Source organism: Xenopus laevis, chromosome 5L (genome assembly GCF_017654675.1).
Source record: "Xenopus laevis strain J_2021 chromosome 5L, Xenopus_laevis_v10.1, whole genome shotgun sequence".
NCBI lineage: Eukaryota > Metazoa > Chordata > Amphibia > Anura > Pipidae > Xenopus > Xenopus laevis.
In genome coordinates this window covers 126,696,294-126,840,472 of record NC_054379.1, presented here as the reverse complement: position 1 = coordinate 126,840,472, position 144,179 = coordinate 126,696,294, and the positions used below count along the sequence as shown (strand labels likewise).

Here is a 144,179-nt window from a genome sequence, read left to right as displayed (position 1 = left end):
GTAGACTTTGAGGTGGGCGATATAGGGCCCTATGATCGGATCACAATGTAGTCCATACGGGCGGTCAGATCGCGGGACCGCATCAATGGACAGATGCGGGATTACGATCTGGCGGGATTTTTTACTCTGCCCAATCGAGAGCCCAGATATCGATAGGGGAAGCCCGTCAGAAGGCCCACACGCTGGCCAATAAGCTGCCGACTTGGTCTGTCGGCTTTAACTATCTCCCATTTGCAATGGGGAGTGAATATCAGCCATGCCTTAGAGATTTCTTGGAGTAAACTTATGGATGATCTTACTTGGAATCTAAATACTGCTTCTATTACTAAAAATGAAACTCAACGACTATACTTTTTGTGTAAGCTGAGAAAAGCTAGCCTTTCTTCCCAGATTCTTACGTCTTTTTATCGTGGCACTATTGAGAGTGTTTTATGCTGCAATATTACAGTTTGGTCTGGAAACGGTAACTTTAAGGAACAGAAGTCCTTGCAGAGGATAATTAGGATAATAAGTCCTCTTCTGCCTATTTCTCCACTCTATAAGAAGCAGGTTATACAACGAGCAAATAGCATAGAGGGAGACGTTTTTCATCCATCCAACATACTGTTTTCTTTATTACCATCGGGTAGAAGGTTCCCTTGTATCAGGTCTGTAACAGCTAGATAGTAGAAAAGTTTTTTTCCTCAAGCAATAATTATCCTGAACTTATTATTATGATTAGAAATCTTCTTTTTATAGATGATAAGGGGGGTCAGATCTAAATTAAAAACTTTAAAGCAATGAAGTAGTAGGTTATATGTGAAGTAAATATGCACCTTATAGGGGAGTATTAAAATTAGTGTGTGGATAACATGTAGTAGTAATTGTTTTTACACAAACATGCACATGTCACTTTAGGTTATTTTGTGTATAATATAGAGGATATGAGTGGTAAGGGCACTAAATCGGGAGATGTTTAAAGGAAAACTATACCACCCGAACAATGTAGTGCTAAATAAAAATATATTGAGTAAGACAGCTCATATGTAAAACCCTGCTTGATGTAAATAAACCATTTTCATAATAATATACTTTTTTTTTTTTTTTAGTAGTATGTGCCATTGGGTATTTATAAATAGAAAATTGCCATTTTAAGGATTATGGCCGCCCCCTGGGATAGTACGATTCACAGTGGACACAAACAAACCATGCATGTTAGGTCACATGAGCCAATTAACAGACAGAGTTCTGTCCTTTGCTTCCACACTTCTTCCTGTTACAGTTAGAGTTTCAGTATTTCTGGTCAGCTGATCTCTGAGGCAGCACACAGACCATCACAAAATGGTGGTTCAAGGCAAGAGATGTAAAAGGGCAATATTTACTTAAATATATATTCCAGTTTGATAAGATTCTTTAATATGTCACTTAATATGATATAAACTGTCTGTTGCTTAAGTATTTATTTTGGGGGTATAGTTTTCATTGAAGAATATATTGAAGGTAGCTCTATTTTTGTACAAATTATATAGGTACAAGATATTTTTGGATCACTAATAAATATGCATGGATTATGAATGAAGTCAAAGTTACTGACAGAAATATGAACATACACTGGTGTATAGTTTTTTTTTAAGTGGACCTGTCACCCAGACATATAAAGCTGTATTATAAAAGTACTTTTCAAATTAATTTATTCTTTATTTTATAAAAGCGTTCATAGCTGTTGAAAACGCCTTTAAAAATGTCAGTTGTCAATCAAATATTGCCTGCCCCTCCTCTATGCCGGGGTAAGCAATTTCCATTCAGCACTTACTAGATGTCGCTGCTCTCCACACATTCCCCCAGTTCTCTTCACCATTTAATTGTGTAGCCAGGACATGGGGATGGACATCAGGTCCCTCATTCTGGTGCACAAACAAGATTCTACAAGGCTTGTCTTAATAACAGTGTCCATAAAATGGCTCCTGCCTGCTTGCTATAATTATGAATTCCCAGACTGATGGAAACAAGATTCAAATAATTTATACAGAGTAATTAAAGTTCATTTTGTTTGACTAACATAATAAAAATAAGATTTGGAATCATTTTTTTGGGTGACGGGTCCCCTTTAATCCTCTGTAGTTTTTCTTTGACCCCCTTGGGATTTAAAAAAAAAAAGTATGAAGTTAGGAACTGTTTGATTTTAAAACCTGCAATTATTGGGTAGTATTGTCATGTATTTTATTGTAAGCATTATTATTCTGTTGAGGAGTTCTGGTGGAACGTCATTTCAATACACTGTAACAAAGTTATGGTTTGTATTGACAATAAAGTATCCTTGATGATCCAAATTACAGAAAGATCCCTTATCCAGAGCAGCATTCTGGATAAAAGGTCCCATACCTATATATGGTTGACCGCTGACATTTTTACAAATGTTTAAAAAACAAACAATATACGTTTTATGTAAGTTTAATTTGAGTTTGTATTTTACAGCATTTTATGGTGACAGGTCCCGTTTAATAAAAAAATGCTCATTATCTATGTTATGTTAACGAATAACAAAGCTCATCTATCCTCCTTACGTTTCTCAGAAACAGGAGCATGCACACAGTCTGTAATCATGTTTAGACGCTATCATAAGCTTCCAGTGTTTGGCTGCTTTCATTGGCTGCTATTATATCAAGATTTAGTGCTCCCCAACATGATTACATGCATTTCAGAGCCTCTGACTATGCCACACTGGTTAATGGCTGATTTTAGCATCCTGTGCTGGCAAGCTTCACAACTTAAGAAAATAAAGGCCATTTCAGTGAAAGCGTGTTTTGTCTTAATTCCAATAACAACATTTTTTTTCCATCCAACTTGCGAAATGTTGTGGAGGCAATATTAAATGCATCTCTTTGCTGAACTTCAGTAACACCCAGAAGAAATATTGTAATTCCTGGAAATTCAAGCAGCGGTCTCTGTCCTCAGTATACGTGTGTGTATGTCTAAATATATATGTGTATAAAAGAAAGCCCTGCTATATAGTTTGTGCTGTGTCTGCTTGCCTATGGTTTCATGTTTTTGTTTATTTAAAGAGAGTTCATCCTCCTGTTTAATGTTTTTCTGGCATGTTTTAAATCAGGTTATATTTTATTATTATTTATTTATTTTTATTATATATTTTAAAGATTCATTTAAGTATGAAACTGATTTGATTTATACAGCTTGAAAAACGTCTGCTTGTTTTGTACCGGTATTGTATGGGCAGCATTTTCTGTGGGTTCTTTTGCAGATTAGCAGATGTACAGCATTTTGCTTGTATTGGGACAGTTACTTGAAACACTGCATGTTTATGGCCAGACTATATATAAACTGCATTGTCACAAAATAGGTGTCCTCAAATGATGTTCCAGGCCTTCATTTGGACTTCCATGCTTTCTAGAGTGAACTACTATGTAATGCAGACCCCCTACACCATGGGCAGGGAGATGGAGGACAACTGATCAGTGACTTTAAACAAAATGGAGAAGGCAATGTACTTTAGAAACAAACAAAATTAGAGGTAACCGCACACCTTACATCAGGGCTGATCCTATCAAATGTGGGGCCCAATTGGGACCATGTTGGCGGGGCCCTAGACAAAGTGTTGCTGGCTACTGACACACCAAGTATTTAGGAAAATAAGGGCATACAGGCACAAAATAGAAAGGAAAGGGGCAGACAAGGTAAGAGAGTTAGAGGGATGAAATAGGGGCTCATAATAGGGGCACACAGGGTAAGAGAGAGAGGGAGGAAATTGGAGAGTGGACTGGGCCAATTAGTTTGGGGCAGGCTGGGCCGATTCAGCTTGGGAGCAGGCTTGGTTGGATTGGGGGCAGGCAGGGCCTATCAAGGTTGGAGGAAAGCTGGGCCTATGAGAGTTGGGGGCAGGCTAGACCTATGGAGTTGGGGGATAGGCTGGCTTATCAGAGTTGGGGGTGGGCTGGACCTATGGATTTGGGGATGGGCTGGACTCTCAAAGTTGGGGGCATGCCAGGCAGTATCATGTGCTGAGGGAAATATTATCTGTGGTGCGGGGCCCCCAGAGGTGCGGGGCCCTATTGGGCCCAATTGGTCCAATAGGCCTAAGGCCGGCCCTGCCTTACATACCCTGGTGTCTTCCCTTGATGCCCAGTGATAGAGGAATCGGCCACCTCACGTACAAGATGAGAAGAGATTTCACTGGCACACAAGTGTTGGTTCAGCTTGACAATGCTTGACAAAGGGGAGTTTCCCCCGAAACGTTGTACATTGCATTAATAAAGCTGTAAGGTTTTGCCCTGCTGAACCAACGCTTGTGTGCCAGTGAAATCTTTTCTCATAATGTACATTTAGAGGCAGATTTATCAAAATGTGAGTTTAGAGCTTAATAAATAGAAACTCGCCCATGTTCTGTTCATTCCTATGGGATTTTTAGTACAGTATTTATCAAATGGTAAGTTCTAACTTTCACTCATTGATAAATAAAATTCTAAAAATCCCATAGGAATTAATAGAACGTGGTTGAGTTTTCATTTATTAAGCTCTAAACTCACATTTTGATAGATCAGATCCTTAGAGGTCAATTTATAGCGGCTTTGGGACTGTAATGGCTTTTCCCAAACTGCTGGAATACATTATGGGCGTCATTTATTAACACTGGGCAAATTAGCCCACGGGCAGTAACCAACGGCAACCAATCAGATTGCTCCATTTATTGTGCTACTTGCAGCTGGCTTTAAAAAGCTAATCTCTGATTGGTTGCTATGGGTAACTGCCCATGGCCAAATTTGCCCAGTGTTAATAATTGAGCCCCAATGTGTCTATGGGGCCAAATCTACATGGGTAGATTTAAGATGCCCATTCATCCCCTTCAGACGTTTATCTGCCTGTGTATGGGCCCCACTGATAGGCCTGACTTATATCTGACCCAGAATCTGCCATTATATCAATTGGAAGCCATGTCGGAAAAGAACCACATCTCCAGTTGATGCCGCCTTTGTCCAACGGTTCTCTGAAGGCTCCAGCGGATGATGCCTACAAACGGACCAGCCCAATTGGAGCCAGCATGTGGGTGGCCAAATCAGGCCCAGATCCATCAGTTTGGAGATGACAACAGATCAGTGGATCTGACTGTGTGTGACCACCTACACCTCCTGCAGACACAAAATAAAATCAGGAGTGCTCCATGCAAAAAAGAAATATATGGTTATCGTGCCTTTGTGCCCTTATACTCAGGCAGACATTCATGGAAAATCCACAAAGGACCAGACCAACAGTGGCAGATGTTTAGGCAGGGGGTGTAATAGTTAGACTACCTCTGCAGTTTAAAAAAAAATGAGCATTCCACTTGAAAATACACTGATGGGTAGCGGGATGGCATGAAACATAAATACAACACTTCTTTTCCTCTGTTTTTCTCATCATTTCCTTAACAAACATAGCAACGTTTATGGGCCTAAGAATGGTTTAACAGCTAGTTTTTCCTCTTATATTGTGTGGTTTAGGTGTGGGCATTGGCAACCTCCACACTGTTATTAAAACTGGTTTACTGAATAGCATCTCTATATGCCATATACTAAGGTGCCTGTCTACAAACTTCTAGTTATTATCACAATAATGGCAACCCTGTGGCATAAACCAATACAGCTACATAATACATTCTCCCCTCAGAGATAAGCGCACCAGACATATAAGTAAATAGAGGAAAATAATGACTTCTTCACTCCCTTACCACGTCATTTAATGGGGTCGTTCATCAATGGTCATTTAATGGGGTACTTGCTGTACAGCTGAAACTATATTGGTACAAAATGGCACTATATTTAGCAAAAGGACAAAATTCCATTTGTTATGACCATTAAATGGAAGCTTTTTATCCCATCTGTTTCCTTTGATCCTACTGTAAGTTTAACAACCAGGAGAGGAAGGACAGACTGTATGTCAGACCCTATATTTGTTTTTCATGTAATGTTGTTTGATCAAGTATCTACACAATGCAGCCCTCCTGTTGGGGCAGAATAATCTTCATCTGGGTTTTATCATTCGGTACCAGCTGGAAAACTCCAAAGTAAATAACTGTGTTTTATGTATAAAAATGCATAGTTAGAATTGCTGCTCTTTTTCTTAGAATATTACCATTTTTTTCCTAAAATATGGGGATTAAGTGGCTTAGATTCGGAGTTGAAGATCTCACCGACCTTAGCATAAGGAAGGCAGAGTTTAAATGTGTTGGGACAGTGGGAACTGGATTTCTGGAGTTTTGTTTCTTGGTCTGTCATTTGTAAATGTGTTTAGAAAGGTGTTAGAAAGGACAGAAACAGAAGAGGCTTTAGCTGTCAATCGATATTTTGCTTTGTCTTTGGAGGTAACACAGAAAGTGCTGGATGCTGCATAGTGAACCTTGGCCCAAACCATTCAGTACAGCAGCTTCTATAGTTCCCATCTGCTTCAGCATAAGCTGCATTCTGCTTACTAAGAGGAAAGCTCTGCTGAATGGCATTTATCCTCGTTTTTTTTAGCCTTCAGTGAATGACTTTGGTGCCACCCGCTGGACATATAGGCATATTTATACAAAAATGTGTATTTTATGTATTGTTTAACATGAATGGCATTTTTATAAGATGCTCTTTGTTCTCCTTATTTGAGAATAGCGCCATGTATCACATTTCTAATGGATTATATACCTCAAAAGATCCCCCAAGAGCATGTAGTTCCCAAGAACCACTTGCTTTAGAAAGCACTTGTTCTTGCAAATCCAAAATGGGTAAAGACTTCTTTCTATTCCAAACCACCAACCTGCACAGCTTTCCTAAATTTTATCATTTAAAAATATTGCAAATTTATCTGGCACAGTTTCTTACATACAAATAATAAAACACCCTAAATATGAACACTGGAGGTTTACTGAACTATGTGACGCACAATATGAATATAGTTACCAAAGTATGTGGCATAATTGGACCCAAAATGAAAATAGTGCATAAGAATTTTGTTGCATGGCAATTACACGCTTGGTGGGCAAAGCGATCAGTTTGTGCCCACACAGTATTCCTACACCAGGGCATGCCGCAGTCTTGTTCTGATATTGGTTTTTGGGCAACAGCCATTTTGTGTCTCTCAGGCAACATTTTGGGATTTATTCAACCATGTACCAAGCAAGATTATTTGCTCCTTGTGACAATATGATGCAGCTGTTGGTCTTTCTATAAACTTGACAGACCAACAGCAGATCAACAAGAATTCACTACTTAAAGTTTCCTTGTAATAAGGTATGGATACAAAATCAATAAAACCCATACATTTCCTGAGTAAGTGTGAGACTCACACAAACAAAAAAACAACTAGAGCAAAGGGCTTAGTCCCCAGGTGATAATCAGCCAATCAATACCAATTCTATACAAACACATATATATCCAGGATTCGGTTCAGGATTTGGCCTTTTTCAGCAGGATTTGGCCAAATCATTCTGCCAGGCCGAACCGAATCCGGTGGGAGAAGGAATTTGCATGACTTTTTGTCACAAAACAAAGAAGTAAAAATGTTTTCCCCTTCCCACTCCTAATTTGCATATGCAAATTAGGATTCGGTTCGGTATTCGGAGGTTCGGCTGAATCCAAAATTGTGGATTCGGTGCATGAGTGAGTGCTGGATTTTCTCTCCATAATAAACATATATATATAGAATTTTTTTAGGGCAACTTCCATTGTATTCTACATGAACTCACCAGCTTCAAGATGCACATTTTTACATTCAGGGTTAAGTTTCCAAACCTCTAATTGGAATTTGGAATTTTAGCACAAAAAAACTTGCGATAAATTGCATTAAAGACTTAAAAACGGCCTTGTAGTGTGTTGCTTTTGCTGCTTCCTTTTGCTAATTTTCTCAGATTTAGAGAGTATAATACAAAAACGACTAAATGTTTAATTTTGAAGGATGATTTGTTCTTTGTAAATCAATTCTCATTTGTTTCTTTGCTTATAGATGGGAATAGAAGGCCTCAACAGAATGCTCCTCGGTCATCAGCAGAACAACCGTCTGTAGAAGAAATTAGGAGGCGACGGCTGAACAGATTCTAAAGACTAAACAGCCCTACAAATGCCATTGCACTCTCTGGTTTTATAGCCCTTACTGGCAAACAATTCCAACCAGCAACTTTTTTTATGAATTCATGTTTTCTATCTTTAGGCAAAAGCCTGTGGCTTCGCACATGAACACACATCACTGCTCTAATACACAGCTCCAAATAACATCTGATTTCATATACACTTCTACTCCTGTGCCACAGTTATGGAGGGTCAGCCATAATATACATCATTTGTTTAAGAGCTCTGTCTTTCTGGTTTCCATGTTGGAAGCTAAACCTGCTAGAATGATTTAGAGCAAGGATCCATTAATTTTATGGAAATTGTAGTGTAACTGGTTGTTTGCTTGCTTGACCTTCTGAATGAGAGGAGCCATATGCTGTTAGCTTGGATCTCACAAATGCAATACAGATACCTGGGTAATCCTTTTTATTGGACACTTTCTATTTAAAAATGCCATATCCTGTATAATATATATAGTCATGCTATTTTCAAAGTTGCCATTTCAGTTTAATGTATTCATTTTAAAATGTTTGCTGCATTAACAACATTTGTTAATACATTTTTTGTGATAAAATATAGTCTTTTTTTTTTTTTTATACTGAATTTGATGGAGCGCATACAGGAGTTCACATGTGCCCAGACTGACTACCAAGCACATTTCCTTCTTTTACTTTTTATGAAAATTCCAAAGGGGGCAAATATTGGTTTACGATGTGTGTGTATGATTCACACAACTGATTTTAAAAGCCACAAACGCCAATACCAAATAAGTGTAGTTCTATGAAGGTCCCTGACTTAAGTTGATCAAGAGAAGCAAATACAAATTTGATTTTAAAGCACCCCAAAGTAAAGAAGTATTCAAAAGAATGCTAAATATGTATTTCTGCTCCAAACTACCAAACCACAAATCTTTGCTTAAGTTAGGTGTTTATACAGAATTTCTAAAAATGGCTTTATATTTACAATTAACAGTGTCTATGGCCCCACATGCTCCAGAATAAGAATGCCACGGGTCTTCTCCATAGGGTTATGACTACCCAGCCATTAAGCAGGCAGATACCCCAAAATATGAATAGTGCATACAGATTTCCATGTCCTCTGTTTTATGTAACTTAAAAGCCTCTAACAGTAATTTAACCCCACAAAATCTTATGTATTTTCAAAGCAGACAATCCAGAAATGATAAATATGCCTTATTTAATTTGTCACTACAGACACATGTATGTACTCAAAAATGGTAGTGCGAAGACACTCATTAGGGGCAGATTTATCAAGGATCGAATTTAGAAGTTGAAAATACTTCAAAATTCGACCATTGAATTGAATTACTTCAAATATCGAAGTCGAAGTTTTTTTTCATCGAATTTGCGGTCTAAGTAAAATAAATCGTTTGAATCGAACTATTCGAAGGATTTCATCGATCGATTGAACGATTTTTCTTTGTCTTTAGAAAATTTAGAAAAACTGCTCTAGAAGGTCCCCATAGTCTAACATAGCACTTCGGCAGGTTTAATTTGGCGAAGTATTGAAGTCAGACAGTACTTTGATTATTTGAACTATTTTACTTCGAATCGAAGTCGTAGTATCCTATTCGATGGTCGAAATATTTCAAATTTTTTTACTTCAAAATTCCCTCAAATTCAATTCGACCTGTGATAAATCTGCCCCTAAGAGGCAAAAAATTGCATCCTTTAGGACCCATACAGTGTGAGCAGCTCTCACACAACAGGGATCGTGTACAAAAGCTGTGGATATAAGCAGTGGCGTAACTAGATGTTACCGGGCCCCACAGCAAATTCATTTTAGGGCCCCCAACATATCCAGAGCTTGTCCCGTTTTACCAATATATGTTGACATTTCTCATTAATCATTGTGCTCCCTATACCTCCTGCCCCCCCTGCAGCCGCAGGGTCTGCTTCCTCTGTAGTTACGCCCCTGGATACAAATGCTCGAGCAGTAGGAGTTGAAACAATCAAGCCCCTTAGTCCTCATTCATTCAGTAGCGCAAGGTGCCCTGCAGGGTCGGACTGAGGGGCCCGGGGCTCACCGTGGCTCTGCCTTAGGGCTGTCACCCTGTCGCACGTGTGTGGATGTGTGAAAGCGCGTGTACACTCACTTTTTTTGCCACGACCAGCAAAGAGAGGAAGAGGCACAGGGTTCAGAACTGGGCCCACAAGCACCCCAGGCCCACTGGGTTTTTTGTGGTGCCCAGTACTTACAGTATTCCATAGGTAAGCCTTAAAGGGAAACTATTAAACACAACCCTCCAGATGTAATAAAATACACTAAGGGGCAGATTTATTGACGGTTGAATTGAAAATTCGAATTTTCTTATTTTATTATGTCAAAATTCTCAAATTCGAATTGTCTAAATTCTATAGTTTTAATTTGAATTCCGAGATTTATCATACTCTGGCCCTTTAAGAACTCGAATTTGACTATTCGCCATCTAAAACCTGATGAATTACTGTATAAGTCAATGGGAGAGCTCCAGGGATCAGCTGAGTGATGTTTGTAGGCTTCCTACAAATCGAGTTTTTACAATTCAAATTCAATTCTAGTTTTTGGGTCGTTTAAATTCGTTCGAGTTTAAAATATTTGATTTTATTAATACATTTCAAATTGTGGGAGTTTCTGATGTGTTGCTTTCGGTTACTGCTCCTGGTCAAACTTATATTACATAACCCCCGATATATACATCAATCAATCTACTCTTTACTAATTCCTCTCAGTAATGTCTTTTCATGCAGGAGTCACATTTTGAGTGCTCTCTTTGCCAATGTATTGGAGCTAACTGTCTTTTAAAACAGGTGACTGACACAAAGCTGCATGTGAAAAGACTGATTGTACCCACTGGTTCTCCCTAATTTGTGTGCTCTCAATGACATGCTGCAGTCATTATAGAATGTTCTGTATTAGGGCTTCTCTTATAGTTTAATGTTCACAGCAGAGGTTCTATCCTCACATAACAGAATTGTCTGCTCCCACGGCTTCTCAATACACTGACAGAAATGAAAGAAAAGTCTTTTTGTGGGATGCATTTATATAATCTTCAAAGAGAGCCAGTCGTACTGATCTGAACGGAGATTGATTGTTTGACCCGGTTATGAACCATTGTTGTTATTTATTATAATTAATGAGGGTGAGGTGTTTTTCTGAAGCATTCATAGAGAGCAGGGCTCGGATGTGTTGATTGGATTCCGTTTAGCCATAAACTAAGCCATTCATGTGTGATATAATCCAGCTAGACCACCAGCACTCTCCTATCTCTCTTTCAGGGCTCTTATACACGGGCGTTTTTTGCTGCACTCCCCTGCAGGAGTTAACGCACTCAATTATTGTCAAGGGGGCTGTACTCACACAGACGCATGTAAGAGCCAAACACAGGTGGAATGCAACATGCTGCGTCCCACCGGCTTTTGGCGCTTACATGCGTCTGTGTGAGTACAGCCCCCTTGACATTAATTGAGTGCGTTAACTCCTGCGCTCCCCTTGCGGCTGAATGGAAAAATGGCGGAACGCAGCAAAAAACGCCCGGGTGTAAGAGCCCTAACTCTCTCTATGAAGGCATTTTTGGTACATGGTACACTTTTGGATGTCTTGGAGTCTTGATTATTCATCTCTTTTTGTCTTATCCCTGCTGGTTGTGGGTGGTCTGTGTTCTCTCTGCTTTCCATCTCTCGCTGGGTGGTAGGGTGACATTAAACACCAGTATTAGTGGAGAGGATTACACTTGATTGTCATTTACCTACACCTATTTGGCCCAGGGGTCACAGTTTTTATGCTAAATCACCGGAAGATCCCTCATTTGGCCACCTTGTCAAACAAGTGGGTCTGCATGTATACAGAGATTCTCAGTATCCTAGTGAATGTGCCATACTCACAGGGTAGCAAGGGAGTCTGGAATATAATCCAGAGAGAACTGGGGGTCATTTATCAACACTGGGCACTAACCAATCAAGTCTGAGTTGTAATTGTTCTTCCTCTAACTGGCCGAAGAAATCTAATTACTTATTGGTTGTTAGGGTTACTTCCCAGGTAGTGTTAATAAATCAGCGCAAGGCCTTTTAAAGAGGTTGTTCACCTTTGAGTTAACTTCTAGTATGTTATAGAATGACCAGTTCTAAGCAATATTTCAATTGGTCTTCATTATTTTGCATAATTGTTTTTATTATTTGCTTTCCAACTTTTCATCTAAAAATCTGCTCTGTAAGGCTACACATTTATAGTTTTAGTTATTTCAATTATTTTATTAAAGCATTCAATCAGTACATTTTACAACAAGGTATGTTATTGCTACTCATATTTCTATTCAGACCCTCCCCTGTTTATATTCCAGTCTCTTATTCAAATCAATGCATGGTTGCTAGGGTCATTTGGACCCTAGCAACCAGAATGCTATCATTGCAAACTGGTGAGCTGCTGAATAAAGCTACATCACAAAAAAAAAACAACATGAACAACCCTTTTAAACTAAATCCAGTTGTTTCTGCCTTCAATATAATCTCTGATGTTCCTTTAAATGCTGTGCGGTTCTGGGCTTTGAACATTGTACAATACAGAAATGAAGTGCCTTTAATAGTGGAGGAATCTCTGGGATACTTCCCAAGTTTATAAATGTGTGTTTGGATTTAAGCCTTCTGCTTTATATTCCCGCTCTACTTGCTTATTTATCCTTAGCTGTTTAAATAAACTGAAAACTTTGTGCAATTATTTGGAAGTCACCTGACTGCAATACGGCATCAGTAGTTTTATAATCCCCTTCGGCATTTTGTTGATGTAACCCTTTCTTGGCATGCAGCTTTAAGGTGGCCATAGACGCAAAGATCCTATCGTACGAATCGGGGATTCGCATGATTTTCGGACTGTGTCTGGAGAGTCCTGACATTTTTCGTTTGGCGACCTGTTCGGACAGGTTTGATTTTGTCCTGACCAATCCCGCCGGAGCCCATTGCGCTCTCATCGTAATCTGATCGTTAGGCCATGGGGCTGAACATTCAGATTACCCCCGATATAGCCATGCCTGTTAGTGGCATATCAGGGAAAGATTGGCTCGTTTGGCGATGTCGCCAAACGAGCAGATCTTTTAGTCTATGGCCACCTTAAGGGCTCTTACAGACGAGCGTTTGAAGCTGCGCTCCCCTGCGTTCCGTTTTTATGCAGTCAGCCGCAGGGGAGCGCAGGAGTAGACGCATTCCGTTTTTTTCAATGGGGCTGTAGTCACACAGGCGCAAGTCGGCGCCCAACGCAGGTTGAGACACAACATGCTGCATTTTTCCTGCGTTCGGCGCCTGTGTGAGTACAGCCCCATTGAAAAAAACTAAATGCGTTTTCTCCTGCGCTCCCCTGCGGCTGAACGCATAAAAAGGGAATGCAGGGGAGCGCAGCTTCAAACGCTCGTCTGTAAGAGCCCTTAGAATAGGATCACACTCTTCATACACCTCCGATTAGCTGCTGGCAATCAGGCAAACCTGGAACTCTCCATGGGAAATCTGAAAGGGAGAAACTGAGATTTTATAGCTCAGTGCCTCCACCTAGTGGCCACTAAGGGATTCACCTCATGGTTTCCCACTAGAAAGATAAAACTAGCAATAAAAAAAACTTTGTATAGAAAGAGAAAAATGCAATATGGACATGTGGGGGCCTGTGTCTTCCTAATAAAATTCAGACACAGTCCTTGGACGTATCAGTGCAACAATTCACTCTGGATGGGGTTAAAGGATAAGTAAATCTTAAAAATAAGTGAATGTAAAATCGATGAGGGTGCTATTCTAAGCACTTTTGCAATGTACATTCATTATTTATTTATTTTTAATTCCAAGATGTTAAAGGATTCATGTACTGTTAACATAAATTAATTTTGTCACAGCAGTGCCACCTGCTGCTCAATGGTAGTGCTACCATCTCCAAAGTACAGTACCCTCCTTGCAAAAGTTGCTCCCACATAGCAGCCAACACATAAGACTTGTACTCACATAGGGGCAACATACTTATACTTCTGCCAATATCCACCCCTTTAGTAGGTTACTCAATGGGATGCTCATGGGCTGGCACACTGTCTGGTTTTGACCCGGACAGCTCGGATTTTACAGGCAGCTCTGAAAGCCATACTTACACTGGATCCTTCTCCTTGTATCCTGGGCTTCCCAGCAAGATTCAAGCACTTATTTCTCCTCCTAGCCAATCGGATTGCACCTGCCTGCAATTGAGCTGGATAATTTCACAGGAAGGGGAAGCTAAGGCATGGGAGCTGATTGGCCCAAAGGAATGCAGGCAGCAGGGAACTTGGGATGGACCATCTGATCCTCTATGAATGTGTGATGTTTCAGTTTCCTAGTTTAGCATGCGGATGCATGTATATGCAACCTTATAAGTACTTCTATTACATGTACCTAAATTGGCTAATAAAAATAAATAATAAAATAACTGTCTAAGAGGTCACAAATTATATCAAGGTGTATACAGGTATATGTACATTATGTCTAACTTTATTTACTGTATGTAGCACTGCTAGGATACATCGCACAGTGCAATCTGACTGTGTATAAAAGTACACACAGGGAGGGCAAACATAATACATTATGTATAAATATAAAGAGATCAGATGTCATAGGTTCATAGAGACACTGTAGTAGGTGGTCTCTGCCCTGTAGAATTTACAATCTAATCCAAGTAACGTGGCAGAAGCTTTACATAATCCGTATGGCATAATCAAGTATTTGCAATAACCATACCTGTTTCTAAATACAGGTATAGGATCCCTTATCCGGAAACCCGATATCCAGAAAGCTCCGAATTACGGAATGGCTGTCTCCCATAGACTCCATTTGATCCAAATAATCCAAATTTTTACAAATGATTTCCTTTTTCTCTGTAATAATAAAACAGTAGCTTGTACTTGATCACAACTAAGATATAATTAATTCTTATTGGAAGCAAAACCAGCCTAATGGGTTTATTTAATGTTTAAATGAATTTTTTAGTAGACTTAAGGCATGAAGACCCAAATTACGGAAAGATCCGTTATCCGGAAAACCCAAGGTCCTGAGCATTCTGGCTAAAAGGTCCCATACCTGTACTATAAATGCTTCCCAGCAACTGGGAGACCAAAGAAAGAGGATATTGATTAAAAAAATATTATATATTAATGAATATAATAATAAATCCAGTTTTACTGTTCCTTATTGATAAATGAAAAATGTTCAATAATACTGAAGACTAACCCACATGCCCCCTCTCCCAAAACGACATAATGCAAACCCAAGTTCCCTTTCCCTTTCTCCTTTATTATTGCTTCCCATATTTAGTAGTTACAAGCATCAGGGTATGGTAGTCTTGGTGTCAGAGGCAAATGCAGTAAATTGGTTGATGGAAGCAAGGAGAAAGCAGAGGTTCCATCAACCACTTATTTTCTTTTTTTATGTTTAAATGTTTTTATTCAGGTCCCTGGTTCCCTGCTTAATTGTCTATGATTTGTTGATGTCTGACATGGTGCTGAGTACAGGTATAGGATCTGTTATCCAGAAATCCATAATTCAGAAAGTATTATAGACTCCATTTCAATCAAATAATTCAGATTTTCAAAAATGATTTCCTTTTTTCCTCTGTAATAATAAAACAGTACTTTGTATTTGATGTCACCAAGTGGCATGAATCCACATTGGAGGCAAAACAATCCTATTTGTTTTTTTTAATGTTTAAATTGTTTTTTATTGACTTGGAGATCCAAATTTTAGAAACATCCCTTATCCGGAAAATTTTGTAAAGAATCCTATTCATATTGTAACAAGGTCTTGTAAAAAAGAAAATACTGTGATGTGATTGTACACAACTGCAATGAATTATAATCAAACACATCCAATCACAGTTGGGATTTCCACATGAAGATGTCTGGATTAACCAAAAAAAAAACTAACCCTAAGGACAGAGACAACTGCTGCTATTTCGGGAGATTAGTTGCCCAGCCACAAATCGCTTCTTCTTCTGGCAATTAATCTCCCCGAACTGCCTTCCCGCCGGCTAGAATGTAAATTGCCAGTGGAATGGCACTCAGAATGTTTTGTTTTCCGAAAGTCGTCTGAAGTTACCTCGCGAGGAATCTTCGGGCGACTTCGGAAAGCCGAGGCAGTTCGGGGAGATAAGTCTCCCGAAGAAGAAGCGATTTGACGCTGGGTGACTAATCTCCCGAAATAGCAGCATGTGTCTCTGTCCTAACTTGGATCCTAGCAACCAGATAGCTGTTGCTTTCCAATTTAGAGAGCTACTAAACAAAAAGCTAAAGCAACAACAAAACACTAGGACCTACTGCAAACAGTCTTATCACACTTATAGTACCCCACCAATAAACAATGCATAATGCATTTCCCTGATTTTAAACCATTTTTCTGGTCCTTTAAAAACATACAATGGGGGTTGTTCTGTATATTTGATGTAAAACAGAATTTATATTGTTAACTAGAGCAGACTGTGTTTCCTTAATTGGTTATGGACTGGGAGGGGAAAAAACAGCAACACATAGGGAGATTTGTGTTTCCTTTTTCTGTACATAAATGTAAATGTAGCAAAGTAGAAATAGAATATGTAAAGCATTGCAGTCATCACACATTCCCTGGGACTTCTCACAAGCTGCAGACTGATTTCTTAGCCAACATCCTGGCAACATCAAGTTGTCTTAGCCACGTCTTTTCTTTAAACTCACTGGGCGAAAAAAAAGAAAAAACAGAAATATATTTGTACATTTAAATAATGACCTAAAAATAAGAAGAATAAGAATTTATGGGAAACATTAAAGGCATGTACTAAAAGAAAAATAATAGAAACCTTTATGTTGGTAATAATCATAGGGTAACTGCAACCAAATGTTTGACTTTAATTGTACATATGCCATAATCCTCCAGAAGATTTTGGGCAAATTATATGACTGCCTTATAGAACCTACATTGTAAACCAGGGAAATTAAAGGGAAAATATACCAAGCCTAAAGGGTTAGTTTCACATTGGATTATCTTTTAGTATGTTATGGAATGGACTTTTTTAGCCACTTTTAAATTGCTCTTCAACTTATATTTGTATCGTTTTTGAATCACGTGCTTTCTTCTTGTGACTTTTTTAAGCTTTCTGATGGCAACTACGGCTAAAAAACGATTGCTCTGTGAGACTACTATTTTATTGCAACTATCGATTGCAGGGGGCCCAGTAAAGCCCTAATTAATGAGCACTTTCAATGGATCTTGGTAGAACCAATATTTTGGGGCCATAAATTGAATTTGCTGTTGGGCCCAGTAACATCTAGTAATGCCAGTGCCCTTTCCGATTTATTCTCCAGTCTTTCATTCAAGCGCTGCCTGATAACTAGGGTAATGAACCCTAGCAACCAGCTGCTAAAGTTAAATAATTGAAAAAACATAAACACAGAAAACAAGAATACCAAGTGTCAGAATATCAATGTACACACCAAACTAAATGTTAAAGTTCCCAAACAATGGGAAGCAGAGCTATGATGGGAGGATCATCCTAAATGCCAGTTAGGGTGAGATTTGTGGAAAATGCCTATTTGTTCTGCTTGGAATAGAACCAGGGATCAGGTGTTTAGTGGCTGCTGGCTCCTGGCTAAGCCATAGGAGCTGACACTTTGTTGCGAGTCAGAGTCTTAAACCAAAAAACTCTGGAATTCATTAGCAAAGGTTATTTTTACGGAAATGTTATTCTATATCTTTAATGGAAAAAGTGGCTTCTAGTTATCAAACTGTCATTGAAAGTATATATCTTTTTCCCCAAAACATGTGTCACAGAGGTCATTATTTTACTCATCATGCATAGTTATGAAAGTAATGGGATGTTACCCAGTGGGCACATGTATGTGAGAAGTAGTGATCTCTGTGCATGCACCCGGGTCTGGCCAAGGGAGTGCCCAGATTTATGGGGGCAGCACCAAAAGGCTATTTTATTTAATATGGTAGGGACATCATAGCTGTCAGCAGACTTACATTCTCATGGGACACAGCCCCATTCTACACAATTATGATAACATCATGTAATATCTAAATCTCATAGAAACATACCTGGCCAGACCTAGGCAATGAATTGCATTTTCTCTCGGTGTCCTTCCGCTGTACTTTGAGAAAGATTTCAGACTTGAGTTCAGAATGATTACAGCATGCGGATCAGTCAGCTTCTGAGGGCGGCCATTGCCAGGATTCACAAGAGGAGGAAGAGGAACATGAGCAGTCCAAGAATTTTCAAAAGTGTCATCAATAGAGGCATCTTTATTTCCACTTCTTGTGTGATTTGTTGGTGTTTGGTGAATTGGTGGCAACTTCATTTTCTGCTCGTTACCATTTGTCAGTGTATTATTATTAACTTTGTTGGTCCCATATTTTGTGCTGGTGTTAATTTTAGAATCGTCTGTCTCTTTTCTCCCCTTTTCATGATCAAAGCCATGCATCCCTCTAGAAGTCATCTTAGGTTCTGTGAAACCATTCACAACTACAGTGTCCCCTACACGGGGCTTGAATTCCACAAGCCTCTTCTTCACCCTCCAGATATGTCTCTGAGCCACAAAAAGCCATTTTTTCACTTTAATGTAGATACTCATTGGAAGAGAAATGTTTGGAAAAGAGACAACTGACCATGTTTTCATTACCAAGTATAAAACACAGTCCTTGTGTGTAAGTGAGGTGCATATTCTCAGGGGTGTCTGACCCACAGGATTCCGGCACTGCAGACATAAAACATTATGGGCAATAAATGCCTTCAGCACCAGAAGTCGCCCGGCTTCAGCAGCAGCGTGAATGGCACATTTCCCAACATCCGGATGATCTGTCTCACAGCACCATTCTCTGTAGGGATGAACTCCAACAGCTTCATCAGCCCGCACACCTTTATTCAGAAGCCACTGAGCAAGTTCCAGGTGGCCAAAATGTGCCGCCATGTAAAGGGCCACTCTTTCTTGGTACCTGCTTAAAATAAAATTGTATAACAGATTTGTATAATATATGAAAATACATAAATAGGTCGCTAAATAAATGAGTAATGGATTAATTAAACCAACAAAAACTAACAAATGTCTAGTTGTAACTTGGATGTAGTGGGATTTCCATGGTTCTATTAACAGGTTGTGCCAAAAGGTGCTACTGACTTGTATCCACAAGCACAAACTGGCTCACTAATTTGTATCCCTTCCTCACTCTGCAAAACTAGCCCCAACTTACACCCCAATTTAAAAACATGCAAAGTAAATACTGCTTGTTTTGGCACAAAGGTGCTGGGTGCAACAGATTGCATGGCCGTATTGACCCCGAAAAACATCAACGTTCATAAAGTACACTAAGAACACAAACACCTAAGCACCAGCACAAACACCAACACAAACACCTAAGCACCAGCAAGTGGAACTCAATACAAAAAAGCATACAAATGTGTGTGTGCACTTGTGTGCATGTGGGTCTGTAAGTAATGAGCAATTTTTGGCATTTAGTCATCCAGAAAATGAATAACCCTGTAGACAGCGGAACCATTTGCCATTTGTTTGACCAGCAATTGGTTGCAATTACAAACATTTCGTTTTTTTAGTGTCCCTTTACTATATTTCTTTAATTGCTGAACTTTAATATCCTTTATATTGTGCCAACATGATATGAAGTGATTTCCATGTTGTTCAATGATTCCCATCAGTCCCTGGCCCAGCAGAGCTTACAATCTAAATCCCTATCACAAGCACACACACACACATACTAAATATAATCAGAAGCCATTGGAGCTGCTGGTATGTTTTTGTACTGTGAGAACAAACCTAGAGGGAAACAGAAGAATATTCAAACTCCACACAGATACTTATTTAAGCAGAACTGAACCCAAACCACTAGAACTATAAATGCACAATGCTGAGCACTCTGGCACTTTGCTGCCCTAATATAATAATGGAATGAAGCCAAATTAGAATATTTGTGCTATGGGTCAGGTTAAACTAATATTTCCAGGCATTGTTTCAGGTGTTTTACTCTGTGACAGCCCTCAGGTGTGTTCTGGGGCAGTAATAGCTGCAAATATTTGCTATAACATATCTCTGATGTGAATATGTGTTGATATGACCTGTGCCAGGAGTTAGATCTCTGTTATTACTGATATTATCCGAGTAATTCAGAGGTTAGTTGACTTGCAGGCACGTAGCACCAGTGCAGTCTGAAAGGAAAGGCCTCTGTAGGCAAAAAACCATGTATCTTTATTATTTACAGCTAACTTGCTAATAGTCCAGAGAGTTTAGAATGGGCAGGGAGTGGCCAGACTGATCTTGTGCCTTGAGAACAAAGATAAAAGAAATGTAATACTTCCTTGTTGTTAAAAAAACAATTCCCCAAGCAGACTCTGAAGGAGTTCAGTTGTTTTCAGATGGAACACCAAAAAATAAAGTATGTTTTCAATTACTTTCTATTTGTGACCTTTTTTTTCTCATATTGAAGTTTCACTTTCATAATAATAATAATTTGGTCTTTCCAAAACAGCTCGAGGAGGGGGGTCCACTGACTCAGCAACTGTTCTAAATTGATACATTTAGTTGATACATTTCTTATCTTTGTCCCTGCTGAGCAGAATCCATGGGTTTCATTACAGGCAGCTGTTAGAATTGATACAATAGTTGCTAATATTCCACAGATGCTGCTGAGAAATGTATTAACTAAGTTGCAAAACAGTTTAGAATCTTCACCTGAATTACTGAGCTGCCAGACTCAAACACCAGAGACCAGGGACATTAATCTTTAAGGGGTGGTTCACCTTTAAGTTAAGTTATAAAGGAGCCAATTCTTAGCAACTTTTCAATTGGTCTCCATTATTTAATTATTTATAGTTTTTTAATTATTTGCCTTTCTTTCAAATTGGGCTCACTGACCATACCTCTTTATAGCTCCTCTTTCTATTCATGTCCTCTCCTGTTCATATTCCAGTTTATTATTCAAATCAATGCATGGTTGCTAGGGTAATTTGGACCCTAGCAACCATCTTGCTGAAACTGCAAACTGATGAGCTTCTGAATGAAAAGCTAAATAACTCAAAAAACGCAATTAATAAATAGAAAGACAAATTGCAAGTTGTCTCAGAATATCAGAATTTTCGAAAATTGGTAAAAAATAGAAAATAATTGAAAAAAGTCTTTATTTCTGAAAACAACTGAACTGAAAATGTGTTTGAAGGTAGACAACCCCTTTAAATGGGTGCAGAATTATAACTGCATCTATATAAATGGTTGGTAAGACTCACTTAAAACAAAAAACTCTTTATTTCACATACCACTTGTGTCCAACATTTCAGTCCACAAATAGTGACTTGTGCAAATCTTAAATATCCATAACCATTGTGAAAATGGAGATAAAAGGAGATCAATCAATTAATTCATTCCTCAGTGAAGTTAATTTGAATATGCAAAATACCAAACATATTGAAGTGCATTTTATTTGTCTATCCACTAGGGGGCCCATTTACTTAGCTCGAGTGAAGGAATAGAAGAAAAAATACTTCGAATTTCGAAATGGTCAAATATGGCTACTTCGACCATTGAATAGGCTACTTCGACTTGAACAATTCGAAGTAAAAATCATTAGACTATTCGAGCATTCGATAGTCAACGTACTGTCTCTTTAAAAAATACTTCCACCCCCTAGTTCGCCACCTAAAACCTACTAAGGCTAATGTTAGCCTATGGGGAAGGTCCCCATAGGCTTCCTAACAATTTTCTGATCGAAGGAAAATCCTTCGATCGATGGATTAAAATTCTTCGAATCATTCTATTCGAAGGATTTAATCGTTCAATCAAACGATTATTCCTTCGATCGTTCGGTCGTAGGAATAGCGCTAAATCCTTCGACTTCGTTAATTAACCCTCGATATTCGACCCTATGTAATTCTGCCCCCTAGTGTCTCACATATCAATCATAGAGTGACAGTGCATTCAATCATGTTGCTATATCGAATATACCATAGCAACCGTGCATATTACTAAAATATACGTTGTAGTGTAAATTTCTAAATATTAAAGGGGAACTCCAAACCAAAATTTGATAAAGAGGCCCACATAACACACAAACCCCTAATATACCCATCACAGTTACCTGTTTCTTTAAAAAGTATTTTTAGTTTTATGCAGTTCTTCTCTTTCTGCATCATTTGAAATCCTGGCAGGGAAGGAGGGACTAAACACTGATGTTACAAATTGTAACAACTTCTTCACAGCTTACAGACAGCATACAGGAACTACATTACCCACAATGCATTGCACTGTGATGGTCTGTTCCTTATTGAAATCACGTGTGCAGTGAATTGTGGGGTTTGAAGGATGCAGGCTGAGGACAGATGGCTGTTGATACGAAGTAACAATAGTCAGTCAGCTCAGCAAAGTAGTCAGATCAGCAGGAGAGCAGGGGGCTAGGCTTAGGGGACTGTCAGAAACCATTAAAAATCTGCATATTTTTTAATTGATGTATATTGCAAAGTTGCTTGAAATTATGTTTACTTTTCAAAAAGCATGTTTTTAAAAATACATTATAATGTGTTACAGTGATCTAGGGGCACATTTACTAAGGGTCGAAGTGAATTTCCGAATTAAAAAACTTCGAATTTCAAAGTATTTTTTGGGTACTTCAACCATTGAATACGCCAAATTCGACTTCGAATATTCGACCATTCGAAAATCGAAGTACTGTCTCTTTAAAAAACTTCGACACTTTGCCACTTTAAACCTGTCGAATTGCTATGTTAGCCTATGAGGACCTCCTAGAACCTAGAGCCCAGAATTGGCTAAGTTTTAAAAAGTCAAAGTTTTTTTTTTTTGAACGATTTCTACAATCGATTCGAACGATTTCTACAATCGATCGAAAGATTTTACTTCGACCGAAAACGGCCAAAAAATTCAAAAAGAAAACTTCGACTATCAAATTTGGCCAATTCGATGGTCGAATTTCAAGTTCTTTAACTTCAACCCTTGATATATCTGCCCCCAAGTGTCAGATTTAACAATGTATAAAAGGTTTAAAAACATGTTACACTCATTAAAATGTTAAAAAATGACGCAGTGTATCTAGTTTACCTCACCAGTGTGCTTCAATTAGAGGATTAAAAGTTGCTATGATATATTTGATATAGCAACATGATGGAATGCACTGTCACTCTATGATTGATAGACAACTAGTGGATAAACAAGTGAAACGCACTTCAATATGTTTAATATTTTGCATATTCAAATTAACTTTATTGAGGCATGAATTAATTTATTGTTTGATCTCGTTTGGACTCCTTTTTCACAGTGGTTATGGGTTTTTAAGATTTGCACAGGTGACTATTTGTTATCCTTGAGAAAGGTCCTTATGTGGACCGAAACTTTTGGACAAGTGGTATGTGAAATAAAGTTTTTTTGTTTTAAATTGAATACAAGAGACTGCTGATCCTTACCAACCACATGTATACTTAACGACCATTCACCTCAACAAATTGTGTGCAGACACATTGACTTTGATGTATATATATATATATATATATATATATATATATATATATATATATATATATATATATATGTATATACTTTATATCAGGTTCTGAACTCTAAATGATCTTCCTTATTAGCAGGTGCAGGGCCAAATTGCGATATACACTAGATCAGAAGGACCCGCACCCAATTGGAGAAATTTACTTACCTGCAAAAATTCACCAGCGACAGCTTCGGACCCATTGCTATACTTCGCCAGGCTAAAATTCGCTCAGACAACGCAAGTTTACTAAAATCCAAAGTTGTGTCCAGGGCGCCGAACGCTGACAAATTTTCGCTAGCGTTACCTCGCAATCAAAGCGAAGCTGCGCTAGCATTCAATTATGCCTAGCAAAACTTCGTTAGAGGTCTTTACGCTAATTTGCATACGGCGGGAAAGTTGAATTGACGTATATGTTGCAGCAAATACATTACATTACACAAGTCCAGGGAACCAAAGAAAATAGAGATGTTTTATGCCCTACACATGAGCCCTCTGTATAGTTTATGTTCCATATGTTAGAAAATGTATGGGGGAACCCGGTTACCCAAAAAAATATTTTAAGGACTTTTGCAGGCTATGAAAAAATGAAAAGACGCCAGCATTGTTTGGGACTTAGAAACTTTTTCCACTAAAAATATGAAATAAGTAACAGAGGATTAAGGAGGATCGATGCCCTCCAATGCACTTCACCTGGTCTGAACTGGCAAAGGCAAGTCTGGCAAAAGAGATAACGTTCAGTAAAATCCACATCTTAGTGAATTTACGGAGTAATATCCATTCGCCAGAGCAAACTTTCGCCTGTCGATAGAGTGCGAATGAGCGATAGCATCTGTCTCTTTCGCTAGCAAAGTTACGACTGCGCCCATTAATAAATCGGCGAAGTGCCTAAAAGCGGTAACGCTGGCGAATTGTCGCCAGTGTTAGTCACTTCATCAAAATCTTTTATTGATCATACGTGCATATTCAATGTTTCGGCCCACATTAGGGCCTTTATCAGCGTTATATATATATAGGTCCGCACTCCTCTCCAAACAATTTGTTGCGGTGCACGCAGTTAGTTTTAGTTTGGTTTAAATTGAATACAAGAGATTGCTGGTCCTTACAAACCATACATACATACACATATATATATATATAAATTTAAGCCAGTGTCATATTGCCTAATATACATTTTCCCTGTTTGCCATAAGGCATGTCCATTACATTTTTCAACACAGGCAAGTTCGCTTTATAAATAGAAAGTTTTAATATATTCGTATGTATATTCGTATGTATTCTTTTAGCAGGATATTTGTCTTCCCAACCCAGAAAATATGTGTTGTCAATGTGTAAAGGGGGAAATGTGAAAGGTTGTAAACTTGACGAGTGACATGTTTCTGGCTTATATACAATGTGTCTTTTATTTTTCAGATATTTACCTGTCTCACTGAATGTATGATGCAATATTATGTTATGATTTTATGTGCTACATTGTCAGTACTATCATAATGATAACGGTATATAGCAAACATTTTTGTAATATATGGTATCTAATATTATGTGAATGGGGACAAATATTAGTTAAATAAATTTGGTATGGATACGGGACACCTGGCTTATGATAATCCCTGGTAGCCAAGTGGGACAAGCCTCACATTTTCTGTAAGTATGATTATATACTTAGAACAGAGTTCACGGAGGATTTTTCCCCTCTGAGGCATATTGGGGAGGCTGTAGGCAGAGGCTGAATCAACTAGCAGTTAGGCAGGTTTCATTTAGGCAAAAGGTTGAACTTGATGGATGTACATTTTGTAAAGGGGTTGTTAACTTTTAGTATGATGTAGAAAGTGATATTCTGAGACAATTTGCAATTGGTTTTCATTTTTTATTATTTGTGAGTTTTTTTGAGTTATTTAGCCTTTTATTCAGCAGCTCTCCAGTTTACAATTTTTGTTGCTAGGGCTTAAATTACCCTGGTAACCATGAACTAATTTAAATAATAGACTGGAATATGAATAGGAGAGGGTCTGAAAAGAAAAATGAGTAATAAAAGTAGCAATAACAATAAGGGGCACATTTACTTAGCTCGAGTAAAGGAATAGAATAAAAAATACTTCGAATTTTGAATGTTTTTTTTGGCTACTTCAACCTTCGACTACGACTTCAACTTCGAATCGAATGATTTGAATTAAAAATCGTTCGCCTATTCGACCATTCGATAGTCGAAGTACTGTCTCTTCGACCTCCTACTTCGCCACCTAAAACCTACCAAGCGTCAATGTTAGCCTATGGGGAAGGTCCCCATAGGCTTTCTAGCAAATTTCTGATCGAAGGAATTTTGCCGATCGATGGATTAAAATCCTTCGAATCGTTCGATATTCGACTGTCGAAGTTAAATCCTTCGACTTCGAATATCAAAGTCGAAGGATTTAGCGCTATTCGATCGAACGAAAACCGCTAAATCCTTTGTCTTTGATATTCGAAGTCGAAGGATTTAACTTCGACAGTCAATAATCGAGGGTTAATTAACCCTCCATATTCGACCCTAAGTAAATGTGCCCCTAAATGTGTAGCTTAACAGAGTATTTGTTATTTTGGATAGGGTCAGTGACCTCCATTTGAAAGCTGTAAAGAGTCAGAAGAAGAATTTAAAAAAACTATAAATAAATAATAAATAATGAAGACCAATTAAAAACCTGCTTATAAATGGCCATTCTATAATGTACCAAAAATTAACTTAAAGGTGAACCATCCCTTAAAACACATCCACTATTTTACATATAAAGAGTGAAGTGTGCACAGTTGTGGATATACTGATCGGGTGACTTGATGACCAATTTAATTTTTTTTCACCCAACGTAACAGTGAATGTATGTAGGTATTAGCTCTGGGATCGGCTGTACAGAAAACACACAGTACATATAGATACCTGAGCACTTCTTGCTTGCTTACTAAGTAACGTTGAACATTCTTCTTGTGTCCAGTGACACATGCCTTAAGGAATTCCTTCCAGCCATCCCAAACATCCATTCTCAGTGTTGCACCTTAAAGGCACACAAGAAGAAATAAGTGTAAGAGACGCTCCGAATCCAAAAAATGCATACTTCTATTTCTGTGCATTTTAGGTGCAACTCTGACAAAGGATATGTGGGATGGCTGCAAGGTGTGCAAGTGTCTTGGGCACAAGAAGATCCAGTAGACTGGAATATACATTGACAATCTGTTTTCTGTACAGCCATTGCCCATTGATACTGAGAGTTACACTAAGAATACATAGAAAGTGTAATGCTAGGGATATAGCTAATTCTGGATTTAGCCATATCCCAGTACTTTTTACAAAATTTAGATTGGTCTCAATCCTAATTGTATAAACTTGGAAGCTGAAGGCTATGGCATCTGCCTGTCACTGGATTTTGCCACTAAATTCTTATGAGTGTTTTTGGGAATTGCAATTGAAAATGGGTTTGTTTGTCCTTTGCTATTGCATATTATATATATAATATATATATTTATGCGTTGGGTGGCACACCGCTTCAACTGTTGAGTACCCAGGTGCACGGCAAAATCATGTGAGTAGCATTCAAAAAGACCAGCAACACTGGGAGTTTTGGTGAAACAAATCAAACGTCTATAGTTTTAAAGTGCATATATACTATTTACTAACATACCGAGATCTAACTTGTAGTCACTCAGACAGTTGCAGTTATACATTTCTGTGCCTTGCCAAGTTCTCAGGGTGTAAACACTAACTGGGTATCCACTTTTCAGCGATATTAGTGTCTTCAGTCTGGAAACTCTTTCATTTAAAAGATAAACTCCACCAAATATCCCAATTCTCTCCTTGGTCACAGCATTAAATACATAGAGGGCCGGTTTAGTCTCTTCCTACAAAAATAAAATATATTATAAAATTATTGACAAGAATCATTTCACAAATTCATCCTTAATATCATAGCACTGTCCTAACAATTGTTGGATTATTACAGTGCCAGGCATAGGGTTGGGGGCTCCCAAGGCAAGTGGATTATGATTATAATTAATATAGCGCCAACATATTCTGCAGCGATGTACAATAAATGGACGTATAGCTTGTCAAGTGTTTGCAGGTCCCAATAAAGTTTGTGTGTTTGAGGGAGTGCAGAGTATGTGGAGAGAGTTCGCCAGAGTTGAAAGGTGTGAAGATTATGAAAAAAGGGGAAATGGGGAGTTAGTAAAGCTGAAAATTTTAAAGAATCTGGAATAAATTGAGTGAATTACCATTGGAGTGAGAGGGAAAATCTGAGCACAGAGATAAGCCAAAGGGGGATGTTACTGAAAGGAGTTTAGAAACAGCAGGTACATTAGTATTGTTAACGGGTATGTTAAAGTCACCTAGCAGTATGGATGGGGCATCAGATAAAAGGAGCAAACAAAGCCAGGCAGCAAAGTCAGAGGTCGTTATATGACAGTGATGCCAAACAGATATATATGAAAATTTGGATTGGATGTATATTAAATAAAATTAAGCTTAGTGCTTACATTTGTTTATTCAGCACCCCTTGAAATCCACTGGTGGACAGAGGTTGGATATCCCTTATGCATAAACTAAAATTATCTAACAATTTTTAAATTATATATAAGCTGCTCTTTGTGCATGAGAAGGTGCTGACAATACTCCCACTGGCAAGGCACCACATTCCAATTATCTGACGGGCAGTAAGAAAGCAGTAAGCGCATTTCGCACCATCATCATGCACAGCCCCATATATATTGCCGAAGATGTGAATTTCATCCCAAAATCACTAGAATACTATTCAGCTTCTTGCAAATGATTTGACTAATGCATTCTTTAGTACATAACATACTCATTTCAGTTCTGTCACACTGCTGCAACATTTATAAAAATAATTCTCCTGTTAATGTGGCAGGGTCCTATAATAGGCCATATGTTTGTACCATTACCTTTACAGTACATTTTATGGTTGAACAAACAGTGATCCCAACATCGGTGAGAACCCACTGATCTCTTAGCACTCCTCCTGCAAAAGTGAGCTCCAAAATCCTTCTTCCTTGTTTGTCATCTGACAGCTGGATGTGAAAATAGACCTGAAAGAGGTTCAGTGTTTTTGTTAAAAACAGAAAAAAGAAACCAAATTACCTAATTTTATTTGCACTTTATGGAATTCGCTAATAAGGGTAATGAGTTATCTGTTGTCGGGGGATAGTTATTATCCTGTTCCAATGCTTTTCTCCTCTTCACTGTGAGTTCTTTACAGTCAAACAAGACACCATTCAGTGATAGAAAATTTCTTTGGTTTATTAAAACCAAGGTTGTTTTATGGGACATCCACTTAACTTTTGGGGGAAAGGTACCGTCAATCAGACAACTTAAGCATAACATACAAAGCTAAATGGCAGGACTTCTATCTTGTGAACTCTCGTGGTACCATAGGTGCCCCTCCACCTAGAAATCACTATATTTCAAGTTGTACCTAAGAGAAATTCAAATGGATAGGGTTTATTAAAATGTTCTATGTTTGGGGAATTTATGTATTGGCAGTTAAAAAAAAATGCTGCAATTCTGATATTGGGAAGCAGAATTGTTGAAGCCATTCATTTTAGACCTATGAGAACAGTGTCATACTGGAAACCCGTGGGCCTACTGGAGAACTTGAATCCAGGGCTTTGCCACCAACGACTGCCACAAATCGCTACACACACACACACCTGCTGCACGACAGACCCACGGCCCGCAGGGCACACTATGGTTGCAGTCCACCAGTATATAGGCAAGAGGGGAAAAGACATGACAATTCTCTTTCCTCAATGGCTGAACATGTCTTCTGCAACATATGGTAATGTCTCAGGTGAAGGGATAGTTATTATCCTGTTCCAATGCTTTTCTCCTCTTCACTGTGAGTTCTTTACAGTCAAACAAGACAACCTAACTAGTGTAATGACTGGAAACAAAATTACACAATTTACATATAGTAGAACCCAACTTTTATGTACCTAGAATTTATGTTTTCCTGGAAACGACAGCGTTTATTTGTGGTCCGGTGTAATCACTGTTAATTTTTTACTAAAAGCGGGGGTTCCTATAAAATATCTACCACTTACACTTCCCCGCTTAGTTAACATAGCAATATCCTCATTGCTAACTGAATAATAAAACACACACCCAGCCCATCTCACATACTTTTCCAGTTCTTTGCCCAAGATATGTAAGCCAACAGAAGCTATAAAATAAATAAGCTTATAGGGCTTATGGGTTAATTGAAAGATTTAGGCCACTGAGTGAATGTTATTTAATAGTTAGGTCACCTGTTTCTGCTGAACTGTACCTAGGCACTGTGCCTGTATATGCCAATACAAAACAAGATACTGGAAACTGGAAGTTTTCCAGCTCTGACTGTAGAGAAGGGACCATCCAAATGTGTTTTTAGTACAAAAATAATTCTAAGATAAGTAATAAAAGGTAAGCAATAAAAAGTTTACAGTAATATTGTAAAGGCAGAAGAACGTCTAAAAATATAAAACACGAAGCCCAATAGAAAAGTTTCTAATGAAAGGACATTCTATAGCATACTTACAGCTAGGTCCATAAATATTTGGACAGAGACAACTTTTTTTCTAATTTTGGTTCTGTACATTACCACAATGAATTTTAAATGAAACAACTCAGATGCAGTTGAACTGCAGACTTTCAGCTTTAATTCAGTGGGGTGAACAAAAAGATTGCATAAAAATGTGAGGAATTAAAGCCTTTTTTTAACACAATCACTTGATTTCAGGGGCTCAAAAGCAATTGGACAATTGACTCAAAGGCTATTTCATGGGCAGGTGTGGGCAATTCCTTTGTTATGTCATTATCAATTAAGCAGATAAAACCCTGGGGTTGATTTAAGGGGGGGGGGGAATGCCTGTATGTGGAAGATTTTGCTGTGAACAGACAACATGCGGTCAAAGGAGCTCTCCATGCAGGTGAAACAAGTCATCCTTAACTGCAAAAAAACAGAAAAATTGCTACAATATTAGGAGTGGCAAAATCTACAGTTTGGTACATCCTGAGAAAGAAAGAAAGTGAAAGTTTGGTAATGTACAGAACCACAATTAGAAAAAAGTTTTCTCTGACCTAACTGTATATAAAGATCCTAGCAAACATGGAAAGAGTTGGGCATGTCTGTACCAAACAGGTAGCATTTTGGCACTGAGTGAATTCTCATTGACTAAGTCTAGTGGCATTTAAATAGGCTAATGTGCTTCAGAAAAGCAAGTGAGTATGATTAATATAATAAAAAACTTTCCAGTACAATGAAGTATACTTTTTGTCAATACATCTACTGGGAACATTCTAATCTCTATTTGATTGTCCCTCTGTGACATTTAATATCAGAGATTGGTGTAAATACAATTACCTTAATCATCTGTTTGACATCATAGACAGTTTGGCCAGGATGAACGTCAAAAGGTTCACAAAGACCTTCAAAAGCTATAAACACCCTCATTCTCTAGAGAAACAATCCAGTCTGGCTCCGACATCCGCTGTGTGCCCCAGGCAGTGTGTAAGCGATTCCTTTGGATCAATAGACTGCAGTGCCGAAAGGAGAGTTGTCCTCTTATTGCCTCCTATGAGTTTTTTTTTCCACAGTAGCTGGTAGTCAGAGAGACTGTTTTCCCTGCCAAAATGAACAGGAAAAATATCTCCACCCATTCTTTAGTGATACGGTAAACAAGGGCACTGTTTGCAGGTTTAATATTGTATCATGAGCAGCTACGGGCAGCAGAGAACTAACACACACTCCTTCCCTTGGGCTGAGTACTGGGAAGCCTTAACAACTTAATCTGCTTGATTCATAATGTTTGAAGAGTTTGAGGTGTTTACATAACCTATACAATATTTACTCACCAGTTTATGTTACATGCACATACACATTTAATGCTAAAGTTGTTATAACAACCCAATATCTGCCCTTTAAATAATAAGAAAAATGTTAACTATACAGTATGTGTTTGAGCTAGGAAGAGAGAACTACTGCTCTGAACCGCCAGTCACAGAAAGTGGCATACCACAACCAGCCCTTGGTTCCCTGCAGTTTCTCAAATGAATAGAAGGTTCCCTACAATCTCACAGCCCCAGATGTATGTACTATAGAATGGTACATCGATTATATTGAAAGATCTTGTGAGCAGGGCCCCTCTGATACCATTTATTCTGTAACCCTTATTAAATTATTGTTATTAAATTATTGTAGGATCCCCCTTTTTGATATAAAATAATGCAAAGTGAAGCGTAACTTACTGGCGTTATGGAAATAAATGATGATAAATTATGATGATATAAGACCTCTGAAAAAGAAGAGTTCATTGCTAGAAATGTAGCATCAAAAAGATTTTATGTGAATTTTTAGTGCAGTGTAGCTGTCTAAAAGATATAGCTGCCTTGTCACGCTAGGTAGCATGTTAGTATAATGCAGGTATGGGATCTCATATCTGGAAAACCAATATTGTGTATTGTACAGTATCAGAATAAAGACTAACAGTGAAAGTTCCATATGCAGGAGAGAGTATTCAGATTATTTTTGTCTGTGTATGAGTCCTTATCTTCATAGCTAGGAAACACCAGCAAAACAAAAAATTCCAGATAATGACTTACTGTTCCTGCGAGGCAAAAGTATTGGTGTATGTGAAGAAACTGCTGAAAGTCTAGTAAACTTGCATAGTCTGTAATACAGAATGTCATGCCGCCATCTTTGCACTCTAGGACTGTAGAGTAGGAGTAAAGTCCCTTGACATTCAAAGCAAGTGCTGCCACACCCAACATCTAATCTATTAGAATAGTAAATGTGCAAAGTCATAAAATGTAATGTCATTTTTATTTATACGCCGCTCATGTAACAATAACCTATCCCATAAAACAAACAAACAAAGCAGAGCGTTTGGAGGTGCCCCTCAGATGAATAAATATATCATGTGCCCATAGGTGGCAAGTTCCCGACAGGGAGAATTTCCAAGTCACTGTTTTAATTGCTGCAGTTGGTGTTGTAAAGTTATTAATTGGTGTTGGGTGTCATATTGCTCAAAATCATTATGCACCTTTAAGGAATAGTTCCCAGGAGTACTGCCAAATTGGAAAAGTCCATCTGTTAAGCGCATAGTTAAGTAAACGTCTCCTTTATGATGTATCTAAACCCCAAACCAACTTATTAGGCTTAAATATATGACAAGTTGGTATTACTTAACTGAATTATATCATAGTCACAGTCATGAAAATGTAACATATGAAAATGTAACATACTCCAACCACTGTAACACCACACTCAGGCCATGGTCATGCACCTTCAAACACTTCTGAATTTTGAATACAGAATATGAAAATGTCACTGCCCAGTGCTTTGATTGAAGGCCTGCCCCTCCCATATACTTGCTTGAAATTGCTTCTTTTTGGTTCAAGTGACTGATTATTTTATTTATGTTTATAAAGGAAGAGGAGAGTGATTTCAATTTTCAAACCATTGCAAGGTAAGTAAAAATATGGGGGTTATTTAAGCTTGCCAGAGTACTGCACAGGTAAATTTAGAAGAGGAAGAAAGAAGGTTCTCTCCTGTGACTGCACAGTGGATTGATACAGACGATACAACTGCTTGTGCTAGGGGCAGCCTACTTGCATTTCTTATCATTGAGACACTGCAGATGCAGATCTGACAGCAGGGCTGCTGAACTTCTCTTATGTTGGCGGCAAAGCATAGTATCGACCTCTTATGGAATTCTGGCTTTAGAATATTGCCTCGGGTTAGGCTGGCAAGGTCCTATTTATTTGATAAAATGTGAATAAATGCCCAACCTTTTGAACCCGTGAGCAACATTCAGAAGTACAAGGAGTTGGGGAGCAACACTAGCATGAAAAATGTTCTTGGAGTGCCAAATAAGTGCTGTGATTGGCCATTTTGTAGCCCCTATGTGGATTGTCAACCTACAATGAGGCTTTGTTTGGCAGTGCACCTGGTTTTTATACAACCAAAACTTGCCTCTAAGCCTGGAATTCAAAAAAAGCTCTTGCTTTGAGGCCACTGGGAGCAACATCCAAGGGGTTGGAGAGCAACATGTTGCTCGCGAGCTACTGGTTGGGGATCACTGCTCTAGAGTATACTAAAAGTTGATGTATAGGTGAAATACCCTTAAATTACAAATTGTACTGAAATACAGCTGTCTGCACAAGTTCAACCCTATTAATGATCCCCTGTCTCAATGACATTAGGGGTCATTTACTAAGAGCAAAAAATGACAGCAATCAGACATTTTTATTTGCACTTTGCTCACTGCCTTAGGCCCCTGGATCAAGTGCTGTCTATGATCAATCTAAGAAAGGAGAGGCACTAAGTCAGGCTGTAAGGACAGATATAGCTGTGCTTGCTTATGTTGTGTTCTGCTCCTCACACCATCTGATCTGAGACACTAAGGGGAGTGCACTTGTATCCCTGTTATAGTGAATGACCCCTGTTGAGTTTTTATTGTTTACAGAAGGGTATCAGTTTATCCTTATGAAGTCATAAAGACATTAAAGCATCTATATACAATAGCTATTTTATCAGTCCTGGCGATGTTCTGTATGTGTAGTGTGCCTTTAAAAGTATAAACAGTCCATACAGCAGGCACATAACTGATGTGATTGCTTGTTTCTTTCTTATGATAAATATGCAGTTGGAATGTCGCAGTAGAGCATCAGATGCTATCCTTCCTTCACCCACAGAACGGAGTTCTAAGCAGTTGTGCAATATAATGTTGCAAAGTTATACATGCAATTGCTATTAAAACAGTATCTGTTTATATTTCTGTACTCCTGGCACTGACTTCTGAAACAAAGGGCCAGATTCAGTTCAGTGAGAAAAAGTTATCTCCTGGTTTATCACATGAAAACTCATGGACGAGATTCAATTTGAGGAGAAAAAAATTCTCTCCAAATTCAGTTCCATTTTTTTCCCATAGACTTCAATTGAGTTGTGATAAACGGTGAGATACATTTTTCTGAATTGAATTGCATCTCAAATTGAATCTCGCCCATGAGTTTTTGAGTGAGGTTTTCTCACTGAATGGAATCTGGCCCTATGTTGAAAGACGGCTGGTTCAAATACCTCGTGTACTCATTTACAATGGAAAGCGCAATTCACCATATTTTTTACCTGCAAATCAGTGTTTTCCCCACAATTTCAGCATGGCCACATAAAAAACAATTAAACCTATTTCTAACGACATATAGGGGCATATTTATCAAGGGTCCAATTTCGAATTAAAAAACTTAGAAATTTGAATTCAAAAAGACCAACCGAAATTAAGTTTTTTTTGGTTGAATAGGTCTGTTTTAGAATAGGTCCATATTCAGTTGAATTCAAATTTACGAATCGAAGGAATTGCGAATTCAATCAAAACGTCCCCGATAGGCTAAAACAGCAATTCGGCAGGTTTTAGATGGTGAATGGTCGAAGTAGAACTTTTAAACAGACAGAACATGATAAATTTCAATATTCGAATTTTGTAATTTTTTTTCAAATTCTAATTGAATTTGGACTATTCCCTAGTCGAAGTACACAAAAAATAGCTCGAAATTTGATTTTTTTTCATTTGAATATTCACCTCGACCTTTGATAAATCTGCCCCATAATCTACTAGACAAATACAAAGAAAAAAATAACAAAGCAGGTATAGAGACAGTGATGAACTTTGTGCCATTTATCTGCATTTCACATCGGAATAAATTAATAAATTAAAATTATAAATAAATTATATATATATATATATATATATATATATATATATACACAAAAAAGTCCAATTAGTTCAGCACACCAACAAAATCGTACACAGTCCTGGTGCTACCCCCAAGCAGCAATATGTAGAAAATCCAAAAATACGGATGCACACAGGTATTTCCAAAATAGTTAAAAAACTTACATTTTATTCAGTACATTTAAAAAAGCAGGTCGACGTTTCGGTCTGTATCTAAGACCATTTTCAAGACCATAAACTGCTTGGTAAAATGTTACAGGTATAAATAATTAAAACCACATAGCACTCATCCAATCACAAACTGTCCAGGATGTCATATGACAGTTAACTCTATATCCACCAGATTGGGAGGGATAGGGATGGAAAAAAACCTCATAATGTCAATTCTAGAAGGGAACCGACATTTAAAACATAAGGATGTATGGAACTACAAAATTGTTAATAATGTTACAACTTTAGACAAATAGCAAAATAAGCTTTATAATAAATGTATCAAGTTGAAAAATCTGCTAACACAAAAGTAACACTACCGCTGACTCAAAAAACACAGAAGGGAACAATGTTCATTTAGTCCATTAGGCTTCATAGTATTAATTTTTTGATCCAGAACACCTCTCTCTGGAGTAATATCTTGGATCTACCACCTCCCCTCCGCAGAGGGGGGATATGATCTATAGCTATATAGTGAAAAGTAGGTAGCCTATGTCCCACCTCCAAGAAATGATTCGCCACTGGTTTATTGGTGTGGCCATCTCGAAAAGCCGTGCTAATAGCTGAGCGGTGTGCATCCATACGCAAACGCAATGTCAAATCCGTCTTGCCAATATATGGTAAACCACATGGACAAGTAATCAAATAAATAACATGGGTGGTGGTACAAGTGATGTGATGCCTAATAGCAAATCGTTTGCCTGTCTGCGGGTGTAAGAAACTAGTGCCAGGTGTCATAAACCTGCATGAAGTGCAATTGGGGCACTTAAAACAACCTGGTTTATCATTACGTAGCCACGTGTCATGTTTCCTCTGATAACAGCCTATTGGGTCACTCTTAAGGAGGAGGTCCCTCAGACTACTCCCCCTCTTAAAGCTTTTTAACACCGTATTAGGAATAATCTTGCTAAGGCCACTATCCGCCTGAATAATATTCCAATGTTTATTGACCGCCGAAGCAGTCAAATGAGACCCTGTAGTGTATCTAGTACTATAGACAAAATTCGGCTGATTGTTTTCTCTATGTGTTGGTGTATGTAGCCGGCGTTTGGCTGTCTCCAGAGCCTGTTTCAAAATGGCCTCTGGGTATCCACGATCCCTAAACCTGGACCACATATCTCTAATCTGTATGTCAGAAATATCCTGATTAGAATTATTTCGGAGTACACGACAAAATTGAGAGATGGGTAAGGATTTTTTCATTGCCGCTGGATGACAACTGTCGTAATGTAAAAGGACATTTTTATCCGTGCTCTTGCGATACAGTTCGGTTCCCTTCTAGAATTGACATTATGAGGTTTTTTTCCATCCCTATCCCTCCCAATCTGGTGGATATAGAGTTAACTGTCATATGACATCCTGGACAGTTTGTGATTGGATGAGTGCTATGTGGTTTTAATTATTTATACCTGTAACATTTTACCAAGCAGTTTATGGTCTTGAAAATGGTCTTAGATACAGACCGAAACGTCGACCTGCTTTTTTAAATGTACTGAATAAAATGTAAGTTTTTTAACTATTTTGGAAATACCTGTGTGCATCCGTATTTTTGGATTTTCTATATATATATATATATATATATATATATATATATATATATATATATATATATATATATATATATATATATATATATATATATATATATATATATATATATATATATATATAGTCTGGTACACTATTTCATGGCCTGACACACTAGCCAACATATAACAGGCAGTTAGCTGTGGATGAGAGGGCATCATGTTATTGCAGACTTCTCCATTCCTCTCGGGTTTACCCGTAATCATTTACATCCCCTGTTTACAACACCCATAAATACAAATTTTTAAGAGTAGCACAGAGATAACACTTCTTCATGCATAGTGTGCTTTCTGCCATGCAGTTTGCCATGGTGGTATAGCTGAGCATCCTGCCTTATCAACTATGGGAATCCAGGCTATGTCCAAAATATAGTGCAGAAAACATACCCTTCATTGGGAATTATCAGATCAATGAGAAACGTACATGCCAGGAAACCAGTGCAGTAATTTAAGTAGCACTAATTTGCAACTATATATAACTGTCTCTTTTTATTTCTCACACATGCCACCTGATGCCTATGTAGCATTTCAACAGTTAATTCAGACTAATTGGTTAGAAGAGCACTGATCTTGCCCATGAGCACCAAAGCCTACAGTGTATTGCATTATGAGAAAAGCTGATTGAGTGACTGTATAAGCATTAGATAATCCCAAGTAGCTTTCATGGTATAAATAAACCAGAAATCACTTTTAGTGCTACTGACCTTGTGAATTGTTATTCTGTAACTAAACGTGGACATACCCTGGCTAACCCTCTACAGCATGGGTCAAATAGGCACATTCTATACAACTGGCTGTACCATACCTCCTAACTGTCCCGTTTTCTGTGGGACAGTCCAGATTTTGACAGCTCAACCCGCAGTCCCAGATTTCTTATTGAAATGTCCCGGACTTTCTCTTTGATCTTCTGCACTGACGCCAGAAAAAGATTAGTTTCTGAAACTTAATTAAAATAAGAGGCTTTTTGTCAGAGAGCCCAGAACAATCAGCAGCTGCACTTGGATACTTTTGTACCAATTTAAGATAAGCAAAGATACAATTATAACAATTTAAGATAAGCAAGTCTCTTGGGAGAATTGATACTAGGGCAATTCACTTTCATTAGCAAAACTGCTACAACACATAAAACATTGCACTACAACTTCCATAAATGTGTTCAAACTTTCATAACCTGCCAAATTTTGTAAAATGGACATGGTAAATAGGGGTTGTGGTCATAAAAAGGGCGTGGTCAAACAATTTGATTCCCTACACCCGGCACAAGTTTTAGTCCCTTTGTTCATTTTTCAAATGTTGGGAGGTATGGACTGTACACATTGACAGCCACTTTCTATGTTTACATTGGCAAATTCTGAGGCTGCTGTCCCTCCTTGCTAATGCACCATGCCCCACCCCAGGCATACATCAGCAGATAAAATGTACATATTGGACATTTTGTTGGATCGCAAGATAGTCTGCTGAATCCAATCTCAACCTGACATACAATTCCGGCTAACAGGGCCAGATTTCACCTGAGGACGCCTAGAGGCCAGTGTCCTACAGCACCCCCCTCCCACAGGATCACACGCATGTGCATCCTTTTTGTACTTCGTGCTCCAAAATCAAGCAAAGTACACATGCCGCCCTAGGACTGGGCCTTTGTGGCCTCACCGCAAAGCCAACCTGCTGACTAAAGAAAGGTAGAGAACTATCTAAGAAGGCGAGACAAAACATTTTAATAAAGAATGGACACTTTGAAGGCTTCAAGTCCATCTCCACAGAGCATAATATTATGTATGTATCATAAGCCATGCTATTAAAAGGTTGATTGCAAAGAGATATTTTATCAGCTATGGTGAAAAAAACTTCAATCAACTGCCAGACAAATTCAAGCCAACCTTCAGACACATGGTACAACAGTTTCAACTCCATCTGTTTCCAACTCAAAGGCAGGAGACCACTGAAGACCTCACTGCTGACAGAGAACATACATTGTAAAAAAACACCTACACAAGCCAAAATCTTCCTGAAAGAATGTTCAGTGGACAGATGAGATTATATCAGAGTGTTTTGGTAAAGCACAACAAGTAAATGAAGCCTTAAAAGAAAAGAATACCATCCCTACAGTCAAACATGAAAAAGTTCACTGATGTTTTGTGTAAGCCTTGAGTGTATGGCAGCGTGAAATCAGGAGATTTTCAAGGCATTCTGGAGCAGGACAATGACCTGAAACAGCAATGAGTCCAAATCTATTTCTCAATTAACACTTTGAGATATCTGAAAACTGCACTTAGTAGAAGGTATCCTTTAAATTTGGGAGAACAATTTTTAAAAGAAGACACTGTCAGCAGAGAGGTATAGAAATCTTGTTCATGGCTACAAGACTTGTTGACTTGCACTTGATTTCAGTTATTTCAGTTATTTCCAGAGGGTATACTACATAATATTAAGGGAGTTATTTGTCAAGCTCCGAATTTATCTCAGTATTTCTAAGATAAAAATTCAGAGCAACTCAGAATTCCAGAATGGACCTTATTTATCATTCAAAAAAATAGGTTCGGGCAAACTTCGGACCTTTGCCAGAAAAGTCAGAAGTTTTCGGACTTCTCCGCAAAAACCACAAATTTTTTGGACTTTTCAGCCCAAAATCCCCGAAATCATCGGATATCAATACTGACAGCAGCGCGGACACTGGGACCTTCCCCATTGACTAATACAGGACCCGAGAGCTTTGAGATGCCGAATATCGGATTCAAAATTTTCATACCATCTGAGTTTTTTATTAAGGTCCGAAAAATCTGAATTTTTCTGATTACTGGTATTTGGAGCTTATTAAATAACCCCCTAAGTCTAGGGTGCTAATAATTTTGGTTGGTTTTGTTTTTTTGTGGTTGTTGTGGTTGAGGTATGCCATTAATTTTGTCATTTGAAAATACATCTGTGATATTGGGGTCTCCAAACAGTATAATGATTACTCAACACACAGGGGAAGTTCCCCAGGTGCACCGCCCTGAGCCCTCAGCACGGGGAGCGGACAAACCGAAGAACCAATAAGGAGCAGGCAATCAATGAAGGCAAACTTCCCCCAGGCAATAGTTCAAAGTGAAGAAGGTTTCATTGTGTCCACAGCCTGACGCGTTTCGTGTTATAAACACTTAATCATATGATATTTCGATTCGTTTTGTCATATTAATCATATGGTTTTTCGATTAATTTTGTCATTGTAATTTCGTTTTGAGACTAGAAAGATATATGTTAAGTTCTGAATTGCATAACAATGTCCCGTACTCTTAATGAAACTGAAATTGTGGAAACTTGTTTTTTTCACTGATTCTGCAATAGATTTATTTTTAAGTAATTTACACATATACATTCATACATGAATACAACAGTAATAAATGATTTAGCCCTGTCATTCATAGAAAAGCTAATGTAGCATTACTAAGGATTGATTGGTAATTTAATATACCTTTTAATTCAGAATCAATGACCAAACTCAAAGTATTCATCTGTCTTTTGCTTATGGTTCCTGCACGACTGTGTTGGGAGGAAAAGTCAAACCTTATTTTTTATATGTCCTTCAGGAAATGCTTTGTCAGGCTTTTGTTTCTGCTTCAGCTCTTGACAACCAGGAAAGGCTGCTCAGCTAAAGTCACACATTTGCTGTATTACAAATAAAAGCCATTTAATGTTTGCATATTTAACTGTCATAGGTAATATATGCTTGGCAAGCATTCCCAAAGATCTCTGGTAACATATTATCACCATCATTACCCTGATCCATATTTAGAAGAATTATATAGACTCTGGCTCACTTCCTTGAATTTAAAGAATGAGAGTCAGTATAAAATACATGCCTTTTATGGATAAGGAGCATATTTTTAATGTAAACTTAGGTTCTGAATAATAGAATGATGATACTACTCGCTGCCATGGCTATAGAGTCATTTTAATATTAAACCAGGAATACATCATTATGATCAAACCTCTCAAATACCCATAGTGGGGGCTAATTTGTTGGGGGTAATATTTTTACTGTCATTTTTGTCACCTTCAATGTGCTTCGCAAATTTTTTCGGGACAGATTCGCTCATCACTACTGCTATGCAAAACTGTTCTGTAAAACTTCAATGTTTCACTCCCATCCAGTCTAAAAAACAGTATAGGGCTTATTTATGACTGAAAAGGCAAAGTACAGATATGGGACCTGTTATCCAGAATGCTCGGGACCCGGAGGCTTTCCGGATAATGGATCTTTATGCCTTAAGTCTACTAGAAAATCATGTAAACATATAATAAACCCAATAGGCTGGTTCTGCTTCCAATAAGGGTTAATTATATCTTAGTTGGGATCAAGTAAAACCTACTGTTTTATTATTACAGAGAAGAAGGAAATCATTTTTAAAAATTTAGATTATTTAGATAAAATGGAGTCTATGAGAGATGGCCTTTCCGTAATTTGGAGCTTTCTGGATTAATGGATTCCATACCTGTACAAAAAACAGGTGCAAAGTGCCATTTTTTTGCATTCTGCACCCTGCCCTCCTTACCTTACCTAATTCTCACAGGTCTCTGCACTCCTGCCACACCATGAATACAGTGATGCCTGTGTTTAGCAGCCCCATATTCATGAGAGGTGGGAGGCATGTAAGCATTCATCCTCATCATTAAGACAAGATAGCACCCCATTGATGATGTTTGTAATGCATTCAACATATGTCACACTACACTGCATGCCCTGGAGTCCCCACTTCCAGAACCCATCCACAGCAGGGAGACAGACATCATTATTGCCACATGATCTTGGTTGTATGTATGCATACCTCCCAACATTTTGGAAATAGAGAGAGGGACAACAGCATTTGCCATGCGAGCGCGGCAATTTTTTGACCATGCCCATTTGTGTGGCCACACCCCATATTTACCATGTTCACTTTAGATAACTTGGCAGGTTATCAAAGTTTGAACACATTTCTGTGGTTTTATGTGTTATTACAGTTTTGCTAATGAAGGTGAATTGCCCTTTAAGCTGCAAGTCACAGTTTCCTCAAGCGACCTGCTTATCTTAAATTGTTACAAAAGTATCTAAGTGCATCTGCCACATATTCTGGGCCCTGACAAAGGCTTCTTATTTAATTACATTTCATAAACATTGTATGTTTTTCTGGTGGTTCAGTGCAGGAGATCGAGAGAAAGTCAGGACATTTCAGTAACAAGCCTGGACTGTGGGTTGAGCTGTCAAAATCGGGACTTTCTCGCGAAAAACGGGACAGTTGGGAGGTATGATGTATGTATTGTGTGTGAAACTTTGAGTAAGCAGAGCAGGCAGCATTTTTTACAATCCGATGCAAACCTTATTCTAGGACACTCTGATATAATCAATCATTGCTGTATCAAAAATCACAAATTGTTTCTAAAATCCTAATGTCTCAATTGTACCCTAACCTTTATTTGTAAACTCTAATTTGTTGGGCCCTCTAATCCTGTTGTACTCTGTATCCCTTGTTTGTTATCCACCATGTATTCCCTGTTGTTATAAGTAAGGTAAAGCACTGCGTATCTTGTCGGCGCTATATAAATAAATGATGATGATGATATAACTACATAGAACACGACCTGCTATTCCACACCATGGAATAATTAAATTATAAAAACAGACAATTTTATTGTTCCTTTAATCCATCACTAGGGAGCCTATACAGCATGTGTATATATATATATATATAGCTAATTCTACAAAAGACAAAAATTAACTGAATGGCAGTTAACCTTTAAAGAGATACTGACACCAGAAATTAAACTCTTTTTTACATCTATCATACTATTGCCTTTGAAAGCAATTTATAACTTAGCCATAAAGTATTTGCAGAATGCTTTTACATTACATGTCTGGTGCCCCATGTTCCTGTATGAGGGGGCTGCCATATTTGTGCAGCAGGAGTCCGTTAGCATTGGGAACTTTAACTGACAGGCTGAGATGAGACAGTCAGGTTTGCAAAACAGTCAGGTTTAGAAACTTCAACTAACAATAAACAAACCTCTCAGCAAAAAACGATCAACATGAGCTATAGGTAACTTTTAATGTACATTCATATTTTAAAAGTCGTTTTTTAGTGTCAGTCTCACTTTAAGCTTAAATGGCAAAATTTTAAAACATAAAATGATCAGTCAGAAGACAACATTATTTTCAACCAAGGTTGTCCAACTTGAGGCTAAATGATGCAATGTGGCCTCCAGGCTGCTCAACAGCTCCACAACATCATCATTTTATTATAATATGGCTCATAGACATTACATGAATTACTGGCCCACTACATAGAAAAGTTCTCCTTGTTTCTTTCACAGAGAAAGAAACAAGGAGAAAGGCAACAGAAGCTGAATCTTTATGTTCTACGTAATCCCTGTAACCAATTTAATGTCACAGCCTGATCTGCAGCTTTAGCTAACATTTGGTACAAATGAAAAATTTTCATCCCTTCAGATTATTACATTAGAACACAGATTTGATAATATAATCTTAATTGATTGAGATGCTTTACAAATAGGATTAAACTCAATTCTATTGTAGTTACCGCTGTCGTGTCTGCTTGCACAGGCAGCAAAGTACAGCCGTAGCATAGAGCATCCGAAAGAGTGATAAATCAAGTTGAAATATAAATTGCCATACAATGTGGAGCTGTACAGTTTTACCTAAACATGATTAGAATGTAAGCTCTATGGAGCCAGGTTATGCAATTGGCAGACTTGGTGGGGTTGTTTTGCCAAATGTGCCTTTGGATATAAAAGGAGGAGGCAGGTATTGATTTTAGCTACATCAAAACAAAAAGTCATATGTACATGCTACTTCTCAATCAATGTAAACACTGGTGTGCTGTCAGACTTCTTCACAGTGTACATGGTATTGAGTCCCAGCTGCCCCTTGTTTAGTCAAATAAATTGGGAATTATTGGTAGACTGTCTCGGCAAGAAGAAGTTAACATGCCCAAAATGTTGTCCAAATGTACCTACATATTGGATTTAGTACTGTTGTCTCCTGTCCTGTGCTCTGATTATTTTTAATTCCTGCCCCACCAGCCAGTATAGGAAATTACAGCTGTAATACCCACTTTCCTCTCACTCCTTGGGTATCTTTTATAGATTATGCCTGGGCCATTTGCATGTGCCAATACAAATGCCTGCTGCTGCACAAATGACAAATGTTTTTGGCTATTGGATTAAAATATAAACTGAAATGTAGATTGTTCAGTTAGCTGGGCTAGATGGAAACCATGGCAGAGGAACGTTCACTGGAGAACAGAAGCAGGTACGGACATTTCCCCACAGACCAAGAACCTGAAATGGAATCTAAATTACAGTAAATTGCAAAGTGATATGAAGGACAGTCATCAAGGGAGTACAAGGTTATTGAATACACAATTATCTCTGATACCTCAAAAAGGCAGTATTGTATATCTTTCTGTAAATCTCAGCGGGTCTTTAATATTTAACTATATAGGTCTAAGGTGCCAAGACGGTTTATGTTGGAGTACCTTGTATAGGATCCTCCCCATAATTATGGGTTATATAATTTATAAAACATAAGTGTTCACTGTAGGAATGTGGATTGAAAAACAGATGCAGGTACCTTGCTAAGATATACTCAAATAGGAAGAATGAAAACCCAAGGAGAACTAGGAGAGGAAAGGGGCACAGAACAGCAAAGTTAGGCGCAAAAGAACAGGAACTGGGAGGAATCCGTTCTGAATTTGTCAAATAAGAAAATGATGGTTGAAGAGATACAGCTTCTCACAATGGGACTTGCCTTTTGTCCAACAGTTAATTTTAATTTACTTAAAACTTTGTTTGATGTAAATCATTTTATAAGAAAGACAAAAAAAAGAAAAGAAAAAAAAGAAAAAAAGGCAGACAAAGGGGGATTAGTGGTGGTATTAAATACTTCAGATTATGTGAAGAAAGGAGAACAGCAATTAGGAAATAAGGACTCTTATCGTATACTAAATAAAGATCCCACCATTAAGGAGTTAATGTTGATAGTGGAAAAGGGATATCAAACTGGGGTTTATGGTGAGGATATAAAATCCCTCTTAGTACCAGAATATCTAAGAATACCTATATTCTACCACCTCCCCAAGGTCCATAAAGGCCCTTTTCCACCAAAAGGTAGACCAATAGTATAAGGCAGGGATGCCCAAACTTTTTTGCAACGAGGGCCAGATTTGGTGAGGTGAAAATGTGTGGGGGCCGACATTCTTTGAACCATTAACCAGTAACGTAACTAGCAGTGGTATAACTAGATGAAACTGGGCCCCACAGCAAATTTATTTTAGGGCCCCACAGCAAATTTATTTTAGGGCCCCCAACATATCCAGAGGTTGCCCTATTTTAACAATATATGTTGAAATTTCTCATTAATTAGGGCTTCATGGGGCCCTCTATACCTCCTGGGCCCCATGCAGCCGCAGGGTCTGCTTCCTCTGTAGTTACGCCCATGGTAACTAGAGGGGGGCGGGCCCTGGTGCGTGACACCCCTGCCCCCTCCGTACGGCCCGCATTTCAGTGGCGTGTGGGCTGCCGGGGGGCCCTGGCCTGCTCGCACCCCCTGCTCCCCCAGTAGTTCCGCCACTGCCATTAACATTAAATTACAGGAATCAAGTAATATTAGTAGCAGTAATATTTGCGTACATAAGTGAAATGATCTGCCACTTGTTCTATACTGTTGCCTTTGTGCTGAAGGTGTTAGCAGTAGACACGTACTGGGACGTAGTGATACCATACTTCTTTACTTTACTGTACTGGCACTTCAGTATTGACACCTTCTGCCCTAAAAAAGTATGTGAGAGCGGCAAGTCGTCTCTATAGATCAAAAGTATAGACCAAGTGGCAGATCATTTGACCAATGTGCCTAAATACTGTATTACTGCTATAGGATTCCTGATCGTAATGTGCTGGGGGGCCTCATTATTAATTTCATGATGGAGGCTGAGGGCCGGTGTAAATTTGAAAATGGGCCGCAATTGGCCCACGGGCCGTAGTTTGGGCATGCCTGGTATAAGGCATTAATTCACTAAATTAAATATTGTCAGAATTAATGGATTTATTCCTGCAGCCCCTGTTGAAAAGATTAACTTCTTATTTGAGAGATACCAAGCAAGTGTTGCAAGTATTGGAAAGTTTTGAGTGGGAATTAGACTGTATATGGGCAACAGCAGATGTAACAAGTTTGTATTCTGGTATTCCCCATGTGAAGGGTCTGCATGCAATGAATAGAGTATCACATAGAGAGATACAGTAATTATGATAGTGACACAAAAGCTTTTATTATAGATTCAATCACATATTTGTTGGAGCACAATTATTTTAAATTTGATTTGACGTACTACTTCCAGAGATGTGGGACCTCAATGGGTGCGAAATCCACACCCACCTACACCAACCTCTATATGGGATGGTGGGAAGAGCTACACATCTATGGAGTTAGTCCTAAAGACACGGGTGCTATCATCATATATAAGCACTATATTAATGATCAGATTTTAGTTTGGAAAGTGGAAGGAAATACATTTTTAAATTTTCTAAGCAATTTAAATAAGAATGATATCAATCTAAATTTTACAGGGACATTTGATAAAGAACTATTCATATTTTGGATTTGGAATTATCGAGTAATTTATGTAGTGTAAATAGCACAGTATATCGCAAAAAATGCACAGGAAATACCTTATTGCATGTGGACTCTTGCCACCCCAAACATGTATTTAGGGGTGTGCCTACAGGACAGTTTTGTAGGTTAAAACAAAACTGTAGCTCAGAGGAAGATTTCATTTTGAAGGCTTGTGAACTAAGAAAGTAGTTTCTAACAAGGGGTTATAAGATGCAACATTTAGAGAGTGCATTTAAAGTAGCTCTGAGAAAGGGCAGAGCAGATCTTTGGAAAGAAAAAGGTTTTAGGAGGAAAACCCCAGATAATCTGACCTTCATCATTTCCTATAGTCGCCAATTTGAGACAATAAGGCAAATTGTGAAGAAGAATCTGCCAATGATGTCCACTGATGTGACAAAACTGAGGGAGATAATGAAGTATGACTGTATGTTTGTAAGCAGTAGAACTCCCTCCTTGGGATGCGTGTTATCCCCTAGTGAATTTAAGGGACAAAAATCAAAGTCAAATTGGCTGGAGACTATACTGTAGGTATGTACTAATGTGGAGCTTTGCGCTGCGTAACTTGTACTCACGTCCATAAATCAAAAACGTTTGTAAGTACGAGAACGTTTGTTGTATACCTACTGCCATGCATATCTTGTGGCATGCAATATGTAGGGTGCACATCGCGTGCATTGAAAAATAGCATGCATGAACACATTGGTCAGATAACAGCAAAGAGTAACTATACCACGGTCTCCAGACACTTTGTCAGCTGTAATGGAGGTAATGTGTCGTTATTGCGCATCCAAGGGATAGACAGAGTGAGATGACGGAATAAACTTAGCAAACTATTACGATTGGAAATTACGGTAAATGGATTTTTAATCTAGCCATACAGGAACCAAATGGATTAAATTTGAAATGGGATGTTAGTTGTCATATTTAAGGGGGTTATTTATCAAAGTCTGAATTTATCTCAATATTTTCTTCTACAAACTCTGATCAAATCCGCTCTGTTTTTCTAAGCTTATTTATTATTACATGTTCCTGAAAATTTGCTTAGGGGGGAAAAAAAATCAGATTTTTGCTTTTTTTTATCAGATTTTCACAATTTTTTCGTATTTTTCACCCAAAAACTCCAATTTCTTATGCTTTTTGCCACTTTTGTTATTTTTTTATTTCAAAAGGGTTGCCCTGGAAATGGAAGGAAAAACTCAGGCTGTAATGTGAGTTCTGAATGCTTGATGTGTATTTGGTATTTATACCTATGACTACGTGTGGGGGCACACGAAAAGTGTCAGGAAATGTATTAGTGAAATAAAGCTGTGTTAACATGCATTGTGAAGTGCGTGCCTTTCTTTTGGAAGAATGTTAGGGGTAGATATAATTTGGTAAGCACATTTTATAAAGTAATAATACTGTAATCCAGTTACTAGAGACAGTGCAGAAAATGGAATTCCCCTTAGAGAAGATTTTGGAATGAGGGTATTGCTCTGGGAAGTCCATTTACTTGTGTGAGTAGTTGGCTCAAATCTTTTTGACTGATGAAAGGGAGAACTAATGATGTCCAGGGCCCAAGGACCAATACCTCAGATAACAGCCCAGATGAGAATCCTGCAGTTCATCATCATCATTTATATAGACCAGCTTCTGTTGAGTTCACTTTAGCTAATATGACTAGGCAGCTAGTTGAGCCAAAGAGTTTTCCTGTGACGGTGGTTTTACTTACTGTAGTCAGTTTGTATGTATAATGTTGTACAGGTATGGGACCCATTATCCAGAATGCTCATGACCTGTGGTTTTCCAAATAATGGATCTTTATTTAATTTGGATCTATAAGCCTTAAGTCTACTAGAAAATCATTTAAACACTAAATAACCCCAATCGGCTTGTTTTGCCCCAATAAGGATTAATTATATCTTAGTTTGAATCAAGTACAAGGTTTTATTATTACAGAGAAAAGGGAAAACATTTTTTAAAATGTTGGTTAATTTGATAAAATTGTGTCTATGGGAGATTCCTTCCTGTAATTCAGAGCTTCCTGGATAACGCGTTTCCGGATAACAGATCCCATACCTGTACTTTAAAGCGAATGATAGAATAAAGAGGAACATTGAAAAATCCATACATGGGGGAAAAATATCACAATGATATACATAAGATGTGTCTTTTGTGGTTTTGTGGTATTTTCATAGCTAGGACACATTAGTGACAAACAATGCAGCAATGTATTATGATGCCTTATGTTCTCATTACTGTTACTATTCCCATGAGGCAGTGGTGCAGATACTATTGTCCTATACCTTTTCTTCTTAGTTACATTATACAGTATAGCAAAAAGAACAGAAGTAAACTTTTTTTCAAAACTCATATCATTTACAAAGGTGAGACATCAGGAGCAAAAAATGAAACATTATAAGTCCAATTACATGTATGTGTTATATGTCATGTATATGAAAAAGAACATACAATGTAAATATGCAACTAACATTTCAGCCATACCTCAAAACCTTGTGCTAAATCAGGTGAGTGCATTGGTCCACCCAATATTTCTTGGGGTTGCCATAATATAATGACTGTGTGGGCTCTATTAATCAACATTTCAGCTGGAGGCAACAATGTATTGCTGATTTAAATTTACTTTAATTCATTCAAAGTTATTCTGCCTGACTGTACTCATGAGTGTTCAGTGTTAGTGTTTTAATGCACTCCTGTTTCATAATGCTTGATGGGTATCCATAAGACAACACAAAGCATGGAATTTTCTATGCAATATGTGTATCTATGCCAGTGGATAAAAAGTTGATTTTCTCTTGTTGTGTGCACACTGACAGGCTTGGGACCCAGGCTGATGAAGTGCCTGTCATTTCCAATAGGCTGTTTTTTACCAGCCTAACCAGTAAAACACCTGCCAAGGCCGAGGCCAGTGTTTTAAATTTACTAGCAATGTAGTTGCTGCTAAATTTGTAATGCTGGCCTTGGCTTTGAGCAACAGTGGTTGCTTGTTGCAAGAGATGAGAGATTGGGAGAATGTTGCTGAAAGCTCCACATGTTTTGGAGCCTCACTGCTGATTCCCATAGCTAATTATTTCCTGCTACTCTTTCAAGACTGATTTTCTACAAAAATATACAGGTTAACCATTTTCTGCTGAAGTTAACCAGTGTACCATCCCTACTTGATTTCTTAGAGGGATAGTTTGTTGCAACTGAATGGAGGGCTTTCATGATTGGATCCAATGCAATAAAATACTATTTTTGGCAAAAGTCACACTCATTTTAAACCCCCAACCCTAGCCCAAACCCCCTTTGATATATATTCTTTTGTCTTTTCATCCTTTATGTCTCAAATTTCTGCTTTCTTCTCTTATTAGAATTAGAATTCTCCACAAAGTTTATGAAATTAAGATCTGGGGGGAAAAGCAAAAGGGAGTCAATGTTATTTAACATTTATTCCATTAAACAAAGTACCTAAAACTAATTTATTTATTTATATATTTCCAGCTCTTATAATTTGGAGTTAGTTGAAGTCAGCCTGTGTGTGGCCACCTTTAGCATCCCCAAACAAAATAAAACAAACTCCGCTTTTGACCAGTGGGTTGTGGGCAGGCCTGGACTGGCAATCTGTGGGTTCTGGCAAATGCCAGAGGGGCTGCTGTAAGTGGCCATAGACAGTCACTATTTATTGGGCTGGTGGGGGGATGCTTGGGCCTCTGTGTATTTGGAATGCCAGAGCATATTGTGTATCCTAGTCTGGACCAGGTTGTGGGGCTGTGTCTGGAAACTTTAGGTGGCTATATACTATAAGATCCGATCGTTTGGCGAAATCGCCAAACGAGCAGATCTTTTCCCCGATATGCCACTAACGGCAGGGCTATATCGGGGGTAATCTGAACGTTCGGCCCTATGGCTGAACGATCGGATTACGACAAGCGTAATCGCCTCCGACGGGTCGGTCGGTCGGTTGAAAAATCAAACCTTCCAGATCGATATCATGTCCAGATATAATACACGGGCAGATTAGCTGTCAAATTGGTCTAAATGACTGATATCGGCAGCATTATCTGCCCGTGTATGGCCACCTTTAGATTGAAAGCTCCACTGGAGAAGGGACTGCTGTGAGCAATAAACAATCGCTGTAAAAGTCAAAAAAACTTTTATTATTCTATCAATAAAGGACAACAATAATGTATACAGGCAGCTGAAACAGATACACACTGTTTATAGGAAGCCTGCTACATCACATATATATGATATGTTTATGGCAGTAGCATTTGCAAAGTAATGGCGAGGCACATAGTCTCCCAGCTGTGTTAATGAAGTGTCTGTAGGGGACATCATTCCCTAGCCCTGAACTATTCACTCTGTGAGGAGTAACGTTGGCTGCAGTCAGTGTATTGTTCCTGGAGTGGGAATTTGTGTGTGGGGAGGGGGAGAAGTCTCCGCCCCTTGAGCTGTGCAGGAAGGAAGGAAGGCCTAGCAGGGAGACACAGACAGAGAGAGAGAGAGCTGCAGGCAGAAGCGGAGAGAGAGGAACGTGAAGAAACTCAGTGCGTGTGGCCTGTAAATAGAAAGCTACTGTCTCATTTCAGTGTTTGGAAGGAACTGGGGCGCGTGTCAAGCTCTGAAGATCAAAGCGAGCTCAGTTCCGGGAATGGGAGAGACCACAGAGAGTTCATTTCTGTATTCTGAGAGGCTCCTGTAACTTAACTGGGGGAACAGATACCAACGAGTCTTATTCCTTCACTCCAGGCTGGCACACTGTACGTATAATAATGTAGTCTAATGTTTGTATGATTGTAATTGTAGTGTCCAGGGAGGGGGTATTACAGTCAGGTGGTGTTTCTGTGTAGGGACAAGAGTCCAGGGCTGCAGCTTATGTGGGAGTTACAGTATTTACATTAATAGTAATAAACACGTTGGCTCTGCTGCTGCACCAATTGCGAGTACATTTAATATATTTGTCACTAATTATAAGAATGTAATCATTTAGCGCCTGGGATGGGGTTAGTGGGATTATTAACACTGAGAATACCTTTGCACTCTCAGTCTTAAAAGTTCTGTATCACTGTATTCTCTGGAAAGCCAACTGCAACCTGAAAGTCCGCAATTCACTTTTTTTTCAAGTTGCAGCTCAATATGAATGCATTGATCAACTCTCATTGAACTTTCCATTAACTTTAGTATTTTTCTCTTCTGTGGATATAAAACAGATTTCCCCAGATGGATGACAGTGTCTAATATAGTTTTTCTCTGGAGTACTAAGCAACGTTTCTCCAACTTAAGGGCAAATTTACTAAAGCACGAAGCGGCTAACGCTAGCGCAAATTCGCCAGCGTGACATCATTTGGTTATTTTGGCGATTTACTAACGGGTGCTGGCGTAGATTCGCTAGTGAAGTGGACCTACTCTAGCGCTATTTCGCACCCTTATGCCAGGCGAAGTTGCACTATGGCCAAGGGACATAACTACGCTAATTCACTAACTTGCGCATTTTACTGAACGTTACCTCTTGCGCCAGACTTGCCTTCGCCACCTCAGACCAGTCGTAGTGCAATAGAGTAGATAGGACTTGCTTCAAAAAAACGTCCCAAAAAAACGCGACTTTTACTTTTTTAAGGGTGATAGGCTGAAAAAGATTGGAAATTTTTTTGGGGGTACCCTCCTTTCCCCTACATTTTTAACACATGACACCTAAACTATACAGTGGGCACATGTATAGGGCAAAATAACAACTCTATTTTATGAAGCTTTCCCAGGCTTGTGTAGTGTAATGTATTTGCTGCTACATATACGTCCATTGTACTTTAACTTGACGCCGTATGCAAATTAGGCATCGCTAGCGTTATTTCGATACCTTTGGCCTCCCTGAGTGCAACTTCGGATTTTACTGAATTAGCGGCACCCTGGCGAAACTTTGCCTGGCGAAGTGCGACGAAGGCATCACTAGTGTATTTTCGGCTTAGTGTTTATGAGCTGACACTTTGTTTGTTAGTGTTTATGAGCTGACACTTTGCACAGTCTTTACTTTATTTGTGCTGCTCACAGTTGCTGTGATTTAAAGCTTGACCATATATGTCCTAATTTGGCTTGGATTTTGACTACACTGCCCTACCTAACGCCTGGGTAAAACTGATAATCTTGTGATCCTGGTGCAGCGAGGATTATTTGTTCTGACCATAATTATCTGTTGCTTTGCTGAACGTAAAGGAAGAGGAAACACAACTCCTCTTTACTTTCTGCTGTTCAGGCCTTATGAACCAATGAAAATGCCGTGCACTTGTTTGGCCCCTCATACAGGATCTGCCCATTGTGGTCGGAGTACTACACTAGCCAGTCCCTTTAGATGAGGCATTGCTCTGAAGATATAAGTGGCATATAATGAAGTAATAATTAGTACTCATTCCCAGATGACTAGTAAATTACTCTTGAATTAAAGTATTCTTACTCAGAAACTATTGTTTTACACCTTTATATAAGAGCCATTAATTATCTTAGTCTCATTTGCTGTAAATACTTCCTGGTTACCTCACAGGGAACTTACCCTCCCATTCTCTCTCTCTCTCTCTTTCTCTCTTGGCTCTCCTCCCGCTGTATTTCTCTTTATTATCAGCTATTCCCTTTCTCACTCTTCTTTGCTGCTTTTGTTTTGTATATTTGAATCCACTTCTCCAACTTGCCATTGCTCCTTGAAATGCAAATTCAGCATACACACCAGCTGACAAGAACTCCCCTTTCCTCAATATGCCCACCTTGTTGAATTACAGTCCAGGCTGGCTTGGAAGTAGTAAAAAATAAATGGAGGGTCTCCGTTTGGACATCCCTGTTCTAATTGTTTTGGGTTTCAATAGAAATATTTTTTATATTTCAGCATTGGTAATGCTATGCATACTATAATAGAATGTAGAATGTTGCAAGTAAGTATACAAAGCCCCCTCCTCTAGTGGCATGCAGGGGACACAGAAGATTAAAACAGAGCAGCTGCCCTATATACCCAGCTGTGAAATGGAATGACCTTCTGGTATTATAAAGCACCAATACATTGGATATCTAGTGGTATTAAAGCAAAGCTTACAAAGGACAATGACGTTCATAATACATGGAACTTGCATTCTGCCACAGTATGTTAAAAAATTGGATTATATATCTAATCAAACTAAATGTGCATTTATTCTGGACAGAAGAAGTATTTGTAACTGAATCATAAAAGAAGATAATGATACTGGTATCAGACCTATTATCCAGAATGCTGGACCTGGAGCTTAGGGTTCTTTCCAAAATTTGTATCAAGCATACTTTTAGTCTGCTAAAAATTATTTAAACATTAAAATCAATAGGATATTTTAGTCTTTAATGTTGATTAATGATATCTTAGTTGGGAACGAGTACCATGTGCTGCATTATTATTATTATAGAGAAGAGACATTTTTAAAATGTAATGTAATGTATTTGCTGAAAATGAAGTCTTCCGGATATAGCGTTCCTTTAATTCTGAGCTTTCTAGAGATCCCTTACCTATAACTCCTTCCCAGTGAGAAACTGATGAGTCCCTTTCCCTGGTCTTTCAAGAGTTATAAAATGGATCATTCATTGTTGGAAATAAGTTGAAATATATATTGAATTAAACAAATTTTAGGATTTGCTCACATTGTCATTTGGTCTTCTCTTCAGCTGTAACTGTTGGTCTCACACAGCCTGATTTTGTGTGACTGTTAGAATTCTGTGGTTATATGTGACCGCGGCATAAAGTTATGCCCTGTCACCCCGATATGTGATTTTAATGGTGCACAGTTAAGTCCAGGTATTAAATACAATTGATATAAAGTTGAAAATCATGGAAATCAATCTGTATGCAGTTACCATGCAACACCATAGACCAAGATAAACAGGGAAGCAAATGGCATAGACATAAAGTATATGTGTATTTAAATCAGTGCAAAGTGTTTTGTTCAGCACACTTGAACCTACTTCAGATAAATTACTGGAGTGTTACTGACCTGACATGCAGTAACTGCAAGCAAACAAATATTGTGGGCAGTGCACATCCTTGCAACTTTCCACAATTAGGCAAGTATTTTCCTTGCTAAGGCTGTAGCAGCTAGATGGCTTGAGCTTTGAGATTGAAATGTTTTACCCGCTGCAATTGCCATTCTTTTCAATGAAGGGGTACTTTTGGGTGCTGTGTTGCCCATGGGGAGTGCATTTTCCTGTGGGTGACAAAATGTGCCTTCATCTTTTTTTACTGAAGGTGGTCTTTGCTCCTTGTCTGAACAGAAATACTACACTTGTTGCATCGTGTGTTTTTATACAGGTCATGGAACTCGAGGTAACTTCTAATATATATTTATTATAATACACAAGTTTCAGTGAGTCATGTGAAAGAAATTATTACAACATTACTCACCATTACTCAAATTACATCATTATTCATGGCTTTTGTGTATTATATAGTGAATAAAGTACCCCCTCTTGTAAAATATAAAGATATTATAAGTCACAGAGGAGTTTCATGACCATATAAAAACACGAGGCCGAAGGCCGAGTGTTTTTATACAGGTCATGGAACTCCGAGGTAACTTCTAATATCCTCATATTTTACAACTGGGGGTACTTTATTTATTATAATACACAAATTTTAGTGAGTCATGTGACAGAAATGACATCACTACTCACTGTTTATAACTGATGACATCACTACTCACCGTTTATAAGGATATAATTTACAGGATATTCATGGCTTTTGTGTATTATATTCTTATAATACACAAAAACCATGAATATCTTGTAAATTATATCCTTATAAACGGGGAGTTCTGATGTCATTGGTTATAAACGGTGAGTTCTGATGTCATTTCTGTCACATGACTCACTGAAATTTGTGTATTATAATAAATAAAGTTTATTGCAAAATATGAGGATATTAGAAGTTACCTCGGAGTTCCATGACCTGTATAAAAACACGAGTCACATGACTCACTGAAACTTTAAATAATGTACTCCCTGTTGCAAAATATGAGGATATTAGAAGTCACCTTGGAGTTCCATGGCTGACATGGAACTCTTCAGTAACTTATAATATCCTTATATTTTACAAGAGGGGGTACTTCATTCATTATATAGTAGAGAAAATGGAATGTTTACTTGTAAGTCTTAAAATCTTAGGTGTGAAGGAAGGCAGGAGTCAAAAGAAAACTGCACAGCTGATTGTACTGAAATAAATGCTTTTATTGCTGCTGTTAGTGATTACAAAAAGTTTGGGGTGTAGGAATAGAGCAATATAAGCTTAGGTTTCATAAAGAGATCAATAGGCTATTTGTGTGATGAGCATTCTCCTCACATATAGACTGCTGATTTGCTTGCCTGGACTGACTCAAATATGTTAACTGGCTTCTGTCCACTCACATACACTGTGTCATCCTAGGTGCAAATACCTGGAGTGGATTTCTGTGCTAAATGCGAATGATACTAGCCTTATCTTCCTTTCCATCAGCCATATAAAATACAGCATTTGTTGCTTGGAAATAGTTTATTTGTAGGTGCTGGATATATAGGTATAATACACAAAAGCCATGATTATCATGTAAATTATATCCTTATAAACGGTGAGTTCTGATGTCATCAGTTATAAATGGTGAGTTCTGATGTCATTTCTGTCACATGACTCACTGAAACTTGTGTATTATAATAAATAACGTACCCACAGTTCTGCCTCGTGTTTTTATATTTACATGAAACTCCTCTGTAACTTATAGTATCTACAAGAGGGAGTTCTTTATTCACTATATAAACTAAATGTAAAGAAAAATCTTCAGTTTTTTGATGTCTACACATCCTTTAATGGTCCTGGTGCTTGATTTGACTGGATTGACTGGGCCCAAAAAACAAAGGGGCTTTTCATGGAATGTGCAGGCAGTGGTGTAACTTTGGGGCCCTTTCCAAAAAATGTTTTTCTGGGCCCAGTCACCTCTCATCCTCTCTAAATATTGGGGCCTGCAATTTCTTGTGTCAGGGGTCACCTGTTGGCCCCCTATACAGAGGAGGCAGACCCTCCCATGGATGCTGGATCAGATTCTTCTAGAGTTCCACCACTGTGGAAAGGGGAAAGCCAAGTTCTCTGTGTCTGCATTTGGGAATTGCTAGTTTAGAAAGTCCTGAACAAGGTTTACTGAGCTGCTACTGGAAAACATGAGAAAAGAAAACTTCACGGGCAAGGGTGATAAGGTTTTCTACTAAAATGAAAAATACCTTTCATACATTTATCTGTTATGTAGATCTGAAACAACCGGTTTTTGTTGTTTTCTTGGTGACATTTGTGTTGTGCAGTCTTCCATTTGTTCCTATTTCCAGAACTGAAATAATGTAGAAAATGTTTCAAGTGTTTTGGCCGGTTACACACACAGCTTACAAAAATGAAGTCTCAAAACATACCGTATCTGCTTTTTATGTTGTTGGGTGTTGCTGAGCATAGAAGCCAGACAGCCACATGACTACATAATCACCTGGTTACAAGATTAAAGCAACAGTAACACCAAAAAATAAAAGCGATTTAAAGCAATTCAAATATAATAATCCTAAATAGAAAATTTCCATTTAAAAAAAATAAGGGCCGCCCCCTGGGATCATATGATTCACGGTGCACACAAACATACCAAACACTAAACTTTTTATTTCAATTGAGCCAATTATAACAGACAGAGTTGTGTCTTTTGCTTCCTCACTTCTTCCTGTTACAGTTAGAGCTGCAGTATTTCTGGTCAGGTGATCTCTTGAGTCAGCACACAGACCATCACAGATAGACCATCACGAAATGGTGGTTCAAGGCAAGAGATGTAAAAGGGCAATATTTACTTGAATATATATTCCAGTTTGATAAGATTCTTTAATGTGCCACTTAAATGGATATAAACTGTTGCTTAAGTATTCATTTTGGGGTATAGTTTTCCTTTAAAGGGATTCTATCATGATTTTTTACTGTGTAGTTTTTATTTCTAAATTACATTGTTTGCACTGCAAATAATTCACTCTACCATGTAGAGTACATAACTAATACATAATCTCATAACCAGGTTGAAACCAATGTTTGTTATTATAAGTATCATATTTTTGCAAATCAAATTGTTTATTTCCAGGGCCACGTTCGGGGGATTTCAGTTGTATGTAATCTCTGGTGTGAACACATTCTGTGGTAGGACAGGAGGGTAGAATTTACAGAAACTGACTTACAGAAAATCTTGTATAAGCATTACTAACCCAACCACCTTGGTAACCTGGCTATGAGATCTTGTAAAAAATCCTAAAAAAATGACACCTGTGTCAAGTGCATCTGAATTCAACGTGTAATGTATAAATGTGTTTGACTGCAGTATATTTACTGTGTTTACAACCTCTCGATCCTCCATTTCCTATTTTATGTATAGGAGAAGGAAAGGCTAAACTTAAAGGGGAAAGGAAACCTAGTTGGCGCAAAAACCCTCCCCCCGTCCCGTGTGTTACCCACTCTCCCCCCCTGGCCCACCCGTCCCGCTGGGCAAATGCCCCTAACTTGTTACTTACCCTTCTGCGCAGGTCCAGTCCAGGGAGTTCACAGACGACATCTTCTTCCACGCGATCTTCTTCCTGCTTTGACCGGCGCATGCGCAGTAGGAGCATTTCGCCGGTACGATCTACTGCGCATGCGCCAAAAGTACATCGTGACTTTTGGCGCATGCGCAGTAGATCCGTACCGGCGAAATGCTCCTACTGCGCATGCGCCAAAACGCCGTTCAAAGCAGGAAGAAGATCGCGTGGAAGAGGATGTCGTCTGTGAACTCCCTGGACTGGACCTGCGCAGAAGGGTAAGTAACAAGTTAGGGGCATTTGCCCAGCCGGGACGGGACGGGAAGGCCAGGGGGGAGGAGGGAGGGTGGGGTTTTGCGCCAACTAGGTTTCCTTCCCCTTTAAGTAATCTTTATCAGAAAGGTCTATATAAATAAACCAGTAAACCCTCAAAGTAATGCTGCTCTGAGTCCTCTGTCAAAAGAAAGTCAGTATTTCTTTCCCTCTATTGTGTACACATGGGCTTCTGTATCAGACTTCCTTCTTTCAGCTTAAATCTCCAGGGCTAGGGCTTCAGCATGCTCAGTTTGCTCCTCTCTCCCCCTCCCTTTCCCTCCTCCTCCTCTCCCTGCTGTAATCTGAGCCGAGAGCTATGGGTGAGCAGGGAGAGACTCAAGCAGGATGTGATGTCACACCAAGCTAATATGGCAGCTGCTATCCTAAACAAACAGTGAGAGCTTCTAGAGCTGTTTACTCTGTTATGGTAAAGCATTCTGCAGAATAAATATAGTGTTATAGCTTGCACTATTGTGGCTAATCTATTGGCAATAAACTGCTTTCGGTAGCTTTCCTTCTCCTTTAAAGCTACAAATGTTCATATTTAGTATTTTATGCTAGAAATATGAAACACTTAACAGGGTTGTTCCCCATTAAATGAACGTTTAGTATGATGTAGAGTGATATTCGGACACAATTTACAATTGATCTTCATTTTTTATTATGTGTGGTTAAGACTTTAGCTTTTTGTTCAGCAGGTCTCCAGTTTGAAATTCCAGCAGCTATCTAGTTGCTAGGGTCCAAATTACCTGGCAGATAAGCAGTGGCGTGAGTGAGATATTGGAATGTGGATAGGAGAGGCCTGAATAGAGAGATAAGTAAGAAAATATAGCAGTAACAATAAAATAGTAGCCTCACAGGGCAATAGTTTTTCTGCTTCTGGGGTCAGTGACCCCCTTTGAAAGCTGGAAAAAGTCAGGAAAAAAGAAATCAAAAGCTATAGAAAAAAAAATGAAGCTCAATTGGAAAGTTGCTAAGAATTGCTCAATACTAAAAGTGAACTTAAAGGAGCAGTAACACCAAAAACTGGAATTGTATCAAGGTAATTAAAATATAATGTACTGTTGCTCTGCACTGGCAAAACAAACAAAACTGAATATCATTAGTGACGTTGTGGCTTGTTTCACTATAGCTAAAACATCCTTAGCACTGCTTAGAGCTGATGAGAGAAGTACAAAATGCTGCGCTAGTCGGAAGATTTCTTCACATACATTTCCTAATGGGAGAGGTCAGTTGGGTGGTTTTTGTTGCAGTGTGGGTGGCATACAATGGGTAATTCCCCAATTATGTTAGCCTTAAATAGGGAACTGGAGATCTATTAAAAAAAAAAAAAACAAAAAAAAAAAAAACCTTCAGTCAAAGACAAACCCAGCCTGGGGGGCTAAAGTACTAGTCAGGAGAACTAACCTGCCCCCCCGTACCAAAAGCCCCCCTGTACCAAAAGCCCCCCTAAACTACCTGCCATTGCCTCCCCCTCCTCTATACGCACTGTGCATTAGTAAAAAAAAAAAAAACTCTTAAAAAAAAAATCTGACCCTAAAATGTAGAGCAGTGGAGCAGCATTATTATTTATTTTACTGACTTTTTTTGAGTCCAGTGTTCAATTCATTAGCATTCATTAGAAATATTTTCTTTATCAATCAATATACTGTACATACTTCTGCTTGTTGCTAAGGGCCAATTTCATTAAAATAAATAAGCTGTGTAAGAAGAAGGATCAGAATGTCACCAGTAATCCAGTAACCCATAGCTACATTGTCATATTTAACTTTATTTACTGGTCTAGTGCTGTTAAGAAGAATGAAAACTCTGTTTAGAACTATTTGTATAGGTAACTGGACAGACCACACGAGGGTTCTGAATCACATGATTCACTTAAAGTGGATATTTACCTTTATTTTAACTTTTATCTTATAGATGCAATTTTTCAGTTGGTCTTCATTATTTATTTTGTGGTTGAAATTTTTAGCATTTCTATATTCTACCTCTAACTGCTGGGGTTACAGATCAGCAGGGAGGGTTAATTTTAAATTTGCAATCATGCGTAATCTCAAATGTAATGCTGCGGTCTACACCACACTAAGGGGCATATTTATCAAGGGTCAAATTTAGAATTTGAAAAACCTAAATTAAGTCAAAGGGTTTTTTTGGCCGAATAGGTAAGTTTTCGAAATGAATAGGTACGTATTCGGCCGAATTCGAATCGAGTAATACCCAGTCTGTACAACTCTGAATTTATCTTGTTTACACCAAGGTAGCTCAGTTTCTTTATTAGAACTTCAGGACAAGTGAATACAATTGCTCTTTTATACTAGTCCTGGTGATGTTCTGTATGTTTTTTGTGCCTATAAACAGACCATACAGTAGACACATGATTCATGAGATTGTTTGTTTCTTATGATGGCTATGTTGTTGGAATGTAACAGTAAAGCATCAGATGCTGTTCTTTGATGCGTATGTCGCACACACTGTAATTCACCAGTGGGGTCAGCCACACAAGGAAGAACTAAGACAAAATGTGTGGAGCATGGGTGTAGGATCTATAATACAGAATACTTGGAACCTGGGCTTTTCTGGTTAACGGTTCTTGCCAGAATTTGGATCACCGTACCTTAAAGGGATACTGTAATGGGAAAACAGGTTTTTTTTTTTCAAAACACATCAGTTAATAGTGCTGCTCCAGCAGACTTCTGCACTAAAATCTGTTTCTCAAAAGAGCAAACTGACTTTTATATTTAATTTTGAAATCTGAAATCAGTTTCCCAGCTGCGCCAATTCATGTGACTTGTGCTCTGATAAACTTCAGTCACTCTTTACTGCAAGTTGGAGTGATATCACACCCCCCCCCCCCAGCAGCCTAACAACAACAATGGGAGGGTTAGCAGTTCCCTAACACTAGATGACAGCTGCCTGGTAGATCTAAGAACAGTACTCAATAGTAAAATCCAGGTCCCATTGAGTCACACTCAGTTACATTGAGTAGGAGAAACAACAGCCTGTCCGAAAGCAGTTCCATCCTAATGTGCTGGCTCTTTCTGAAAGCACATGACCAGGCAAAATGACCTAAGATGGCTGCCTACTCGCCAATATTACAACAAAAAAATACACTTGCTGGTTCAGGAATTACATTTTATATTGTAGCGTGAATTATTTGCAGAGTAATTTAGTTTTCTAGGTGCCCCCACTCATGTGACTTGTGCTCTGATAAATTTCAGTCACTCTTTACTCCTGTACTGCAAGTTTGAGTGATATCACCCCCGAGCAGCCTAAGCAGGTAATTTGTTTCCTAGAATAGCGATAAATAACTGAAAAATTATTGGAATAAATTATTATATGCAATTTGTCATATTAAATCCACCCAAATTTGAATAAAAGCCTCCATTGAGTGGTAGACAAACATCATTGGAGACCCAATGATGTAGAGCATACCAACAGATTTTGGGTGAAATCTGCACTACCCATGGGTGTCTAATTGTCTGAAATACCTTCACAGGTAAAACAGATCAATCCGGTAATTGTGCAGAGTTTCGTTCCAAGTGTAAGAACTCACCCTGGTGGTCTAGCGGGGTGGCAGGGACGCCCGCCGGTCGCGGGCATGCCCACAGACTTAGTTCCCTGCGCGCCGATGGGCACTGTTCTTCTGTTCATCTGAGGCGTGCACCGCCCACTCTCGGGTTTAGCGTGCGCACTGTGACGTCATAGCACATTGGCGAGAAGTTCAAATATTTAAAGGCGTAGGGGTCAATTGTACAGTTCCTAACATAAATGTCGTTCCTGGGTGCTTTCTTCTGGTGTATTAAGTTGTTATTGATCCTGTCTGTTCCTGGTTTCGTCGTGTCTTGCCCATTTTGACTACTGTCTTGGATTTTGCCCTGGTACTGCGATATTGGTGTGTCTTGTCCCGGCCTGTGACCCCGACTACTCTCTAGCTTACTGCATCTGTACTGTCTCTCCTGTTTGGTTTTTGACCTGGCTTGTGACCCCGACTATGCTTATTGTTCTCCATTCCTAAACAACGAATGGTTCCTTTGCCTGCCCAGGACTCTCCCCCTGGTCCTCTCAGGCTAAGACCTGGTGGCACCCGAGTAGCAGGGGGCTCCTCCCAAAGTGAAAGGTGGCTGTTAAAGGCGAAAGACTGATCCGTGACCGGGACCTTGGGGTATGTTCTGGGTTTGGGATAACAATCCTAACACCAAGGAAACATTTGTGATAACCTGACTGATGTTTTACCCACAGTGATCTTCATTGTTCTGGCTGTGAAGGTGTGTCAGGCTATATGTCACCCGCGGTAGCGCAGATTTCCTCTGGTTGACAATTCACCCCATGTGCCATCACCCTTAAAGAAATTGGAAATTAGTAATATGTGTGTAAGGGAAGTTCTGCTACCACTGAGTTTGGGCAGAGTTTACCAATCATATTTAATGTGATTTCTGTTTATTTACTTTATATTGGTTAATGTTGATATGGCGTGGAACTTGGTCTTAATCCTGCCATGCATGTATTCAGTATCTGCGAGTCACAGCCAAAAGGCAAATTAGTCTGTGAAATAATTTCTCTATGTTGTTGAAGGCCTCAATGGCTGCCTTTGTTTTTATGGGACCTTTTTTCCTTCGAATGAGGCCAATTGAAATGCTGCATTGCTGAAAGAAACCTGGAAAACATTTGAAGGCAAATGCTTGAATTCTCCATAAACTCATGTGACATTACTGTTTTAAACATCAGCTTCGTTCCACTATTCAGCAAACAAAATAGCTTTAAGCAATAATCCTTATAGCATTTTAGATTTTAATAAGCCTTATAAAGAATCGTTTAATGTGTTCTGCTTGTATTAAATAATGATGGTTTTGTCTAGTGTTTCATTGCTTTAATTGACCTTGCTTAATCCAGGGGTCCCCAACCTTTTTTACCCATGAGCCACATTCAAATGTCAAAAGAGTTGGGGAGCAACACAAGCATGAAAAACTCCCTTTAGGTGCCAAATAAGGGTTGTGATTGGCTATTGATAGCTGTCAGCTTACTTGAGGCTCTACTTGGCACTTATTTTTTATGCCATTAAAACTCGCTTCCAAGCCTGGAATTCAAAAATAAGCCCCCCCCCCCCCCTTTGAGGACACTGAGAGCACCATCCAAGGGGTTGGAGAGCAACAGGTTGCTCACGAGCTACTGGTTGGGGATCACTGGCTTAATCCATTTATTTTATCTCGTGAAAGTCAGGTCATTAAATTTTATATATAGTAGAACCTCCATTTTACTTTTTTCAGGGGACCAGAAAAACTGGTGTAAAATCAGAGAAATTCATTATGAATTGTACATTGGTGGAACCACAGAAAAAAAGTGTAAATTGCGAGAAAACGTAAAATCGGTGTATGTAAAATTGAGGTTTCACTGTGGATTTTGCATATGATCATACCTTAATTACTGGCTGTTTGTGGAAACTGTCAATGCATGTATATGCTTATATCTTCTCCTCCACTGCTGTTCTTATATGCAGTTTGTAAAGTTTGTGGGATTCTTTTGCTGTGAGCATAGTACATCCCTTTGCTGCCTAGTCACACATATAGATGGGAGCTGGTTTATTTGCTCAAAAAAGTGCAATAAAGTGCAGTTACAGCAGCATCCCATATAAGCATATATATATATAGATAGATAGATAGAGATATATATATATATATATATATTGGACTTTTGTTTATGTAGAATGCCTAAGTCAAGACTGGTAATTTCCACTCTGTTCATAATATCCTGAGCCCTTAAAGGACAATGAAAGTGAAATTCATTTGGGGTGACAATTCTGTAGACCCCCCCCCCTCCACTAGTGAACCTAGTTGTGTATTTTTTTTTTTTTTTACCCCTGGCTGATGCTCTTCTTTCTAAAACCCACTGGCTCGGGTTAATGGGGCTTTGCTACCATCTTGACTGGTTTCCCAGGAATCCCTTGAGGCTGTCTAGGATCCGTTATCCAGAAAGCTCTGAATTACAGAAAGACCATCTCCCATAGAGTCCATTTTATCCAAATAACCCACTTTAAAAAAAACAAAACCTTTTCTTCTGTAATAATAAAACAGTACATTGTACTTGATCCAAACTAAGATGTAATTAATCCTTATTGGAAGCAAAACCACCCTATTGGGTTTATTTCATGTTTACATGATTTTCTAGTAGACTTAAGGTATGAAGATCTAAATTACAGAAAGAACCATTACCCGGAAAACCCCAGGTCCCGAGCATTCTGGATAATAGGTTCCATACATGTACTGTGCATGGGCCAATTTTTGATTTTAATAAATTGCACATGCTCTTGCCCTGGACAGCTAAGGAAAAAAGTCAAGATATCTCTCTATTTATCAGAAGGTCATTCCACATGAGGGCACCCATTACGATTAAAAGAAAGGAGGTTCCTTTGAAATATTTGGAAAGGATTTTTTTTACAGTGAAGTTGTGGAATCCTCTTCCTGACCACTTGTACTGGCTGATACATTAGATCACATTAAGAAGGGGTTGGATAGCTTTTTTTTAGCAAGTGAGGGAATACAGGGTTATGGAAGATAGCTCATAGTACAAGTTGTTCCAGGGACTAGTCCATTTGCCATCTTGGAGTTTGAAGGAATTTTTGGAGAGGATTTGGGTTTTTTTTGCCTTCCTCTGGATCAACTAGCAGTTAGGCAGGTTTTATATAGACTTAAGGTTGAACTTGATGGATGTGTGTCTTTTTTCAACCTAACTTACTATGTATAGTGAAAGTAGCCCTGGTTTATATGTATTAGTCACCTTGCAGTTCCAAAGCAAGGGACATCTGAGAGAGAGCAAAGATGCCACATGGCAGCTCTTTAAAATGTTCCCTGGGTCAGTGCCGTTTTTTTTTTTTTCCCTGAAAAACAAAACTGGCTGAAACGTTGCAAAGAAACGTCTTTGTTCTGTAAGCAAGTGTTACATGTGACATGCTGGAGCCATGGGATATTGACTCTTGACAAAGCACTACTGTACTGCCACCTGCCCTTAAACTCAAAACTCTGGAGCAGCCAGCAATGGGTCCAGATCCCACTCCGCACTCAGCACAGAAATGTGAAAACCCACAGTTGCCAGAAGGCACATTTAAGTGTGGAAATTATAGAGCCGGTTGCAAAAGAACAGTGGTCCAGACTGCAAGAGTTGTTGAAAGCTTATTAATGGTTATTGGAAGCGCCTTATTTCAGCTATTCTATCAAAAGAATGTCATTTGGTTTTTCACGTTTCTTCAGGTTGGAATAACGACATTATGTAATCTTAACCGTGAAATAAAGAACTATGGAAACCTGGCTATTGCGTAGTAGCTGGCAAATTTAAGAGTAATTTTCAAAAGTTTGACGGTGCCAATATTTTTGCTCATGAGTGAATATACAGGAAGCCAGTGCTGTGTGAGTATTACTCATTTACAAGTTTCCATGCCAAAATGATTAGCTGTAGCCTTTTATTTCTTTTATACTACTACACAATGCCTAGGCAGCACATCAGTCGTGTCTGCTGATTAATTGGTCAGAAGAGCATTGATCTTACCATTTAATGCAACTTACAAAATTAAGTACTTTAGTGCGTTGCATTCATAGAAAAGCTGATTTAGTAATTGAACAGGCATTTGCTAATTTCTAAGAAGCTTTCGTGGTATAAATAAACCAGGAATCCTTTGCTTTCACTTTTAGCGACATTGACCTTGTGAAGTGTTATCCTGTAACTAAGGCTAATGAAATCTGCCTGTCAGTTTTGGTCACAACCGGCAGTTTTTGGCAAAATCTGCCCCATGTACTCGGCCAAATCCAAGAAACCCCTGTGTCTGAGGTTGGCCGTTGTCATAAACTGGCCAATCCTCTACAGTAGCTCATCCATTGGAACTGCTAATGAACAAAATCAAGCTGTGAGAAATCCTGTGAAGGAAATTTGCTTTTCCTTGTTTTACTGCAAAGTTCTGTAGATGAATCACATATAGCACAGTCATTCATTTCCCTAAACAAATTAGGAAATATGTTTGCTTCATTAAAAACTTTTATCGCACAGCTTTTTATGTGAAGGTGACCGGTCCCCTTTAAGAAAAAACGTGAATCAGTGAATTCGAGGAGAAGTACCCGAAAACATTAATTGATCGAGTTTTCTGTGGGAAAAATTGGTCGAATTTTATATCGAAACTCACCGAAAATCATTGATTTAAACTGCCGATTCAGGTCCTTCATCGATTCGACAGATTATCTGTCGTTGTATGGGGCACTCAAACAGGCCTCCCAGACAGATATCTGGCCCAAAATCAAGCTCAGTCTGATCAAGGACCACATTGGCTAGTTGATGCAGTCCTCATTCTGTAGACTGGTATGTCCATCATTGTAATCCGATTGTTTGACTGTAGGGCCAAACGATTGAATTAGCCCGATATCTTTCACTCTTTGGTGGGCAAATTGGGGAAAAGACCCACTCATTTGGCCACCAATCTTATAATTTATGGCCACATTAAGAGCTAAGATTTGCTTTCTGTTTTGAAGAGGCTAAGGGAGAACTGAAAAAGATAATGGTTTGAATCTTGAGGAGGGAGTCGGTGGTGTGAAAAAAAACAGTGGACTTAGAGGAACATATGGAGACCCTGGTAGAGAGATGTGAGGTGCTGAGAGGTGAAGGCCCTTAACAGTTATCAGTAGGTTTTTTTGTAGGTCATGATTTTAAGAGAGGAGGAATATGTTTTTCCTTTAGTAAGAGCAGGAGATTTCTCTCAGCATGGTTTAAGGCAGATTGGAGGGGGAAGAGGTGAGAGGCTGATTAAGGGTAGTTTGTCCTGGAGACAAGGAACTGAGTGGGACACTTTGCTACTATTCCGCTACATATTCACTTCTAGCTAGTATTTTTTTTTTTTAAAAAAGAGTAATCATTTCCATTCATCTTAAGACTTAATACATTGCATGTACCGGTATTACAAACTCTGTAGTGCATTTGCTTGCCATGGAAACCTTAATGTGAATAAAGTTGGCCTCACATATGGAGGCGGATCTCTCCCCAATATTCCCACCTTGAGGTGGGCGATATCTCACTGATCCGATCATGAGCCCTAGGGCCCAAAGATCGGATCATAACAAGGGGAAAACGAGTGGTGGGATTGAGGACCAAATCAACAAACCAAGGCCGGCTGATTGACATCTGGCTGACTTTCAGCCAGATATTAATCAACGAAGCCAGTTCGAGGGCCCCATACACTGAGCAATAAACTGCCGACTTAATCTTAAAACGGAATTGGTTCTCTTTTGGCTGGTAGTTCCATTTCAGCTTTCAGTAGGATACAAGGAGTAAATGCAACATCAGTCGAGGGCTTTCATTTGCTCTGGATTATATAGTGTAGTACTTTAATCATTTGCAGCCAACGTAAATCTAAAGATAATCTACCGGTAAACAGTACAACGTAATGGCATGGAGCTATACAGTGGCATAATCTATAAATACAGCTACACACAGTAATCAAGTACAAAAATCTATATTTAAGCATCTGAATTGAGAATCTGGATTATATTTATAATGCCGGCTCTAGGCAACCTGGCTGGCCACCTCTCCCCCCCCCCCCCCCCCCGTGGCCAAACAGTATTGTAACCGTTTCAATTAAAGTCAATTGCTTATAGAATATCAAGTGAATTAGTGAACAGATCTCATAGACACCATTCACCAGAGAGGTATACCAGTATAAGGCTTCTAAGATATCCATTTGAAATGTAGGGATGCACTGAATCCACTATTTTCTATTTGGCCAAAACCCCGAATCCTTTGCAAAGATTCGGCCGAATACCGAACAAAATCAGAAACCTAATTTGCATATGCAAATTAGGGGTGGGAAGGGGAAAACATTTTTTACTTCCTTGTTTTGTGACAAAAATTCACCCAATTTCCCTCCCCATTCCTAATTTGCATATTCAAATTAGGATTCGCTTCAGCCAGGCAGGAGGATTTGACCGAATCCTGCTGAAAAAAACAAATCCAAAATCGAATCCTGAATTCGGTGCATCCCTATTGAAATGTAGAGATGCTCAGAGCGATGATATAAAATAATAATAATAAAAACAAAATCAGTGCATTTTGTGGGTTAGAAGGACCAACTTCTTTGTTTCTTATGATCTAACGTCTACCTGATCTGTGCACTTTAATTATGAAATTGTAAGTACAATTTCTCTTTCATATTATGGTAATGAATATTTTCTTCAATATGAAAGGGTGACCTTTTCTTTTTCTATTCATAGTTTTATTGACTGGCAAATACACCTTTTCTATTGGTAGAAGCACCTTGTGTGGGGGCAATGGAAATGCTCCACATTTGAATAATACATTTCGCCTGTCTTTCTTATAATTTCAGGTGTTTTAATGTTACTGGTATAATGGTAACGTTCAAGATGTGCTTTGCCTTGATGAAACCATTTTGCAACCTACTGGCTTTCTATGCTTTAGGTGTGCTGCATCTAGTGCCCGTACAAGCAGATGTCACAGCGGTAAGTACAACAACATACAATTTCCTTTATTTGTAATGCATTTCCTGCAATTAACATTGTACTATGACATTTTTGCTCTAACAATATTGTCTGAAGGGGTAATGCCGTTGTAAAAACACCAAATGGTATTTGCTTAAGCCAGAGAATTGGCTGTGATATTAAACCGGTTACAGGAAATAAGCAAAACATACAACTTCAGCTTGTAGATCAGTGATGTCCAGAATTAGGTCATCCAAAGAAGTCAGTGGGGGGGAATTTAAAATATCATCATGGAGGGCCACATACAATCCTTGAGCCTCCAGCTGGCCAGCCTAAATAATAATGTAAGACTTTGAGAAGGAAGCTTTGCAAATTCCTAAGGAAGTGCCACTTTTTTTTGTGTAGGTTGGTCTGATCTATAGGCTATCAAGCCTGGAATTCAGCCCTTAAAGGGGAACTCCACAAAAACATAACTTAAGCTTTTTGAAAAGTAAACATAATTTCAAGCAACTTTGCAATATACATCATTTAAAAAATATGCATATGTATGTAATCTCTGACTACTTTGCTGAGCTGGTTGACTGCTGTTGGTTAGTATCAACAGCCAGCTGTCCTCAGCCTGCATCCTCCAAACCCCACAATTCCCTGCACACATGATTTCAATAAGGAAAGGAACATCACAGTGCAATGCATTGTGGGTTATGTAGTTCCTGCATGCTGTCTGTAAGCTGTGGAGTAGTTGTTACAATTTGTACCATCAGTGTTTAGTCCCTCCTTCCCTGCCAGGATTTCAAATGATGCAGAAAGAGAAGAACTGTTAAACAGCTGGATTTCAGCATAGACAATGGCATTTATTCATACTTTTTGAAGAAATAGTTAACTGTGATGGATATATTGGGGGTTTCTGTGTTATGTGGGCCTCTTTATCAAATTTTGGTTTGGAAGACAGAGTTCCGATTTAAGGTGAAACCTTGCCTTAAGTCACCAAATGAGCAAATCTTCCCTCCGACATGCCCACCTTGGGTGGGCGATATCATAGCAATGCAATTGTTTGTCTCTAAGGCCAACAATGAAGGGGATACGAAAAGTTGGAGAGAGGACCACATCAACAAGTCGATGCGGTCCTTGATCCGAAAAAAAACCAAGCCTCCCCAATCAAGATCTGGCTGATTTTTGGCTAGATATTGATCGGGGAGACCTGTCAGAGGGCCCCATACACCGATAAGCTTCCATGTCTAAAGGACCCGAATCGGCATCTTGCCTGTGTATGGCCACCGTTATCAATATAACATCTGCACTGCAAGTAGATGGGTAAATCTGTATGTGTTAATATTATGCAGTGTACGCTTATGCAAAGATTAACAGTATATGCGCCTCAATATATAATTTTTTTCCTTTTGTAGTATGCATCTGACAATGTGTCTCGGACATTTGATGACCTACCAGCTCGTTTTGGATATAGACTCCCTGGTGATGGCTTAAAGGTACAATGAAATTGCTTTTATAATCAAATTATTGCATTGGATGTAAATGACGTTGATTCTGTTCTGTGTCTTTTAACCCAGAGGGTCACATTTCTAAATGTGCAAAGTAAATAGGTTTGTCCCCATGATCTCTGTAACCGAAACTTAAATACATCAACCGGGAGCAAAATGATACCCCAACAATTTAAAAGTTAAAAAATCCACATCTAGCAGCATCATACTGATACTGCCAGCTAAAAACTAATTTTTTTATTGCCAAAAAGCAAATTTTATTTGCCAAAATACGCCCCCGCATGCATAATTATTGTATTTTATGCTGTTTGCACATAGTCATTACATTGAAGGAGCCATGGTTGAGTTAATTTAATTTAGCTCACTTATGACATATGCTATTTGTTTATACACTGAACAAATCTCACGTTTAATGTGCTAAAAAAATGTGACTTTAGCTGTACAGCCTTTCCTGGTTATCAATAACTGCAGAAAGCGAAGCCTAACAAAGCATTTCCTGAAGGACAAATCACAAATAAGGTTTGACTTTTCCTCCCAACACAGACTTTGTGGTTTCAGTTGTGCACAGGACATAAGCAATAGCAGATGTGGTATTTCATGTTTATGACATGGTATATAAAATCATCATATAGATCTTAGTACATTAGCCTTTCCAGGAATGGCATTGCAATTTTTGTTTTTTGTTTTACTAGTAAAAATTGTTTATAGTATCCATTTAATTCTGTAAATTGGTCTTCAGAAAGGGTTTGACTGGAAGAATAGAGAGTATCTTTCTGGATATTGCATTGTACATGTGATACTGTCACATGTACAATGGAAATTGGCTAACTGCTAACACTACTTCAATAAATAGCTGATTTCCCATTTTAGAAAAATACAATAAAATAAATAATAAATAAAACCCATGCAAAATATATGCACTTATTTGAATTAGTTAACCAGAGCCCTTTGTCACCTAGGTTAAACAACCAACCTTTTACACACCTGGTTCATAGTATATTCATATTTCTTTTCACTGAAATCTTATGTACCACTGTGTATGCACCAAGTACCCTAAACTACTGTGTTTGAAATACACAGTGCAACATGGCTTGTTGAGTGACAGCTGTGACTGGGCATTGCCCTTTAAGGGAAAATGTAATCCCCCCAAACCTGTTTTTTAAACCAATATCTGCCTGGCACAAGGCCCTTTACTCCTTTCCCAACTGCAGTTTTAGCCGCACATAAAAGTCCAGTGTACCTGCTCTAAGAGTTTTGCCACAAGCTTGACATGCACTATCTTTGGCCGCATCACTTCTAGTATCGGGTCAGGCAGGTCAGGACTGAGATTCAAAATAGGCCATGGAGTTTCAACTACACAGAGGCACAAACAGCCTCCCACAGGCCCAATAAATAGTGTATCATACCTCCCAACTGTGCCGTTTTTTGTGGGACAGGTCCCAATTTTGACAGTTCATCCCACAGTTCCGGTTTCCTTACTAAAATGTCCCAACTTTCTCTTTGATCTCCTGCACCGAACAGTCAGAAAAAGATACAAAGTTTCTAACTTAATTGGCTTTGGGCAGAGAGGCCAGAATAGATACTTAGATATTTTTGTAACAAAATAAGTTAAGCAGGTCTCTTGGAAACTGACTTGCAGTTTGACGGTGGTGGTAGACGGGGAGATTCGTTGCCCAGTGACAAATATTCTCTACTGCGGACGACTAATCTCCCCAAAATGCCTTCCAACCGGCAAGAATACGAATTGCTAGCGGGGTGACATACATTTCCGAAGCTGCCTCACGAGGTGACTTCGTAAATCCGAAGCGATTCGTGGGAAGGCATTTCGGGGAGATTAGTCGTCCGCAGTAGAGAAGATTTATTGCTGGGCAACTAAACGTCACCGTCTGCCACCACCCTAAAGGGCAATTCACCTTCATCAGCAAAACTGTAATAACACATAAAAACCACAGAAATGTGTTTAAACTTTCATAACCTGCCAAATTTTGTAAAATGGACATGGGAATTAGGTGGTGTGGCCACAAAATGGGTGTGGTCAAAAAATTTCACCGCGCGCCAAATCTTTTTGTCCCTCTTTCTATTTCCAAACTGTTGGGAGGTATGGTCTATGGCAGTGACCCCCAACCAGTGGCTCATCAGCAACACTAATCCATTGGATGTTTTTTGTTTTTTTTAATAAATGGTGTGCAGGCAAGTAAAAAACCAGATGTACTGCCAAACAGAGCCTCGTGTAGCCTGCCAGGCCACACAGGGGCTACCAAATAGCAGATCACAGCCCTTATTTGGCACCCCCAGGAACAGCTTGTGTTACTACCCAACTCTTTTACATTTGAATGGGGCTCATGGGAAGAAAAAGTTGGTGACCCCTGGTCTGTTGCATCTTACAGCAGCCCATTTGCCAGACTGGGCCTGGGGTCAGGTACTTGCAGACAAAAACAGTATTTTTCAGGTTGAAATTCCAACTTGCAAATACGTGTAGGATTGTGGGTCAGGGGGGGGGGGGGTCGTCTGCGGGACAGGGCACATCTTAATATAACCTAATCTACCCCTCCCCTCTGCCTCCCAATGATGACACTTCTGATATGCAGGTCTGAGTTCAGGTCCAGACGTCAAAAATGTAACCCATTTAGGACTCTCTGGCAGCAATAGCTAAGCACCAGCATGAGCTAGATTTTCCATACTTTATACTTTTGTTTGTCTTATCGAGCAGCAACTGCAATGGAGAAATAATTAACATACTTGGCTGCACTGCAGTGTATTTTAATCAAATTAGCTTAATGGCCACTAGATGGCGATAAATAGTCCTCATTGCAAAAAAAAAAAAACCGTGAGGGAAATATTCTGTTATTGCAATACTTTTTCCTCCTTTCTTTAATTAACTGAATAGGCAAAAGAGCAACATGGTGCTTATCTGTTTATCTGGACCGGAGTATCTGTACTGTACAAAGAGTTGCAGCATTTAATTTGCCATGTGTTCTTAAAGGCATTAATGGAAACTGGTGATGAGAAATAAAATGAGAATGAGTATAAAGTGGCAAGGCTTGGGAAAACACATAGAGGCAATAAAGAGAAAACAGGATAAAGAGGCATAACGCAGAATATGGGAGCAATACAGTAGAGTAGGGGGAATAAACCAGGAACATGACAGAAGATGTAAATGTAATTAATAGGGAGGGAGTCATAATGAAATGAGAAAATATTTGGCTGAGGGCTGAAATTGCAGGAAGAAAAATTGAGGAAGAACTAGAGCTGGAGTCCTAAGATAAAGGGTTCATTATTAAGGGCAGAGACACTCGGCAATTTGGGGAGAATAGTCGCCCGGCGACTAATCGCCCCGAATTGCCGCTTGTGTCTCTTCCCTAAGGAGTGAAAATATGATCATGAAGAACAGAGTACAGGTATAGGATCCGTTATATGGAAAGCTCCGAATAACAGAAAGGCCACCTCCCATTTTATCCAAATAAACCAAATTTTTATAATGTTTCCTTTTCCCCTTTAATAATAAAACCGTACACTATAAATGATCCAAATTAATATATGATTAATCCTGATTGGAAGCAGAGACTGTTTATTGGGTTTATTTAATGTTTACTTGATTTACTAGGAGACTTAAGGTATGAAGTTCCAATCTATGGAAAGATCTGTTATACAGAATGCTCCAGGTCCCAAGGATTCTGGATAGGAAAACCCATTCAAAATGGAATTTTAGAAATGGAAGCTAGGGACTGATGAGCAATCAAAAGCATATTAATGATGAGAAAAGAATGTGGAGAGGCAAAATAATTTTGTAAATCTGAGCCCTCCCAGTGCCAGGGACCAATGTAGTTCCTAAATGAGGGATTTTATAATAAATATTGATTTACTCCAAATACCTTATCCTAGATTGCTTGTTCAACACCATTTTTCCTATTGTTTTTCAGGGATACTTAGTGACTGCCAAACCAGACAATGCTTGTCAACCAATATCTCCACCACCAGTCTTGCGAGACAACGCCTCTAGTGTTTTCATTGTACTCATCAAGAGATTGGAATGTAACTTTGACCTGAAGGTAAGCCAGAAAATGTGTGAGTGGGATTTCCAGGGCAGATTTTTTTTTAAAGTGGACACGTCACCCAGACATAAAAAGCTGTATAATACAAGTCCTTTTCAAATTAAATATGAAATCCAATTTCTTTTTTGTCACTGCTCACCCTACATTCCCCCAGTTCTCTTAACCATCTAATTGTGTAGCCAGGACATGGGGATGAACATAGGGTCCCCCATTCTGGTGCACAAACAAGATTTTGAGTTGATACAAGGCTTGCTTAATAACAGTGTCCATAAAATGGCTCCTCAAAAAATTTATACAGTGTAATTAAAGTTAATTTTGCTTGACTAATGTGATAAAATAGGATTTTAAATATTTTTTTTGGGTGACTGGTCCCCTTTAATAAATTATTTCTTTATGAAAAGCGAATTGATCAGCACTTGTATAATATTATGTTACCAGTATGCACATTAAGAGACTGTATTAACACTCATTGTATAATACAGTGGAATAAAGATTCCACTAAAAGCAACACCATTTGTTTTATATGGTTTAAAAGTGTGCATGATGTGTAATAGATGCATATGTATATATATATATATATATATATATATATATATATATATATATATATATATATATATATATATATATATATTCCATTGAGAAAGGTGCACACCAGGATTTTTCAATTAAAACTTCATGTTTATTAAATAAGTTTAAAACATGAACCGGCCAAAGTTTCGGTCTTTCTCTGAGACCTTTATCAAGAGGGTCTTGATAAAGGTCTTAGAGAAAGACCGAAACGTTGGCCGGTTCCTGTTTTAAACTTATTTAATACAATGTCCAACAGACCGCAGCACACTGACACGTTGTTTCTTGTGAAACTTTTGTGATTTATTGGCTCAATAGACAAAAAAATGCAACGTTTCGAGTCTCACAGGACCCTTTATCAAGCATATAGTTACAATCATTACTCTGTGTTAAATAGTGAACAGGGAGGGCGGGGAAAGGTCAGGGGGAGTGGTGGGCGGGAACATCAATTACAACAAATCACATTTTTGATACATATAGTGTGTAACAATCAAATTATCATTAAACATTGTGTTTAGTGCCCATCTTCATGAGTATCATTAATAAGTGCATCAAATACATATAGTATCATGTAAAAAATATATTATTTGTGCTAATAAAAAATCTCCACTGATTAAAACCATTAAAAAAAATTTTATTGTTTATTTTTAAAAATCTTTTGAAAAAAAATTTTTTTGTTTATTCATTTTGCTGGAATACCAGCAGTTAATCCCTGGTTGAACATAATCCTGTGTATACAATCTCGTTTTCATCATTTTAACAATTGGAAAATCTGAGATGCTCATATTACCTTTCTTGCAACTTTCTATTCCATGACTTCTTTTGCAGAAGGTAATGATAGCACTCAGAATTATCCGATTCCCAAACCATTCTTATTACCCTTTAGAAAAAAAGAAAAGATCATTAGTTTTCAAGGAGTAATAAGTATAAACTTCAATAGTCTACTAACCTACTGATTAATAAATAAAGCAGGAGTGTAATCTCTATTCAATCCTCTAGGCCATACCGTGTCAAGCCTGTGAATCCACTGCATCTCCAGTTTGTGTAGCAACATCTGTCTGTCCCCCCCTCTTCTGGGTGGTTCAGCTGAGTCAATTATTTGAAATTTAAGTTGACTTACTGAATGTTTTGCTTCCTCAAAATGTGCAGGTACAGGTAATGTCGTTAACCCCTTACGGATAGTGGATTTATGTTTCGATATTCTGTCCTTAATTTTTTGGGTCGTTTCACCCACATATAAAAGTCCACAAGGACATTTCAATAGATAAATGACATAAGTGGACTCACAGGTGTAATATTGCTTGATGGCGTATTTCTTGCCCGAGTGTGGATGAAAAAATGTATCCCCTTTAATGACTGAGTTACACTGTGTGCAACTCAGACACGGGAATGTCCCGAATTTTGGCTTCTGTAAAAAACGAGTGTTTAATAGTTTATTGCTACCCACATCTGCTCTTATGAGTCTATCCTTAAAGTTTTTTGCTCTTTTATACGCTAACATTGGTGGTGACTGAAAACCAGGCACATCTGGTAGGCATGATTGTAATATATGCCAATGTTTGCGTATAATCTGCCCCACATGTTTGCTCGCCGTGCTGAAATTGCTCACAAAGGCCAGCCTATCCGTTTGTTTCTCCTTTTAATAGTGCTTCTCTGCTTTTTTGTTGTACATTGTCTAGACTGGTATTTAAAACCTTCTTGCTGTATCCTCTTTTTGTAAATCTATTTGTCATATCTCTCAACTGTGCCTCACATTCTAAGGGGTCACTAGTAATACGTTTTACCCTCACAAATTGTGACAGTGGAAGTGAACATTTTAATGGCTCTGGGTGAAAGCTAGCAAAATGTAAAAGGTTATTTTTATCTGTGGATTTCCTGTAAAGGCTAGTTTTCAATTTTTCACCTTCCCTCATGATTAACACGTCCAGAAAACTTAGAGAAAATTTATCTGAGATTACAGTAAATTTCAGGGTGTCCTCCATCTGATTGAGAAATTGATGGAACAAATCTAGGCTCTCACTGGAGCCTTGCCAAATCAATAGCAAGTCGTCGATATATCTTAGATACAAACGACAATGCGACTTGAAGAGGTGATTGTTATAAACAAGGGTGTCTTCCAAAAAGGCCATGTAGAGATTCGCATATGTGGGGGCCACATTACTGCCCATGGCCGTCCCCCTCAATTGCATGTAGAACGTGTCCCCAAATAGAAAATAATTCTGATGTAACACAACCTCTAATAATGAGAGAAAGAGAGATTTTTGTTCAGCAGTATATTCCGTAACATTTAAATGAAACTTAACGGCATTAAGACCAGCATCATGTATAATAGATGTGTACAAACTACATACATCAAAACTGACCAGCAAAATTTCTTGTTCAGGTAATACAACCTCCTCCAATAATTCAAGTAAATGAGTTGTGTCCTTGACGTACGACTTAGTGTTCTGAACAAGAGGTTGCAATACCTTCTCAAGATAGATTGCCAAGGGAGACAAAACTGAATCTGTGCCCGCTACAATTGGGCGGCCTGGTGGATTGTGGAGATTCTTGTGAATTTTTGGTAAAATATAAAAGACCGGTGTAATGGGTTTCTCCCTAATGAGATAGGTTTTAAGATCTTCACCAATAGTACCGTTCTCCACAGCTGCCAGGACTATATTCATAATGCTGAATGGATGTTAAGGGATCTGATTCCATTTTTTTGTATACATTTGAATCTGATAATTGTGACATTATCTCATCCATGTACAGTTCCCTTTTCATCACCACCAAGGCCCCTCCCTTATCAGCAGGTTTAAATATGAGTTTCTCATTATCTTTTAATTCCTGCAAACATTTACGTTCCTTATAGGAAAGATTTGATTTAACACCCAACATTGGATTGCGTTTAACCCGTTGTTTCAATTTATCCACATCATTGTTAACCAATTTTATATAGGCTTCAACCACATTATCCGTGGAGGGGGTATAAAATTACTTTTGTTACACAAGCCCACCCTTTTAAGTGATAATTGCGAGTGACCCAATCCCCCATTGCTGTATACAGTGTCAGGGAATGCAGGTATCTTTGAAAAATCTCTGTAGATCTATATCTAAAGAAAATGTGTGTGTGTTTTTCTAAAGGGTAATAAGAATGGATTCGGAATCGGATAATTCTGAGTGCTATCATTACCTTCTGCAAAAGAAGTCATGGAATAGAAAGTTGCAAGAAAGGTAATATGAGCATCTCAGATTTTCCAATTGTTAAAATGATGAAAACGAGATTGTATACACAGGATTATGTTCAACCAGGGATTAACTGCTGGTATTCCAGCAAAATGAATAAACAAAAAAAAAAATTTTCAAAAGATTTTTAAAAATAAACAATAAAAATTTTTTTAATGGTTTTAATCAGTGGAGATTTTTTATTAGCACAAATAATATATTTTTTACATGATACTATATGTATTTGATGCACTTATTAATGATACTCATGAAGATGGGCACTAAACACAATGTTTAATGATAATTTGATTGTTACACACTATATGTATCAAAAATGTGATTTGTTGTAATTGATGTTCCCGCCCACCACTCCCCCTGACCTTTCCCCGCCCTCCCTGTTCACTATTTAACACAGAGTAATGATTGTAACTATATGCTTGATAAAGGGTCCTGTGAGACTCGAAACGTTGCATTATTTTGTCTACTGAGCCAATAAATCACAAAAGTTTCACAAGAAACAACGTGTCAGTGTGCTGCGGTCTGTTGGACATTGTATATGATTGATACCCATGGCAGAGTGGGATTTTGACTGCTAAGCACCTGGTCCTCAAGGGATAAGAAACGGAGGTGAGCGCTTCATTCTTGTGTTAAACTTATTTAATAAACATGACGTTTTAAAGGAGAAGGAAAGGATTTACATGAAAATCCCTTTAATATAATTACCATACTTCTGCCTCCCAAACAGCTATAGCAGTTCTTCTGGATGAGCATTATTTATCCAGCTTGCTGTCTTGAAAGTAAGCCCTCTCTTAAATAGATTGCAGTTGCCATTTTCAAGCTGCTGACATCACTTCCGCCCGTGTCTCCTACACTGTAAACTGCAGCTTTAGGGAGAGGGGCTGTGCAGGACTGTCTTGAAAAAAACAGAGGAGAGTTCCGATTGGACAATGGGATTAAGTGGGCGGGGCTAACGAGGGCAAGACTTTCAGCACATACAGGCTGAATATGCTAATGAAGAAAAAAAAAAAAACGGCAGCAGCTCAGCAGTGAGGTGCGCATGTGTTTGCCCGGGGAAATCTCTGTTGGAGGAGAAAGGAAGCAGCTCTGGATTGAAACAGGTACTTAATAGCAGGACCTGACTTTGCCATTACAAAGGCAAACTAAGCAACATTACATTGAGCTGGGGGAATATGTTGGAGACTATATTAAGGCTGAGATTTTTAGGGAATGTTGTTTAGAGACTTTCCTTCTCCTTTAATTGAAAAATCCTGGTGTGCACCTTTCTCAATGGAATATGGATAATGCAGCTTTTTTAGGGTAGCACCAAGGTATGTGATCTAAATTTTTTTGAATCACTAATGGATGGTGTGCGCTAGGACTTTGAATCTATATATATATATATATATATATATATATATATATATATATATATATATATATATATATATATATATATATATATATATATATATATATATATATATATATAATGTTCAAAGTGGACCAGCACACCGAAGTTTTCAATCAAGAGTTTTATTTTAACATCACTCATGTGTCCAACGTTTCGGCCCACATTAGGGCCTTGATAAAGGCCCTAATGTGGGCCGAAACGTTGGACACATGAGTGATGTTAAAATAAAACTCTTTTGATTGAAAACTTCGGTGTGCTGGTCCACTTTGAACATTGTATACACTGATTGACCAAGCACCCATATTTGAACAACAAGGAAGGAGTGCAGGTACTTTGTGAATGCTTATATATATATATATATATATATATATATATATATATATATATATATATATATATATATATATATATATATATATATATATATATATATATTATTTTTCTTTTCTGTGGCCTTCTTGAATGTTGTTTGAATGTAGAGCTGTTGGTTAGGTGTAAGTGCTCTTCAGCAAGTCAGAATGATGTGTGTTAAGTATATTGAAGTAGACTGACCATAAATGTGTAGTTCACCAGAGTGTGACATACCGAAGGACATATTTTACAATTGATTTCCATTCTAATCATCGCACTTGTGATTATATAAGAATAACCCTGCTAAGACCTCAAGGACAAAGACAAAAGTCTTAAGAAGACAAGGCTTGATGGAACATGCTCTTGTGCTGGAAGCAGAGGCTCCGTTTGCCAAGACCCTGGTTTATGACAGATTGGTTGGTCACTTAGTGGCCTGTACCCCAGGCAACAGTACATAAATAGTAAATTGCAGGGGCGTGATTCTGCAAACAGCCTTGAATAAGACAAGGAGTGCTTTATATTACCAGCTCTGCAAAGCGCAGTTTAAGCAGAAACCGTCAGTTTGGCACAGTAATATAAACAAGCTGTGGATTGCTCTATTATTCATTTATTTAACTGGAGGCGAACAATGTGTGCATCTGATTGACATTTTCTCCTCCATACACTGGGATATATATATATACAAGTGTATGTGTTTGTTTGCGTATAAGTATATCTAATTTTATTTATTGAATTGGGTTGCATTACTTCCACATAAGATCAACTATTTTTGTTGTTAATGACCTTTTAAAATACCTTGTCAGGCACAATAGATGCTGTAACTCTTGGCTCTTTAAGCACAATCAAACACCCCCTGGCCACTCTTACATTTATACTTGCACCCACACAAAGTGCTCTGCATACATCTCTAGTACAACTGATCCATGGGCCTCTTTCTATTTTAGATTCAAAGTAAAATAACAGGAGGCAAGTGAAACAATGCTGCAGTGAAGGGAATAAGATTTCTTAGCCTTAGAGCAATGACTCCTACACAGTGTATTGATTGGCTAAGGTTTGTTTGTTAATTAGTGTGGCCGTTTCATACGTTCTGCCAGCAAAAGAGGGCTCCCTACCTATATGCATGCAATCACATTCTGCTTTCTCTCACTGCCACCTGCTATAAAATTGTCACAAAAATCAAAAGATTCTAGTTCATATATGTATAATGCAGGGCAATTCTGTGGCCCATGGAAAACAATTGGTACTATATTGAAGGGTATGTGTGTGTATGTATATATATATATATATATATATACAAGAGTCCTCTGCACTCAACCCATTATCAATATATTTAAGACAGCGACATTTTGTGCACACTGCTACTGAAAAATGCCTTACCCTTTAAACAACACAGGGATTGTTTGTCCATATATTGAAATATATTTAGGCTGGCCAACTACATCAAAGTCATCCCATATCTGGCCAGTCCTACGCTTAATTTTCATCTGATTCATTAAGAATTCAATTGCTTAATTATAAATTTTACAAAGTTTTACCTGCAACTTACTTGCTGCTTTCAAAGTAAACCTCCATACTTGGCTGCCCTTTTATTAGACACCAGTGGGATCACCTGACTATAGCTGGGAGGGGTGGGAGCTACAACACGGAGCTGGTCACTGCTCCTGTATAACTATAACAAACAAGGGAAAGTTGTGCTCACCACTAATTTTTAAAAACATTAGGCGGGGGTGCAATGAGGCTGTGACCACAAAATACATATAGACAAATACAAGAGTCCTCTGCACTCAACCCATTATCAATATATTTAAGACAGAGACATTTTGTGCATGTCTAATGGGTTGAGTGCAATGGTTTAAAAAAATAGTGGTGAGCACAACTTTCCCTTGTTTGTTATAGTATAGTATATATATAATAGTATAGAAAAAAACACACCACCCAGGACTTTATATACTATATAAAGTCCTGTGTGGTGCGTTTACTGTGTGCTGGTTAGGAACAACAAGAGAGATAGTTAAGTCAGGCTCATGCTTTTATAAGGGTTGGAATGTTTCTGGTCTTCAGGTTGATTCGTGTATAAATCAGATCTACTGTATTCCTTAGTCGTGTTCATGTTCTGCATGAGTGCAGTACTGTGGAGTTAACCTATAGCAGTCATAGTCAAATATGCATTGTCTGGTAATTCTCACTTATTATACCGTTTGAAATGGAAAATATGATGTTACAAAAAAAATCTGGAAAATATATGCAAGAATCCCTGTAGGAAAAAATATAAAGCCACTTTCAGAGTGCTCCAGATGATTACTGGTTATTTTTGCTGGAGAGAGAGAGCAGCCTTGTATGTGGCAGTTCGTGTTAGAGGTTAAATAAAACTGGGAGAGAAGATAAGGAAACATAACATTTATTATGTAGCCAGCCAGTGCCTCCATTATTTAGGAATCCTGTTTAAGCAATCAGAAGGGTTGGTAACCTTTAAATTAACTTTAATATGATGTAGAGTGATACTCTCAGATAATGTGCAGTTGGTTTTCATTTTTTATTATTTGTGCACTTTTTGATTTATTTAGCTTATTATTTATAACCTCTCCAGTTTGCAATTTCAGCCATCTGGTTGCTAGGGTCCACATTACCCTAGCAACCATGCGTTGATTTGAATAAGAGACTGGAATATGAATAGGAGAGGGACTGAATATAAAGTAATAAAATGTAGCCATAACAATAAATGTGTAGCCTTACAGAGCATTTGTTTTTAGACCGGGTCAGAAAGCTGCAAAGAGGGAAAAGGCTAAAAAATAAATTAATGAAAACAATTGAAAAATACAGTAACATACTAAGGGGGTTATTTATCAAAGTCAGAATTTATCTCAATATTTTCTGCTACAAACTCCGATCAAATATGCACGTGGTTTGTTTCGCTTAATTATTATTACATTTTCCTGAAAATTAGCTTTGTGGGAAAAAATCTGATTTTCACAATTTTTTTCGGATTTTTACCTGAAAACTTCAGGGTATTGCACGAAACCCATCGCACATCAAAAAATCAGTGGGATTTCTCCCATTGACTTATATGCAACCTCGAAAGGTCTGAGATGCGGATTTTCTGATTCGGTCTTTACCATCCTCGAGGTTTAATAAATTCCGAAAAATGTGCTATTTTTTTTTTTTTTTTTAAAAAGTCCATTTTTATAAAAAAATCACGAGTTTTTGTGATTTGTTAATTTCGTAAATAACCCCCTAAAAGTTAAACTTAAAAGCTAAACACCCCTTTAAACTGTTGAAAGAATTTCTCATTTGAAAATTTAAGCTTTGAACCTGGCTCTTTCCCACAGAACCATATCTTGAGTTTGGCGCACCCCTAGTTATAACAAGCACTGCAAGGGATTTCAGGTGCAACGGTTGCTTGGCTGAGGAAAGCAGCTGTATCTTCTTCTTCTTGTAACTTGAAGTTACATCATACGGAGTTCTCCAGAGATCACTTCTGCACATAATTGCTTGAGAAGCATTTTTGCACGATTACATGAGTAAACAGTTTTACCGGCAGCAATTCCCATTAACTTCAATATACAAAGGTATTTTCAGGACATTTTATCATCCGCATGGGAGAGGATATAGCATAGACAAAAATGTGCCGTTACCCGGTGAATCAACTTCAATTCAGTGTATTGTACAGTCGGGAAAATCTAATCGAGAAAAACTCCATCCATAACGAAAGTCTGTCATTATAAGCATCTTTCCAATATACAGCCATTAAAAGCATTTCCAATTAGAAGTTATGTGTGAGCTGTGCAATTTGAATTTACTTTTTAATTTTGTCTAATTTTTTTTTTTTTTTTTTGCTCCAACTTTTTCGAGAAGCATTATTGATAAATGAGTTAAAGCGGACCTGTCACCTACATATAAAAATCTGTATAATAAGTCCATTGCAAATTAAACATGAACACAAATTCTTTTTTTCATTAAAACATCCATACCTGTTATAAAGGTGTTTAAATATCTGCACTATCAATTATATATTACCTGCCCTGCCTCTATGCCTGAGGCAGTCGATTACTTTCACTTTCCATTCAGCAATTCCTATATGTCACTGTTTTTCTTACTTTGCCCCTTCCCACCCAGGGCCGCCATCAGGGGGGGAGTTGTAGGGGGCCCCGAGGGTAAGAGGGGCCCCGGCCACACCACACTTACTTGATTAGCCAGGCCCCCGATCTTTCTGAGAGCTGCTGACTTCGTGAAGGCATGGACGTTTAAGGGGCCCTGGCCACCAATTTTCTTATAATGTGGGTGGGGGGGGCCTGGCCACTAATTTTTTTTTCTGATGTGGGGTCATAGCCACCAATATTTTTTAATGGGGGGGGCCCTGGCCACAAATGTTTTTTATGGGGGGCCCTGACCACCAATCTTTTTATTTATTTTTTTACATGTGGGAACCCTAGCCACCAATATATATATTTTTTTTTTTACTGTGTGGTGGGGAGGGCAGACCTGTAGGTGGGGCATGAAGTGGGCGCAGCCCAGGGGGCCCAGGAAATGTTGTCGTACGGGGCCCTGCGATTTCTGATGGCGGTCCTGTTCCCACCTCAGGCTCTATAATAGTGTAGGGCAATGCACATGGGCATTAGGTCCTCCATTCTGGTGCATACACAAGATTTTGGGCTGATACACAATCTATCTTGATAACAGTGTCCACAAAATGGCTCCTGCCTGTGTGATGTGATTGTGTAATTACAAGACTGAAGGAAACTAAATTTAAATAATAATATAAGTATTAATAATATTAATAATAATAGTGTAAGTAAAGTTTATTTTGCTCAGCTAACATGAAAGAAAAGAATTTGGAATTATTTCTTTAAATTCGTGGATGGGAGTTAGGTCGACTTTGTTTTAATAAAAAAAATTAGATGAACTCAAGTTCTAGTAAACAACCCCCTTTAATGTTTTTTTTGTTTTGTTTTGTTTTTTGGTAATGTAACTCAAATACAATTTCTAAGTAGCAAATACAAAGAGGTGTGTGTATATGTACATCTCACAGCATCCTAGATACCATATATTTATGTAACTTTTTTTAATCTGAAATGTTTTGGAACTCTCTTGCCTCTTGAGATGCTAAATTATACCCATAACCTCCCCGGAGAACATCAGAGTTAAGAGATTTTCTGCTCAGAACTGTGTTAAGGCATAAGGTTTATTACAATATCCCCATTGCAGAGCTTTCCCTTATTATTACATTAAAGGACAACTATACCCCTCACACAATGTAGGTCTCTCTAAAAAAATATTGCATAAAACAGCTCATATGTAAAACACTGCTTCGTGTAAATAAACCATTTCCATAATCATATATTTTTTAGTAGTATGTGCCGTTGGGTAATCATAAGTAGAAAATTGCCATTTTAAAAAATAAGGGCCACCCCCTGGTATCGTATGATTCACGGTGCACACAAACATACCAAACAAACTCTATTGTTAGGTCACATGAGCCAATTAACACAGAGTTCTGTCTTTTGTTTCCTCACTTCTTCCTGTTCTTCTGTTGCTTAAGTATTCATTTTGGAGGTATAGTTTTCCTTTAATAGAGCTAACAGAACATTGTTTCTGAAGAGGTCATGCATATAAGACCTGGTAGCCTTTGTAGAGCAACTCTGCTGTGAACAGGCCCGGACTGGCAATCTGTGGGTTCTGGCAAATGCCAGAGGGGCTGCTATAAGGTCCCATTGAAAGTCAGTATTTAGTGGGCTGGTGGGGGCTGTTTGGGCCTCTATGTGGGCTGATTGGGCCTCTGTGTACCTGAAATGCCAGGGCCTATTTTAATTCTCAGTCCGGACCTGGCTGTGAAGCTTCTTCTGGCATGTAATGTAGATTATACCCAGTGGCATAACTAAAGGTTACTAAACCTTTAGTGTTCTTAAAGCTAAAGGCATTATGGGAGGGTAGTTGGCCAAAGGCAGGAAAGTACAGGTGTGGCATGCATTATACAGAAACCAGTGAGAAATATAAGCAATGTAACATTAGAATAGCAGATTTGAAGCCTCACTGTCCATCTGTTTTTGGCTTCAGGGTTTAGTAGCCAAAAGTACAAAATGTAGCGATCGAGATACGTTTTGTACTTGGATAGAAATGTTCTGTAGGGGGAAAAAAAGTTGTTCCTGAATCTCAAAGACCTTAAAGGAGAAGGGAATCTACTGAAGCAGTTTATTGCTAATAGATTAGCCACAATAGTGCAAGCTATAACACTATATTTATTCTGCAGAATGCTTTACCATACCTGAGTAAACGGCTCTAGAAGCTCTCTCTGGTTGTTTAGGATAGCAGATGCCTTATTAGCTTGTTGTGACATCACTTCCTGCCTGAGTCTCTCCTTGCTCTGGGCTCGGATTACAACAGGGAGGGGGGAAAGAGGAGCAAACTGAGCATGCTCAAGTCCTAGCCCTGGACGGTTAAGCTGAAAACAGGAAGTCTGATACAGAAGTCCATGTGTACACAATAAAAGGAAAGAAATGCTGTGTTTCTTTTGACTGAGGACTCAGAGAAGCATTACTTTGATGGTTTACTGGTGTATTTATATAGAGCTTTCTGATAAAGCTTACTTCATTTTGGCCTTTCCTTCTCCTTTAACACATTATAGAGTCTATTAATAATAATGAGTCCATGTAGCACTGTAAAAATGTGGATCATATAAAGTTTCCCTGTGGGCTCTGGAAGCTATCCATTCATAAATTCCATTTTATCTGTATCATGACTCTTAAAGTCAGATCCACCCAATTAACTTTCAAGAATAAGTTAATATTACACATTAAATTACTATTATGTACTTTGGTCTAATTATAAAGTATTGCTCAGTATTTCAGTGATGATATCAATCTACGAGGAGTCTCAGATTGACTAAAAATGCTGGCAGGGCAAAGAATTTGGAACATTAAACCTTCAATTAAATGTATTTGAAGCCCCCACGTGTGTTAATGCGTGGACTCTTAAAAGACACAGTGACATGAATCCTATAATTAGTTTTTACTTGATGTATTTAATGAATTCTTAAAGTTTGTTCACCTTTAAATTAGCGTTCAATATGATGTAGAGAGTGATACTCTGAGACAATTTGGTTTTCATTTCTATTATTTGTGTTTTTTTGGGTTATTTAGCTTTTTATTCAGCAGCTCCACAGTTTGTAATTTCAGCTAAGGCTGAAAATTACCTAATGCCCTAGCAACTATGCATTTATTTGAATAAGAAACTGGAATGTGAATAGGAGAGGCCTGAATAGAAAGATGAGTAATAAAAAGTAGCAATGGCAATATATTTTGTAGCCTTACAGAGCATTTGTTTTTTAGATGGGGATCAGTGACCCCCCCATTTGAAAGCTGGAAACAGTCAGGAGAAAAGTGCAAATATTTCAAAAACTATATCAATAAAAAAACATAACCAATTGTAAAGTAACTTGGAATTAGCCCTTCTATAACATATTAAAAGTTAACTTAAAGGTGAACCAACCCTTTAAATCTTAAAGGTGAACCAACCCTTTAAATCTTCACGCATTTCTTCTCTCTCTCTACATCAGTAACTATGAAAAGAAAATGGCTAGTTTTGTAAATGAATAGGGTGGTGTACTTTGTTAAAAGTGGCACTGGCTTCCGGCCGTTTTAGAAAATTTTAAGAATTTAACTTAAAGATGAACCACCCCTTTAAAAAGTCTTAATCAGCCTTGGCATCATAAGGACACAACATATTTAACACAATTTTTTAAGACTTGAGTGTGTGGTCATATTTGTCTTTTATATACCAAGTAATATGCCCTCCTGTGTAGCTATAAAATATGGCTTTATTTGTAATGAACTTTGCTTTTATACATTACTTATTAATTAAACACTTAAGCTAAATAAAATAAAAAATAAATAAAATAAAAAATAAAATCCAATACTTGTTGTTTTGAGATTCATAAGCTAGAAGAATACTATGCAACAAATGATGTGCTGTTGCAGGTGCTGAATGCCCAGAAAGCCGGCTACAAGGCTGCTGTTGTTTACAATGTGGACTCAGATGACCTTATCAGCATGGGATCTAATGATGGTACGTGCACACTTTTTACAAAACACAACTGTATTGGGAAAGAAAATTACATACTGGTGGGTGTCATAGTAAAAGGATTGACCCATTTAATTATGTATATTAGTATATTACTATTTTATATATTTATCAATATCAAGTCAATGTCCCATGCTTAGAGAGAGAACAGTTTTCAAGAACATCATACTTTGCATATAAATGCATTTTTTTGTCATTAATTCTCAACAGTCATCTGAAATAAAGGTGTTCCCATTATTTAAACCAAGAACCCAGAAAATGTACTTGCCATCAAAATTACAACATCCCAGACAAGTTGACTATCTCTCAAGTTGTTGAGGGTTTTTTTGCCCACTAAAGAGAAAGCAAATGTATTGCAAGGGCCAGGTAACTGCTTTCATGCATGGTTTAACCACAGTAGATCAGATGCTGAATGAAAGTAGAGGAGTGTGACTATTCCATGTACGCACCCAAACAAAAGAATGAGGAATCTTGACATGGATGTTTCTACACAAGTCCACTAGACAGATTACACAGAGCCCTAAAGGCAAGTGAAACATGGCACCCTATGACTCAGATGAAATGATCATTCTTTATAATGGTATAGTGGACATCCTTGCCTTGTTAACCATATGCTCACTTGTAATAGTTTTACCGCACCACCTGAGATTTATAGGTTCTTACGCCTAGACTGCTATAACTTCCTGAGGAAACGGCCACACACGGGGAAATTACAGCCTATTCTGCAATTATTATACAATATATGTTGTCGATAATCAGCAGAAATCAACATGCAAGTATTAAAACCTGGATTTTGCTGTTAATTGCAGTTGATATATTGAAGCAGATTGACATTCCGTCTGTGTTTATTGGGGAGTCTTCAGCACGTTCTTTAAAGGAAGATTTCGCTTGGGAAAAGGGGTAATGTATTATCTTCACCTATTTTCCTTGTGGTGTATTAAGCAAACTCATCTAAACTGAATGTTTTCTGTGTAACAATAACCAATCTATACTCTAATGTATACTCTGTGTACCACCCTACTCCAGATGGTTTGTGTAACACCTTCGTAATGCTTCTCTTTACTCTCAAGTGCCTTTTTCTGAGTGTGTGACAAAGAAATCTTTTTGTAGTGAACCAATATAATATTAATAACACACCCCTCATTGTTCAGTGGAGATCTCCCTCTCAATTGTGCTTCTTCTTCTTTCTTTGTATCTTTAATTATTTTCTGTTTTTTTTTTTTTACTCCCATTCATTTCCCCATAAGACCTATTCTGAGGAGGAGTCTAACCAAAAGAGGGCACTTCAGAGTAAAGAAATGTATCTGTATAATGCAAGACTGAGTATTTCTGTTTGAGAATATTAATAACATTACTGTTTCAAAATCCTGGCAGGAAAGGTGAACAAGTTTCATACTTGAAGAGAAGCTAATCTGCTCCTGTACAGTCTGCTGTAGTAAACAGGTCTTTGCTTTCATGTTTAATCAGATATAAATTAGATGGCCAGCCCCAAATGCTCCATGCACAGGCTGATGAGCTGATGCCAGGTTTTAGTAGTCTGTGTATGGCCATCTTAACAGTATTAAATTCAAATAAATATGATGCAGAAGAGTATGATGAGAGACATAAAATGTTATGCTGGATAGGGTAGGTATTAAAAACAACAAGAAAGTGTGATTGACCTGCCCCAAAGCAAGCAACTACAAGCAACAATTAAGCCAGAAAAAAAAAGTCAAAAATCACTTGTGCACATTTTTCTCCAGAAATTAATATCCTTTCTCTGAGTTTGGCACTCACACAAGCTATACTGTATATTCACAGAATATACAGTAAATGGCTACACAGGAATGTAACCTCCTGTCCTTGCATTTGTAATTAAACTAACTTCCGAAACGTTGCAGAAAATTGGCAGGCAGTATACAAAAGAAGTCTGATTTCTTTCATGAGATTTTTTTGCTGCCCTGAAGGAATAAAGGTGGGCATACATGGGCCGCTAAAAGCTGCCGACCTATCAATGTCAGATTATTTGATAGTGTATGGTTTTCTCTGATGGCTTTCCCAACCAGCATCTGGATGAAAATTGAGCAGATGTCATTTGGGAGGATTTGTCAGCAGTGAACAAGTCTATCTCCCATAGCAAAATGGCACTGTCTCACTGCTGCTGTGTCATTGATAGGGCCAGTATAGGCTGCCTAGGCTGGAGTGTGTGAATTCTGCCCCATACAGGAACAGTAATGGGTTGAGTGGAATTGCTGGTTAAATATGAAAATAAGTAAAATGAATCACAGGTCTCAAAAAAGAATAATAACTCCCCACATTGAGGAATAGGCCCAGGTGCACCGCCCTGAGCACTCGGCAAGGGGAGCGGATAAAGCGAAAAACTTGTGGAGCACTCGGAATTAAAGTTTATTTGCAGTAATTCTGCTGGAGTTCCTTCTTCTAATTTTGAATCATAGGCACTCAAATTAAGGCATTCTTTCACAAGGCAGGTAAAATCATGTTGGTAGAATTTTATTATGTCCATATATACAGAATTATGTGTTTTGTGTTACAAACTTAGTCATAGTCTATCTATACAGAGCTCTACCACTAATATTTAAACAAATGTGCACCAATCAGAGAACCAAATCAATTATCCAATTACCAAATCACATAGCTCGACAAACACACCAATCACGATTAAAAGCATGTGTAAGTGCAAACCAAGACTACACCCAAATCTGGAATAGTTTGTCTTCTGCCTTATGATGGTAGTTTCCTAAAGAAAGAGGCAATACTAAGAGAGGAATGATACTGCTAAATGTGTTACTTACAGCTCTCCTCAGTTCTGTGTTGCATTTAGTGTTCACTTAAAATAGTCCAGTTAATGGTATAAGTGGAACAAACATTTTTGAATAGCTGAAACCCAAACCTTACACGGAAGAACCTAGCATAGATTGTAGATAACTTGCCTAACAAGCCTTCAGCTAGGGCCAACCACAGTTTTTAGGGCCTCTGGGGCTGCAGATGCAATTGATTGATCAAGCCTCTTTCTGCACTTTTCATCTGATGATAGGTAATGAGACCTATAGTTTAAATGGGTAGATCCCTTAAAGGAGAACAACAGGATAAAACTAAATTACTCTCATTTAAAAGACGTATTTTGCAAGCACTCACAGTCCATAGCAATTCCTGTGTCCGTGGGTTCATTTGAGAGGAATGGCACTCTGAGCAGAAAGCAAGAACAGGACTCGATCTACGTCATAGAAATTGACTGCTCTTCCTGCTGGCTAAATCGCAATAGGAGAAATTCATTGTCTCTGCACATGCTTGAAATACGAACCTTTCCTCCGTTATACCTTGGTGCTGTCCCTGCTATATTTACATGCGCATAATTATTATTGAGGGAACTGAAGCAGGCATACCATACACAGGATGGCGGCAGCATTAGGCAAAGCAGGCTGTAAACCGGAGATATACATAACTACTCAAATTTACAAATAGGTGAGCTTAAAATATAGCGATCACACACTACTATAGTAGGACTATTCAGGGGTGTAGTGTGTAATATTTGCCTTTCGTTCTCCTTTAAGATCAAGTGCTGGTGAGGCACCATCTAAATATGCAGCAGAGAACAGGTTTCCAGGTCTCGGCATGACGTTTATGGAAAATGTACATGGAATTGAGGGTATAGTTGTAGAAACAGGCTGGGTTTATTTACAGAAAAGGCACTTAAAGGAGTATATGATGACTGTACAAATATGCACATTAGGGAGTCTGTGGAGTAAAACAAAAAGGTTGAACGTGACGAATGTGAGTTTTATGTCTGTCTTGACTATTATGTAACTTTGTAAATCTCCTGTTTCTATAAGCAAAGCAATTGGCTATACATTTTAAAGGGTGGTTCATCTTTAAGTAAACTTTTACAATTTAAAAGAATAGCCAACCTTTCCATTGAGTTTCATAATTAATTTTTTATAGTGTTATAATTATTTGCCTTTTTATTCTGACACTTTCCAGCTTTCAAATGGGCGTCGCTGACCCCATCTAAAAAGCAAATGCTCTGTAAGGCTACACATGTATTGTTATTGCTACTTTCTCTCATCTTTCTAGAAAGGACCTCTCCTTTTCATATCCCAGTCTCTTATTTAAATCAATGATTGGTTGCTGGGGTAATTTGGACCCTACCTACCAGATTGCTTATGATGCAAATTGAAGAGCTGCTAAATAACTCAAAAACCACAAATAATAAAAGGTGAAAACCAACTGCAGATTATCTCAGAGTTAACTTTTATCATATTAAAAGTTAACTCAAAGGTGAACCCCCCCTTTAAAGAAATAACTAAGAAACCTGCAGATCAGTTTAGACTTCGGATGACTTCATACATTTTGTCCCCACCAAAAACAGTGGAAATTGCACATGCCCACCCCCACTGTTGGCCAACAATAATTTTCCCATTTCAGAAAAAGAATCGCACTTTCTGTTGAACAACATGTTTTCTTGTTTCTACATAGTGGCTATATTGTGCTAGTCCCGGATCTGACCCTGCCATTGGAATACTACTTGATACCATTCCTTATCATAGTGGGAATCTGCCTTGTGCTAATTGTTATTTTTATGGTAAGTGTACCGACTCCCACTCTGTATGCAAGCATGCACTGTAAATTTGTATGCAAGGATGCGCTGTAAATTTGTATGCAAGCATGTGCTGTACATTGGTTTATGCAAGCATGCACTGTACATGTGTATGCAAGCATGTGCTGTACATTTGTATGCAAGCATGTATTGTACGCTCGGTTGTTGTGTCTTCTCAAAGTCCACCTTGGCAACACTTCTCCCTGTTCTGGCCAATGAAATGTTTACAATGATTCAGTATAATAAATATATTCATCATAACAGTAATATATTTTACCAACATCCATAAAGCATGCATCGTATTCATTATGTTAAAAGCATACTTTGGTCCTAAAGGGGTTGTAAAGTCAAAAATAAAATCCCATTATCAGGTCCACTCTTGGAAAAGAAACATTTCTTCACTATACTTTAATTACAAAATCTGTACAGTTTTCATTAATTAACACGATCTTCTGCACTGTGGATCACCTCTCTCTCTCCACTTGCACTGACTTCAGCCTGTACAAACCTTAGACGTCTAGTGGCTGCTCTTCTTCACAATGATCACCCTTTCTCCAAGTTCTTAAGGGCAAGTTCTTAAGCAGCTTTGGGGTTCATTCATGTGTTTGTTTCTCACTAAGGCTAATCTTATTGCTCCCTTGCCCTGCAGAACTTGGATGATGGGAGATCATTTTGAAGAAGATTTGTCCAGGCTGAAGTCCATTTAAAAATGTATTTAAAAATTCTGAGCTGTCAATTATATATTGCCCTGTCTCTATGCCCCAGGCGCGGAGGCAGGGCAGGCAATTACTTTCCATTAGCTCTTCTACATCACTGCCCTCCCTCTCCTTGCTCACAATGTAGCCAGTGTATGGGCAGGTGTAATAGGTCCCCAACCTGACACATAAACAAGATTTTGGGGTAACTTGCTTTATTAATAGTATCCACAAAATATCACCTTCCTGCTTGTTGTGATTGTGAATTTCAAGACTCAAGGGAAAGAAATTACACTATATAATTGATATTGTGTATGTATTTTGCTCAACTAACATTATAGAAAAGGATTTGAAAAATGTATTTGGGTGACTGATCCCCTTCAAACACACAATGATTTATGATGATACTGTCAGGGGAAACATGTTGACTGCAAAGTGGCTCAATCTAGTGCTACTCTCACACAATCCTGTATTAAAATCCATTTTTACAGAGTAAATAACATTTCACATGATAGAAATAATTGTTTGCATGGCACACATACTGTATAAAAATCAAACTCATGACAGTATCCCTCTAAGGCTGAGTCTTTTCAGGACTTAAAAGTTTATTGTAGCAGGGAAAGTGAAGTCTCTAGAATCCAAATGGTTACTTGACCGTGTGTTTTCTCTTTGGCTTGTGTCTATTTACCGGATGTAGATCACTAAGTTTGTGCAAGATCGTCACAGAGCAAGAAGGAACCGACTTCGTAAAGACCAACTGAAAAAGCTTCCTATACATAAATTTAAGAAAGGTAAGCTGTCCGCTTGTTCTAGGGAGACTTTCATCAGATTTTGTAGGTCAGATTTTATCTGATCTTGCAACCTATTTTATAGGTTGCTACAAAATCTGATCCCCACAGCTGTAATGTAATGCCGGATGGAGTCTTTTGTTCATGCGACATCAGTGTATTTCAATGAAAAAAATAGTCTTTGCAACACCATTGGTTTTTATCTGGTCGATGAAGAATGCTGCGTTACCATCCAACAGGTGTGGATGGTAAATCTTGCATGTGATTTACACATCAGATTTTTCTATCAGTCCCATTATATTTTGCCCCAAGCGACTGCATCCGAATTGTAGGATTCGTTATGTTGAGCCAACATCATCTGACTAACGGGCGTGTTTAGTAACACTGGAGATAAATATCTCTGGAGCTGTTGCCCATATCAACCAATCAAATCTTTGCTTTTGATTGCTATCTTGTAGATGACTGCTTAAAGGAGAAGAAAAGGTTAAAACTAAGTATAAGCCATATCAGAAAGGTCCACCGAAATACACCAGTAAACCCTCAAAGTAATGCTGCTCTGAGTCCTCTGTCAAAAGAAACACTACATTTCTTTCCTTCTATTGTGTACACATGGGCTTCTGTATCAGACTTCCTGCCTTCAGCTTAAACCTCCTTTCCCCGGGCGTGAGCATGCCCAGTTTGCTTCTCTTCCCCCCCCCCCTTCTCTGCTGTAATCTGAGCCCAGAGCTGTAAGTGAGCGGGGGGAGACTCAGGCACAAAGTGATAAAGGGCTGGAAGGGCTCGAAACGTCGCTTAGCTTGAGGCACGAATAAAGTACCAATTTTTTCACCATAATCGGAGTGCTGCTGAAGTATTTTCTTGTACGTGAACCAGACCTGGGCAGACAGGGTCACAGACGGCACCCGACGCTGCAAAGAGCGGTGAGAGAGTGTGTGTGTAGCACTACTTTGTGTTTTTCAGGCACAAAGTGATGTCACACCAAGCTAATACTGCAGCTGCTATCCTAACCAAACAAAGAGATTCTAGAGTTTTTTACTCGGGTATAGTAAAATATTCTACAGAATAAATATAGCATTCTAGCTTGTAATCTATTGGCAATAAAATGCCTCCATAGCTTTCCTTCTCCATGGGCAACATCTCCAGCAATATTTATCTCCATTGTTCGTAAACATGCCCCGAAATCTCTGTGGAGTTTAGCCCTTTAACCATTTATGGCTCAAAACATTTGAAAATCTGTTTGTGAAAAGTAATTGCTTAACACATGCCAATGTTTGGGTTCCTTTTTGTAGCAATTACACTTTCCCTTGACACCTTTGCGGTTCCATGCCTTTTTTTTTTTTCAGATTAATTACTGGCATTTTTTTAGATGATTCGCTTCATTTAGAAAGAATAGTGCTAATCTGCTAAATAACGTTTTTTTTATGTCAGATTTTCTTTAAAGGAGCATTTTGAAATGGCAGCTTTTATCAAACTGTTGGCTGGTCTTCTGGATTTCTAATCTGCTTCTGTTTGTTTTTTTTCTGCTTGGTTTATGGCTTGTAAACAGTGTAAAACGGCTATGCTGCTTCATTATCCCTGGCAGTATGTTTCACATTTAGGGAAAAAAAGGTCCTCTGGTAACCCAGTATCAACCCATTGTCTCTTTATTGGCCAACCTTCCAATAGAAGAATGAGTGTCCTAAATAAGTTGTAATATAACTGGATCAATGTAATTCTGTCTTGTTCCTAAACGTTGGCAGTTTTTGGATCAGTTGGGCACTAAATGTGTCTCCGTCAGGTAATGGCATTTGTTAGAGACCGGGGAAAGAAAGGAATGCCCTTTTCTCCTTGTATGGTAACACCCGCATGGGTCACCGTACAACCTTCAGAGCACGAGCAGATTCCATACGTGTAAATATTTACATGACTTCCTAATTCTACTTCCTCGTCTGTAATGAATAAGAAGGAAAATATTCCATGCAGCCTGCCTGTTCCTCAGTCACTATATTTAGCCGTGTAACACATACTTCGTGTGCTATTTTGCTGCTGGATTTTACGGTTTTATAATGCTGCTTCCAGTATGCAGATTTCCAGCTGCCGATAAACTCTGACATCCCTTCCAACAGCAAAAGCAAAAGAGCTCTTAAAGCCAGTATAAAGCTGTGACTGTACAGTATGGTCTGTGCTCCTCCCCTGTCTCCCAACATGACTGTAGGTTACAGTTCAACAACGGCTGGAGGGTCATTGGGAGTATTCTACTATTTGTTTTTCCTTTTTCATAAATGGCTTATACTGGTAATGCCTATTCTGCCATAGTTTTAAAGGAAAGGAATTTTCGCTGGGAGGGTGCCAGCTAGTTTTCAAGTAGATCATGATGAAGGGCTGGCACATACCAGACCACACTTCAAAAATTAGATTAGATTTTATTGTAGCAAAAACATCACAGCAAAAAGGCCTTACGCTTTTCGTGCCTATGGGGCACTTAGTCATAGATGTAGTAAAAATCTTTTTATTGTAGCAAAAAGGCCTTACGCTTTTCGTGCTTTAGGGGCACTTAGTCATAGATTATAGTAAAAATCTTTTTACTGTAGCAAAAAGGTCTTTCACGTTTCGTGCCTTAGGGCACTTAATCATAGGCTAGTTATTAGCCTATGACTAAGTGCCCCTAAGGCATGAAACACGTAAGGCCTTTTTGCTGTGATGTTTTTGCTACAATAAAAAGATTTTTACTACATCTAATTTTTGGAGTGTGGTCCGGTATGTGCCAGCCCTTCATCATTATCTACTTGCAATTATTGCCTCCCTGAGCTGAAGGTCTGGGGCTTGAGCACCTGGACCCCCCGTTTGTCTGGGTAAGTTAACCCCAACTATCACTGTTACCACACCTGACACTGAACATGCTCTTTATACATTTATTGCCAGTAAGTTTGCCACCTGCCAGTGTTAATTTCTTAAAACCCCATTGGCTTATGGGTACTATTTTAGACTGCACTGCCAACTTGTCTCCTCTTTCCCATGGATCCCTTGCAGCCAATCTGGACTGTGAGTATGTGCAGTACTTTTGCTCTGTTGCCCATACACACAACCCAGTAACAGCACACCGATATCAGGCACAGGGAACAAGATGGCTGCACAGTGCTCACTAGAATAGGGCCCCAGGCTGGTGCATTCTCAAGACGAGCACTGCCAGAAGATAAGCGATTATAATGAAGCCTTTTCTTCTCCCTTAAGCTTGTGACTGGCCAGCCCAAGGGACAATGGCAGCTTATAAAGGTTAATTTTATAAACATATAAGGGGTTATATAATAAGAGACACTAAGTTTGCCCAAGAGCAGCAACCCAATCAGCAGGTTGAATTTGTCGGTCACCTGGAACCTATCGCGAAAATGAAAATATAATATAAGCTCCATCATACTGAAATAAGAAACTTTCTAAATACAATCAATTAAACATTCTGTATCATACATCTTCCAGGCAAAAGGACCCCCCTATGGATCTAACTGGATCAATATCTGACATAGTTTACATCATTTCTGAAATAATCACGTTTATCTTTACTATTCCTCTCTCAGCATCTGTTTCTCTTCATTCTTTTTTCATGCAGGAGTTGGGTGTCAGATATTGACAGTTAGATCCATAGGGGGCTCCTTTTGCCTAGAAGATGTATGATACAGAATGTTTAATTGATTGTATTTAGAAAGTTTCTTATTTCAGTATGAAGGAGCTTACAGTACATTCAATTTTGATTTAATCAATAGCACCTCTTGAAAAGCAAACACCTTATTCGTTGCTATGGGCTACTGCTACTGGCAAACAAAAAATTGAATTTGATTACATATGGGGGATGATGTATAATAGCAGCTTTTATTTTATAGGCTTGCTTGAAAAATAATCAGGGTCTATTAGAGACTTTAACTAATCCTGAGTCTAAATACTGAGTATTGCCTGTTCCTTACAGGAGATGAGTATGATGTGTGTGCCGTCTGTCTGGATGAATATGAAGAAGGGGATAAGCTGAGAATCCTCCCCTGCTCCCATGGTAAGTACAGAAGCTCAGTCCTTGTTAGAAGTCACTCAGAAGGCCCAGGTCACACCAGCCATGTTGTTCTACAAACGTCAGTGCTCTGATTAGTGTCATGTTTACTTCTTGCCTCATTCCACTGTTCTTTAAGCAGTCAGATCCCTGAAATCGAGCTTTCTCACTGCAGTCTTTCTCATATATTCTATATTTAGCTTTAAAGGGGAGTTCACTTCACAAAATGGATTGTTTTCATACAATGCACCACTAATAATGGATTTTGTGTTAATGTTTTAGTCAAATTAAGGCTTCCGTTCAGTGAGCTGTATCAGTAACCCACTAAACTTGCTATAATTTGATCCATTAGTCCACTGATCCCCAACCAGTAGCTTGTGAGCAACGTGTTGCTCTCCAACCCCTTGGATCAGCAGCCCCCAACCTTTTTTACCCGTGAGCCACATTCATATGTAAAAAGATTTGGGGAGCAACACAAGCATGAAAAAGTCCCTTGGGATGCCAAATAATGGCTTTGATTGCCAATTTGGTAGCCCCTATGATGACCAACAGCCTACATGAGCTCTACTTGGCACTATACTTACTTTTTATACAACTAAAACTTGCTTCCAAACCAGGAATTCAAAAATAAGCACCTGCTTTGAGGCCACTGAGAGCAACATCCAAGGGGTTGGAGAGCAACATGTTGCTCACAAGCTACTGGTTGGGGATCACTGCCTTGGATGTTGCTCCCAGTAGCCTTAAAGCAGCAGCTTATTTTTGAATTCCAGGCTTGGAGGCAAGTTTTGGTTGTATAAAAATCAGACGTACTGACAAACAGAACCTCAATGTAGGTTGATAATCCACATAGGGGCTACTAAATGGCCAACAACAGCCCTTATTTGGCACTCCAAGAACATTTTTCATGCTAGTGTTGCTCCCCAACTCCTTTTACTGCTGAATGTTGCTCACGGGTTCAAAAGGTTGGGGATCCCTGCATTAGTCAATACATTTCTCAGCCCCAGCAGCTTCAGTCCTGACTGAGCAACTTTAGTAGGCACTTGGATGCAGCATAGTAACCAAACTGCTATAATGAATTAGAGATGACAACCTTGCAGTAGTCTTTATCAGGCAGAGCTGTATAATCCTATAAATATATGGTATTCAGTAGAACCCCCATTTTACCTTTTTCAGGCGACCAGAAAAAATGTAAAATCAGGGAAATGTATTATGCATAATATATAGGTGGGACCACAAAACAACAATTTAAAATGAAAGGAAAACTTAAAATCAGGGGATGTAAAATGAAGATTCCACTGTGTTGTAATTCTCAAATAAGGCATCAAAAAGTTATCGTTGTTATCTAATGCACAGACCTCTATACTGCACTGCTTTTTTTTTTAAGTTCCTATGTGATTTTGTGTCTAACAGCCTATCACTGTAAGTGTGTTGATCCATGGCTAACCAAGACAAAGAAGACTTGCCCTGTGTGTAAGCAGAAGGTTGTCCCCTCCCAGGGAGACTCTGAGTCGGATTCAGACAGCAGCCAAGAAGACAACGAAGTCTCCGAAAACACCCCCTTGCTCCGACCCATGGCATCTGCCAGCACTCAGTCTTTTGGGGCCATCTCTGAATCTCGCTCGCAGCAAAATGTAATGGAGTCTTCAGGTGAAGATGAGGACGACGACGAAGATGATGACTCCGATAGCAGCGACGAGGAGCATAACACGGAAAGCGTTGTGGTTCAGTTGCAGCACAACATGGAAAGGGATTCAAGGGAAAGGAATACAGTGTGATAAGCTGCACACTAGTAGCATTACTACATATGTCAATAAAGAAAAGCCGTTGCCATTTGCTTACCCCCCAGTTAGGAGCCATTTATGACTTTAGCGAAATAACACATTTATTTTCAGAAAAATCCTTCTAATGTTGCCTGTTGGCTCCATAATATTTCTGACACGACAGTGCTTCTTATAGATAAAGTATATGAATTATTTTAATGGAGCTGCTGAGTACCAAGTCAGCCCTGTTTTCTGTAGATACTACACTAAAAACATGGCAGTAAGAACCAGCAACACCTGCAATGGTATTCTGAGCACCCAAACGTCTGGTGTTGTTGGACTGGGGCTGATATAGCCATAACAAGAAAAGGAGGCTTTCTCTGCCTTACTGTAAGTAGTGGAAATGAGATTGAGAACGTGTCCTGGGGACATTGAAACAACAAGAGCCCTAGTGGTGCCTGATATGGGCAAGAAGAGGCCACACACAAATATATGATGTAATAACACAAACATCTCTATAATAGAAAAAAACCTTACGTAACATTGTTGATTATTTATGATTCAGTATAGTTATGTGTACAGGATGAACTGGAGAAAATCTAAAATGTGAACACACAAAAGTGTTTTGTTCATACTATAAACAAAAAAAAAACCTCTCTGGTAGAGAATATATATATGGGATTTTTGTTTTCAGCTCTGTACAGTTTCTCTGCATTAATGCACTATAGGAATAAAGCTTATACACTTGTACCTATGATTAAAGCCACGCTTACCTGACCAATGTAGAAAGACACAAGACGTATGTACAGTTCACCAATTTTATATCACTGAGCGTGAAATCTTAAAATAAAACGTGGTTTCACAGTTGGTCATGTGTGTTTTCTATTGAACGAACTACAGTGTACATATTGGCAAACCTTCCCCATCAAACCTGTGAATATTCATCTATGCACCTGTACTCCTATCAGCCCTCCTTCCTTGGCCACCATCATTTCTCAGCATTACTTAAAGAAATACTGGAGTCTGGAGGAAAAAAAATGTTTGTTTTTTTCAAAATGCATCAGTTAATAGTGCTGCTCCAGCAGACTTCTGCACTGGAATCTGTTTCTCAATAGAGCAAACATATGTTTTTATATTTAATTTTGAAATCTGACATGGGGCTAGACATTGTCAGTTTCCCGAGTTTCCCAGCTGCCCCCAGTCATGTGACTTCAGTCACGCTTTACTGCTGTACTGCAAGTTGGAGTGATATAACCCCCTCCCTTTCCCCTCAGCAGCCTAACAACAAATTATCTTGTTGGAATATCCAACCGCTGCATAACTTCAAGTTTGTGACTGCTGTTTTAACATTATCCTGAAGAATTTGTTGATATTGAGTTGAATTCATCCCACCCAAGACTTTAACAAGGGCCCCAGTCCCTGAACTAGCCCCATAGCATGATGGAACCTCCACCAAATTTGACAGTAGGTAGCAGATGTTCTTCTTACGCCATGCAAACAGCTTTTTGTAATGACCAAATAAATTTTTCTCATCAGTGCAAAGCACTTTGTTCCAAAATGACTGTGGCTTGTCTAAATGATCGACTGTTTTTGGTGTGAGTGCAGAGTGAGCTTCTTTCTCATCACCCTGCCATACAGATGTTCTTTGTGCAAATTGCGCTAAATTGTTGAACAATGTACAAATACACCATCTGCAGCAAGATGTTCTTGCAGGTCTTTGGAGGTGATCTTTGGGTTGTCTGTAACCATTCTCACAATCCTCCGCATATGCCACTCCTGTATTTTTCTTGGCCTGCCAGACCCGGTTTAACAGCAACTGTGCCTGTGGCCTTCCATTTCCTGGTCACATTCCTTACAGTTGAAACCTCTGAGATAGCTTTTTGTAGCCTTCCCCTAAACCGTGATACTTAACAATCTTTGTTTTCAGATCTTTTAAGAGTTGCTTTGAGGATCCCATGCTGTCACTCTTCGGAGGAGAGTCAGAACAGAAGCACAACTTGCAATTGGCCACCTTAAATACCTTTTCCCATGATTGGACACACCTGCCTATGAAGTTCAAGGCTTAACGAGGTAAACCAACCAATTTGGTGTTGGCAGTAATCAGTATTGAGCAGTTAAATGCATTCAAATAAGCAAAATTACAAGGGTACCCAAATTTTTGCACAGCCAGTTTTTCACATTTGATGTAATATCATACAACTGAATACTGCTTCACTAAAAATCTTTGTTCAGAAAACACCCCAGTACTTTAATTTCCCAGGAACATTGGTTATCTTTTTTGTTGAAAGTGGAGTAAATTATTATGCAGGTTAAGAGGGGTTCCCAAATTTTTTCATATTACCTACATAGACACTTGCATTGGCTGCAATAAACCTTCCTAGTTGATATTCATTGCTAGCTTTGTTGCAGGAATATTTCTTACACTTACACTGTCTTACATGCTGTGCATTTCTTTGCATGTTATTCCAAAGCCACACATTTTAATACAATTCTTCCTTTTCGAAACAACCAGGGGCTAATTGTTGTGTTAAAGTTCTAGTGCATGTGAAAAGGATAGAAGGCAATATTATTTTGCTTGGTGCCCCCCTCCCAGCTTCACCCACTCATACTGCAAACCCCCCCCCCATACACTCACACACTCCGCCCCTCGGCCACATGCTCCTCTACTTGATCTTTCTCTCCTCTTCTTATTGCACCTTCCCAAATTGTGTCCAATGCAGGTTCCTCTGTTTCCTACCCTTCATCCTAGTCCTGGATGTCTCATAACTCCATTGAACTCATTTACCTTTTTTTTAACCTAGCCACCTTCTCTTCTTCCTTACAATTTTGTTTTGCTCAGTTGTGCTTAGTTATGTCATTAATGGATTCTGTCATGATTTTGTGGTGTCGTTTTTATTCTTAAATTACACTTTGTACATTGAGAATCATTTTTTAGTTGTGATATTGGTATGTAGGCAGCAATCTCAGATCATTTTGCCTGACCGTGTGCTTTCAGAAAGAGCCAGCACTTTGGAACTGCTTTCAGATAAGTTACTGTTTCTCCTTCTGTAACTGTAGGAGAGACTTAGATTTGTACTATTGAGTGTTATTTACATATCTACCAGGCAGCTGTTATCTGGTTACATTCCCATTGTTCTGTGGGGGCTGAAGGGAGGTGGTTATAAATCTACAACTTGCAGTGTAGCAGGAAAGAGTGGCTAAAGTTTATCAGAGCACAATCCACTTGGCTGAGGGCACCTGGGAACCTGATAACATGTCTAGCTCTATGCTAATTTTTAAAATTAAATTACCCTCTTCATTCAGACAGACTTAACCTTCTTGTCTCTCTACGTACCACCATTTCCCTTCTACCATCTTCCTCTAAACTCAAACATCTTTGTTCTTTCATATTCATAACATTTTCACACCCACAACCTGCTGGGTCCTATTCAATGTGAGATTGCCTTATAGAGAGGAAAGCTGGGCATAAATCTGCAGATTTAAGATGCAGACTTTGTCTTTCCAATCAAGTTGAGAGCTTCTCTGCCTGTGTATGGTCCCTTCCTGACAGATTGGGCAGGTTTGCAAATGTCATCTGACGAGGGGCACATTGGTGCTTTAATGAGGTCTTCTTCCTGTCAGGCCTGCACAGATCATTGGTCCAGGGCCAAACGATCAGATTGGGCAAAAACAGTGAATAAATGAACATTTTCTCATGACATTTTTAAAATGGAGTATAGTTCAGTGTACATTTTCTCCCGTTTTATCTTCATTGTTTCCTTCATTGTGTTTTCGCTCCACTTGTAGGTGCCGTATGGATGGTTCATTAGCATATTCATGGGGATTATGAGCCTGTTGTCTGGGTATAAACTCTGTTGTATGTAAAACCAGTTCTGAATAATTTTTTTATGACCAAGAAAAAACATTTAATGTATAAAAATAGTTTATAGCCAACATTAATTAGGTGACAAAAACATGTTTTTATCTCACATTTGCATTATTTCGCTAATCTTTGCTTTGTTAATCAGGAAATATTAGCATTTTGAGATCTTATAGATTTTTATTCAAAGGGGAAGTAAAGTCACCCTGGCAGATTTTAGTATTTGTACTAGTACACAGCCCACTCCCCTTCATGCTCTGAACTGTAGAGTTGGCCCCACTTTTAGCTGTCACTTCTGCTTCTAGCTGCCATCTTGGTGATCATCGAGTTGCCGCCTACACACTGGAAGCTAATTTGGACCTTGGGCTACTGTACATGTTCCTAGTTAAGATCCATGATGGGAATGACAGTCACATGGCCAAAGATGCCAGTGTAGCTCTGCAGTTCTAGATGTGCAATGGGCCACAGTTAAGCTGGTACAAGTGTAACTTTCACAAAGCATTTAGGATTTGGTCGAATTCTAGAATAGTGGATTCAGTGCATCCCTAACTTTTACCCATTTTGGTTTCAATAAAATGTCTTTCCGAACGCAACTTTTTTGTACAAATACTCCACATAAAATGCAATGTTTTATCTTAATACCTAATGAGAAGTTGGTGTGAATTGCAAGCATTGACGTGATTTTTCAGAAATTGTTTTAAACACAGCTAACTGTGGCAAAGTCTAGACGTTTACCCATATCGGACTCACCTACTTTTCAAACATATGGTTTCCTTGGGTGAACCCAACGATATTTGGATGCTTTGAAAATGTGTGTGTGCTGTGTACTGCTGCTTTCCAAATCAGTTGTGGGATACACTCATGTCTGTTAATGAAAATACAGGCATTTTTAGGCAGAATCCTATATCTTGTTACAGGAAGCTTTGCCCTGAAAGGCCCCTAATGAGAGAGCACAAAATGTGCACAAACAGCTGCCACCGAGTGCAACAAATGTGAAATTCAGCTGCCACTTAAATGCAGAAATGTAATTTTATTTTCAGTCACACTGTTAAATAAGTCTTGTAGCTGTGCTGGGAGTGTAGAGCAGGCAGCACTGTGAGCAGCCAATTGCAGGCTAAAGAGTAAATATTGGGGCGCAGGGGATGATGGGAGAGACCATATGATGTTTGGTCAGTTGAAAAGGACAGGACAGAGCACTGAGCAGAAAATGAAGGAGAGCTGTAAGACAAAAGTGACTACATCGATGTATTAGCAAAAAGCAATGGTAGGTAAAGGGAACATGAGAGAAAATACTATAAATGGCAATAGAGATTTGTGAATGTACAAAAAAAAATAAGTTGTTTAATATGAACTTCCATACCCCTACGGTGTTACACTGCCAGGAAATGGTTTCATTCCAGTTTATGCTGCTTAATCTCAGATATTCACCTACTCAGCAGTCCCTAAATCTTGTTCAGGTGCTGATCAACAATTCCCCTGCTGGAACTGCTTACTGTATAACTGATCTGTACCTGATCAGCCGTCCACATAAACTAAATACAGGTATGGGATCCCTTATCCAGAAAGCTCTGAATTACAGGAAGGCCACCTCCCATTTTTCTCTAATAATAAAGCAGTGCCTAATTTTACTTTATCCAAACTAAGCTGCATGAATCCATATTGGTGGCAAAACAATCCTATTGTGTTTAATATTTAACCAATATTTGGTAGACTTAAGTTATGGTAATCTGAATTATGGAAAGCTCTCTTATACAGAAAACCCCAGGTCTGAATCATTCTGTATAATGAATACCTGTACAAGCATGGGCTTCTCTCGGCTCTACTCATAAACTCACTGATACGTGTTCCCTGAATATACTAGTAGGGGATCCAGAAACCAGTTATCCAGGAAGTTCCAAATTACTGAAAGGCAGTCTCTCAGCCTCCATTTAATACAACTTATCCACATTTTTAAAAATGATTTCCTTTTTCTCTGTAATAATAAAACAGTCGCTTGTATTTGAGCCAGACTAATATATAATTAATCCTTATTGGAAGCAAAATCAGCCTATTAGGTTTATTTAATGTTTACATGTTTTTCTAGTAGACTTAAGGCATGAAGTTCCAATTACGGAAAGATCCATTATCCGGAAAATCCCAGGTCCTGAGCCATTATTATTAATAAATACTACAGACCAATAAGCTTTTTGTCTCTGCTACATCAATCAGGAAAACCTCACAGGGCCTCTATAATAAATGGAGTGCAGGGAGAGAAAAAAAGAACAAACACCAAAGATTTGGTTGGAATAAATTTAATTTCATCTGTCTGTAAACAAGGTGTTTTAATAGTTTATGGCATTTTCTTAAATGCATATTAAATCAGATGAGTTAGACTGTATCCCAGATGTAACAAAAGTGCAGGGAAAGAATGGACAAATTAACAAGAATGTTTACATTGTACGGAATACACAAGACCCAAACAGAAGCAAATACTACATGTCATTACACAAGTGCCGTTCAAAAGAAACCAGGACGTCGGTTCAAATTCATAGAATGTTTTGTGTGTTTGTCATATGGCACAGAAATCAAATATGTCGCTATCGCACAACAGCCATGGTCATTCTAACCGATAACGTCTATTATTCCCAGTTGGTTTTGATTGGATCCAAATTGAGCGCCGGCAGCACGTTTATGGACATTGCGCTGAAGTAGATTTCTAATAACACAAATAAATGGACCTAGCAGGTTTTTTTTGCAGCGAGGGTTCTACAAATGCAACGAGTGTGTGCATGGGTTTCGGCAGCCATATTGCAAATTTACCACCTACTTTAACCAACGGCATTTCAGTAGCAGCAGCAGCGACCTCTGAATCTATGAAATTAAAGATGGCAGATGCTGGTACAGACAAGCATGTGTGTGCCTGGCAAATGTCAAGCTGCAATTGGTCCTACAAAGAACGCACAAAATTATTATTACTGGGTATCTGCATTAGTAACAATGGCTAATGTTTTGCTTCTAACAGGCTGCTTATTGGCTACTTCAATAATGAAGGGCCTCCAGATAATTGTAGTGTCATCACATTGGCTTATGTTAGTGAATGGGAAGTAGAAATGTACTAAAACCTACAGGACAATGTATTGCTCTCACATTTCTTATCTGATGTATTAGTGGCACTGCTTTTGAATAAACCCGCCCCCCGTGGGGTCACCCTTCTCACACAGCCCCGAATATTTAGCACAAGGGCAGAACAGCACCATTCATTTAAAAATCACTGCGCTTTCATTTCTTTTAAAAAATATGGTGCCGCGATGCAGGGCGTACTACTTATAAAGATTCAGTATACGGCAGATAATTCTTCTGCTTAAAACATAAATAATGGCTTTTTTTTTTAAAAAAAGAAGAGTTTGGCATAAAATCTAGTGTGGAAAACGGGAGTAGTGATATTGCACAAGCAGACTATTGCGGATAAACGCCTACAAAACGGCAGATTCGCGGTATTGCTGCCCACGGGGGAAACGTAAAAGGGTGTCGGACATTAGAAGTGGAAAAGTTAGTGTTAGGTGGGATTTTTAGTGTTTTTGCCTACATCTCAGCAAAGGAAGACTACAATAAGCTGTGTAGCTGTCACAATGGAAGTCTGAATTTATCTCTTTTCTGAAAACAACTCTGACCAAATCTGCACAGGTTTTTTCCCCTTATTTATTAATACACTTTTCTAAAAAATTTGTTTTCTGGGAAAAACCCCGGAAAAGTAGTGAAAAAAAATAAATTCTTTCGGCTTTTTCACCCGAAAACTCAATTTTTTTTTCCGGATTTTTCCCTGAAAACCATGAAGTCTTCAGATTATTGCACGAAACGCAGCGCAGATCAAAATATCTTTTGGACTTCTCCCATTGATGTACGTATATGCAACCTCGGCAGGTTTAAGATGCCGGATTTTCGGATTGAGACTTTTCCCATCCTCCGGGTATATAATAAAATTTGTGGGTTTTTTTCTCCACTACAAATTAGATTTTTTTCAGGGTTTTTGGCATTCGGAGTTTAGTAAATAACCCCCTAAGTGTGTTTGTTCATAGAGCAGCTAGCCTGGGATGTTCTGCACGGAGACTCCCCGTTCAACTTGTTGGATTGCTAGAGCCATGCATTTAGTACGAGGGAGTCAATTCAGTGTTGAGCTCCTACAACCAAAACTGCATTATGTTAGAGCAGATCTTCAGAGGAGCGAGTTCCATGGCCTGTCCTACAAGAGGTGGTAAGTCTCTGTTCATCCCTGTGTCAGAGTTGCTAGGTGTCAGTTGTGAGATCCATTCATTATACAGACAAGCTACACTGGGTAGTGCATGATTAGATGCTGATGAGAGACGGGGCTGATTAGTCGATCTAGAATCTAATGAAAGGACATGAGGTGGCAGTTAGGAAGGTGCCGCTCAGTAATGAAGTTGGTGAAGGAATATGTTGAGGGGGGGGGGGTGTCCTTAAGGGACAACATTTTGCCATGACACAAACCAGATGCTCGATTACACAAAGAACCAAAATGAAGAGTAAAATAAAAGAACAACTTCCCCCACTAAATAGGGATACAAAGGAGACACAGCTTCATCCCCCATCACCATGGCATTGCTAGTAAAGTTTCCAGACAAAGGAATGCCTCGCTGAGACAGGAAAGTTTAGTAGCAATAATGTTGTTGTTTTTACCCCTAGAATGTAAGTCAGCCTAGAACTAGAATCCCATATCTCTCAAGTATTTTGCCATTGCGTATGTCTTTTTGTTCAGGCCGCCGCCGTGGACGCCTTCCTTGCCCATTGCAAACACCAAGACTGGAAAACAAAAAGAAAGAAGAGATTGTGGTCAGTATCGATTCAGATGTTATCAGTATTGTAACAGCTTCTGTGCAGAATTTTATAATATATACATAGCATGTCTGCAGATGTATCAGAAATGTCAGTATGAAATAAGGTACAGGCATTGGATCCGTTATCCAGAATGCTCAGCCGTCACCCATAGACTCCATTATTATCAAATAATTAAAAAATTTTAAAAAATGGTTTCCTTTTTCTCTGTAATAATAAAACATTATCTTGTACTTGATCCCAACTAATATTTAATTAATCCTTATTGGAAGCAAAACCAGCCTATTGGGTTTATATTATTTTCTACTAGATTTATGGTATGAAGATCCACATTACGGAAAGATCCATTATCCGGAAAACCCTAGGTCCCCAGCATTCTGGATAACAGGTCCCATACCTGTACCACTGTGATTGATTACTGTTGGTTTTCCAGCTCTGGCCACTGTATAATCATTTCAGTCTCACGTCTGGCACCATCATCATTCACTGAATTTTACATTTTCAATGAAACAGGTCATTCTAATATAAAATACAGAACAACCCTGAAACTATAAATGGGCACCTGGGCAGTTACCCATGGCAACCAATTGTTCTCCTTGCAGCTAGCGGGAAAAAAAAATCTCATCAATGGTTGCTATGGGTTACTGCCCAGGAGTATATATAGCAACACAGGTTCATTGGACGTACAAAGGCAGCAGTTAAAGGGTTAACTCTAGCAAAGGTGCTTGAAACTACCTGGGAAGCTCTTAAGTTTCACCCACAGACAAAGCATCCAGAAGTAACACTCATATTCAAAAGGAAAAGACAATACAAACACAGTTTACCCTTGAATGTGAGGTTTCCTTACTATAAGATGTAAACAAAATATGAATACATTAGTACATGACAGCGACGAATGGGCACAAAGAGTAAATGATGGAGGCAATGCAAGAAGCCTACTCCTACTCATTTAAATGGCAGCAATCTGGTCTACTTAAACGGGAAATATCTTGATAATGTTTACAAAGTTTTTTTCAATAATCGTCTTACTCTTCACTATTTCCCTCTCAGCATCAGGCTCTACTTTCTAGTAACGTGTGGGTTGAGTTTCCCTTGACCCGCCCCCTCCCAACCCAGGTCCCGCCCACTCTGTCTAGGAAACTAACTATGTTAAAAATCTATTTTTCCACACAATGGAAACATGTGTGGGCCAATCCATTCTGTAGGAGACAACCCAATCAGTTTTCTCAGATACGCTAGCAGAGAGAAACACCTCATTTGACATGGCCCTTAGGGGATGGTATTTGGATTCATAATTATACAAGTTACTGGAAACATTTAATGGCTGACCTGTGCCGAGAAATCCAACCGTAAATCATCAGCATGGTCTCCCCATATAGACCAGGACCACCCAGACATATCAGGACTGTATACTATATACTGTAACACATATTTGCACTAAATACATGAATTAGACTGAAACATCCCATTCTTTGGAAAAACTAAACCTTTTATGTTTGGGAGGGTTGTGGCTGCCCTAAATCATTTATTATGAAAGTGTTGGGTTTCCTATAGGAAAGCAAAAGGAACTGTTCAAATTCCTTGATTGGTGGATTTTCCAGAAATAAAATCTACAGTGTCTTCGAACGATACAACTAGGAAAACAGGTAACTCTTGTTACAGTAACAAAGGCTTCCCCAGACTTGTTCTTCCCAGAGTCCAAATCCACACTGCCAGAATAGCATCTCTTCCTTACAACTCAAGAGGATCCTGAATGTTCCTCCTAACACGAGACTCACTTTCTGGATCTGTTCTTTATGGATTTAGAATACACAAGAGCCATGAATATTCTGTAAATTGTATACTTATAAAAGGTGCTTAGTGATATCAGTTATAATTGGAGCTTAGTGATGTCATTTCAGTCACATGACTCTCTGAAACTTTTCTATTATAATTACGTACCCCTTGTTGCAAAATATAAGGATATTATAAGTTACTGAGGAGTTCCATGACCTGTATACAAATGCAACATAATACCCTTATAATACACAGAAGCCATGAATATCTTGTAAATTATATCCTTATAAACTGTGAGTTCTGATGTCACATGACTCACTGAAACTTGTGTATTATAATAAAGTACCCCCAGTTGCAAAATATGAGGGTATTAGAAGTTACCTCGGAGTTCCATGACCTGTGGTCATGAAACTCCTCGGTAACTTATAATATCCTTATATTTTACAAGAGGGGTACTGTATTCACTATATATTTTACAAGAGGGGTACTGTATTCACTATATATTTTACAAGAGGGAGTACTTTATTCACTAAATTATGTACATACAGAAATACAGCAAGAAAGCTATTTGTTGCACACACATCTGTCATAATGCTCCAATATCTTACCAGCAGAATATTATATGTTGGAGAGACTATCTGAAACCAGAAAAGACACAAAGGAGACAGAGCAGTAGTGATGTGCGGGTTAAGAACTCAACCCGCACCCGCCTCCTCCCCATGACATCACAAAAGGCGAGAGTACAACGGTATAAAAAAGAATGCAGGTGGGGACAGCAGGAAGAACAGCTCAACCAGAACCTGCCTGCGAGCCGCAATGGGTGTTCTAAGGTCGGCCTGAACCCACGAGTATTAGACCTGCCCAAACATCACTACAGAGCAGCCCTCCAAGGTGAATTCAAATGTCTCATATGTTTGTAGTACGGGTAACAAAACCTCTTACAATACACAAATTAAATTATATCCTTATAAACAGTGAGTTCTGATGTCATTTCTGTCACATGACTCACTGAAACTTGTGTATTATAATAAAGTACCCCCAGTTGCAAAATATGAGGATATTAGAAGATACCATTGAGTTCCATGACCTGTATAAAAACACTCGGCCTTTGGCCTTGTGTTTTTATATGGTCATGAAACTGCTCGGTAACTTATAATATCCTTATATTTTACAAGAGGGGTACTTTATTCACTATATAATACACAAGGCTGTCTGAATGAAGGTGAAGCTGTGTATAATTACATGGAGATTACAAGTGTGGCAGATAAAGAACTACTTGTTCAAAAATACCACCTTTTACATTAAAACAGATCAGAATGTTTTACAGGAGCTTTAAGTGTAGGACGTGGATGTCATTTGGGAACTTTGCATTTCACTATGCGGGAGGGAAAGTACAAGTAGTTATAGGACAGCACATTTCCTTAGGTTCAGTTAGGTCCGATATGTAACAAGGCCCAAAGAACAAAAGAAAGAACATCAAATATAAAGACATCAATATTCAATAGGCCAGTTCAGAAAGATGACCCTTTTGTAGATCTAGAATGTCAAAGATAGAGCTTTAAAGGAGAACTAAAGCTTAAAGGAACCGTAACATCAAAAAAAATTAACATGTTTTAAAGTAATTAATATATAATGTACGGTTGCCCTGCACTGGTAAAACTGCTGCGTATGCTTCAGAAAGACTAATATAGTTTATAAAACAAGCTGCTGCGTAGCCATGGGGGCAGCCAATCAGCTGAAAAAGGAGAAAAGGCTCAGGTTACACAGCAGATAACAGATAAGATTTGCATTATACAATGGGATTCTACAGATCTTATCTGTTAATCTACTCTGTATCCTGTGCTTGAATGGCTGCCCCCATGGCTACACAGCAGCTTGCTTCAGAAACAATACTTTAGTTTATATAAACAAACACATCAGTTTTACCAGTGCAGGGCAACAGTACATTATATTTTCATTACTTTAAAACATGTTAATTATTTTGATGTTACTGTTCCTTTAACTAAAGTAGTAGGACAGAAATGTATGTATGCAGTCAATGAAGAAATGTATGTATGGTGACAGGGTAAATATTAGATACGGGCATATCATGCCTAATGTGGTCTTATCTCCTCTCTGTAGTAAACAGCAATACACCACAGCATCTGCAGCAGCCTGAGAGAAGAAGAGTCAGGTAATGGTACTCTGTACCTCTGTACATTACAAGTCAGGAGTGTGCTAGGGGCTGGGCTTTGTGTTGGCTGCAGTGACGTGTCATGGGATGTGTAATTGGCCAGTGTTCTGGTGAGGGAGGGGTTGCATTACACTGTGAGCCTAAGGGGGTTGAGAATTGGTTCCTACAAATCAAGACTATAGTTGCCCCCTCTCTATTTTTTGAAAGACCTACCTGATTCCAACAATAAACACATACTTCTTTCTGGTGGTTCAGATAGTATTTAAGCTCTTATTTTCTAAGCCCAAACTAAATGATCTTGTATTTTTTGACATTGGATAGATATTTCAAATGGCTTTCTATCAGTGAAATGGGCCAAAGACAAAAGATGTTGATGTTAAAGAGTAAAGCATGAGTGAGAAATGAGAAATGTAGCCTGAGATTATAAGGTCGAGACAATGCACAACCAAATGTTTTGAAGTCTGGAACCACTAAAGCTGGCAAAGACACAAAGATAACGTTGTAGGGATCTTCATTTCGTATGATTTGTTGACAGTGTGCGGATCGTTCTGACATTTTCATGCCATGGAGATTGGTCGTTTAGTCGATTGGACAGGTATTTCTGTCAGCTAACGATATCTCTACATGTATTGTCTGACAATATCAATGGGTCACTACTATTTGTTGGACATAACTTTCATACGATTGCTGCCTGTCAAGTGATGGCCAAAGTATTGTTTCGTTTGTTCTCTTTACTACTTTATCTAATCTGAATGGTTAGTGGTAGGTCGGGAGATTGCAATGAACAAGCATTCCTAGGACATAAGAATATATCTGCACGTCTATGGCTAGAGTAATGACTGCTCTTTACTGCTCAACCCCAGACCAACACTTTCCACTGCTGGAAGAAAAATGCTGCTAAAATAACTGCAAGCCCTGCCCAACTGCAGTTAAAGGAATGGTGTCCTTCTGTCACTGGGCGAATTTTGGTCTCAAACACTTCCTTAAAGGGGTTGTCCACCTTCCAAACACTTTTTTTCAATTCAGTTGTTTTTAGATTGTTCCCCAGAAATAAATACCTTTTCCAATTACTTTCCATTATTTATTTTTTACTGTTTTTCCAAAATCTAAGTTTAAAGGTGAATGTTGGTGTCTCTGGTGTTTGAGTCTGGCAGCTCAGTAATTCAGGTTCAGATTCTGAACTGTTACAATTTTGCTACATTTAGTTGATCCATTTCTCAGCAGCATCTCTGGAGTATTAGTAACTCTTGTATCAATTCTAACAGCTGCCTGTAATGAAACCCAGAGATTCTGCTCAGCAGGGACAAAGATAAGAAATGTATCAACTAAATGTATCAATTTAGAACAGTTTACAGGGTCGGCGACCGCCCCTTCCAGAGCTGCTTCAGAAGGTGGAAAAAAAAAAAGACACTTGACACTTCAATATTAGAAAAACTGTCACATATAGAAAAGAGTAATTTGAAAAACTCGTTATTTGTGGTCATCTATCTGAAAACAACTAGTTGTTTGAAGGTGAACCACCCCTTTAATACATCTGCATATGACTATACTGTTCAGACCTTATGTGCATTTTAACATTTTATCTTCAAGTATATCTGGTAGAGATGTTGCTGCAGACTAAAATGAGGGGGCTGACAATTTAGAGTGATTCTTTACTCACTAACATTTCATCTCGGCCCCAAATCAGGTTCTGCACAAATACTGTCCTATGGGGAAATGGCAATTGGTTGAATCGGGGAAGCAGTAAAACTGTATTTATATAGTAAATAAAGTACTCCCTCGTAAAATATAAGGATACCAAGGCGTTCCATGACCATATAAAAACACGAGGGTGAAGGCCATGGAAAAGGTCATGGAACCCATAGGTGACTTATAATATCCACACCAAAATTGAAGTTACACAGGATTCACTACACATGGACCATGTGAGTTGGTTTGTGTTTGTAGTTGGCCGCGTGTATTTACACTTTTATGAAACATAATCATTAAAAGTTAAGTCTTAAATTAATAATATACTGTCCTGTTCTGAACTGGTTAGTTTGAAGCTCACAGACACTACATGGTACATGTATAGTAAATCCTGTGTAACTTCAATTTTAGTGTGTATAATTTGATAAGAGTAACTAACCTGCAGATCATAGAAAACTCCTATCCTGGTTTGTGACTTATAATAGCCTCATATTTTGCAACAGGGAGAACTTTACTTATTATAAAACACAAGTTTCAGCGGGTCGTGTGACAAATGACATCACTAAGCTCCGATTATAACCAATGAGATCGCTAAGCACCGTTTATAACCAATGAGATCACTAAGCACCGTTTATAACAATATAATTTACAGGACATTCATGGCTATGGTCTATGATAAACCTATAAAATCTGGCAAAAACTTATGTGCAATAGCTTGTGAATAAAGCATCTCAAGGAAATATAAATTGAAAGATCACTACAACATGTCTATGAAGATTCTCATTTATGGTGGTCATTTAACTTATAAAAGTGACAGATCTATTTCCTTGAGATGCTTTATTCACAAGTTATTGTACATACGTTGAGTGGTGAAATGTTTTAAAGGGAAAAAACTATGTTCTGTTGACTGACTTAATTCTACTAGATACTGTAAATATCACTACAACATCTAAGCATGAAGCATTTTTCTTAAGAGGTGAAGCAACATCCTTAAACTCAAAGCACCATGGGATATTTAAAGGTTTAAATTTGTCGATAGTTTAGCTGGAAGCCTTTTTATCAAGCTGTGTAAATCAGTAGAGAAGAATATCACTGGTGATGTTACCCCATAGCCACCAATCAGATCTTTGCTTTGTTTTCTAACTTGTAGGTGACTGTCAAAATCTAATTGCTGATATAAAATGTAAATATAGCTAAGTGAGAGGGACGTAGTGACATCACACTCTCTACCACAGGGTATGAGTAGAACGATAACACTTCGCAATATAAGTATGGGTTAACACTCACTTATGTCTCTGAGATGTCAATGGAGAAAGGCTATTTAGGAAAGAGCTTGGAACTTTAGTAAAGAAATGATCACCCTGGGGTTCTGCATTAATACTGTTAGTTAGCTCCTCTTTCCCCATGTCCCGCATTCTCTCTAGCAGTTGAATGATCACAATGTATGAATAACATGCTTTATTATTATAAAAAGACTGTCGAGATGTTATTTTTGTGTATGCTATATAAACCAAAAATAAAAATTATATAAAAAAAAAATGTAAAGATAATTTTCTTTTCACCCCCACACATACCTATAACAATAGTTGTTCGCCTTTAAATTAACTTTTAGTATGATGTGAATGCTATTCAGAAACAATCTGCAATTGTTTTTCATTTTTTATTATTTCTGGTTTTTGATTTATTTAGCTTTTTATTCAGCACCTCTCCTGTTTGCAATTTCAGCAATATAGTTGCTAGGGTCTAAATTGCCATAGCAACCATGCATTGCTTTGAATAAGAGACTGGAATATAAATAAGAGAGGTCTGAACATAAAGATGAGTAATAAAAAGTAGCGCTAACAATACATTTGTAGCCTTACAAAGCATTTGCTTTTTAGATGGGGCCAGTGACCCCCATTTGAAAGCTGGAAAGAGTCAGAAGAAGGCAAAAATTCAAAAACTATAAAAAAAAAAAATAGATAATGAAGACCAATTAAAAAGTAGCTGAGAATTGGCCATTCTATAATATAAAATACAAAAAGGAAAAATTGTGGGAGCACTCCATGGCTAAATAAAAATGTACTAAAATACATTGGAAGTGCTACTGATCTGGCCAAATTAACTACAGACATAGAAAAAAAGAAGAAAAATTGATCAATGCACATTCCCTGGGCCCCTGTCATATCAGTAATCTATGCAGATGCATGTATTTACAAAGACAGGGGGTTTTTTAGTTACAAAATTATGATCATAAGATTGATAAGCCACCATACCACGTCAAGGTAAAACCCATATGGCGGTCCCTAACTATTTACCTCTGGTCATAATTTCAAATGCTAAAGCCTCCCGGCATAAGAGCATTACCTGAAAAATAAGGTCTCCCGACCTGGGCATTGGTTTTCATCATAGGGCTTAGTCCTCCCCCGCCATTAGCTTTCAAAGGGTAGAGATAACCTAGACCCCAGCATTGGTTCCATGAGATTAATCCTCCCCCGCTTGCGGCTTTTAAGAGAGTTTTACCTTGACGTGGTATGGTGGCTTATCAATCTTATGATCATAATTTTGTAACTAAAAAACCCCCTGTCTTTGTAAATACATGCATCTGCATAGATTACTGATATGACAGGGGCCCAGGGAATGTGCATTGATCAATTTTTCTTCTTTTTTTCTATGTCTGTAGTTAATTTGGCCAGATCAGTAGCACTTCCAATGTATTTTAGTACATTTTTATTTAGCCATGGAGTGCTCTCACAATTTTTCCTTTTTGTATTTTGTATTGTAGCAGATTTATTCTGTTTGGAAGTTCAGCAGCTATGCTGCAGGCCAGGCTTCCATGTGGTTGTAGCACCCCCATACCTGTCTCTTTAAATGGTGGCCCCATGCCTTTGGAAATGGGTGTTGGTCTGGGCAGTTTCTCTCTCTTAAAAGCCGCAAGCGGGGGAGGATTAATCTCATGGAACCAATGCTGGGGTCTAGGTTATCTCTCCCCTTTGAAAGCTAATGGCGGGGGAGGACTAAGCCCTATGATGAAAACCAATGCCCAGGTCGGGAGACCTTATTTTTCAGGTAATGCTCTTATGCCGGGAGGCTTTAGCATTTGAAATTATGACCAGAGGTAAATAGTTAGGGACCGCCATATGGGTTTTACCTTGACGTGGTATGGTGGCTTATCAATCTTATGATCATAATTTTGTAACTAAAAAACCCCGTCTTTGTAAATACATGCATCTGCATAGATTACTGATATGACAGGGGCCCAGGGAATGTGCATTGATCAATTTTTCTTCTTTTTTTCCATTCTATAATATACTAACAGTTAGCTTAAAGGTGATCCACCCCTTTAAGAGTGAAAGCTTAGTTTCAACAAGATATAAATCCTTCGGGGACCACTACATGACTCCTGGCACACGTGGGTAATGTGTACAGAACACTGCCCATTCTAGTAAATAGCAACCAGTTTTCTGGCTATGATGATCAAAATGTCCCACTTGTTTCGAGTGAAAACAAAGGGCAATTGAACTGTGTAGACCAGATCCTAAACTCACTGTATGACAAGAAAGCTGTTTAATGGGACTGAAGGAGCAAACATTGAGCAGCTTCCCTTTAATAGCTGCGGTAGCATCTGCGGACATGCTGTGTTCATCAAAGTCTGTGTCATATTAAGAATCTAATAAAGCACGTATTTTATTTCAGGTTTTTAAGACAAAGGGGGTAATAAGAGTTCACCCACAGATTGCCGGAAAGGAATACTGCCATGGAGACTTTTAGGACCTGCAGGAATCATAACGTGGTGCAAGACTCTACTCCACAGTTCCCTATTCACTTATATAGGATTTTTAGTGCATAGCTATGAGAGGTTGAAAACAGATCTCAACAGATATTTAGCTATTTCCTCAATACGAGTATTCCTCTTGGCTACAATAACGGATATATTTACAATATTTTATGAACATTTATAGCAGAGATCATGTATTTTTGTTTAATCATGTCCCCTTCAGTGGCTGCTGTTTGCTTCTGTGAATGCTGCTCCCAACCAATGTTCTTTTCCTTTTTTCATTCAGTATATTTATATATAATGGGTTTGGTGTCAGTACAGAGGGTGACTGGATATTATGAAAACATGCTTCCGATGATTTAAGGCAAGTCGTTGCTATCTTGTCTGAACTTTTCCAAGGCTAGCAGTTTGCCATCTCTCTTCAGTGATACATTTAGAAAATAAAATACTTGCCATCTAAAAACTGTCAAACTTCTTGTTCTGTTAGTTCTAGTCCAACCACCAACAAAATCCCTTCTGCCACCCACCCGTAATAGCACAGAAGCTATATATATATATAAATTTCAAGAATTGTATTTGGACCTTACCTCTTACAGCTTTTCCTACAGCAATATTGTATGTTGGTTCACCTCCTTGACTCTTTGTCCTGATGTCCATTGTTAAATCGTTCTCAATATAGAGGCTGTCTCTTATAACAGAGCATTTCTTTCCTCCCACAGTTAGGCCTCCAGTGAAGAATCCTTCTCTGTCCTTCCCTATGAGCACATCAATTTCTGCAGGCTGTCAGAACAAAGGCATTTGTTATTCAAGATTAAATTCATTTTAGACAAATGCTACAATAGTTACAACAACAAATATACATAATTGTTCGGATTCTGTGAAGGGGACATACACCCCCCCCCCCCTTACAAATGCAGGTATGGGACCAGTTATCCACAATGCTCGGAAGTGCTGGGGTTTTCTGGGTAACAGATCTTTCTGTTATTTGGATCTGCTTACCTGAAGTCTACTAAAAAATCAGTTACACATTAAATAAACCCAATAGGCTGGTTTTGCTTCCAATAAGGATTAATAATATCTTATTTGGGATCAAGTACAAGCTACTGTTTTATTATTACAGAAATCATTTGGATAAAAGGGAGACCACCTTCCTGTAATTTGGATCTTTCTGCATAATGTGTTTCCGGATAATGGATCCCATATCTGTATCATGAATGTTTAACACAAGCACTCTCTACTGTACTGTCTGGGCATAAAGAAGCACAAAGCACAACGTTTGTATACACATTCCTTCAGTTATGAGGAGTAGAATGCAATGGCACACAATAGGTTTCCTTACACACCCTGTATTATTAATATGTAAGGAAAATAATAATTCATGTATATTGCAGAGTGCTCAGAAGTTGTGTCGGAATGCATTTATTCCCTCCAACTATAAACTGAGCAGATTCAAAGCGAAGCATACTCAAGGGTAAATAACCAAAATGTAATGTTTTATATAAGGATCATGAGGCTAGCAACCTTTCCACACTTGCTGGATAAAAAACATACACAAACAAACATACGTGTATAACCCTGACCCAAAAGCAAAGCATTTTCTTAAGCATTTCTTGCTTAAAGGGAAATGTGAACCCAAAAAATATTTTTTTGCTTATAAATTAAAATGGTAACGCACTGCTCTTTGATCAGTGAGGAATTCACTTAAAATGAATTTTCAATGTTCTGAAGAGGGAATTTAAACTTTTTTTTTTTTGTGCTATCTCTCCCCAGTTTGTAAAATGCTGTCTGGCTGTCGTTCCTACTGAGCATACGGGCAGACTGGTAAACATTATTTGCATTATGATTTATACATTTGTATAAACATTTGATATATACATACAGGATATATATATAGATAAATCTGGAGATCCAAATGTGCTCCTCTCCTCAATGTGTTTTCCAACCAGCCAGATATCCAGTTGAAGCCCAACTGATCCACTGTAGAGTGGTCAAGATGGCAGCCTAAATCAGCCTTTATATGGCCAGCTTCACTTCACCCACAGAGCACCAAATACCATATTAAGTTGAGTAAGATTTTAATGGGAAAACATGTTTTTTGGGTTTTTTTCAAAACAGATCAGTTAATTCTGCACTTAAATCCATTTCTCAAAAGAGTAAACAGATGTGTTTTATTTTTAATTTTGAAATCTGACATGGGGCTAGACATATTGTCAGTTTCCCAGCTGCTCCCAGTCATGTGACTTGTGCTCTGATAAACTTCAGTCACTCTTTACTGCTGTACTGCAAGTTGGAGTGATATCACCCCTCCCTTTTCCCCCCCCAGCAGCCAAACCACAGAACAATGGGAAGGTAACCAGATAAAGGCTCCCTAACACAAGAAAGATTTTGCTTGTCTTGGAACATAAATTATTCCAAATCCAAATTTCCATTCGAACGGCAAAAACTATTGGCCTATTCAGAAATCACTTTTGAAATTACAATCTTTTTAAAAATGTTATATTACTATTGCAAAGAATTTCAAAGCAATTTGTTTTCTGGCTTCTTGCGGCTAGCCTGCTGCTACCTACAAAAAAAAAAAAAATGTTTTCTCTTTTGAGAAACGGATTTCAGTGCAGAATTCTGCTGGAGCAGCACTATTAAAGGAGAAGGAAAGCTACGGAGGCATTTTATTGCCAATAGATTAGCTGCAATAGTGCAAGCTAGAATGCTATATTTATTCTGTAGAATGTTTTACCATACCTGAGTAAAAAGGTCTAGAAACTCTCTGTTTGTTTAGGATAGGAGCTGCAGTATTAACATGGTGTGACATCACTTCCTGCCTGAGTCACTCCCTGCTCTGGGCTCAGATTACAGTAGAGAAGGGAGGGGGTGGGGAAGAGGAGCAAACTGAGCATGCTCTTGCCCAGGGCAATGAGGTTTAAGCTGAAGGCAGGAAGTCTGATACAGAAGCCCATGAGTACACAATAGAAGGAAAGAAATGTGCTGTTTCTTTTGACAGAGGACTCAGAGCAGCATTACTTTGGGGGTTTACTGGTATATTTAGATGGACCTTTCTGATAAGGCTTACTTAGTTTTAACCTTTCCTTCTCCTTTAACTGATGTGTTTTGAAAAAAACATGTTTTCCCATGACAGTATCCCTTTAAGTCAAAGCACAGAACTAATAAGAATAATTTCACCCACAAGAAACTAATGGAACCTTTGAGAATAATTCATATTGAAGGCAATGCAATCTATTCTTACTGTATAGCCGACCGCAGAATATTTGCAAACAGACAAATACACTTTGCAAACAGTAACCCAGACAAGCATAGGCCTCATCAGCTGGTCCAATCACGCCCCAGAAACCAGTTTGAGGATCAGCCTAGGTTGACTTGGCAGTGGAGAATGAAAACCTTTTTAGAAACAGCCTACAAATCTTAAACGGAAAACCCAAATATGACGGCTTCTATGATCTAGTGTGCCTGTATAAGTAGGTGGGCATTCATACGGAAACAAGGGGAAAGCTGGGGAATAGCCTACACCACAGAAGGGAAAACAGAGGCAAGACTGTTTCAATACAGTGCAGAGTTCTCAACGAAGAAACAAATCTAAAGCCCCCATCACATTTCTTTTTCTGTTGCTTGATCCCCACATACTGTATCATATATTACCGAAATATATATATATATATATATATATATATATATATATCTCCAATATCAAAAGGGTCTGTGGGTGGCTCCAAGGCTATTCATGTACAGAAACTGTGCTTCCTTAATAGTTGACAATTTTAAAAAGGCATACAGTTCACCCACAATCCTGTTCTTTGGTTGAGGGAGGAAACAAGTACATCTTTAATGTAGTAACACAATCAGTAATTACACACACACACATTCAGGTGACCAAAACAATGGAAACATCACATGGAATACAGCTACACCAGTTTAGTCGTAATCGTTTGTTTCTGTTTTGATGTAACCAAGAGAATTCCAAAGATAACTGCAGACCAGTCCCCAAACATGCTTAGCCTAGTACTAAGAGCACAAAAACTAAAAGTCATAAGCAACAGAAGTACTATAGTAACTGAGCTATGTTTTGCTTATTATATTTTTTACCTTTATCGAACATTTGTAGAAACACAACAATGCGCTTTCAGACCTACAAAAAGCAACTAAGAAACAACTGAATCAGTAGTGTATGGAACTGGTCCCACAATATTCATAATAATAATTCAGCTACCTTCTCCACTTACCATAGACTGACAAACTCCATAAAGGGACTACTGAACACAAGTAGTGTCTCCTTATTAAAAATAGCCTGGTGGTTTTGGATGAGTTCAGACAAGCAAACAGTTAACACCCCAGTTGTCCCACACTAGTCTAGACCGAGAAATACGCTCACATCTGGCTCAAAAGAAGTAACCTCTGCCAATAGACAAAGCGATTCTAACAGAAGAGTCGGAGTGTTGCCTTCAGTAAGTATCACTGGGCTGGTGGCTCTGGGGGGCTCTTGGCTGCAAAGATTTTTTTGTGCCGCAACTCCTCACCAATACAGACAAGTTCTTATAGAGATTCATAGAACACTTTAGTATAGTTGTTTTTATAGTTTATTATCATGCATTCACTCTGTTAAACCTACAATTCTATCAAAGGAGACACCTTGTGATTAGGCAAGTCATTGATGCTATTTGAGGACCTCTTTTCTCACAATATAGGATTCCTGATGCTTTACTTGTTGTGTTTCAGTCAAGAGGCAGACATGGTTTCTGTGGTAACAGATTGGAGTCTTTGTCTCAAGCTGATTATTAGGGTTATAACAATATAACAGGACATCATATTGCATAATAAAAAGTTTTGTTTTTTATTAATAAAAATGCTGTTGGTGATGTGGAGAGGATTCCAGGGACCGTCATTAAGTTTTCTAGGACTACCTATTTTGTAAGCCTTTTTGGCAAGAGGTCTGAAAACATAAAGCCATGATATACTGTAAGAACCCAGATAACCTTGGTTTAAGTTTTTATATGGAGCATTTATTGCCCAAGTTGTTGGGGATGGTACAAACCACAAATATTAAATACAGTTAGACACTCTATTCCCTACACTGGATTATCTCCTGCACCACTGACTGTGGAGGAACTCAAATTTAAGTAGATGTCCACCAAATATTATACAGTCTGGGTACTTCAACTTCTATGTAAAGATAAAAAGGCAGTTGGCACGATCTCCTTTCCACAATTCAAAAATGTTGTCACTGCCCCCCACCCTGTACACACCCTCATTCTCTTAACATGCGTCACCTTTTCTCCATCATCTATTCCCCCCCCTCATTATTTCCCTCGCTAGTCCTGACTAACAGAGATTAGATGCTAGATCCATGTCCAAATGATGAAACCAACAGCAGAGAGATACTTAAGGACCAAAGTCAAAAGATAGCAGCACTCCCATCTTGTAAAACTAAAACCGCCTTTATTAGTTTATACGGCAACTCCAGCAACATTTCGGACCATCCAGGTCCTTTCTCAGCTTGAGAAAGGACCTGGATGGTCTGAAACGTTGCTGTAGTTGCCGTTGCTCCTTTATGGGGGGAAGCGCAGAGTATAAAGTACTTTGCTTTCCCATGTGTCACCAGCACATCATGCATCTACAGTAGGTTAAGGAGTGAAACAAATGGGGGAATGTAATAAAAGTCAGTAACGCAAAAAATATTCACAATGTGAAAAGTTATGACTTTGGGTGAATTTAATATAGCTTTTGCGAACCCGGAAACTGTTTACCGACCACTTCCGACAGTGGAATAAGGTTTGCAAATGTTATAGTTTGCGCCAGTGCGTAGTGAATGTAAAAACTTCTTACTGTAAAACTTACGTTTGCTAAAAATGTGCTGTTTGATACCTTCAAGCACTTCTTAAAAAGTGGGCAATGCACAATTAACAATCAAAATGCAATAACAATATAAGAAATATTTATTCTTACTTGTTCAAATTGTTTTGCGGTTTGCGACTTTTATTAGATTCCCCCAAAAGTCTGCTAAGGTACACCTGTATAAGGCAAGAAAGATAAGTAAATGGTCCCACTTTTATCCCACAGGCTGGTGCATCTTGTCTAAAAAGAACACCAGCCCTGGCACCACCAAGGAGCTCTCCTAGTCCCAAACTATCTTCCAATTGTAAAGTAGTTCCTTGTCCCAAACTACATTCCACTGTTAATGTAGTCCCTTGTCCCAAACTATAATCCACTAGTAAGTAATCCCTTGTCCCAAACTATATTCCACTGGTAAAGTAGCTCCTTTGAGCCGCTGGGGGGGGGGTCCAATTTTGGTGCAACTTTGAAATCCTTGTAATGAATGGAGACCAAAACTCATATTTCTTAGAAAGGGAGCTTTGTCCAGAAAAATAAAGAAATCTACAGAGACCAGCATAGTACCTTCCTTATTGCATGAGCTCTATTTTTTTCTAAAGTAAAGAAAATGCAAACGGAGTACTCACCCTCTTGTGAATTTGAAAAACTTCTGTGATAATATACTCATGCTCTCTCACTGACAGCAAGAAATTTAAAAGGAGCAGGAAAGTCTAAAATCATTGGTGCCTAATGTTACACACCCCCAGTGATTATAATCTCTTACCTGATACCCCGGGCCAGTGCTCCTGTTAGGAAGCCTGGGGTACTTATTAGTGAGCACCATGGAGTGATCCACTTCCTCCTCCTTTTTGCATGAAGTGAAAAGCAAAACATTGTTTTTTGGGGGTTTTTTAAAGTTTTTTTGTGTTGGCCCAGAGGCATTGAAGAAAGAAGAGGTGGATCACTCCATGGTGCTTCCTAAACAGTACCCTGGGCTGGTGCAGTTTTTGGAGCAGTCTGGGATATCAGGTAAGTGATTCCAATCACTAGGGGGTGTTTTAACATTTGGCACCCCTCCTCAATTTAAACTTTCCGTGACCTCTAAGGACCATAGTAGTAGAATGCCATTTCAGACCTTCTAATGTAATGATCCCTTCTGCAATTTCCACATTTGACTTTGATACCTTGATGAAGTTGCAGGGGCTTTAATTCTATCAATTCAAGAGCATGAATTACCCCTCTCCACAATAGTGAGTGTATTCTGCATCACCAAACAATAAATATGGTTTAAATCCATTGTCAGCATCTTTGTTCTTATTCTTTCTTTCTTGGCTTTGGTCAGCAATCTTTAGGAAGAAAATGATGGCCCCCTATGAATAGCAAAAGTAAAACAGGTTTGCATGCATTTATGTAAAAGCCTCTATAACAGCCCAGGGAGATCTGTGTCTTATCAGTGTGATGCACCCAAGATCAGTAGCTTGCATATAAATCTGATACACGGAAGGGTGTGTGAATACATTTGCTTATTTCGGCTAGAATAAAACAAAAAAAATCAATGAAAAGCAAATATGACATATTGCACTTTTTATTAACAGAACCACAAAGTTATTATCTGATGCAACTAGGAGTGGCGACAGGGACACCATCTTGCGCTCCTCATATGCTCCCGGTGAACAGGTAGTAACATCGGACATTACTTTCATTTGATTTCATCTATTGGCACCACTGCTTATGCCTGAACTCTGCTTTCACCACTTTGGCATCCGGAGGTGAACAAAATAGACATGGAGGTTGGCAAAGAAAAAAAGGATAGTCGTGCGGAGTGGGGGGGACTGGTGAGGACTAAGAACGTGCCAAAAGCATTGATTATAGTATTCTGGAGATTGAACAGAGGTGAAGCCACTTACCAAAGAAGTGAGATATTAAGAGAATAAATAGGTATTTTTGTAGAATTTTTGCCTGATGAATGGTCACTTTATTTAAAATTGCACTTGTTATTTACTAAAAATCAGATTTTCTCTCATTTTTTATTGAAAAAAAAAAAAAAAAATTGACCAAACTCCCACCCATGGTTTTGCCATATTTTTCATTAAAATAGCTGGCAAAAAAAAAAAAAAAAAAAAAAATCGGATCGGGACTTTTCTCCCAAATTGCTCAAATTTTCAGGTTATTGCACAAAAACCCAAAATTTTTCAGATTATCGCAGTGCAAACCAAGATATCTTTAAATTGGGATACGGACATCTGCCATGACTTATACATGACCAACAGGTTTGAGATAGCGGATTTTCGGATTTGCCCTTTTTGCAGCCTGACCAGAAAAAATAGTTTTAATAAATAACCCCCTTAGTGACCAGACACATGGAATGAAAGAGAGCTGAATAAAAGGTTAGGCAGTTATTCCTGCTGTAGCAATATCAGTGGTACAAAATGAAAACTGCAGTCAGCGCAGTACCCCCATGCTTAGTTCCAATTGCTTCAAAGTTTGTTATAAATTAGCCATATTTTTGGGGTTTTATGCAGTATGGATTGTACTAAAGCCCCACTGGATGGCACTAAAATCTCCTTCTGGGCACAATATTTCATACCCTACCAAACTAGTTAAAATGTTTGTAAAACTTTTGCAGAGTTTAAATCTTTTTGGTGTTCTATTTTGGTAAAGGTTATTAAAGGGGAACAATCATGAAAATGTAATATAAGCTTCAGCATACTGAAATAAAAACATTCTAAATACAATCAATGAAAAATTCTGTAACGTTTCTGAAATAATCAAGTTTATCTTCACTATCCCTCTTCTCAGCATCTGTTTCGCTTCATTCAGGTGTTGGATGTCAGCTGAATGATCCAAAATATCATATCTTTTGCCTAGAAGATGTTTTAGAACTCACTATTAAAATCACCAGAAATCCTGTCTCTCTACATTTGTGCAAAAGACTGTCATTTTGTTAAATTTTGTTTGTACTGGAATCAGTTATTTGAGTGAGCTCTAATTCATCTGCTAGGAAAGGAGCCCCACTATAAGATATATTAGATCTGTCAATGAATATCTGACACCCAAATGCTGCATAAAGCCAGAATGAAGAGAAACAGATGCTGAGAGGAATAGTGAATATAAAATTGATTATTTCAGAAATAATGCAGAATGATTGAGTGTATTTAGAAAGTTTCTTATTTCATTATGAGGAAGCTTCTATTAAATTTGCATTTTCATAACAGTTCCCCTTTAAGAAAAAAAAGACTGAGCTGGAAGCATAGCAAGTCTCAGTTCTGTTATATATAAACTTTTTTACTTTCAGGATTGGGTCTTTGTGGTATTTTGGGGATAATTTGAATACAAGTGAACAGGCGCCAGATGTTTTGCAATTCTTTAACACAATACTGCAAACAATGGCAACATCCCCAGTTCCTAAAACAGAGCCGCTCACTGTTATTGTTGCCAAGAACTAGGAGGTAGTGGTCCCAAAATAATTTATAAAGTGATCCTCAGCGGGCCTCTTCTGGGTCCAAACGTCTACAAAACAAATCCATACAAGACTGCAGCTCCTCAAATCACAAAGAAAACAAAGCTATAATTTTGAGCTCTTATTCCTGACTGATGCTTAGCATTAAACACATTTTGAAACAGTTGCAATGACAATGGCAATGAAAACATCCCATAAATGTGTTAAGTCACAGAGGTGGGTCTTGGAGCATGCAGTTTGTAAAAGGGAAATGAAAAAGTACAAAAACAGTCATTACATGGCTTGACCTCCGTAATGTGAGAGACAGATGGTGCATAAGGACAAACATGGCGTCACTACTGATGTCCCTAAATACCAAGCCTTGCATGCACACCATCCACAAGACTGCCGTCTAGATTTTACACTTCTAAAAATATTAACTAGCATTTGTATTGATGCAGATGATGCTTAGTTTAATAAAATGCAACTAATTGCACGGTCCTCTTTACATCCAGTACGAGCCAATATTTGTACGTAATCAATAAGTACAGTGAATAACTGCATCTATTGTACAGCACTGCGGACTAATCGATAAATACATAAGCAAATATTTAGCTGTGGGAACCGACTTACCAGCTATAGTTTGGCGATTGGTTTGGCTTTGTTTTTATGGACTGCTGGAAATTTGACATGAAAGAAATTCATAAAACAAAAAGGCAGAGAAAGTCTTTGCCACTGTTAGTAACCAAGATATGGGGTCTCTTATCTGGAAAGCCAAAAAGCTGTAATGCCAGATTTGGCGGATTCTCACCCCTCATATAAACATAGGGAGAGAAACAGACAATCTGCTGGCTCCTCTGTCTGCACAGATATGCACTGTATGGATAAATATAAAATATCTACTAATTTTGGTGCCAAACACTAGGAATATTTCTTGGCAAATACCACTTAAATGGGTATTGAGATTCAGTGTGCAAAAAGACTATTGCTACTAAGTGCCCATTAACACATATATTGGCGGCCAATTATTCTGTTCAAATGTGAAGCGCTCACCCGCAAGTGATAAGTGACCCGGGTGCATATACTCCGGGTCCGGCTCCTAAGTTCACAGTGCCTTAAAAAGTATTAAAGGGTAAATCGTCCAAAGGAACTCACCAGATCCAACGGGTGGCTCGGGTGTATCGCCCCAAGCCCGTAGCTGTAGGTGAGTCACGATCAATTTTCAAGAATAGACGAGCACTCCGTTTCCATCCGTATAGGTTAAAAGGTAATTTTTATTCCAACTTTGTTAAAAACATCAGATCCCTGATGCGTTTCGTATCAGCAGATATGTAGTCATTGGGGTGTATGGACACAAACTGTGTAAAAATTGTGCAAAAAAAAAAAACCCGCGGTGTGTCTGCAAATGAAGGCTAATGTAAGATCCAGCAGATCAGCTGTTTCTTCTCCTTGTTCTTTAAGGAGTAACGTTAAAGAGATTCTGTCATGGTGTAGTTTTTATTTCTAAATTACACCGTTTACCCTGCAAATAATTCACTCTACAATATAAAATTTAATTCCTGAACCAGCAAGTGTATTTTAGTTGTAATACTGGTGTGTAGGCAGCCATCTCAGGTCATTTTGCTTGGTCATGTGCTTTCAGAAAGAGCCAGCACTTTAGGATGGAACTGCTTTCTGGCAGGTTGTTGTTTCTCCTACTCAATGTAACAATCTGTCACAGTGGGACCTGGATTTTATTATTGAGTGCGGTTCTTAGAACTACCAGGCAGCTGATATCTTGGGAGCTGCTATATGGTTACCTTCCCATTGTTCTGTGGTTAGGCTGCTGGGAGGGGGGAGGGGAGTGATATCAATCCAACTTACAGTGCAGTAGTAAAGAGTAACTGAAGTTTATCAGAGCATAAATAAGTCACATCACTGGGGGCAGCTGGGAAACTGACAATAGGTCTAGCCCTCGTTTCAGATTTTAAAATTAAATATTGAAAAATCTGTTTGCGCTTTTGAGAAACAGATTTCAGTGCAGAAGTCTGCTGGAGCAGCACTATTAACTGATGCGTTTAAAAAAAATTTAAATAAAAAATACAAAAAATTCCCAATGAGATTCCCCTTTAATTTCAACTACTATAGCACAGCCCTTTATAGGAGATGCAAAGGCAAAAAATGAAAATCCCTTTTTTACTTTCTTTAATTAAAGTACTTTTACTTGCTCTGACTGATGCGAAAAGGAAACTTCAGACATTCCCCAACTGCTCTGCAAGGAAAGGACTGTACTACTGCAAAACTGCAGGGGGGGGGACTTCCCAGAACTCGAGCAGCTTTGTTTGTTTCCCTGTAGAACAGCCGGCGACCGTGTAGAGATTCCTATCTGCAGCAGTCAGAGCAAGTAAATGAAGGGGCAATTTCACTGCATACAATCAGGTTTCTTATAAAAACTACAGATTTTTTAATTAAAGTATATTGGGGATAGGTTTCTTTTTCAGTTAGAAAAGTAGTATGACCGCATTCGTGTGATTCAAAGCTGGCAGCACTTGGCATATATCCGAGTGCAGGAAAACTCTGCGTCCCATGCCGCACAAAATGAAAGAAGAAGAGACGGTGAATTTCCGCACACCAGATATTTAAAAACCAAAATCTTTATTAATCCGTGTTAAGAAAACGCTGCATTGTTAGCTTGACGCATTTCAGGCACAGCTGCCGTTAATCATAAGCAATTAAGGGCAGCTGTGCCCGAAACGCGTCAAGCTAACCATGCAGTGCGTTCTTAACATGGATTAATAAAGATTTTTGGCTTTTAATATCTGGTGTGCGGAACTTCACCTTCTCTTCCTCTTTCTTTTTCAGTTAATAAAGTAAAAATTGGATTTTATTTTTGCCTTTACATCCTCTTTAATGTTTCCAACTCCAGCTACAGTGACAAAGATCATGGAGCCAGATTTAAACAGATAAAATGGGATTCTATTTGGAGGATTATTTTGCTGCAGCCACTGAGTTGGAGAAAGTTTGTATTAAACAATACAAAAACTATAAAATCCACATTAAATTACGCGACAACACAGGACCCAGTGCAGTCTGAATATTCTGATTATTAATCAGTCTTGCGGTATCGGCTTCTATGGCAGATATTACTTGATTTGTGCTGTTTTGATCATTTATGACGATCCCTAAACAGCAGCCCAGACCACACTGAGCATGTGAATGGTCTTGGTCTTGCAAAGATGTTTAACAAAGTTACAAGATGGTGACCCTCTGTGATCATCTTTGAAAGCATAAATCATTTATTTAATTAGGCTTGTGGTGCAGTAAATTCAGGTTTATGTCTAGTATATAAAATACAGCATTTCTAGCATTATTCAATTTTAGACTTTAGTTTCCCCTTTACATTAAAGCATTTTTGCTGTACTGCACAGTCCTCTTGCCCAATAAAATAAGGAAACCAAATACCTATTTACAGACTGCAGACTAGTTTTCCCACTATACCTTGTATCACCAACAAGAATAGATGGCTTTTTCCTCTCTGTAAATGCTGAACCAATCTCTGTAAATGAGTAAATGTGATATAAATAATAAAAGAAGACGAGTTTAGCTTCAACTACAGAGGTTAAACTGCACTACACAGCAGTAACAGGCAGCAGCTCTCAGCACTTTGGCAATGCCTTATAACTGCAGTGTCATACCAGGCCTAAATATTCTATATGCGACCCATCCAGCAAGCACGACAGCCACAAAAGTGTCATCTGATAGGCACTGGTAGCCCTGTCAATCATTCTGACCGGAGTACTGCAAAAATAAAGCATGAATCATGAAATGTGCAGTTGCTCCTGAAGGCAAGCCAAGTGAATATTCCATCAATTAACTCAACATATTGAGCAACTGTTCTGAAGATCACACAAAGGATCCCCAAGGGCTAACATTCTACTCTGCCCTGTGACAGTATTCCAACGAATAATCAGTGTCCAGTGAATAGCCCTCCCCCAGGAAGCTTACATATGGAGAAATCATAAGTGAGCACTACTGTTGCTGAACCTGCAATCTCAGCCATCAGCAATACAAGGAGCTGCAGTTAAATAGCAGTGAGGTACTGTATAGTCATAGTTTCATCATCCCTGGCCTAAATATATATCATAACTGTGCACTTCCCTGCCATAAATGACACTACAAGAGTATTAACCAAACCCATATGCTGTATTAAGCAGACTATTGTTCTACATTTGTCACTCTATCTTGCAGTTTGATGTTAAAGGGCAACTTCAACCAAACACTCAAAAAATCTGCATAGTGAAATAAAAGTATTAACCTTCAAATATACATGAAAATGTTTTAATTCTTTATTTATTCAGAAATGTAATAGCAGTACAGTGGAACCTTAATTTTACATCTCCTGATTTTAAGTTTTCCCTTATTTTGTATTGTTGTTTTGTGGTCCGACTTATATATAATGCATAATACATTTCCGTGATTTTACATTTTCCTGGTCCCCTGAAGAACGTAAAATGGGGGTTCTACTGTATTTGTCAGTTGCTTGCTATTTACTGCACTGCTGATCCTGACTACACAAACCATTGAAACAATTTAACAAGTGTCAGCTCGCTTCCAAACAAGACCCCATTTCCCAGTGGGATAGAACTGCTTTGGCTGGAGAAGAGCTGACTCTTGCTACATTGTTTCAATGGTAGATGGAGCAAGGACAAGTACTACAGGGGGGGAAAATATGCTTTCATTAGCAATTACATTTCCAGATAGCTGTAAAAATTAAAGATTGAATTTATACTGAAATGTTGCTTTTTGCATTATTTTTCTTTATTTAAAGTTGTCTCCGTAGATGAACATATTCGGCATAAATGATCAGAGGAGGAACTGGAATCACTGCTTTATGTCAATGACTTGAAATATAACTCAATTAAAACCTAAAACAGACACCAATGTGCAATATGAGCTTTCCAATGGTATGACAGATTTCTTCGGCACCAACTGGAGTGGTTATTAAAGTTTTCGGGATTCATGCCAAAATACTACAGCTCCGATATGAAACAATGAACTTAAAACTGCATCTATAATGTAACACTTTAAACAAGGAGCGACTGAACGTTAGATTTTAATGCAATCACCTAACAAACTGCTCTTTCTTGGGCTTCTTCTCTAGCCATGAAAAAAGTTAAGGCCGGCATTGTGTATTCAGCAGGATGCCATTGTGAATGCAGCAGAATTTTTAATTGTGCTGCCCAATTAGATCTCATCATCCCCCAAAAAGCACAAATCTTAATGGCAGAGCAGTGAGAAAAGAACTATAGGTAACCAACAAAAAGGTTGGGCAGAGAGAATAACAAAAAAAAAATGTAAACGTTCGGTAGATGGAGGAGGAAAAAGAAAATCAATGGGACCACGCCATCTTGCAGAAGAATATGGAGAGAGAAGCGGGGGCTGGGATTCGCGAAAGCTGCTTACGTCAGGTGCTTTAAATCTCATCCACGACAGCGGCTGGGTGCTATGCAAACGACTTGTGGTGAGTCAACGGGCCTGATCCTACACATTTCATCCTACACCAAAGATGGACATGCTGCAGCCCTCCTGCTACTGCTCCCACAATTCATCCCTGTTCTACATCCATTCACTGGCACACTGGAACGCACGAGGCAGCTAATTAATTCACTGGGGGGGGGGAATAGCCTGGAGCTCACTACAACTCCCAGCATGAAGCAAGAGCCAGTGGTGCAGTTTAAGAAGAAGCCAAGGGGCTGCAGTGATTGTTCCTATGAGCCTTGCACAGGGAACACAACAGAGGGACCTTGGCAACTGGGGAATAGTGGAGGCCCCAGTGTTAGTACTGACCAGGCTCTTGCTGAACTACAAACTCAAAGGCTGCAAGTTGAACATTACAATATATATATATATATATAGAGAGATATATGGGACACGACTGTTGTTCCTCAGCAATGCTCTCTTGTACTTGTAAAGTACTTGTATTGTACAGTGCAACCTCAATTTTACATCCAGTTTTCCCTCATTTTACATTGTTGTTTTGTGGTCCCATCTATATTTATTGTACACAATACATTTCCCTGATGTTACATTTTCCTGGATTTTACACCATTTTTTTCTGGTCCCCTGAAAGAATGTAAAATGGAGATTCTACTGAACTTGTAAGTCAAATGCCCTTTCTGCCCCCCTCAGACATCCCTATGACTGTAATAAGACAAAGGCCAGTGTTTCCCTGGGTTTAATTACACGAGATGTGACACACACAAGTCGCATGCGATGTGCGGCGGGTGTCGATGTGAAGCAGAGGGCCCTGTGCCTAGAGACGCGCATTGATACGCAGCGGCGGGTCACTAGCGGGCTCCAGTAAAGCGCCGCACGCACACCGTGTGTCTGTCATAGGAATAAAGCGCCCCAGACACACAGTACAACTGCCGGCGAGAAATACAGGCCAGGCGGCCGGCAAGTGTCCAGTCGTGGGCCCTTTTGTGCTTGTGCAGCAGCAATGCCGGAGCCCGTTGCAGGAGAGGTCCCGCCCCCAGGCGGCAGGTGCAGCACATAACGGCAATCAGGCTACAGGCGCGTGTTCTGCCTCCTCATTCCGCTTACCGTTATAATCTGAAAGATTCCCCCCGGAGTCGTCGCCCACACGTACTTGGCGTCCACGTAACCGACAATGGCGGCCTCCTGGCAGCTGCCATCGGCCATCAGCATATCCACGTAATCCTGCCAGCCGGACATCTTCAGTGCGGGTAGAAGAGGAAATAAAAAGGGGGTCGTCACAATGCAAAATAACGGTCCCTCGCTAGAGTTTGCAGGGAGAATAGGGTGCGGGTGGCCGGGGAAGGGGGATGAAGCGGCTCCGTCACGGCCGGAGATAATCTGAGCTCAGACAGCCGGCACAAGCCAAGGAAATAGGGCAGCGCCCGGGTGTAGTCCCCCTCCCCCTATCTACTTCCAATGCCTCCGCTTGCAGATCCCTCCGCCAGCAGCGGAAGGACACTGGCACACCTCCACCACGCAAGTTGCTGTAACGGGCAGTAGCTATAGAGCTTGTGCTGCATGAGGAGCGTCATTGTATTTCTCTCTCATATCCATGCAAATAAAATGGAGGCAGCCTGCGACTGTCCTCAATCTGGAGACAAAACACTACAACATCCTCTCACAGGCTTACGGGGAGAAGAATTCCCCTTGTATCAGAGGCTGTGTGAAGAACTTAGTGAAATTAGAGTGTAAGCTCTGCAGGGCCAGTGATTGATGCCTAAAGCGCTGCAGAAATGTGTCAGCACTATATAAATAAAGGATAATAACTTGCAATCTTATGAGTATGCTTTGGGGCTACTTTGCAGCAGAGGTTTTATTGAAATAGATTAAATGCAGAATATTGGGGGCTTGATTACTACTATAGTTGAAAAAGTAACCCATAGCAACCCGTCATACATTTCATTTCATGAGTGTAAATGTAATAAATAAAATGCAGCCTCTCCAGTTGTTGGTGATGGTTGTCAGCTATGAGAAAGTAATAGCTGGAGGGCTGCTGAATGGCTTCTCCTTGTTTGGGGGATACCACTGAACTTGCTTAACACCCCTATAATGCTGAATCAGGCAGGACCCCTGTTTTCTTTTGCTTGCCTTGTGCCTTGAGCTTACAGGGAAGGGTTTTTTTTTTTCTTTGAGTCTTGGGACACTGCAGGGTTCCTTTGTTTCAGAGCCTTTTTTTAATACTCTTATTTGGGGAGGGGAGGAGGTGATGGATATGATTTATATCTGGTCTGCCAAGGGTAGGAGGAGGGGAGGGAGGAGCAGGACAGGGAAGAAGGCAGGACACATGCAGAGACACACAAATGCGCTGGGAGGGGGGAGAAAGGTCGCAGTGTGAGCATTGCAGAAGAATATAAAGGATGGGTTTTATATACTGCATAGAAACAGAGTGGGTAGAATTTAAAAAAAATCATAGGAAAAGATTTAGTCCAGGATCATGCATGTCAGTTTCTGAAAGCTGTTGGAACTACAATTCCCATCATACCCACAACAGCCTCTCCGTTCTACGTTAGCAGCCGGAATGCCACAGGTCCATGATGCTGATGCTAAAGCTGCATCCTGTTGCTATGGCAACAGAGGCAAGTCTGGTCCATGTCCTGCCTGATGCGAGTCAGGTTCTCTCTGCACCATTGTGTGCTGAATTATAATAAGCACAAAGTTCTAAAAGCTTTGCTTACAGATTTTTCATGGGCCTGTTCTAGAAATAAACGACACCTCGCTTGGCACGGAAATGGAAGAAAAAAACACAATTGTTTTAAGAACAAGCTTACAGAATGGAAAATACCTCCTTATCCTCCTTATTTTTAGAAATACTTGTTTTGTTATAAATGACCTAGAATGTCTTGCCTTTGTCGTTTTCTGTTTAATTAATATTAGAACATAATAATTTATGCAAATTGCAGGATGATCATGGAGACTCAATAGTGTTATGCAGGGCTGGGGTCTTGTGTTTGGTTCTGGCCAGGGCTCTATATAAAAGGAATTTACCTAGGTTTCCCCTTTAAAAACCTAACAGTTGGTTAACTGACTTTGTAAATTACATACAATCTAGAGCAGAGGCCCCCAAAATTTGTATCTATCCTCTTTCAGTGGCCAAAGCATTGGAAGGGGTGTTCTATCTGTATGCCAGTGGGAGTTGAGGTATAGATTGATTTGATGAATCACTAAAATGTGACACCCAGATAGTAGCTAAATTGCACTTTTATTTATAACATATCTTCTAAATATTTATTTATATCATTTACTGGGACTCTCAGCCCAGTTCTTAAAGGGGTTGTTCACCTTCATAACACTTTTTTCTGTTCAGTTTTTTCAGATCGTTCCCTAGAAATAAAGACTTTTTTCCAATTACCTTTTATTATTTATTTTTTACAGTTTTTCCAAAATCTAAGTTTAAAGTTTAATGTCCCTGTCTCTGGTGTTTGAGTCTGGCAGCTCAGTAATTCAGGTGCAGAATCTAAATTAACAATTTTTGCAACATTTAGTTGATACATTTCTCAGCAGCATCTCTGGAGTATTAGCAACTATTGTATCAATGCCAACAGCTGCCTGTAATGAAACCCAGAGATTCTGCTCAGCAGGGACAAAGATAAGAAATCTATCAACTAAATGTATCAAGTTAGAACAGTTTGCAGGGTCAGTGACCCCCCCCCAGAGCTGCTTTAGAAGGTGAAAAATGACACTTTACACTTCAATATTAGAAAAAGGGTGTCACATAGAAAATAGAAAGTAATTGGAAAAAATCATTATTTCTGGTGATCTATCTGAAAACAACAAGTTGTTTGAAGGTGAACAACCCCTTTAAGGGTTCCTGCACACATGAGTCCCATTTAGTCTGCACATCCATGCGAATGCACTCTTCTGCAGCAACAATCTTATTTCAGCAGCCTAACAATACATTACTTCAACAGTGAGTTTGCCCACACCCTACAGTGAAATCCACAGACAGTGGGGTCATTTATCAACAGGCCTGGATTTGTGGCGAGGCCACATAGGCCAGGGCCTAGGGCGGCACATTTTTTGGGGTGGCATGCCGCCCAGCCGCTCTGTGGGGAGCCTGTGCTCCCCAGTGCTCTGGCGCTCGCACGCTGGCACTTTTGCGCCAGCGTGTGGTAGTGCGGGCGGGCGCTAGGACCGCGCAGAGCGCACGGCCTAGGGGCGCCAGCCCAGCGAATCCGTCGCTGTTTATCAACACTGTGCACAATTGCCAGTGGGCAGTTACCCATGGCAACCAGTCAAATTGCTGCATTCATTGTTCTACCTGCGGCTGCCTGAAAAGCTAAACACTGATTAGTTGCTATGGGTTACTGCCCAGTGTTGATAAATGAGCCCAAATGTGTCTCAGTAAGTAACCAGAATATGTTAAGTGCAAAACATGAAGCAATTTACCATTGTTTGAACCAGAATTGCAACTTTATTTCACTTCAATAGACCTACCAGCAATGTAATGAGAATTGCTTGTGTTCACCCCTGTACTAACTTCACTTATGGATCCTACGGGGGAACGCTGACCAGGGTAGCCATCAGTGGGGAGAGTTGTAGGGGGCCCTGAGGGTAAGGGGGCCCGGCCACGCCACACGCCACACTTACTTGATTAGCCGGCCCCCCGTCTTTCTGAGAGCTACTGACTTCAGGAAGGCATGGACATTTAAGGGGCCCTGGCCACCAATTTTCTCATAATGTGGGGGGGGGGCCCTGGCCACCAATTTTCTCATAATGTGGGGGGGGGCCCTGGCCACCAATTTTGGCCACCAATTTTTTTTCTCATGTGGGGTCCTAGTCACCAATATTTTTTAATGGGGGGGGCCCTGACCACCAATATCTTTTTATTACTGTGAGGTGGGGGGCGGACCTGTAGGTGGGGCTTGCGGTGAGTGCAGCTTAGGGGGCCCAGGAAATTTTGTCATATGGGGCCCTGCGATTTCTGATGGCGGTCCTGCGCTGAGCCTCCAGGATTTTTACTCACACCTTCAGTTGCTCCTTGCAAGGGTAGACACTACCAGCTACACTGGAAGTCCCTTATAAAACACTCCAGATTCCAGAACATCAAGATTCTCTGAACAGAGAAAACATATTTTCAGTTTGGTTCAATGTTGGATTGTGACCCACCAGAGTACCTTACTTAGACCATAGGCCTAATCTCCTAGACTCCTCTCTTTCACCTCTTTATTCTCCTATTGTCTTTTCTTTACATACTGCAATCTATTTAGTATTTTTGTTCCTATATAGAAATAGGGAAAGATCCTCTGATACCTGGGTCCACCAGGAGTGTTCCTGGTATCCTGGTGGGTCAGTCTGAAGCTGTTCCTGTTTAGTGACGAAGTCTCTCCCTAAGGTCCCTGGTGTCATTTTTCTGGCTGGTGCAGCTTTTTTATAAAAGGAGCACCAAAATGAAGAAAAAACTTAGACATTTGATTTACTAGGGGTGGTGCCAAACATACTGTCACTGGACTGTCCACATTGGGGTGACTAAATAACCAATAAAAGCCCTTATTTGGCCATCCAGCAACTTTTTCATGCTTGTGTTGCTCCCAGACTCTTTTTAGAATTGAATATGGCTCAAACCCAGTGGCAAGGTGTAATAAATAATGTAATATACTTTACACCGCTTGGCTGACTCATTGGTGGATCATCATTCCAAGCATAACATTTGATAGGTAATACACAGTTCTGTCTACAGCCATCCCTGAATTTTTCAAGTTCGTGAGAATTAACTTTCAGTATGATGTACATGTCGATATTTTAAAACAATTTAAAAACTTCCCTTTTAATATTTTTTTGATGTTGTAAACTATTTGCATTTATTATGTGACTCTCAAGCTTTGAAATACATCTGCATTATGTTTGCAAGGGCTTAATATCCTAACAACCAGGCAAAAGAAGACATAGGGGGCCATTCACTAAGTTCGAGTGAAGGAATAGAATAAAAAAAACTTTGAATTTGGCTACTTCGACCATCGAATGGGCTACTAAAACTTTGGCTACTTCGACCATCGAATGGGCTACTTCGACCTTCGACTACGACTTCGACTTCGAATCGAACGATTCGAACAAAAAATCGTTCGACTATTCGACCATTCGATAGTCAAAGTACTGTCTCTTTAAGAAAAAACTTCGACCCCCTAGTTCGCCACCTAAAAGCTACCGAAGTCCATGTTAGCCTATGGGGAAGGTCCCCATAGGCTTTCCAAGTTTTTTCTGATCAAAGGATAATCCTTCGATCGATGGATTAAAATCCTTTGAATCGTTCGATTCGAAGGATTTAATCGTTCGATCGAACGATTATTCCTTTGATTGTTTGATCGAACGAATTGCGCAAAATCCTTCGACTTCAATATTCGAAGTCGAAGGATTTTAATTCGGTATTCGAATATCGAGGGTTAATTAACCCTCAATATTCGACCCTTAATACATCTGCCCCATAATCTAATTGAACCCTCACCAATATATGTTTTTGATTGCTGGGTCAGTGACTCCCAACAACCAGATATTTTTCTCAGTTGCAGGCTTTACAAATGCACAATATTAAGGTGAACAATTAAAACATGCAAAATAAATATAAAGACAGCGAATTGAAAAGTCGCTAGCCATGATAAACTTTCATAAAGCTATCTAATGTATCAGCCTGCACGACTGATTCAGGGAGAGAATTCCACATCTTCACAGCTCTCACTGTAAAAAGCCCCTCCCGAATATTTAGGCAGAACCTCTTTTCTTCTAATCGGAATGGGTGACCTTGTGTCAGCTGGAAAGACCTACTGGTAAATAAAGCATTAGAGAGATTATTATATGATCCCCTTATATATTTCTACATAGTTATCATATCACCCCTTAAGCGCCTCTTCTCCAGCGTGAACATCCTCAATTTGGCCAGTCTTTCCTCATAGCTAAGATTTTCCATACCTTTTACCAGCTTAGTTGCCCTTCTCTGTACCCTCTCTAATACAATAATGTCCTGTTTGAGTGATGGAGACCAAAACTGTACGGCATATTCTAGATGAGGCCTTACAAGTGCTCTATACAGTGGAAGAATGACCCCCTCCTCCCGTGACTCTATGCCCCTTTTAAGACCTTATTTGCCCTTGATGCTGCTGACTGGCATTGTTTGCTACAGCCAAGTTTATCATCTACAAGGACTCCAAGGTCCTTTTCCATAATGGATTTGCCTAGTGCAGTCCCATTAAAGGTATAAGTGGCTTGGATATTTTTACATCCCAGGTGCATGACTTTACATTTATCAACATTGAATCTCATTTGCCACTTAGCTGCCCAGATTGCCAGTTTGTCAAGATCCTGTTGCAAGGATGTCACATTCTGGATGGAATTAATTGGCCTGGATAGTTTTGTGTCATCTGCAAACACTGATACATTACTTTCCTATCCATGTGCAAAAGACTTTATTAAGCCCAACAACCCTTAGTTTAGAAAGCAGTCGTTTGTGGGGCACAGTATCAAACGCTTTGGCAAAATCCAAATAGATCACATATAGGGGCACATTTACTAAGGGTCGAATATTGAGGGTTAATTAACCCTCGATATTCGACCCTCGAAGTAAAATACTTTGATTTCGAATATCGTTCAGAATCTGCACCTGAATCGCTGAGCTGCCAGACTGAAACACCAGAGACATTGACATTAAACATTCAGTTACCTTTAAAAAAAAGGTAAGCAATGGAAAAAAGTATTTCGTTCTGGTGAACACTCTGGAAATAACAGAACTGGAAAAAGGTGAACCACCCCTTTAAGATGATTTTGTCATAATGGCATTTCTGCTCCTGTGTCATTTTCAATATGCCAAATCGTTATGTATATTACACCACCACAAATAGTACACCCCAGAAAAGTCATTGCATGTGTTTGCATGTAATCACTATATAGCAGTGATGCCCAACCAGTACCTTGTGAGCAACATGTTGCTCACCAACCCCAAGGATGTTGCTCTCAGTGCCCTCAAAGCAGGTGCTTATTTTTGAATTCCAGGCTTGGAGGTTGGTTCCATAAAAAACAGGTGTACTTCCAAATAGAGCCTCCTGTAGCTACCAGTACACATAGGGGCTACCAAGTAGCCAATCACATCCCTTATTTGGCACCCCAGGAATCTTTTTAATGCTTGTGTTGCTCACAACACATTTGAATGTGTGCTCATGGGTAAAAAAGGTTGGGGATCCCTGCGATTGCTCTGTTGGCTGAAATAAGCACATATTGTGCTGTATTTTTGTGTATCTAACACATACATGGAGTGTTTGCACTTTGCTGAAATGATTAGCTAAATTTCAGCAAATGCACTTTCTGGACTGTTGAGATAACAGCCTAGTCGGATGTCCACAGGGACATGGTATAAAAAGTGCTTCTGTTTGCCATAACATAAACTCATTTAGATTATATATAGGCACCTATTCAGCTGGACAGTGCATCTTTAGTGCACCCTATTCGATGAAAATGCTGCATTCACTCTTAAACAATAGAAATCATTATTTAAGCCAGCAGTAAGATGTGAATAGTGCAGCTGAATCAGGCTAGGTGAACTTTATGCTGCCTCAAGTCTGGAATTCCAGCAATTTCCTTGTAAAGCAAAGTATTAAATATCAGCATTAGGTCAGCTGAAAATAAATGCTAGACTAGAAACCTGCTTTAGGAACAATAAAGAGAAAATAAGTGAAACTATTCTGTTACTATCATATACTGTATACAGGCATGTGCATATATTTTACAGTATTTCCAGATTTTGAGGTTTAAACAGGCTGAAGCCAGATGAGAAGATTTACTCATGTCTGTAATTGGGCAGCTGGGATTCAGGCACTACTGGCATACCAGAGAGGATACTTATTGAGGAATGTAATAAAAGGAGCAAAGTGCCTTTTTCACAAATATGAAAAGGCCCTGGTTAAAATCTTTTTTACTCAGTTGTATGAGAAACAAACCTTAATATCCTCATTTGTATATTTGTGCTGTTTTATAAAGAAGGTGAATGGGGAATAACCTGGGCTGCTAAACAAAGGCAAAAATGGGGGGTCGTTTACTACCTCAAGTGCAGTTGTGAGGCCTCAAAATTGGCTGTAGTCAGTTGTGAAAAAAAATCCCATTCATTGAAGGTACTTGAGTCAACATGAGCTCCTTGTACTTCCAAACAATAGATCTGCATTGTGGGTAAAAAAACATGACCAGTTTTCTACTGAGCTCAAAATTGCACTTAACAATTAATTAAATCCAGTTGGTATTTGCTTCCAATAAGGAACCATTATATCTTAGTTATTATCAAGTACAAGGTACAGGTATGGGACCTCTTATCCAGAACCTGGGGTTTTCTGGATAAGGGATCTAACCATACCTTTAGTAAAATGATTTCAACAACAAATATACTCAGTAGGATTGTTCTTCCTCCAATAAATATTAATTATATCAAGTACAAGGTAATGTCTTATTATTACAGAGAGAAAAAATAAATAAAATAAGAATTATTTGATTAAAATTGAGTCAATGGGAGGTCACCTTCCAATTTTTTTTTAGAGATTTATGGATGATGGGTTTCCAAACAAGCAAATCTCTCCCCGATATGCCCACATGGTGGGCGATATCAGGTGGATCTGATCGTGGGCCCTAGGGGAAGCCCGTTGGATGGCGCCACACACAGGCCAATAAGCTGTCGACTCGGTCTGTCGGCAGCTTTTATTGGGCCTTAAGAGAATAAGTTAAAAAATTCAAATTATTTACTTACAAGAGCATCTATTGGAGATTCTAGTCCAAGCATCCATACTTTAAAGGGATACTGTCATGGGAAAAAAACATTTTTTCAAAATGAATCAATTAATAGTGCTGCTCCAAAAGAACAAACAGATTTTTTTATATTCAATTTTAAATCTGACATGGGGCTAGACATATTGTCAATTTCCCAGCTGCCCTAAGTCATGTGACTTGTGCTCTGATAAACTTCAATCACTCTTTACTGCTGTACTGCAAGTTGGAGTGATATCACCCCCTCCCTTTCCCCCCCCCAGCAGCCAAACAAAAGATCAATGGGAAGGTAACCAGATAACAGCTCCCTAACACAAGATAACAGCTGCCTGGTAGATCTAAGAACAGCACTCAATAGTAAAAACCCATGTCTCACTGAGACACATTCAGTTACATTGAGAAGGAAAAACAGCAGCCTGCCAGAAAGCATTTCTCTCCTAAAGTGCAGGCACAAGTCACATGACCAGGGGCAGCTGGGAAATTGACAAAATGTCTAACCCCATGTCAGATTTCAAAATTGAATATAAAAAAAATCTGTTTGCTCTTTTGAGAAATGGATTTCAGTGCAGAATTCTGCTGGAGCAGCACTATTAACTGATGCATTTTAAAAAAACATGTTTTCCGATGACAGGATCCCTTTAAAGCGATGCATTCTATTTTCATTCTGGCCCCTTTTACAGATCATTAAAGGTCGAATTGAAAATTCGAAATCCAATTTTGTTATGGTCAAAACTGTCAAATTCGACTAGGGAATAGAGTTTTTATTAAAAGATTTGATTTCTGTGATTTATCAAACCCTGGCCCTTTAAGAATTAGAATTCGACTATGCACCGCCTAAAACCTGCCAAATTCATGGATAAGTCAATGGGAGAGGTGCAGTGACCAATTTGGAGATGTTTATAGCCTTCCTGACATTCAAGTTGTTTTTTTTTGGAGAATCGTGATTGGTCGAATTCAAATCAAATTCGATTTCAGTTTCCAGGTCGGTAAAATTTGTCAGAGGTTTAAATATTTGTTTTTTTTTCTTGAATACCCCCCAGTCGATTTTGGAGTATATTGAAATTTTTATTAGAGTTTAAAAAACTCACATGAATTCGAAATTTGACCCTCGATAAATGTGCCTCTAAGTCAAGCCCTCCCTTAGACTGTAACATTGTAGCTGTGTCAGCTATTTAGGCAATAGTTCTAAGAATAAAATAAACAGCAAATTAATAATTTAGAAAAGAAATTTAGAGCAAATGTGAAGATTATTTTATAAACACAATGACCCCTTCATCTAAAATACATAAGACACTTTAATGTTATATTTAAGGTTTTGTGTTACTTTTGTAGATTAATTTAGAAAAGAAATTTAGAGCAAATGTGAAGATTATTTTATAAACACAATGACCCCTTTAACGTTATATTTAAGGTTTTGTGTTACTTTTGCGTTAGCTTCTGTCTGAAACAAAAAGCTACTCAGTTAGGCTTCCATCAGCTGTGTGCCCTTGCAAATATAAAAATAGCAGCATAAATAAACTGTCCCGA

At 38.7% G+C, this 144,179-nt stretch overlaps 4 protein-coding genes across 8 annotated transcripts in view; 2 read left to right on the top strand and 2 right to left on the bottom strand.

Annotated features, from left to right (window-relative positions):
- Positions 1-8,625, top strand: part of rhbdd1.L (rhomboid domain containing 1 L homeolog) — a 25,379-nt gene extending 16,754 nt beyond the window's left edge. For all 5 annotated transcript variants that reach the window (XM_018262003.2, XM_018262002.2, NM_001094094.1 and 2 more), the window contains 1 exon segment: positions 7,948-8,625. In XM_018262003.2, coding sequence (XP_018117492.1) covers positions 7,948-8,007 — 60 coding nt within the window. In that variant the 3' untranslated portion in view covers positions 8,008-8,625.
- Positions 8,626-16,547: 7,922 nt separating this feature from the next.
- Positions 16,548-31,283, bottom strand: ankub1.L (ankyrin repeat and ubiquitin domain containing 1 L homeolog). The gene is made up of 6 exons (XM_018262460.2): positions 30,946-31,283; positions 28,490-28,633; positions 27,217-27,433; positions 26,478-26,592; positions 18,113-19,006; positions 16,548-16,748 (listed from the first exon to the last, which is right to left on the bottom strand). The coding sequence occupies exons 1-6, from the start codon at positions 31,033-31,035 to the stop codon at positions 16,670-16,672; spliced, it is 1,539 nt and encodes a 512-aa protein (XP_018117949.1). The 5' UTR covers positions 31,036-31,283; the 3' UTR covers positions 16,548-16,669.
- A 19,975-nt stretch (positions 31,284-51,258) lies between these two features.
- Positions 51,259-100,933, top strand: rnf13.L (ring finger protein 13 L homeolog). Its single transcript, NM_001090240.1, is given in 10 exon segments — positions 51,259-51,489; positions 68,946-69,078; positions 70,461-70,541; positions 74,474-74,602; positions 88,115-88,202; positions 89,027-89,117; positions 92,691-92,796; positions 94,204-94,297; positions 98,232-98,312; positions 99,717-100,933. Coding segments are annotated over 9 exon segments (1,146 nt in total). The 5' UTR covers positions 51,259-51,489; positions 68,946-68,967; the 3' UTR covers positions 100,082-100,933.
- A 5,267-nt stretch (positions 100,934-106,200) lies between these two features.
- Positions 106,201-134,247, bottom strand: pfn2.L (profilin 2 L homeolog; the record flags this gene model as incomplete). Its single annotated transcript, NM_001087313.1, is given in 3 exon segments — positions 106,201-108,722; positions 118,738-118,930; positions 133,989-134,247. Coding segments are annotated over 3 exon segments (423 nt in total). The 3' UTR covers positions 106,201-108,624.
- Positions 134,248-144,179: the final 9,932 nt, after the last annotated feature.

Coding starts and splice junctions, on each gene's coding strand:
- ankub1.L (XM_018262460.2), bottom strand. CDS start 31,035: ATGAGGGTGTTTATAGCTTTTGAAGGTCTTTGTGAACCTTTTGACGTT. Junction 27,434..28,489: donor CCATAAAATGTACTGTAAAG/GTAATGGTACAA, acceptor TTATTTTTGTAG/GAAGAGACTAAACCGGCCCT. Junction 16,749..18,112: donor CATTGCCTAGGTCTGGCCAG/GTATGTTTCTAT, acceptor TTTTTCGCCCAG/TGAGTTTAAAGAAAAGACGT.